Source organism: Sus scrofa, chromosome 14, assembly GCF_000003025.6.
Source record: "Sus scrofa isolate TJ Tabasco breed Duroc chromosome 14, Sscrofa11.1, whole genome shotgun sequence".
NCBI lineage: Eukaryota > Metazoa > Chordata > Mammalia > Artiodactyla > Suidae > Sus > Sus scrofa.
Window position 1 is genome coordinate 49,838,672 of NC_010456.5, and position 103,624 is coordinate 49,942,295.

The following is a 103,624-nucleotide window of genomic DNA, read 5'->3' on the forward strand; positions in this document are numbered from 1 at the left end:
CCACTGTTCTAGAAGTAAATCCTCACTGCCCAGGGAGCTGACTGGGGGCTGAGAGTACCCCCGGAGCCAGACTGCTGGACCACCCCAGAGACGGAGGGGTTGGGGTAGATGTCAGCGGATGGAGCTGACAGACTGGGCTAAGCAGCCTGGGGCCTGGGCTGTTCAGAAGGTGCCATAATCCAAGGGTAGGTGTGATCTGTCCTCTGCTACAAGCCTGGGCTGGGCTCCTGAAGCTTCCTGCCCCTGCGTAACAGGAGTTCACACTGATGCCACAGTGTGCCACACAGGCTAGGTGACTGGCAGTGGGCCCAAGGAAGGAGCCTGTGGCCACCCCAGGCTCCAGCACATGTACAGGAACAAGGTGGGCCTTATTACTGCCTATGGCTCAGAGGCAGGCCTGTTCCTCACTCCCAGCATCAGAAGGAAAGCGCTCCAGGGGCTGGGCTCAGGCGGTTACCCTCTTCCCCAGAGTCCTTCACCTTCCAAAAACGGTTCACTTCAATTCTGTGGAATTTAAAAAACCACCTCTATCTAGGATGTTCTTGTCTATCTCAGGGGCTGAGGCAGAACAAGGGGTCTCAGGTGCAGGGCCAGGGGTCCAGAGGTTAGGCCCCCAGGAACGGGGTTCATGGGGCTGGAAGAGCCTCTCTCTGCAGGCAGCTGCAATGAACTGGGCTTCTCCCACAGGGTGGGCAGTGCAGGAAGGGCAGAGCTGGCTCTTCACTTTAGCCAAGACACAGGTGCCGGCTCTGATCAAGGGACGCCAACTCCAGGCACGTTAAGTCCCCAGTGCTCAGGGCTGGGCCTCAACTTGGAGTTGCTGCGCAGGTCCATGGAGGATCTCCTGCTGTGGGGCAGTGAGGCATTCAGCCTAAAGGTGACTGGCCTGGGCAAGCAGCACCTCCTGGCTGGAGGACTGCCCAGTACCTTGTCACCACCCCACAAGGGAGCAAGGCCCTGCACTTGGAGAAAGGATCCTAAGCCAGGAAACTGTCCTATTGCACCTTGATACTGATTTTGTTCTTGATCAAATCCTCAGCGTCCTAGTGGGGTTAACTAGCCACCTGCAGGCTTTCCGGACTTGCTGCGCACTAGAAAACATGAATGGCACCCAAACTATAGGAGTATGCCCTCAGGGAACTGCTATTCCTAAGGGCCTGGGTGCCTGAAGGGAGCCCTACCCAGGCCTGGAACTGGGGTGGACAGGGCAGCATAACCAGAATCCACCTCCTGGAGCCTCTGTCCCACACTTGAAAACCATCCTAAAGTTCCAAAACAATGGGATTTCCTAAGTCAAGACACTGAAGCACCAGCTTGGCAGAGAATGACTCCTGAGGTGGAGCGGGCGCCCTCACCCGGATTTGGATTACTCCCCCTTTGCCCGCCAACCCTAGCCCACGTGGTGCCTCGGCAGGAGAGAGGGTGGGGGACAGACTATGGATTCCCGATTCGAATTTGATTCCTGGGTTGTGGCCTCTGGAAGGATGCCAACCTCAGTGGGGCCTTCTGCTGGCAAAGGGTAGGGGAAGGCGCCCCACAGCTCATTCTGGGGGCGCCCCTCCCGGCCTCGGACCCCTGTCACTGACCCGGCCCTTCACCAATTCCTCCGCTAGTCAAGGAAGCCGGAGGCAGCCATCTCCACACCGTTTATTTCTCTCTTCCGGGAGCTGGGGTCGCTAGGGGCGAGGCAGGCAGAAAACAGAGCCGGCGGCGCCAGGCCGAGAGCAAAGGAGTCTTGGGGTGCGGCCCTCAGGCGAAGGTGGAGCCGTTCCAGCCCACATTGGCCGCGTTCATGTCGTAGTAGTTGATGTAGATCCTGCGGAGAAGGAAGCGAGGCTGAGCGGGCAACTGGGCGGCCGCCGTGGCCGCGTGCTCCCCGGCCCTCGGCGCCCACGCACCTGTCCGGGCTGATGCGCAAGCGTTCGGCCAGCAGGCCGCACAGCAGCTTGCTGTAGGAACGGTTCTGCGCGCCGCCGATCTTGCCGATGCTATGCAGACTGCAAAGGGCGCACGGCTCGCTGGACCCTCCGAAGGCCATGAGCTGGTCCGGGACGACGTGCACCGCGATGTACTGCGGGGGAGGGGACGCGGTCAGTCGGCCCGGGTGACCTCGCCGGCCCAGACGCCCCCCGCCCCCGCGTCCCTTCCCCGCCCGGAGCCCCATTCCGGAATCGCCGCCCCCCCTCCCCCAACCCCAGCCTCAGCCCGGAACCGCCTCGCCCGGCCCTCGTGGCAGACCTGCGCCGGCTTGCCCATGGCCTGCACCAACTGCTGAGTCAGCTCGGAGAGGAACCCGTCCGGCACAGAGGCGCGGGGAACGTTGGTGTTTACCACGAACATCGGCATGATGGCCAGGAACAGTGGGGACCCGGAGCACAGGAACCTAACTGCGCGGTCAAGAAGCAGGGGAACCTGAGATACGTGACCGCCGCCCGGCGCCCCGCCCACTGCGACTGCGGTTCCGCCCCGTGACGTCACCGCCGGCGGAGATCCCGCCCCCGAGGCCGCGAGGCCTTCGCGACTGGTGACGTCACCGCCGGCAGAGGCCCCGCCCTCACGGCGGGACTTTGAGACCCTACTCCGCCTACCCCTGGCTGGGTGCCCCCTCCAAAGCCGTTCACCACCTCGTGGCCAGAAGTGTGCCTTTCCCTCGTTCATCAGCCCTTTTATTTAGTCACAGATATCTACTCATCTGTGTGCCAGGAGCGGGGATACTGCGGTTAGGGGGGCAGGTGGCTTCTGGCCCTCCAGGAGCTCACAGCTGGACAAGTAGATGAAGTCCAGCTCATTCTCACTGAGCCCTTGTGTGTCCTGAGTCTCTGGGGCCACTGTCCTGAGTGGACGGGTGGGCGTGCTGGTGTTCATGTGTAGGGGTGAGGCGCAGTCACTGATGCAGGTGGGAGGGGGCTACCACAAATGAGTCACCATCCAGATGCCTTCCCTATACCCCTGCTCCTCAAGGTGGGTGGGGATGCTGGGTGGTGCCCCGGGTAGGGGCAGCGAGTAGGAGGGGATGTCTGACAGAGCTCAAAGCCCACCCCAAAACTTGAGTCCCCTGGGCAATTCCTCTGATGTGTCCTCTGGGGACGCCCTCTTACAGCCTGAGTGAATTTTCTGTTTCTTCCACTAGTGGTCAGCTCAACGGGTAGCTAGTAGGTGCCAAGCATATGAAAGACATGGACTAAATACTGGGTGAATGAAGTTAGCCATGACGGGGCAGGAAGAGGTCAGGGCCAGGGATGAGCCTGCAGGCCCTGCCATTACTGGACAGAAGGGCCACCTGACCCCTGCTCTGAGGAGACCCCTGGTCAGGGGGCTGGGCTGGGGACTGGCACTCAAGGGGCATGCAGGTTTGGCCAGTCTCAGAGCTCTCCAGGAAAGCCCTGTCCTTGGTCTCTGACAGTTGTGGTCTGGTTAAGGTGGCAGAGCATGTTGCTGGCCTTGACAATGGCCATATGATGGATCAAGGCCACCAGGCTTGTGGGACCAGCTGGCCTCCAGAGGGAAGGTCTCATGGCCCAGCTGTGCCAATAACTCTGTAAAATGTGGGGCTTTCCAGGTAGGCCCAGATCACTTTCCTCCCCACTCCCACACCCAGCCGTCTTTCTGTGCTCAGGGTTCTGTTACCACTGATGCACTGATGTCTCCAGCCCAGGATGCTCCTCTGAGCTCCAGCAGCCAACTCAGCATGGCCTGCTCCCGGTGTCCACATCCAAGTGCATGACTTTTCTCCCACCTCTGATCTCCTCCCAGTGAACTGTGCCTCCCTCCACTATGCCTTTATCCTCGCCTCTCCCCCCACCCCTGATCCCACCTTAGTCTAAGTTAGCTGGCATCACTCTTGGCCTGGCCTCTCCTGGAGGAGGAGTCTGTTCCCCCTGCCTACCCAGGTAGATCTGGCCATGTGACTTGCTTTGTCCAGTGACCAGAAGTGACGCAAATGATTCCAGGCAGAAGATCCAAAAGCTAGTGCCCAGTTCCATGTTCTCTGATGTGGCAGCGGGTGACACAGAGCCTCTCCAACAAACACCTGCAATGCCCTGTGGGTGAGCCGCTATGGTTTTCAGGTTGTTACTGTGACAGAGGGGAGCCTTCCCCATCAGGACAGCCTTTGTGTACCCTCCCTTCCCAGGAGTAGTCACTGCTGTCTTTCAGGGAGGGCCTCTGAGGAGGGACTAGATTCCCAGTCCCACTTGTCACTAGCTTGGACACTTGGCTAACCTCTCTGAGCCTCAGTTTTCCTGCCTGTAACTTGGGGATGACAGTAGTGTCCATTTTACAGGGGGATGTTGTGAGGACCCAAGTGGTTTAATTACTGGTGATGGTCCCCAGTACCATCACAGTGCCCTGGGTGACCTGGTCCCCTCCTGCACTTTCCCTGATCTGCTTCAGCACCCAAAGCTCCTGGCTGGGTCAGGCCCAGTCAGGAGCCCAGCACCTGTTCTCTTCTTCCAGGCTATCACCATATTTCTGTGTGTGAGTTACTGCTTCCTTTCTAGGCTCCCTGAGCTGGGGGACTATTTCTTTTGGGCCTGGCTGCGTGCCTACCTTCTGCCCTGTTGCTCGGTAGCAGGCAGAGGGCCTCCAAGGCTGTCCATGCCCTAGTCCCCCAAACCTGTGAATGCATTACGTTACATGGCAAAAGGCACTTTGCAGATGTAATTAGGGTTACAGACCCTAAAATAGGGAGGTTATCATGGATTATCTGGGTGGTTCCGATGTAATCACAGGAGCCCTTAAAAGCAGAGAATTTTCTCCAGCTCGAGTCAAAGACAAGGCAGAAGCGGAGTCAGACTTAAAGCAGAGGGACTCAGTGTGCTGTTACTGGCTTTGAAGATGAGGGGGCCTCAGTCCTGAAGCCGCAGGGAACTGAATTCTGCTAACAGCCTGAATGAACTCGGAAGTGGGTTCCTCTCTAGTTGACCTTGAGACACCTTGACTTGGGCCGTGAGTCCTAAAGCAGAAGACCAGTCACTTTGTGTTCGACTTGCAACCCACAGAAACCGTGAGATAATAAATGTGCGTTGTCTTAAGCTGCTAAATTTGTGGTAATTTGTTCTAGAAGCGATAGAACAGTAACACACCTGACGTCACTGGGGCTCCAATTACCAGCTGAACCACAGCCCACACTCACCTGGAGGCCTTGGCCAACAGTTGCCAACCTTCCCTGAAATCCCCTCCCCTTCCCTCCTCACTGACAGAGCCCCAGTTCTGTTGCTCAGAATATTCCCTGTCCCAGAACCACAGCAACCAGACGTGGTGCAGTGATGCACGGCATGCACAGGGAAGCAGCTGCCTTGCTCATGGAGATGCTACTCTACGCCCTCTCTCCTGATCCTGCCTGGAACTTCGACATGACCTCCAGATGTGCAGCAGCTGCTGGGCCACCTTGAGCGGGAACACAAAAGCAAAAGTCAGGAGTAGCAACAGGGAACCTGGGGTGCTTCTGGCTCTGCCTGGTCCTGTCAGCTGCCTTCTCATTGCAGAGGAGAATCAGGCCCTCTGCTCCAAGCCCCAGATGCCACTCCTGGCTGGTGCAGGGGACTTCTTAAGAGCCATGTCCCGTAGGTGAGTGCTGCCAGGCAGAGAGGGAGGGAAGGGATGAGAAGAGGCAAGCCTCTGAATAGGACCTGAGTCACCTGCTGGGAAGGGGGTGCAGGGAAGGGAGGCTGCCAGGCCTCTGCTGCAGGGCTACTGCTGTCCTCTTGTTGCCTCTCCCTGACATGAGCTTGGCCATCAGTCCTCAGTCCCTATCCATGGATATTGGTCCCCGTCCCACGGCCTCTCCCCCAGGGCACACACATAGAGTCGCTCACAGCAAGAACCCAGCAGGCCCTGAGCCCCCATCCATCCACCCCCCACCAGTCGCTGGGCCTTTGTTCAATGGATGTAGTAAAATTTGTGCTGAAGACAAGCAAACCCAACCTTTCCCCCTCAGTGGGCATCACATGACCTGGCAGGGGTCCTCTTTCCCCCGATGACCTCCCCCACTCAGCCGAAAAGGTCCAGATTTTAAGACAGTTGTCTGCCAGGAGACCACCAGGCTGCAAAAGCTGGGCCTAGGCTGGGTGGTCCATTTGGAGCTGTAGCCACCAGCCTACGCCACAGCTGCAGACACACCAAATCCGAGCCGCATCTGTGACCTACAGCACAGCTCACCGCAACACCAGATCCTTAACCCACTGAGCGAGCGAGGCCAGGGATTGAACCTGCATCCTCATGGATACTAGTCAGGTTCATTTCTGCTGAGCTACAACAGGAACTCCTAAAAATCTTTTTTAAAAAATAGTGGACAAAACATTTGGGCAGATTCTTTACAAAAGATATGTGAATGGTCATGTTAACACATGAAAAGATGCTCAACATTATTAGCTGTCAGGGAAAAACCACGATTAAACCATGAAATGCCACTGCACATTCAGGAGAATGGCTAAATTAAAAAGACCGACAAATAATAAAAACAAAAAGGCTGAAAATGCCAAGTGCTGGTGAGGCTGAGGAGCATACAGAACCCTTATCCGGTGCTAGTGGGAATGTAAAACAGTGTAGTCACTTTGGAAAACAATTTCTTCTACAGTTGAAGACATTCCTTATTACACTTAGCAATTCATTGACCCAAAAGAAGTGAAGGCATATGTCTACACAGCTTGTGCAGGAATGTTCACAGCTGTTTTATTCATGATAGCCAATGGTTAGAAATAGCCAAAAAGGCCACCAACAGAGAAATGGGTTCATAAATTATGGTCTACCCATACAGTGGAACACTACTCAGCCATACAAAGAATAGATGCTAATACATACAACAATATGCATGAATCTCAAAAGCTTTATCTGGAGGGAAGCCAGACACAAATGCATACATGTGGTGTGGAAAAGACAGCAAATTCTTCAAAGGCCAATCTGACCTATGGTGACAGAAGGCAGGTCTGTGGCTGCCTGGGGTCTGGGACGGGGTGGGGTTTTGACTGCAAAGGGGCATGAAGGAACTTCGGGGTAATGCGAATGTTCTACCTTGATGGTGGTGGTGGTTCATGGGTATGTACACCTGTCAAAACTCATCAAATGTATGCTTAATATGGATACATTTTATTGTTTGTAAATCATGGCTCAATAAAGTTGACTTTTTAAAAATCAATTTCTTGAAAATTCCTTCCTAACCATGCCCCTCTCAAACACTCCCCAGCATACACACCCTTCACAAGTTGTATTTTCTTCCATTGCGTATCCCAAGTTTGTAATTACTATTATTATTATTATATATATATATATTTTTTTTTGCTTTTTAAGCCCGCACCTGAGGCATATGGAAGTTCCCGGGCTAGGGGTCAAATCGGAGCTACTGCCACCAGCCTAGGCCACAGCCACAGCAATGCGGGAGGTGAACCACATCTGAGACCTACGCCACAGCTCATGACAATGCTGGATCCTTAACCCACTGAGCAAGGCCACGATCAAACCCACATCCTCATGGATACTAGTTGGGTTCATAACCTATGGAGCCACATTGGGAACTCCCTGTAATTGTTTCTAGTGGTTTCCTGTTAACTGCCTCTAGACAGGGAGCACCAAGAGGTCTCAAATTCCATCTCTCCGAGTCACCACTGACGGCCGAGCACCATGTCTGCACATAGTAGGTGCTCAACAGGCACTCATTAAATGAGGGAATGAGGGAGCTTAGTAATGGAGAGGGCCAGAGGGGAGAGCAGCTGGCTGGGCCCCAGCCACACCTGCCGACCTAGAGCTCTGTGGCCTGGATGACTCCCGGGCCCCTCCACTCTGGGTCCTGGCTCCACCTGGGGAAGTTGAGTCTGTGCAATTCCTCAGCGATCTCCAGGAAGGTCTTGCCTTTGGTCTCAGGGAGGAACAAGCCAGTGTAGACGGCCCTGCAGACACAGACACAGATGAAAGGCACATAGAGGAAGTGGGACAAGCCCTCCTGTGGGTTAAGAGAGAACAGAGACCTGGTGTGGCCCACTTAGCCCTCGGACAGAAGGCCCCATGACAGGGCCTGATGAGGGGCTTGAGCCTCTTTGCTCAGATGTGCCCCATCCCCTTCGGTTTCACACTCCCTGGATGGAGCCTCCCCTGGCTGCCGATGGGGACAAAACCTCAGGAAGGCCTACCATGATGAAGGGGAACCCCAGCCCCACCACGAACAGCATGGTCCACATGAGCACCCCGCAGACCATGTAGGCAGCAGGCCGGGTCGTCTGGTCAAACAGCTCTGTGGCCAGGATCCCAGTCACTCCAGCTGGAAGGAGAGGTTCTGATGGGGCTGCCAGGCATGCCTGCCTCCCCCACCACCTTGCCCCAGACAGGAAAGTGGGGGCCCCCAGTAGCTCCTCCAGCAACTCCCTCCCAGAAGCCTGTACAGGTGAGCGGGGCAGAGGCCACTCACCCATCCCTCACCCAGACAACCTTGCTCCTTCAGCAAGGCCCAAAGCCTGCAGCCCTTTGGGCCCACTCACCAGGGCCGATGCCAAAACTGAGGATGAAGGCAAAGATGCAGGACATGGCCAGGTACGGCATCCAGGGGAATGAGCTCTGTGCCAGAGGAGTGGGGTGAGGGGGCTGAGGGGAGCTCAGGCTGCCAGCACCCAGCCCTCATCTCCACCCAGCTACCTGCAGGCACAGGGCTGCGGTGAAGATGCTCGCCCAGCAGGTCATCAGGCCATAGCCCCCCATCAGCAGCATCCGCCGGCCCACCTTCTCGATCACCACACACTGCAAAGGAAAGGGGCCCTCTCTGAGGAACTAAGTACCCCTCAGGTCGGGGCCAGGCAGTAGGAAGGGACCTCATGGGGAGGCTGGAGTGCGTGTGAGGGGGGAGCAGGAGCAGTTTATCACTTCAGGGTATTAAGACATTAATTTCCCAGAGGTCTACGGTCACTCAACTTCAGTTTCCCCATCTCAAAATGGTGACGTGAGTGCCCAGCAAACAGTAGGTGCTCAATACGTGTTCACTAACTCGCTGAATTTTGACAGAGTGACCTGAAGTGGAAGTGGCTTAGCGCGGAGACTAGCACCCCGAGGATTCACTGCAGGACTGGGGATCAGCCTGGAGCCAGACTCACGCTGACCAGCACCGCCAGCAGCTCGCAGCCCCCGGTCCCGATGGCCGCATACTGGACCTTGTCTGGGGGGATTCGCGCCTGGAGGAACACGGCGGACGCGTAGGCGTACACCTGCGGGACAGCCGAGGGGCCACTGCGGGCGGGCTCCCTCCCAGTCCATCCTGTACCATTTTGTCCCACCTAATCCCACCTTAAGCCACCCTCTGCCACCCCCCCACCTCGCCCCGGCTCACCGCGTCATTTCCGCACAGCTCCATGGCCCCACCCAGCACCACCAGGCTGGCCACCTGCCTCCGCAGCGCTCGGTTCCCGAACAGCTCCCAAGGACGCTGTGCGCGGCGGCCCAGGCAGGCGATGCGCTCCTGCTCCAGCTCCGCCAGCTCCCCGCCAGGTCCGCTGGACCCCGCAGCCGATGCAGCGCTGGGGGAGGGGGCAGGCGGAGGACTGTGATCTTTCCTCCCGCAGGCACCCACAGTGAGCTCCCCACTCCTTTCAAGGGCTCCCTTGGTTAGATGGGCATGCTTTTCCTTGTCCTGTCATTTCACTGAGCCACAGACCAGAAAGGACTATAGCAACTTAAGGGGGGTGGTGTGGGAGAAAGGGGTCTGAGGTTCAAAACAAAGGACACAGCTGACGCAGATGCCACTGTCGTCGGGGTTCTCCACCCCTCCCTGTATCCAAGCCCTTTACTATGGGAGCTGACAGTTGCTCCCACAAAGGGCAGATGGTTGCCCTGGGCTGCGCCCTGTCCTCTGGATCTGTGGGAGCGCACCTGGAACCCTCCAGCCCAAGCCTTAAGAGACCTTGCCTGTTTCTACTTGCTCTTCTGTCATCATCGTAAAAACTAGCGGTGGGGTTGGCCCACTGGTCCCAGGAAGAAGCGGAGATAGCCTGATTGGAACGTCCTAGATCAGCCAACGCCCAGCTGACCCACATAAGCAACTGGGATGAGCAGAGTCTCTAGCCAAACCCAACCCACATCAGCCAACCTCAGAGAACTCTGAGGCTTGAGCCAGCTAATTGCTTCTTTGGTCTGCCGCTACAGAAGCAATTTCTGCTTTTGTTAGGCAGCAACAAAGACACTAAAAAAACAAAACAAAACAAGGAGTTCCCATTGTGACTCAGTGGAAATGATTCTGACTAGTATCCATAAGAACGCAGGTTCGATTCCTGGCCTTGCTCAATGGGGTAAAGGATCCAGTGTCGCCCGTGAGCTGTGGTGCAGGTTGCAGACATGGCTCAGATCCTGCGTTGCTGTGGCTCTGGCATAGGCCGGCAGCTACAGCTCCGATTCAGCCCCTAGCCTGGGAACCTTCACATGTCTAGGGAGTGGCCCTCAGCAGACAAAAGACAAAAACAAACAAACAAACAAAAAAAAAAAAAACCACGTTTCTCATCTTTAGCTTCTCCAGCCAGGAAAAGTCCTGAGTTACAGCCTGAAGGCCAAGACAAAATCCAGAGCACTGCCAAGGAACCACCACCTCAGGGTGAAGATCAAGTCAGGGGTGGGGCTTAATGCAGTGCCTGCCTCATGGACCCACCTGGCTGGAAAAAAAGGTGCATCACAGAGGCGTATTATGGGTATTGGTCCACATCAGCTCAACATGCCCCAAATTCCCGTAATTAGGTCACAAGAGAAAAGCATGTCTTAAAAAGAACTGTGGGTGTGGCTTTTTGGCACATAAATGCATTGAAAATTCACATCATTTTGGAGAAAGCTGCACTGACAAAAGCTCTAGCAGCCTGGATGAAAAGAGACCAAGACAGTTTGAAAGATACAGACTTCTGTGTCGCAGTTTCCTATGGGTGCATTTTCCAGTGCCCTCTCAACTGTCGAGGAAGGTGATGGAAAAGGAAAGACATCTCGGGAGAGCAGGACCAAGAACATGGGGGAACCATGGTCCCCTCCTGGAGGCGGAGCCAGGGCTTGATGGAGGAACGCTCCCCACCCTAAGGCCGGGGGACATAGCAGCATTTTCCTAGGGCACTCAGCATTGGTATGGATGGGACTGCTTTTGCCTCCTTGCCGCCTCTTTTTTGAAAAGAGAGTTAGTTCTGCTTACACTGTCCCGTTTCCATCAGTTCAGCCTAGTGCAGCTGGGGCAGAAGACTTGTGTTCTTATCCCCTAGGTTTGGATCAAGAAGAGGCATATATAGGGACTTCCCTGGTGGCTCAGTGGGTTAAGGATTCATTGTAGTCACTGCCATGGCTTGGGTTGCTGCTGTGGTGCGGGTTTGATCCCAGGATGGGAAACTTCCACATGCTGTGGGTGCAGCCAAAAGAAAAATTTAAGTAAAAAAGAAAAAGAAAAGGCACATATGGACCTGACATGATCTTAAGATTCTGGACTTCAAGGCTGAGCCATGATTGGGTGACTATGGGTTGGGTGGGAAGGTCCAGATGAAATTGAGCATATTCTGGACCCAGGAGAGACATAAATAATAACTGTGGTCACCATGGCAAGCTGGGAATACATCTTGGGCCCTGGTCCTCACCCCTCCCTAAATCTATATGCCCTGCCACATGAGTGGAGATACTAGGGATTTTTCCATCTCTGGACTTTGGGCTCAAGGACAATAACTCTCTTTGGCTAATGGGACCAAAGGTTTGGAAAGTGCTTGCACAGCTGGATTTGCCTTCTTACGCCTCTGCCACCACCATAATAATAGCATTCCTGGGCTCATCCATCAGGACCAAGAGTGAGAGGATAGGTATGTGCAGCAGAGCTGAACTTCCCCAGTCCCCAACACTGTGATCCAATCCAGCTGAGCTCAGCAGGGTCATGCAGCCAGCCCAGCAAGTAAATGAGTAGAAGATACAGCTAATGCTTTAAGCAGAGATTTGGGGATTGTTTCTTGGGCATCAGTGTTGTGGCCACTGCTAACAGATAAGACCATCAGCCCAGCTGGTACTGGGTCCTTGAGGTGCTACCTGGTGTTGCACCATCTTGCAGGCCTGGGGTCAGGGGGCTCCTTCTCTGCACCACACTGGGGGTCCCAGATGGCAAAGGCTGGATCTGTTCCATCCCACTGCACTGGTGTTTAGGACAGCCCCTTGATAAAGCGTTTCAAAGGGATGGATGGATCATGAAATTGAGGCACAAAGAGAGGATGAGCTTTTCCTGAATCAATGCAACCGAAGAAGTGAGGAGGCACATGCTCTGGCCAGATGTGCCCTAAGGTCAGGGGTGGTCTGGGGACACCGATGTGGGGGACTCACCTGCCAGGCAGGCCTCAGAATCTCCACGGTCAATGAGAAGGTAGCGCGGGCTCTCAGGGAGCAGAGGCAGGGAGGCCAGCTGGAGCAGCCCCGGCACCAGGCAGCTGGCCAGCAGCAGGGGCCAGGCCTGTGGGCCACCCAGGAGCTCCCTGGGGAAATGGAGGAGAGGCTGGGCCAAGACGCTCCCTTGCCAGAGTCCTGTCCCCTGTCCCCTTCCCACCCTCCTGAGGGCAGAGGGTCTGCATTGTCCTGTGCTTCTTCCTAACTAGCTCTGGGTCTGGACACCCAGGTGGGCACTCACGTTAGGGCAGGTTGTGACCCCACCTTAATCCACAGCTCTTCCCAGGGCACCAGCTCTGCCCTCTCCTCTGTTTTCTGGGATAAACAGGACATCCTCCCTCTGAAAACCTGAACCCACACCCTCCCCTCTGTCCAGACTGGTCTTGGCTCCCTGACCTAGAGAGGCTGACAACCGCCCGCTGTGTGCTGGTCAGATGCAGGGGGAAAGGGTTTCATGGCCTCGATACAGGGAAGCAACACCTTAGTCTACTTGGGTGGGGGGGTAGCAGGGGAGAAATTTAGGCGAAGCAGGGCTTTCCCTGGCATCCCTCTATGCACTCAGTGCCCAGAAGTGGGGGGTGCTTACCTGAGTCCCACCACCTGACCCATCACGATGCCCAGGGCAGTGAAGATGGCTGAGGTCATGGCCACGGCCCCACGGAGCTCCTTGGGGGCGCTCTCCCCCAGGTACATAGGCTGGACATTCATGCTCACCCCTGGACACATGCACATCACAGCATCAGCCACAGGCTGGACTCCCCACAACGCCTGGGCCTGCCCCCCTCACCTCCAGGCTCCAAGTCCTGCTCCCCGAGCCCAAACACCCTGAGGGTTCCTCCCCACCTGTTGTAGGGCCAGACAGACTCCGGTCCACACCCAGGACTTCTGAGAGAGAAGCCCCATCACTGGGAGGCATGTGAGGGGCTTGGAGGTAAGTGATGCCCACTAGCTGCCCCGGCTCTCACCTCACATCAACTACCGCTTCAGGTTCTCCCCACCCGGGCTCCCCCAGGGATGCATCTGGTGCCCAGGCAGCCGGGCACCCCCACTGCCCACCCTGGATGGTGACAGCTGGCAAAAACTAGCAGGGTGCAGAATTGGGGCATCAACCATCTGGGAATGGCAGCGACCGCTATTCCATCCTCTCCACACCTGGGGCAGGAAACAGCCCTCGTGGGGCCTGCTGCTCTCTAGGCACCTGGCGGGGGAGCAGGGAGGAAGGTGGATACCCCTGCTCTTCCTGTACACACTTAGGGAGGGATTTCTTCTGTGCTAGGGACTTGGGCATAAAGACAAAGTAAGACCTATCCCTTTCCCCTGGGCTGTTCCTAGCGAGTCACTTCTAGTAAATAGACTGTGGCATACTGATGGTGTATGACTTCTGGGATTAAGACATAAAAAGCACTAGGGGAGTTCCCGTCGTGGCGCAGTGGTTAACGAATCCGACTAGGAACCATGAGGTTGCGGGTTCGGTCCCTGCCCCTGCTCAGTGGGTTAACGATCCGGCGTTGCCGTGAGCTGTGGTGTAGGTTGCAGACGCGGCTCGGATCCTGCGTTGCTGTGGCTCTGGCGTAGGCCAGTGGCTACAGCTCCGATTCGACCCCTAGCCTGGGAACCTCCATATGCCGCAGGAGCGGCCCAAAGAAATAGCAAAAAAAAGACAAAAAAAAAAAAAAAAAGCACTAGGCCTTCCTCCTTGTGCCCACATGAGTGGGCTCTGTCTCTTTCCCATGACTTCCTCTAGGGGGAGCCAGCCGCCACCCAGTGAGAACACTCAAGCAGCCCTATGGGGAGACCCACAGGCTGAGGAGCCTGGGCCTTCTGCAAACAGCATCAAAGGGCACCATCTTGGAAGCAGGGCCTGCAGCCCCAGTCAAACCTCAGGTGACTGCAGCCCTGCCTGACAGTCTGAGAACAGCCTCACGTGAGACTGCAAGCCAGGACCACCCAGCTAAGATACTTCCGGTTCCTGTTCCTTAGAAACCACGAGTTAATACATGGTGCATGTATCAAGCCACTAAATTTTGGAGTTCTTCGTATCACAGGAATAGATAACTAATAAAGACATCTGCCCCTGGCTGTATAAACAGTAGGAGTCAAAGGGGGTTGTTGGTGGGCACCCCTAAAAACCCAGGTGGATATGCCCAAAACTGTTCCCTCCCATGAAGAGCCCTGGAACCCAAGGAGTCCCTAACAGCTGTCCTGCATCTGTGGGGAAGATCAGATATAACTTGTCTGAGGTGCCTTTTCACTTTGACTGCCAAGAAGCTCAAGCTTAGAATGTTGCTCAAACACAAGACCTCTGCTAGTGTAGGTGGGGGGATGTTTGTCCTCTCATATCCCTGTACAACATTTCCATTTTTCCAGATCCACCTTAAGTGTCTAGTGATATAGAGCCTTTTAGCATTTGGCCAAAAAAAAAAAAAAAAATGGTGGGCATGAGTGGAAGACAAATCAATGAATAAAGAATAAGTGAGTGAGGAGTTCCCTGGTGGCTCAGTAAGTTAAGGATTCAGCGTTGTCACTGCTGTGGCATGGGTTTGATCCCTGGCCCAGGAGCTTCCACAGCCCATGCGTGGGGCCAAGAAAAAAAAGAAGTAAATGGATAAAGGGAACAAAGGGGATGCATGGAAGAATACAGGGGAAGAAAGGAACAGAGCGGCAGGAGGAGCCCCCCGCCCCCATGACCCCCCTCCTCATACCTGCGCTGACCCCCACAAGCAACCTTCCCAGCATGATCATCTCAAAGGAGCCTGCTCTGCGGCTGAAGCCAAACAGGGTCGCTGCGGCCACCACAAAGATGTTATTCACCAGCAGGGACTTCTTCCTTGGGCAAGTGAACACAGACAAGCTCAGGGTCAGTGCCTGGGACCCCCCCGGAGACCCTTCTCTGCAGCTCCAGCCAGCCCTGATCAGACCTGCAGGCCTGGGGGACAGTCAAGGAGGTAAAGCTCCGTGATCGGAAGTGATGTTGGCCCCTATAGCTAGAGTCACTCGTGGGGTACCCCAAGGGCATCCTCCTCTCTCTCAACATAACCCCAAATTCCTCTCCTTTCTGTGTACATCCAGCTTGAAATGCCAGAGTGTGCATTTTTTGGCTTTGTCCCTCCAGGTCCTTTGTAACACAAAGCGTCTAATATCTGATTGTTTGGCCTCAGTAAAACCCCAGAAAGGTGAGCAGGGCCTCTGAGAGTGAGGGAAGGGATCCCAGAAGCCAAGTTGAGTCCCCTCCCATGGCCCCCACACATCACAGTCACTGCTCAGTCAACCTTCAGGATGGCGGGTCATCCCTGCGCTCAATGGGACAGACTGACAACCAGGAAGGCACCCCAGGGAGGTCAGCAGCCCCACTGAGACGACACAGCGCCGCTCTGGGCTCCTGACCCTGAGTTCAGAACTGCCAACACACAGGTTACCCATGGGAGCTCGCAGTGGATCATGCGGCTCAGGTAGGGACAGGAAGATGGGCTGGAGGAGGCCACTGCCCCAGCCGACAGCCCATGGGTGAAAGTTGAGCCAAAGACCAAAATCCCCTGGTCCACAGGAAACAGAATGATGGATGGTTATGACAAGCTTGATCCAGCAGCAACTCCAGCTGTAAGATACACATGATTCCTCATAGGTCCTTCCATGTAGCAATTTATCAGACAAACGCATTTTGCTGCATTTCAGTGACAGCCAACAGTAGAAGCACTGAGCTTCTGCCCAGTGTCGCAGCTTTACCGACCCCCTTAAGGACACGGAAGCTCTCGAGCTGGAAGAAAGCCAAGAAAAGAGGAAGCAGCACGTACACCCAACAGGGTAGAGGCCACCGCACCAGCAGAGATCCTGAGGCCTGAGGGCACCTGTGCTCCCCTGGCTCTAAGACAGATGACCAACCTGAGCCAGCCTCTTTCCACTTTGCGGGCAGCCTGCCCCACATTGCGTGTTTTGCTCTGACACCTACACCAGGGCTTGCAAACCTGGAAGATTTGAGAGGAGGATTCCCTCGTGGGTCTGCTGCTTTGTCCGCAACCCTCTAGACCGAGGAGACTGCAGTGCTCAAAGGGCCAGTGGTGCCGCCTACAAGGAGAATCCTGATGTGATGAAGACTGAGGGCTTTCGAGTAAAGCCATTACTATCCCCTTAATCAGAAATAACTCCTGGCTTGTCACCAGGCCCTGGTGGATAATAAACACCAGACTGGGATGTTGGGCAATTGTCTTAGGCAACAGAGCCCTGGTTTTCCACTACTTGAAGTAGAAGACATCTGATAAAAGAAATGTTCACATGTTGAGATCTAGGGAAGTCATTCTGACTTATATATGAGTTAACTTGAATTTTATGCTAACTAAAATAACCTGTTTGTGGCCTATCAAACATACACTGTACATCTGCTTTAATTATTGAAGAAAGGGGCACCCTGACCAGAAGCAAAGATGTCCATGTTAAAAATAAAGCTTGGGAGTTCCCTAGTGGCTCAATGGGTTAAGGATCCAGCATTGTCACTGCAATGGCTTGGGATGCAGCTGTGGTGTAGGTTTGATCGCTGACCAGGGGAATTCTGCATGCCACAGGCACAACCAAAAAAATTTTTTTTTTGCTTTTTAGGGCTGTAACTGCAGCATATAGAAGTTCCCAGGCCAGGGGTCGAATTGGAGCTGCAGCTGCCGGCCTACACCACAGCCACAGCATTGCGAGATGCGAGCCATGTCTGTGACTTACACCACAACTCCCTGCAATGCCAGATCCTTAACCCACTGAACAAGGCCAGGATTCGAACCTGTATCCTTCATGGATCCTAGTTGCGTTCATTAACGGCTGAGCCACGAAGGGAACTCCCCACCAAAACTTTTTTAAATAAAAAAATGCCTCTCTTCCAGGGATGCCAGTTTTGTTCCTCCTCTGATGATAAGACTCCCTTCCCTGGTACCAAGGCCAAACTGCCTTGCTGTGTACGTGCTGGTCTGTTCTTTTTCTCTTTCGGAAACCTTGAAGACATGTAACCCTGACTTGTGTGATGTCATTTTTTTCTGACAAGATATAAAACTGCAATGAAAATCCAGCTTTTCTGAAGCAGTTTCTCAGGGTCATCTGGGACACAGGCTTCTGGGCTAGACCTCAGTTTGGCTTGAATAAAACTGTTTTCTGTTCTTTTTTTTTTTTTTTTTTGGCATGGCATACAGAAACTCCCCAGTCAGGATTTGAACACTAACCACAGTAGGGACCTGAGCCACGGAACCACCAACACCAGACCTTTAACCACTAGGCCACCAGGGAAATCCCTCTTTTTTATTCTTTTGTTGATTATTTTCCTCAACACATCCAAACAGACACTCCTATTTAACACACAATATGCTATTTGTGCAATTTTGCATCCAACAAGGGGATCGTGCCCACGGAACTCAGGACTGAGTTAGGAACCCCATTGCCCAGAAGCAGATGGCCTTAGAGAGGTCGGCTGACCGGCGGAGGGACCCACACCATCAGGACTCCCGCGCCTACCCAAGCATGAAGATCTTAGGTAAACAGCCTCCGCCCTTGGAACTGCTGAACCAAGACAAGAATGGAGAACCGAAGGACGGACGTCCCCAAGGCAGGCAACAGTGTGACCGGCACCAAAACCAAGGAGCAAGCCCTCTGTCTATGCTTCCAGGCTCTGGGTAGTATGACTTAAACTGCATTCATCCACCAGTTGCTTTTCCCTTGATTGCTTTCTTCCCTGCTCCTCCTTCTCTCCTCTGCCCGAGAGGTGTCTCGAGGGCAGTTCAGTTTACCATGAAGTGTGGAGGCTGCCGACCATCAAGAGGTCAACTACAGCGGTGGCAGGATGGTCCATGCATGGAAACCCCCTGCCCTCAGGAGAAACACAGCTCTACTGCATTGGCCCCGGTGGCTGTGCAGAGACGGTGCCCTGGTTGTCTGGTGGCAGGGAACGGAGGGCCCCCGCAGAGCTGAATATATGGGATAAAGGTGTCCATGTGTGCTGGGGGCCAGCCCCCCCCCAGGGGGGGCAGAGGGAGCCGCTTGTTTTTCTGCTCGGCCTTGACTCGCTCCCGCTGTCTCACAGGTGCAGGCGCTCCACCCAAGATGGGCCAAGAACAACCCGCCTTCCTGGATTCTCAGCTTGAAGGCAGATGCTGGAGTTGGAGCATGGTTGGAGCTGAAGCCACCCTCCTGGGAGGAAAGCCCAGGCTCTGCGGCCTTGGACCCTGCCATCCCCAGGCCTGCCTTCCAAGAGCACATCCTTTCACCCTGTGGGCAGCTCCAGTCTCCATTCAGCCAGCCTGTCTCTCTTGTTTGCCACCCAAGAACCGTGTCAGTTGGACGCAAAGGGGGAAATCCAGGAGCAAACACTTGCTCACAGTAACAGCACATGCTGGCAGCCGTGGGTCCCCTCCCAACGTGAGACCCTTCCTTCCATCACATCCCCTGGGAAGCCTGGGTCTCAGGGCGACACTGCAGGCAGAATGGGAGGCCAGTGACATGCTGCCCAGGACCTGGGCCTGCCGGGCCTCCTGCCCAGAGCCCTCAGCCTGTAGACAGGAGTGCCCCTCATTGAAGGGCATTCGGGATGCATGGGAAGCACTCACCTTCCCAGCTTGATGGCCAGGGGCCCAGCAAGCAACGCTCCAAGGAGGCCCCCCAGGGGATACAGAGATATGATGAGGGACCACACCAGCAGCACCAGGTGATCGGGCAGTGGCCGGCCAGTTCGCATCTGCCACGTCTCATTGGTGAATTCCTGAATGTGCTGTGGACGAAGAGGCCAGTCAGTGCCCGGGGCAGGGTCCCCCTCCCAGACCAGTGCTCTCCCCAAATCCTGCGCCCCTCAGGGCGCTAAGCCAGCTCTTTCAATTTTTTTTCTTTTTCCTTTGTTTTTATTTATTATTTACTTATGTATTGTCTTTTTTTGTCCTCAGTGCACAGAGCAAGGCCAGGGATGGAACCCGCAACCTCATGGCTCCTAGTTGGATTCATTTCCGCTGCGCCACCATGGGAACTCCTATTTATTTATTTATTTACTTTTTTTTGAGCCAGCTCTTTCAGACACAGCGTCTCCTGGAGCTCAGAGATGGCCAGTCTCTATGCGCCCCTGAGTCCACTATCAGCCCTGTCCCCTCTGCTTCTGGCCTGGGCTTCACCTGCATGGGCCACATGAGCAGGCTCCCTTGCTGACCAGCTTTCTGATGGACTTGGCCATTGATGAGCACCAGCGGGGCCTCAGAGGAGGCAGGAGAGGGGTCTGTTCCCAAGGCTCTCTCCCCGGGGAGGTACCTCAGGCTGGCCACAATGCTTGACCAAAGGTTGCTGCTCCTCTCAAGGTTCCGCTTATCCCTCTGGGGGTCGGGGCAGCACTAAAGCTGCATTACTGCACCCCCCTGGCCTGTGTGTCCTTGTGGCCTTTGCAAACCGTCCTTTGTGGTATCAAGACCAAGTGACTTTTCTGGAGCATGTCATGTATTTCCTTGGGATGGTGACAAGCCCCCTGAAGTGCTCTGTTAGATACACATTCTGTATTTGTTGTGAAGACTGGGAATTAGGCCCAGAGAAGTGAAATGACTTGCCCATGGCCTCAGCCACAGGTCAGGACTGTAGCCAGGTCGTCCAGACACCCCAGAGCCCCATCCCCCCCGGAGCCGCTGCTCCAGGTCTGTGGACAGGCCTGTGTGGTTAGGAATGACTATGCTGGGGGGAGACCCAGATAGACTCCCCATGGTCAGAGAATTCATCACGTCATCAAGGTCAGTGTCTGGCTGGTCTTAGGCCCTCCAACGGGACGTGAGGGTCAGTGTGTGGAAGTGTGGGGCCAGCTCTCTCCAGCCCGGGCCAGTTCAGGGTAATGGCTGTTAGCTTGGTGTCTGCCAGGGCCCTCTGGAGGAAGGACCTGTTCCCAGGGAGCTGGGACCAGGGCCAACCTCCCCTGACCTTGGATGGAAATTCTCAAGGCTGACCATTCAAGGGGGAAGGAGTCTCTGAGGCCAAGAAGGTCCCATTTGCAGGAGCAAGTGGTAGCTCATGGGAAGCAAGGCCTACGAGTGTCCTGCTGCAGGTAGATCCCCTCCAGCCTTTGAGTTTGCACTGAAGTGGACACTCAATGCCTGTTGAAAATACAGACATACAAATGCAGCCAGCTCAGACCCCAAGAGCGCCACCAAGTGGATGCTGGCCTGAAGATCCAAAGCAGGCAGCTATTGGCCCTTGCCCAGCACCCACTGGGATGGTGATAGTGGGCACAGAGGGTACATACCAAGGTTGGGGCATTGATGATAGAGAGGTTGTAGCCAAATTGAAAAGTCCCACCAATGCCAGCTGCACAGATGGTCAGGAGCAGGATCCTACCCTGAACCTGTGGAGAGAGGAGAGGACAGAGGGACTGATTACAGCCTCCACAGCCCTCCCGGGGCTGGACTCCATCAATCACAGCATTGTAATATGTCTGAATTGGGCAATAATGTCTCCACTTTGCAGATGAAGAAACTGAGGCAGAGAGGAGAGGTGTTATCTAGGTCCCATGGCTGAGGCACCCCAGCCTTCTGCTCTGAGTCTGGGATCCAGCTGCCCCTCAGTCCATCCCCAGCCCCACAGGATTTGCCTGAGATGGACAGCCATTCCCAGCCCTCCTTGCTGAGCTGCTCCTGGGCATGCCTGCTGTGGCTTCGGCGACAACATCCTGAGCTGGGGCCTCAGGGCAGTGAAGCTATGCCTCTGGCAGGACAGGAGACCCTAAGCCCCCATGCCTTGCCCCTGTGAAGCTCCTAACAGAGTGGCTGGGCTTCCCTCAGTTCCCTCCCAGTCTGGACCAGGAGGGCATACGCAGCAGCAGAGAACAGCCTGGGTCCCAGTGCCGGTTCTGCCCTTCTTCCCCCATCTTCTCACTGGCCCTGCAGATAATGGCTACCTCTAGGTGGGGGGACAGCCAAGGTACGTGTGTACCACACACACGTGAAAAGGGCAGCTTTTCATCCTTGTGTAGCACCCTTAGACATGGAGGGAGAACTCCCCAAGGCACCCAGCCATGAGGACTCAGCGCCCTGATGCCCTGTCAAGTGTTTTTGTTTTTTATTTTTTTCTTTCACACCACAGTCTGAGCAAGTTCCTGGGGCAGGAATTGAACTCCTGCCACAGCAGTGACCTTCACCACAGCAGGGACAATGCTGGATCCTTAACCCATTGAGCCACCAGGAAACTTCAGGGTTTGGCTAGGGGTCTAATTGGAGCTGTAGCCCCCGACCTACGCCACAGCCACAGCCATGCCAGATCTGAGCCATGTCTGCAACCTACACCACAGCTCATGGCAACGCTGGATCCTTAACCCACTGAGCAAGGCCAGGGATTGAACCCGCGACCTCATGGCTCCTAGTCAGATTCGTTTCCATCACGCCATGATGGGAATTCCTTCCCTCTTATAATTTTTAATTATAAAATAACATGATCATTAAATTTTTGAAAAGTTAGTATACACTGAAAGTTCTCTGCTCTCCCAAAGAGCAGCTGACAGCAATGAACTGCTTCCCTTGGGTATTTTCCTAGACATTCACAAAGTGGTTACTATACAAAAATCAAATTGTTGATCTTTTCTCAGCAAATCTATATGACCATTTTTGTTCTGGCAAATTGTCCTGCAAATATAAAGTCCTGTGTCCTATTTGTTATTCTTTATATACTTAAATACAAGTTTCATGGCAGAAGGATGTTTGGCTAAGGGCTTTCTAAAGAATTTCCAAAACCTGAGGACTACTTGTTTATTCATTGATCAAATACCAAGTGCCTGACCCAGCCAGGGTGGGGAAGATAGATTGCTGGGAAAAGACCTGCTTTTCATAGAAGGGTGAGGAACTGGGCTGCAGTGGGGGGCAGAGGAAGAGGCTCCAAGGACAGGATCTTGACAAAGGTATTGCCACCATCTGGAAGCAGGTCCATGACAGGCACCCTGGCTGCCCATAGTTTCTACAAGGTCTAGGTAACTTCCTCCCAAGTCGGAAGCCACAAGGGAAGCCAGCTGAGAACCCAGAAGTCCTGTCTCACTGGAGTCACATGGAAGCTCCTTGCATAGGGCACGGAGGTGAAAGTTCCACTAGGATAGCAGATCTTACCAAGCAGCAAGTCATGCAGTGCCTCATGAGAACTGAGCAGGTTTCCAGGACAGCAAAAATTAATTCCGGAGTTCCTGTTGTGGCGTGGCAGAAACAAATCCGACTGGTATCCATGAGGATGCAGAGTCCATCCCTGGCCTCACTCAGTGGGTTAAGGATCTGGCATTGCCCTGAGCTGTGGTGTAGGTCACAGACTCGGCTCGGATCCCCTGTTGCTGTGGCTGTGGTGTAGGCCGGTAGCTGTAGCTCCGATTTGACCCCTAGCCTGGGCACTTCCATATGCCGAGGGTGTGACCCTATACAGCAAAAAAAAAAAATTACTTAATTCCATGAGATCCTGCATGGAAACTGCCTAGTCCCATGACTGGTCATGAAAAACATTCAGACACTAGCTATGGCGGTGATTATTAATTCAATGAATAAAGATTTCTTGCCTCCCTACCATGGGCAATAAGTCTACTGTTCTAGCTGCTGGGGATACAGCAGTGAACAAAAGCGATGAAATCCCGTAACCTCATGGAACTTCCTTTTCAGCCGGTGTAAAACAAGCAGTAACAAAAAGAATAAGGTATGTCAGCTGGTGCGACGGACACAGAGCAAGGAAAGGTGAGGGAGTGCTTGGAGAGTGTGGTCAGGGAACACACGCCATGCAGGTTATCTGAGGGAAATCAAAGCAGGTTGGCGCGGGGCGGGGGAACCCAGGGGTGGGGCGGTGGGTGGGCGGTGTGGGCGTGCTCTTCCCGCTGCCCAGCTCCCTTGGGGATGCAGGACCTGAGGACGGAGTTTACAGGGAGCCTGGAGGAGATGAAGGTTTGGGAGAGAAGTGAAGGTGGAAAACAGACCCAGGACCGGATGCAGCGGCCAGGACTGCAGTGACCAGGGGCTGCTGCTTCTGGGGGCGTCTCCGGCCTGCACGAGGACCCAAGGGCACAGACATAGCCAAGGATGTTAGCCCGGGACGTGGTCCTTTCAGGGGCCCGGCACAATGCGACCCCACGCAACCTTGCACTGGCTCCAGCCCATCCCTGCGGGTGAACGTCTGCTCCTGCTCGTCTGGGCCCAGCACCTAGCCCCACTGTGCAAACAAGCACCAGATACTTCTGTACACTGGACGCCTTCGTTGAGCCTTCCAGAGTGCACGCCGGTCCGCAATCCCCCATCAGAGGAGTCTGTGCCGGCGGGTCTCGGAATTCTGACCTTCGCGAAAAGCCAAGTCCACGGCGGGGCGCATGCGCGCTGGGCATTTGAGCGGCGCAAACCTCTCTGGCGGCAGAGGCGTTCGCGCAAGCGCAGTGGGTACTGAAGGAAATCCGGGGAGCGGAAGGCTGCGCGGAGTGTACCTTGTCCAGTGCCTGCGGCCGAGACACCAGCGCAGGCGCACCGGGTATTGAGGGGGTGCCTCACTCCCCAGGGGAGGCCGGTCGCCTGGGTCCGAGGATGTAACAACTGTGCCTGTTCATCCTCCGTCCCTCCCTTTCCGTTGCTCTGAGGCTGAAAAGCCACTGAATCCTTAGTCGGCGGAGCCTGGGGCCCACATCTGCAGACCGAAAGGGAACTCAGGTCTGAGGTCACCCCGGCCAACCCCCACTGCCTTCGCCCCCATAGGTCTCGGCCGGCCGCTCTGATCGGCGCGCTCCAGACTCGCCAGAAATCCTGGCCCTGGCCCCTCGTCCCCTCCCCCTCCCGCCCCTGGAGTGACTCTACCTGTCCCGGCCGCACCCTCCGCCCACCCCCGGACCTCCACCGCAGCCCTTTCAGGCCCCTCTGCCCGACCTCCTCTAACCCCCATCTGGCGCCCCTGCCGGAGCCGCCAAGGCCCGGGACGCCTCTGTCCCTGGGAGGTCCCGTCCTTGGGAAGTCCCCATCCCCAGGCAACTCTGAGGGCCGCGCTCTGGATTCTGCACAGATATCCCCGCTCCCCTCCAGTCCAGTCCAGTCCACCCTTTACCCTGAGGAGGGGCAGGACTAAGGATGACAAAAGGCAGACCCACCAGTCTCTGGAGGCCTCTCATCTGTCCGTTCTGGCAGAGCCTGTGACTTGGAACGCCGACCAGAGAACCAGTCTCGCGTTGCAGCCCGGGGATCCACAGCGTGAGAGGCTGGCCGGCCTGTGCGCCAAGATGCGTCCGTCCCAGTGGACCCTGCGAGGTGTGGAACCACGGGGTTCACTGGGCCGGATTAATCTTTTATTTCTCAGGTCTTGTGTGAATCCAGGAGTTGGATTAAGGCCAAAACGAAATCAGACTTGCCAAAGATGCTATATGTCGTCATAGAAACATACACCTGAAAGTAGGAAGTCATCCGGGCAGACTGTGACAGCACATACACCAGAAAGGATACCGCACTATCTTTATTGCTCATGCTTGGTTTTTGTTTTATTTCCGCTGCTCTGAACTTTTAAAAGTTTAAAAATTTTCTTTTAAAGCATGCATTTTTTAAGGAAAAGTACAGTAAACAAAATATTAGCAGTTGCGAATTGCATGCCTTTTTGCATCTACTGACATGATCACTGCTGTGATTAACAACCAGTTGCTCCCCACCCACCCGCCTTGGTTCTTTCTGAAATGCTGCCCAGACACCTCGCTGAAGTCAGCCCCTCAGTGCGTGGGCTCCCAGCCGTTAATTATTATCCTTAAACAAGGAAGCTTGAAGTTTCTCCTCAGCAAACAGTAACCCGGAGTTTAACCTTGAGTATGTGAAAGTCAAGGTCGTGAATGTTTGTGGCTGCCCAGTGTTGAAGGCTAATCTCAACAATCCACACGTGGGTGGCTTCAGCCCCTAAGATTCCACAAGGTGGAGCCTGTGCCCGAGCACCCCTACCGTCCTGCTGGAAGTCGGGGCTGGGCTGTCAGGTCTCCAAGTCCCGCGCAGAGCCGGCGGGATGGAGCCGCCAAACCACGCGGAGTCGGGGAGCATGGAGAGAATCCCCTAACTCCTCCTCCGTGGGGCTTCCCGCGTGGATTCCCACCCAGTCTCGGTTTGCCGGGGGAGAAGGTGGAGGTGGAGAAAGGGGAGGAGAGGTGGTCTGCCCACGGCCACCAGTGCTCAGGACCTGCGGGCCGATGGCCAGTGTGGGCGGTGACACCCTTCCCTCGATGTGGGAGTCACGCCCCACCGTCCCTCCTGCACGCTGGGACATCTCACTGCGGACGAGGAAACTGAGGCCGGGGGAAGGGGGATCTCCGGCGCGGATGCCGGCTGGAAGGCTCCATCCAGTCCACGCGACCCACCGAGCCGAGGGCTGCTCGCACTCCCGCACAGGCGGCGGAGCTGCCTCGTCGACCCGAAACCGCGGCCAGAAGATGTCTCCACGGTTGCCTGAGCCCGGGGTCGCAGCCAGGGTTTGGCTTCCAGACCCCCAGGGGATCCTTCAGCCAGCCCTGGCCGCCCCCGCCGCCTCCCTAGAAACGTGCTTTGGCCGCAAGAGGGCGACAAAGCCCAGACTGCGCGAGTAGACGCGGCGGGTCTCTGGACGTTCCCGGGGCTCCGCGGTGACCGGGTAACAAAGAGCCTGAGCCAGGGCCACTCCAGGTACGGAGCATCCAGGGGAGAGCTGCCTCCTCGGCCGCTGGGAGCTCCCTGTTCCCCGAGCCCCAAGTGATTTCGCTTCCTCTGTCCTGCGTACCCAGCCAGGTGGGCCAGGGCCTTGCGCAAGAGCGCTGACACCCAGCCCACCCTCCCTCTGCCTCCCTAGGTTCCTCCCCTCTCTGCTCCATGAGGGATGGGACAGGGGTCTGGTCAGGCGCCTAACCCGTGGAGCCAGAGCTCAGGCTGGACGCCTTGACCCCTGGTCTCTCCTGCAGGGCTCGGTCCATCAGCAGGCTGTCCATCACGGGTGAGATCATCTGGTACCTGCACGTGACCACCCCACAGACTCTAAGCCGCTTTGACCCGACTTCCTCCTTTCCGACATCGGTTTCCCTGGTTTCCCCGTCTGTCAGCTGTGGGTTCCAGGAAGAGCTGGGGAGTGGGGCGGCTGCTTCTTCAAGACCGCTCAGAGGCCCCTCCTCCTTGCCACCTTCCCTGTTCCTCCCACTTGGACTGGCATCTCTGCTTCACACCAGGCACCTCCAGGGTGCACTGGGTGGAGTTCAGGAGGCCAGCTGACCTTCAGCACTAGGCTGCCAGAGTGGGCAGTGAGCCACACCAAGCAAGCTGGCTGTCACAGGCCTGGCTGCAGCTGATACCAATGGGACCCCAGCAGTTCAACAGGGACTTCCTCCCTCCCAGCCTCCATTTGCTCATCTGTACAGGCTCTGTGCCCTCAGGTCCCAGGTATGTCTGTTGACCCTCCCTGCGCTGGGCATCCCAAGGGCAGGTACCCAGGATCTCCAGAGAGACCCTGCCCTTGGGTAGGTGGATGTGGGGAGCTGCAGCCTGGCTGGGTGTGGAGGGCAAGGCTTTGCTCTCCTCCTCCGAGCTGGCATCCACTCCAGTTCTGGGTCACATTTCCAATTTAACAATTCAAAAGAAAGAAAGAAAGAAAAAAGGAAAGGAAAAACCCCAAGCAAGAACCAGCTGAGCTACCCTTTGATATTTGAGGACTGAAGAGTGGGGCTGATTGCGGATAGGAGATTTTTGAAGCCATCTTAATTAGTAGGAAAGAATGTCCTCCTGGTTAGCTGTTCTAAAAATACAGCTGTGCCCACATCTGGAGGGGATGGGTGGGAGGCGAGGGTGGGGGTGGGGGATAGTGGTTAGACTGGGGTCTGAAGTGCTGAGGCCTGCATTCCTTGGTGGGGGAGGCCCCCTCCCAGGAGGGCCCGTGGAGAGGGTGGGGGCAGATGCCAAATCAGGCAGACCCCTGTGGCTGGGCCACCGGGCGCAGCTTTGGGATGGAGCTGAACAGACAACCCATCCTTTCCTAGGCCCACTCTCACTCCTTCCCTGGCCCTCCCCACAACCCAGGCTCAGTTTCCCCAGCTGTGCTGAGGGGATAGGCAGTGGCCTGGTTAATGCACCCCGCTTTTTTTTTTTTTTTTTTTTTTGTCTTTTTGCCTTTTCTAGGGCTGCTCCCGCGGCATGTGGAGGTTCCCAGGCTAGGGGTCGAATCGGAGGCATGTGGAGGTTCCCAGGCTAGGGGTCGAATCGGAGCTGTAGCCACCGGTCTACGCCAGAGCCACAGCAATGCGGGATGTGAGCCGCATCTGTGATCTACACCACAGCTCATGGCAACGCTGGATCCTTAACCCACTGAGCAAGGCCAGGGATGGAACCCGCAACCTCATGGTTCCTAGTCAGATTCATTAATCACTGCACCACGACAGGAACTCCCACCCTGCTTCTTTTTTACCAATCCCTGCCCAACGTGGGCACCTCGGGCCATCTAGTCTCAAGCCTCTGACCAAGGAGGGGATTTTTTCTGGATTTGAAATGTGTGTTATTTATTAGCTTTTACTTGTCGCTTATTTGTTTGCTTCCTCATTCTAAGCAAATATTCACTTTTGTACCTAATCCTGGATTTGTAATTTTGCATTTGCTTCTTAAAGAGGCCCCAACACCTCATACAGGCTGAGGGAAGTTGAGCAAAATGCAGAGGAAGGGCTTGTGGGGGTGTCTTTGTGGGGAGGACAGGCCACAGGGTTCTTGTCCCAGTGTGCGCAGGGCCTGGGCTGCTTGGCAGGGGTGTGGGTGGTGCCAGCCAGGTGGGAGGTGGGTGAGCCCCGGGCCTCTCCAAGCCTCTCCATCTGTCTGCTCTGAGTGCTGAGTCACTGGTCCTGGGAGCGGGCTCCCGGAGTGGTGGCCCCTGTCCTTCCAGGTCCCTGCCAGGTGACAGACCACAACTGCCTGATGATCTGGCTAGCAGGCAACAAATAGGAAGACCCAGTGGCCTCAGGCTGCACAGGGCACCCAGGGGTCACAGGGACTGGCTCCTTTGAGCATCCCCAGTGCCCAGACAGAGACCCATGTGGGGCTGCAGTCCTTTCACTGCATAGCCAAGCTCCTGTCACCTGAACACGAAGCCCCGGCCCTGCCATTTGGCTGACTCAGCCAAGCACATGATCTTCTTCCAAAACACAGCCCCACAGCCACACTGATCCTGAAAATAACTGGGGTGGAGGAGGGGGCCATCTGCCAGCTGCTCTGGGGCTCTGGGAGGCAGCTCTGACGCCCCGAGGTGGCCACAGTAGGAAGTGGGACTGAGAGGTGATTGCTGACGGTCATGACAGCTGGGCATTGAGGGTCAGGCTGGCCTGGCAGTGGGGGCTGGGGAAAGACCACCTTATCCAGCTACTGAGGGTAAGGTGGGGAGCCCCACGCTCCAGTGGCTCAGCAGGGGAGCATCCAGGGGGCAGAGTCGAGACATCAAAGGAGCACAGATGCGGCAGAGAGCTTTTGTGTCCAAACCACAGCTGAAGAAGGGCCAAGGCAAGGGACTTGGAAGACTTCCCTGGGGGGTCCTGTCCCCCAGCCCCCTAACTAGGCCTGTCCCAAACCATCAGGGGGCTTCCTTCTCAAACCTGGCCCTCCCCAATAGCTCAGCCTCCTTAGGCTCTCACTGAGGTCAGTGCCTTCTGTTTCCTTGACCCATCCACTCCCTCTCCGTCAGGTGCCTGCTACTGCAGGCCGTGGCCATCCTCCCCTCTGATTGCTGCCTTTTCTCTTGGCCCCTTCTTCCTCCAAAGAGCCGCCTTCTGAGGCTCACTCCCCATCATGCTGACAACTCCTGCGGTTGCCCACTGCCCTTGGGACGGAGACCACAACCTGTAGGCCCCGCTCAGCCTCCTCTCATTACATGCAGCTCCTCTTCCTGCCTCTGCCCCCACCCTCAGCCCTGTGACGCCTCAGGACCTTTGCACCAGCTGTTTTCCTGTCGGGCCCAGGTAATGCCTACCTATCCTCTATGCTGCCTACCTCCTCCCTCCCCATCCTGCCCAGATTGCTGAAAAGCCCTGGAAAGTGGATTCTGTTACAAGACTCAGAGAGCCAGGCCCAGGTCGCTCCTGCTGCAGGGCAGGTCCGCACGGCCCACCTGGACAGTTTGTTGTTCTTGTGCTCTGGCCATGAGCAGCTGCTGCCAAGTGAGTTCCGGATTCAGTGCTAAAAATACCCTATGACCTAGACAGGAAGGGCCACCGGGGACACAGCTGCTGGGGATGGGGTGGCTGAAGCTGCAGTGAGGCCCACCCACCGCAGTTGTGGGGTCCATGAGCCAGGAGATGGGGGGGGCACCAGGTCCACCTCCAGCAGTCGTCTTGTTTCTCATCTTATTTCTGCTTCTTCCCCTTTGTTTCCACAGGCACATGCTGCCTTCAAAATAAAATACATTTTAAACTGAGGGCATGGGGCCCTAACAGAGTCCTAACAGAAGGTAGGTGGGTTCTGGTCCCTTCAGGAAGGGCTTCCTGGGGTAGGGGGCATTTCCACCACCCTCCCTCCCTCTCCATTTTTTGTTTTTTGTTTTGTTTTGTGTTGTTGTTGTTTTTTTGGCCGAGGTCTGCAGCAGCTTAATGTGGGAATCTCAGTTCCCAGACCAGGGATTGAACCCAGGCTGAAGAGGCAAGACTGTCCAGTCCTCACCACTAGGCCTGTCAGGTTTCGGGGTTGTCACTGGGGGCTCCTGAGAGTCTCTCGTGGTGTGGGAGGCAGTGAAGAAGAAAGCCAGCTCAGTGGGTGGGTGCTGTTTTGCCTATGGGCCCTGGGAGAGCCTGCATAGAGGGAGGAGTCAGGGTCCCCTGGGTGTTCCTAGACCCAGGATCCCTGGGCTCCTTGTTCTGCAGCAGGCAGGGTCCCGAGGCCAGTGAGGTGGCCTGGGAAGCAGACTCATCGTCACCTTGCCAAGGGACCACAGGTCCCCCTCCTGCCAAGGTCCTCAGCCCAGGAGAGGCAAAGCGGCCTGAACGGCAGGTCTGCAGCTGTGCTGCTCAGGACAGATGGCTAAGTAGCTGTGACAGTCCAGCACACTACCTGCCCAGGTCACCTAGGCCCCTGGGACATGCAAAGCCCAGGGCTTCACTTCATAAGTACTTGGAGGTGGCTGGGGTTGGAACAGTGAAACTGGTGCCTCCAGGACCTGGTAATGAAGGCCCAGTCCTGCTGGGTCTCAGTCCCTAACTGATGACACCCCTTGGCCCTGAGAAGGGACATGTGCATGGGACCCAGCCACTGCTCCCTGCACATTTCACCCCCACCCTGGGCTCCCAGCCTCCAAGGAATGTACTTCTGCACCTGCAAACCGGCTCCTGTCTTAGCAGCCCCATCAGCCCCATGGAAGGGGAGAGAAAGGCACCCCTCTCACAATGACAGCCCCTCCCCACTAGCCCCAGCCCAACCCTAAGTGGAGGGCCAGCCAGTGCCTGTGCTGAGGGCCTGGAGGCAGGAATGCCTCCCCCTCCCCAAGAACAAGACACCCGACCCCCTTGCTGGCTCCTTCAAGCCTGGTAGGTGCAGTCGCCCATGCCTGTGTCCAAGGCCTGGCCCCTGCCCCACAGCTGCACCTCCACCAGGATGGGATCTGCTCCGCTGGGCTCAGCTCCAATGGGATCATCAACCCTGTGGCTAACCCACATCCTGCCACTTCTGGCCCCCCAGGCTCCACCCTGCCTATGCCTCCAGTATTCCCTGCATCCTCCCCCTGCTCACTGATTCCTCTGGCAGGCTGCCCTCCCAGCAGCCACAAGGATCTTCTTTTCTTCTTCTCCTCTTTTTTTTTTTTTTTCCCTTTCTTTTTGCGGGCCCTGCAGTATATGGAGTTCCAAGGCTAGGGATCAGATCTGAGCCACAGTTGCAACCTATGCAGCAGCTGTGGCAACGCTGGATACTTAACCCACTCACTGTGCCCAGCCTGGGATCGAACCTGAGTCTCATCACTCCCAAGATGTGCACCACAGCAGGAACTCCCAAAGAACTGCTTCTTTTTTTGTTTTTAGGGCCGCACTTGCGGCATATGGAAGTTCCCAGGCTAGGGGTCCAATCAGAGCTACAGCTGCCGGCCTACACCACAGCCACAGCAACGCAGGATCGAGCTGCATCTAAGATCTACACCACAGCTCACAGCAACGCCAGACCCTTAACCCACTGAGGCCAGAGATCAAACCTGCAATTTCATGGTTCCTAGTCGGATTCATTTCCGCTGCCTCAGAACAGGAACTCCCCAAGGATCTTCTTATAGTGACAAGCATCACCTCTTCACAGAGTTTTCCAGATCACTTCATGTAGCATGGGGCCCACTATCCAACGCTCCAGCCTCCACTTGGCTGTTATTTCCATCAGCACCCTGCCCAGCAAACACTGGCTCTTATTTAGCATAAGCTCTTGGGTGCCTGTCTTCTTGGCTACACCAGGAGGGAGAGCATCTTCTGTTGGCCACTTTTTCCAGCATCCAGAACAATGCCTGGCAGCTGGTGTTCAATAAATGATTGACTTTATTCATTAAAATGAATAAATGGAGTGTCTCTTTTCCACCAAAATAACAAGGCCCTCTCTTTCTCGCCAACTTGCGCCAGCCTGCCTTGGCACCCTTGTCCTACTGCAGTTGCAAGTCCCCAACCCGGACCCTCTGCCAGAGGCCCTCGTGTGGCTTCTCATGGAGCGGGCAGGTTCAGCCGGGCCTGGACGTGCAGGAGTTTTGGACAAGCTGCCATGCACCTCCTTTGCTGCTCTGGTTCTCTGAGGGAAGAAAGACCGCCCACATCGCGGGCCAGCCCAGGTGGGCCTACCGCGCAGGGCGGCCAAATTCCGGGTTTCGCATCACTCCGCCTCGCGCGGCCCCGCCCCTTCAGTCTCAAGAAGCCTAGATTCCTGGTTACCGACTAAGGAGTAATCTTACCCCCGCCCCCATGGAGGCCCCCGTGGGTCCTCACTATTGGTCCTCCCTTAGTTTGCCGCGAAGCGACAAGTTCCTCATTGGCCACTCATTCTCCCGCTCCGCTGCGGGAGGCACCACAACAACCGCCACGTGCTCAACCGTGGGGCCTGCTTATTGGTCCGGAGATTCGACCCACCCGCCCGCCCCCTCCGCCCCGCCCCCAGAATACAGTTTACTCCTCCTATTAGTTACCTGTCCCAGGACCCCTCCCTCTAGCCCGGGAGCGCGGTGCCGCCGACGCGGATTGGCTAAAGACTAGCAGGCGGGGCTTGGAGGTGGGTTAAAGAGCTTGCTAGCAGTACCGCCACGCGTGCCTGAGAAGGTTCAATGGCGTGGCAGGGACTGGCGGCCGAATTCCTTCAGGTGCCGGCGGTGACGCGGACCTACACCACGGCGTGCGTCCTCACCACGGCCGCGGTGGTGAGTGGGTCCTGCGAGTGGGGTGTCGCCATGGTTACACCTGGGGGTGGCTTTGGTTGCGGTTGGACCCGCCCCCCGCCCACAGGGCAGACCCTGACGCGCCCTTGGTTCCGCAGCAGCTGGAGTTCCTCAGCCCCTTCCAGCTCTACTTCAACCCGCACCTCGTGTTCCGGAAGTTCCAGGTTAAGCCGCCCCGCCCCCTTACACCTGCCCTTCCAGCCCCACCCGCCCCGCGCCTGACCCTCTGCCGCCCCACAGGTCTGGAGGCTCGTCACCAACTTCCTCTTTTTCGGGCCCCTGGGATTCAGCTTCTTCTTCAACATGCTCTTCGTGTATCCTGCACCGCGCGGGATCGGGCAGGGGGCGGAGAGTGGGGAGGGGGGGTCCACCCGGCGGGACTTTCCCAGGAGCGGGAAACTGAGACCCAGCCGGTGGCACTTCCTATACGGACGCCGCAGGTTCCGCTACTGCCGAATGCTCGAGGAGGGCTCCTTCCGCGGCCGCACAGCAGACTTTGTCTTCATGTTTCTCTTCGGGGGCGTTCTTATGATCGTATCCTTCCGGGTGCCTAGAACCTCTGATCCTGGTCTCTGTGGCCCTGGGGCCTGGCTTGAGTGCTGGCTGGAGGACTGTCGCTCCCTCTAGCTTAGCATGTATTCAACGTGCATGGTGTGTTCAGCTCCAGGTGCCAAGGCGGGTGTAAACGAAATATCACAGCGTGGGGTGCCTGTGGCCCAGAGGTGAATGCTAGTAGCCAGGAGGAACTCGGGCAGGGGTGGGCAGCAGTGGGATGTGGGGGTGAGGTGCTGAGGCAGGGCAGATGAGGTGGCCCCTGGAGGCCAGAGCGTGGCTTTAGATTGGGAAGGGAAGCCAGCGGGAAGTTTCCCAGGGTTTAGGAAGTCAGGCAAGTCCTGGGCAAGGTATGAGGCCTTGACTCTGGCCCAGCTGCTGGGGCTCCTGGGCAGCCTCTTCTTCCTGGGGCAGGCCCTCACAGCCATGCTGGTGTACGTGTGGAGCCGTCGAAGCCCCCGGGTGAGGGTCAACTTCTTTGGCCTCCTCACCTTCCAGGCACCATTCCTGCCCTGGGCGCTCATGGGCTTCTCACTGCTGCTGGGCAACTCGATCCTTGTGGACCTGCTGGGTGAGTGCTGTCCATCCAACCCTCCCAAGGGAGCTCTCTGGGACCTGGGGGTCTGTTTGGCCAGAGCCTTCCCTGCACCTGCACTGGACCTCTCATCTGCCCCCGCCCCCTCTTCCTGTCTTCAGAGCTCCTCTGTTCTTCCAGCCCCCCAAACAAGCCAATGGGTTTCACTTCTTCAGGCCTGACCTGCTGAGGCTGGTGTGGGTTCTGACCAGGGTGGGGATGGGTAGGCTGGGGTTCCTTCGTGGCTCCCTTCCTCCGATGTTCTCAGGCACCCCCTGCCCCAAGCCCCACCCTGGCCAGCAGTCTGGGCAGGACATGGGGCATGGGTGCTCTGGGCCTCCAAGGCTCTGGACTGTGGAGGGTGGCCTCAGCAGTTGGTGGCCCTTCCACAGGGATCGCCGTGGGCCACATCTACTACTTCCTGGAGGATGTCTTCCCCAACCAGCCTGGAGGCAAGAGGCTGCTGCTGACCCCCAGCTTCCTGTGAGTGCTGGGGTGACAGCCCTCCTCCTGCTTCCCTCCTACGGCTCAGAGCCCAGGTGCTGCTGACTGCAGCTCAATGTGGGCCCTTCCCCACAGGAAGCTGCTCCTGGATGCCCCAGAGGAGGACCCCAATTACCTGCCTCTCCCGGAGGAACAGCCAGGACCCTTGCAGCAATGACCCCTCCCAGGGCCAGGGCCACTCGAATAAACAGAAAGATCTGCAGCCTCTTCACCCACAGCAGTGGCTCTCCTCGGCTGCCCACACCCTTCTTTCAATGCTGGGCAGGTGCTGCTGGCCTCCAACCAGGGCCACTAAGCCTGGTCCAAGTGCAAGTGGTAGGATGGAGGCCCAGAGAGGGTCAAAAACCTGCCCAGGGTTGCCCAGCAGAGATTTGGTCTCTCAAATCTCAGTGGCAGGGCCAGGACTGAGCTGCCTAACTGGTGCCAAGCCATCTGTGGTGGCGACTGCTGCCCATGGGGTCCTCAGGGTGTCACCCTGGGCCCCTCCTGTCCTTCACTATCAACCCACAGCAGGTCTTTGCCTCCGTTTCCAGCTAAGCAGCTAAAGGACCCATGGGGCAAGGTGAGGAAGAGGGCCAGGCCCTTTCTGTGACCCAGAGCCTTAAGTGTCACCTTAGCAAGTCCAGCAGCTGAGGCAGAGACCTCTGGGGAGGACCCTAGGAGCTTCCCTTTTCTCTCTGTAAAGTGGGTATCAGATGACCAGCTGTGTGGTGGTTTATTCCTGGATCACAGCAGCAGCACAAGGGCTCCAGTCACAGGTTGTCATGTTCACAGATGACAAAAGTAATGGCTGTGGAGTTGAATCATAACTTTGCAGTAAAACCTTCAGAACAGCAACAGGTGGGCTAGGCGGCAGGGGGGGGTGGCAGGTAAAGGCCCCTTCCTGGGCCTCTGCCAGGCAGGCAGCCGGCCTGGCCAGTGGGTTGAGGCTGGCAGGGTCCCTCCCATCCCACCAGCTATGAGGCTTGGGTTGTCTCCTGATGGACAAGCTCTTCAGTGGCAGGACCCTCTTGTCTCCAAGGCTAGCTGGGCCTGGAATCTCCCTCTTTGTTCAGAGCCTTCCAGTGAAGCCAGCTATCCCCTTGCTGGGAGTCCAGCAAGTTCCATGGATGAAGGGAAGTGGCTGGAGGTCAGACTGCTAGGACGTGCTCACAAGACCCCTCAAGTCTGAAGGCCAAAGCCCAGCTCACCCCACATCCTACAGCCAAGAGTCCTCAGAACCCCTGCCCAGCATGGGGTATGGGCCAGCGCTGGGTGCCATGGGCCCTGCCCTGCTCGCCACCAGCAACTGAAGGCATGTCAGCCTGGAGCAGGCTCTAGCTCACTGTCTTCAGACTGCAGCCACTCCCAGTTCACTGTGCAGTAGCTGGCCCGGAGAGGAGGCCAACAGGTGCCACATATCCCACGTAGAGTGGAGATCTTTCCTTGTTACAGAAGAGGTGGCAGAGCCAGGCGGGATGCTCTTCTCTCCTCTCACAGCCGGCTGAGAGGGTGCAGCTGGCCTGGCCACACGCCAGCCAGAGTGGAGACGGGCCCCAGTCCGCCTGTCACTTGAGTGCTGCTGGGAGGTGTGGTGTGAGAGCACACCTGCTGGAGCCAGGCACCAGGTTGGCAGCATGCCCTCAATGCCTGTATGGGATGGGGTGGCCCAGGCGATAGTGGGGGTGGGCCGTGGTTGGCAGGCTGGTGGCCCTGCCCTCTGAGCCTTTCACCATCTTCTCACACCTGGGGACAGCTGCTCCCCAGCCAGGCAGCGGTTTGGCAATCCAGAAACCACCCAGCCACAGACTTGCCAAGTAGGGTGGGTGGGACGCTGGGGTCAAGGGGACCTGACAACTGCTCTGACCTGGGGGCCTTGCAGGGCCTGAATGGAGCCATGGCCTTGCGAGTGCCGAGCAGGAACATGAAGTGGAGGATGGTGAGGGCCTGTCCACCAGCTTGGTCATGCGTCCCCGCCAGCCTGTTCTGTGCTCACCCCAGCCCCATTCTTATTTTTACACCACTTTGATGAAACAGAACAGGACTTGTTGCCTTTTATTTAAAAAGTGTTGCTTGCCCTGCCTGGGGTTCCTATACAAAAACAAAACACAACCCAAAACAAGGCCTCTTCCTGACCAGAGACGGGCAGCGGGGACTGGGGCTCAGCAAACGGAATGTGTACCCGGGGGTGGGTGGGGGGCGACTGAGAGGCCCCTACCCCATGCTCCTCAGGCAGCCGGGCTGCCTCTCCTCATGCCCTCCTCCCAGAAGACAGGAGAGGTGGGCGGTCCAATCTTCACATGCTCCGTGGGAGCCATGCACCACCGGGTGGTTACCAGGCCGGAGCAGTATTGGCCAGACGCCTCATCCGCCTGCGGAGGGGAGAGAGAGTGACCTGGGGCAGATGCTGTCCCCACGACCCCATGGGGAGCCGGGGTGGGGGGTGGAGACAGGACATGGCAGGTGGGAGCCCAGCCCCTGCCCTTGCCTGGGCCTGTCTGATGCTTGGGGCCTGAAGCTGCCCCCTGCCCTGTCCACCTCTCCAGGGGTCCTGGAACCCAGTCTGGGATGAGGTCAGGCCCCATCTGAGGGCTCACTCATTCCCTGAAGGGCTAGATCGGGACTCATCACCCAGGGGCCTGCCAGGTCTCAGGAAAGGCAATGGTCCTGCGCTGCCTGGGAAGAGGGCTGGGGGGGCACCTTGTGTTCCTGTCCTGGTCGCGGATCTTCTTTTCCATCTCGGCATCTGTCAGGGTCTCCAGCAGCGGGCACCACTGGTCAGCATCGCCTGTGTTCCGGATGGCAATCTCCACCGTGGGCAGGGGGTTCTCACTGTGGAAGGTGGGAAGGAGGCAGATCATGGAGCAGCGGCCAGAGAGGCCCCAGAAACCACCATCCACCCCCGCCCACCAGCACATGGACCAGAACCTCAGGGCAGAGCCACTGGGGCCACTTGGCCCTTCCCTTCCCTCCGCAGCACCAATACCGCTGGCCCACCACCCAGTGGATTTCTCCTTGAAGTGGCTCTCGGCAGGCACTCTGCTGCCACCATAGTATCTCCAGGCCAAAGACTAGGGCAGGGTCCACAGAACAGTGTGGCAGGGCCAGCCATTACCACTGGACCTGTGGGGAGCAGGAGGGGGGCCTACCCGCTCAGTGTCCAGGAGAAAGAGGAAAGCAGAGTCTGCAGGGGGGTTGGATGCTGCTCACTGAGGCCAGCTCCTCAGCCTGCTTCACAGGGGCCCAAACCCATGACCTCTGACCACTGCATCCTAGGTCCCTTAGCAACTGTCCCCCGACTCCACCCAAAGGCCACTGCACACCCTCTGGTGAGTGGATTTAGCTGGGGGTGGGGCACTACAAAGGCCTGGAGGGCACCTGGCTGAGCTGCCGCCCTGATCGGAACCCCAGGGTGGTGAAAAGTGAAGAGGTCCAGAGATCACGGGCCAAGAGAGCCAACCCCCCGGCTCACCCCCTCCTGCAGCGCTGCCCAAGCCTGGACCTCTCCCACCCTGGCCTGTGCCCCGTAGCTTGGCCCCTTGAAGGCCCATCAGGAGTTGGCCCACCCAGAGCCCTGCAGAGTCAACTCGGTGGCGGGGGAGAGGGGGCAGTGAATGATGGCCCTTGGCCTTGGTTTTGACACCTCATCTGGAAAATGGGGACGATGTCCTTGCTGTGAGGGATTTCACAAGATTGTGATTACTAAACATCCCATGTATACCCACTGTGTATGTTGGGGCCAGGGGCCCACTCACAGCCTTCCTGTGTCCACGGTTGGAGGAGAGTCTGCCTGGGGTCCTGGGGACCTCGAGTGCTTGGGACACAGCTCGGAGCTGTCCTGCCCCCGCAGAGCAGGGCTCACCTCTTGCTGCCACAGTGTGGCCTGTTGGGTCCATGCCCACAATGCCCAGGGCTCAAACCTGTGCTGTAACTCAGAGGCCAGGGGCCAGGCCGCCCTACTCTGCAGCTCCTGACAGCTGTTCCCCAGCCAGGCAGCAGTTTGGCGATCAAGAAACCACCCAGCCACAGACTCAAACATCATTCCTCACCTCCGGGGCTCCCAGCTGCCTTCCGAGGAAGAGCAGACATGAAAGTTGCCAAGGCCACGCCGAGGGGAACAAAATATGTTTTCTTCTTAATTTAAACAAGGGCCTGGAGGCCCCTGTGTTTACTTCCCCAGTGTATTCCACCCCAGTGGGTCTGTTCTAAAGTAAGAACTGTTCAGACCAGGCATGAGAGGACGGGCCTGAGCCAGCAGGCCCCATGGGTATGGGGGGACACATGGGCAGAGAGCCGCCCAGCCTACAAGGGGGTTCTGCTCCCCGGGCCTCGAGGCACCTGGGACCCCGATATTCCTACCAGCCAAGGTGTCCAAGCAGGGAGGCTGTGGCTGGGAGAGAACGGGGAGGTCATCTTCAATGTGATCTTACTTTTATGACCTCATGAGGTGCGATGGACCAGCTGAAGAGCCTGTTCACCGTGCCTACTTCATAGGTGAGAACGAGACTGCAGGGGCCTCTTGCCCAAGCTCTGCGGCCAGTTAGGAGGTGACAAGACTCGACACCACCCTCCTGTTTATGGCAAACTGACTTTGGATAAGGAGCTAAGCCCACTCAATGGGGGAAGGGCCGTCTTTCCAGCAAAGGGTGCTAGGGTGAGACCCTGGACCAGGCAACACAAGCAATGGAAGAATACATGATTAAACTGAGTATCATCAAAACCAAAAACTTGTGCTTCAAAGGATAGAGTCATGAAAGTGATAAACAACCCATGAAATGGGAGAAGATATTTGCAAATCAAGTATGTGATATGGAACTTGCATTGAGGATATATAATGAATTCCCACAACTCAATAATAAACAAACTTAGAGCCCAACTAAAAACCAAAGGACTGGAATAGCCTTATTTTCCAAAGAAGATACATAGATGGTTAACGGCCCATTATGAGATGCTCGACATCATTAGCCGTCAGGGAAATGCAGATCCACACCACACTGACACGCCATGTCACTCCCACGAGGGTGGCCAGGATCTAAAAGTCAGAAAGGTGAGCGAGGATGTGGAGAAACAGGAACCCTCACTCAGGGGCTGGGCATGTAAAACAGTGCTGCTGCTTTGAGAACAACAGTTGGGCAGTTCCTCCAAATGCTAAAGAGCGTGACCACACGACCCAGGAATTCCACCCCTAGGTACCTGCCCAGGAGAACTGAAAATAGCTGTTCAAACAAAAACCTGTGCATGAATGTTCACAGCAGCACTATCATTTACAGCCTAAAAGTTGAAACCACCCAAGTGCCCATCATCTGATAACCAGGTAAATAAAACATGGCCTGACTATATGATGGACTATTACTCAGCCATGAAAAGGAATGAAGTTCTGATACAGGCTCCACATGGACAAACCTTGAAAACATTTATGCTAAGAAGCCAGCCCCCAAATCATACATTATATGACTCTATTTATATTGAGTGTCCTGAGCAAGCAGACCTACTGACAGGAAGCAGACTGGAGGTTGCCCAGGGCTGCACAACCCTGTGAACATCCAGAAAACCCCAGAGTCGCCCATTCTAGATGGGTCATTTGAAGGGTTGATGGATTCTGCTTCAATAAAGCGCATACAAAAACCAGCCAGCCAGCCTGTGGTTGGGCCAGGAGTGACCTCTTTTGGAGGCTCCTGGTTAACCATCTCACAAGGACCCTGGTGCCTCTTAAGCCTGAGGCTGTGACAGCAACAATGCCACATCCCTCACTGGCACAGCTACCAGGTTCTCTGCCCCTCTGCCTTATCCCTGGCTGGTTCCCAGCCTGACCACCTAATGTCCCTTCCCCAGGCCCCCTCTGGCCTTCAGTAGCTACACATTCATTCCTCCTCTACCGGAGGAAGTGCCAGCAACTCTGCCAGAAGTGACCCTCCTCACAGGTCTCAGTGACCGTCTAACGTCCTCATACCCTCTGCCCTGCCCCTGACCACTCACTGTCTGTCCCCACTCCGCTGGCCCTAGGAAATCTACACGTTCTTCTGGTTCAGCTCTGTCTTCTAGCAGCCTGGGGCCCCCAACCCACGTGCCACAAGCCCGTGTCCCACCCCCAGACTCACCCAAAGCTGCACTGCCTGCCTCTGCCCACATCGGGCCCACCCAGCCCGCTACCTGTTCTCTGTGCTGGTGCCCATGCTCACATGTCCTGTGACTGGCCTGCTCCACTGGTGCAGTGGACACTGGGCTGGGCTCAGTCTGTAGGAGACAGCCCGCATTGGCTTGCAAGAATCCAGGGTGCTTCCAACAGGGGTGACAGAGGCCCAGGGTTTCAAGTCTTGAGTCACATGACTCAGCAGCAGCCAAGCCTGAGCCTAGCAAAGACCAGGCTAGGGGCCTCCCAAGGGACACTACTGTCCCCTCTCCTTCCCTAGCCAGAGGCCGGCCAGCAGGGAGGGGCCACCACTGGTCTCCTGGGGAGCTCCCGGGTGTGGGTAGTGTAGCAGAAGAATGCAGTGGGGGTTGGGAGGCCATCTGCAGGGCTACTGGAGGTCACACATGTGCCCTCAGCAGGGCTGCCCGGGGCCTCGTGCCCTGCAGGTGTCTGGTCACTCCTCTCCTGCTCAGTTACAGGAAGCCCTGAGAAAGCTGTCTCCAGGAATTTTGGGGAGGACCAGCAGAGACGCAAACAGACTCACACGCTCCGCTACCGTCATGTCTCTGCAAGTTCTTTGTCCCGGCTCCTTCACCACCTAAGGGGCTGCCCTGAGTAACTAACCACCTCCAAATGTGGACGGTGACGCCTTAATGAGCAGAATAAATCCTAACATCCTGTTCTGATGCACTGATACTCAGGGCCGCCCCCACCAGCACTCCATCCCCACATGGAAAAGGAGCTCACGTGACAAAGTCCTAAAGGGCAGGCGAGCACCACCCCCGGGAGGAGGAGGGCCACATCTGTGTTTCGAGGAGCTCCTACCTCCAGCCCCCAACCCCGCCAGCACCCAGGACAGGAGGCGGATGCTCTGTTTACACTTCTCTCTCTCTGACACACACACACACACACACCCCATCTCGGGCGGCCTGAAGGCCACTCCCTCTTCCATGCGTGTAGCCAGCGACTGCTCACTGCCTACTCTGGCACTGAGCATGGGCAGTCAACAGGAAGGGGCTGCCAGGGGATGCCCTGACCGGGGAGGGCTAAGTGGGGTAGCCCATGTTTGAGACTGGGTGCAAGCCCATGAGGCAAGGACCCTAGCAGAGGAATTGCTGGCAGCAGCAGGGGCGGAGGGCAGAGGGGCAAGCCGCCGTCTCCTGAGATCCCCAGCGGGGGATGGGAGGAGCCCTTGGCCAGATGCACCTGGAGGTTCCAGAAAGACATCACCTCATACAGGAGAAGCTCGTCCCCAGGACAGGTTTTGCAGGGGAACAAGGGAGTGGCCAGGGGTCCTACCTGAAGGCATAGGTCTTCTGGTGCCAGCTCAGCTGTCCCCGAATGCTGTATGCAATGGTGGTGACGAACTCCCCGCCCAGCCCCAGCTCAGAGCACAGCTTCAGTGCAAACTTCTCTGGCGAGTTCTCCTTCTCTGACATGTCCCACTCGAACTGGTCCACCAGCGAGATGTTTCCCACATGGATGTTCAGCTGGGGCCAGAACCAGGAATGTGAGTTAGAGCAGGCGGAACTGCACCTGCCCTGGGGGCCATGAGGAGGCAGGACAGTCATTCTGGAGGGGCCAGGCTAGGCTGGCCCTTGTCCCTCTGGCTGCAGCTCTCCATCTGTAAAATGGAGCGGACCCCACAAGCCTCCTGGGTGGTCCTGAGAGGCTCTGGTTCAGGGCCTGTAGTCACCCTCTAGGGAAGACCTGAGGTGCCCTGGGCAGCCAGGCCCGGGCCTTGGTCCCACCGTGGCACGTGCATTTGTAAGTGGCCACTGTGAGCTAAGGCACTGCTCTGTTGAGAAGTGACACTGCTCAGGTGCCATGGTTCCAAAGATGTCCATCCTCTGCCACCACAGACACATTGACTCCTCTGGAGCCTGGAAACCCTGGGTGTGCCCGCCAGCTCCCTCTCCTATAGGGTCACAGGACCCACGAGGCTTCTGCCTTACCAGCTATGTCCCACCTCAGTGCTGGCAGGCCCTCACGCCACTCACCAGGCAGGCCCCCCAAGCTGGGGATTGTCTCCTAGCAGCCCACCAGCTGCCACCATCCCATGGGTGGGATTATCGGTGGGCTGAAGGGCCTGAAGGGACCCCATGGCTGACAAGTGTCCAGTCACCAAGAAAGCCTGTGATCAGGGGAGCAGGTGATGTTCCCAGATGGATTTTCAACTGCCTGACAGCTTTCTGTATGGCTGCCCACAAGTCCCATCAGGATAACAAAGAAGTGATGAGAAAAATGTCAAGAAAGCCAGCTGGTTATTCGTGAGGATCCTCTTGGGGGCTGAGTCCAGCTATGTGGAACCATGTGGCTGGGTAAAGCTAAGCCTATAAGGCCATGACTCCACTGTGGCTACAGGACAAGGATGCAACCGAGAGTGAGGTCACGGCCATCCTCCGAAAGCCACAGGCTGCACACGCAACACAGGAGATGGTCCCAGGGTTGTACCCCACACCCCCATTTCTCTCCCAGTGCATCCCCCTTCTGAGAAACTGCCTCTTTCTGCTAGTTAACCATAACATGAAACTGAAATGGGTTAATTAAAATAAATTTGTATTTCTCTTAAAAGAAATTAACTAGCAAGGAAGCTGAATCAGTAATTAAAAACTTTCCCACACAGAAAAGCCCTGGACCTAATGGTTTTATTGGTGAATTTTACCAAACATTTAAAGAAGAACTAACACCAATCCTTATCAAATTCTTCCAAAAAACTGAACAGAAAGGAACACTTCGTAATTCATTGCCTTGATTTCAAAGCCAGACAAAAATACAAGAAAAAATACAGACCAATATTTGCTATAAACATTGATATAAAAAATCCTCAATAAAATACCAGCAAAACTGAATTCCACAGCATATAGAAGAATTATGTAACATTATAAATGAAATAATGTTATAAATAAATTCTAAAAAGTGGGATTTAGGAGTTCCCATCATGGCTCAGTAGGTTAAGAACCCAATATAATGTGTCCATAAAAATGCAGGTTTGATTCCTAGCCTCATTCAGTGGGTTAAGGATCCCAAGTCACTGTGGCTGTGGCTGTGGCCAGCAGCTGCAGCTCTGATTCAACCTCTAGCCCAGGAACTTCCATATGCCGCAGATGCAGCCCTAAAAAGAAAACAAAAGCAAAAACAAAAAGTGAGATTTATTCTGACAATGCAAGGATGGCTCAATAAGAAAACTGATCAGTGTAATAATATACCACATGAACAGAATGAAAGACAAAAATCACATGATCATCTCAACTGATGCAGAAAAAAGTATTTGACAAAATTCAACATGCTTTCATGATAAAAGTACTCACCAACTAAGAACAGATAGAGACTATATCAACATAATAAAGTCAATACATGAAAAAGCGCATAGCAAAAAAGAAAAGAAAAAAGTCATAGTAAATATCATACTTAATGGTGAAAGGCTAAGGACTTTTAAGATCAGGAACTAGCCAAGGAAACCTACTCTTGCCACTTCTATTCAACACAGCATTGGAATTTCTAGCCAGAGCAATTAGGCAAGAAAAAGAAATAAAAGATATCTACTTGGAAAGGAAGAAGTCCTCTGTTCTCAGATGTTATGATCTTATATGCAAAACACCCTAAAGATGCTATTAAATAAACTGTTAGGACTAATAAGCAAACTCAGCAAAGTAGGAGGATACAAAGTTAACACGCAAAAGTCAGCTGCATTTCTCTGCACTAACAATAAACAATCTGAAAAGGAAATTAAGAAAAAATTCCAATTACAATAGCATCAAGAAGAATAAAATACTAAGAAATTAACTTAACCAACAAGATGAAAGACTTGTATAATGAAAACTGTAAAACACGCTGAAAGACATTAAAGATATAATTCATATGGAATCTAATGACAAAGGATGTCCAGCCAAAACAATGATGAAAAAAAGAACAAAGTTGGAAGACTCACACTTCCTAATTTCAAAACTTATTGCTAAACTGTAATAATCAGGAGATCCCCTTGTGGCTCAGCGGTAAAGAACCTGATTAGTAACCATGAGGACATGGGTTTGATCTCTGGCCTCACTCAGTGGGTTAAAGATCTGGCACTGCTGTGAGCTGTGGTGTAGGTCGCAGAAGTGGCTCAGATCCTACGTTGCTGTGGCTGTGGCACAGGCCAGTGGCTACAGCTCTGATTCGACCCCTAGCTTGGGAACTTCCATATGTTGCAGGTGTGGCCAGAAAAAAAAAAAAAAAAGACAAAAAAATTAAAATAAACTGCAGTAATCAAAACTGTGGTACTAACATAAAAATAGACACACAAACCAATGGAACAGACAACCCAGAAATAACCCCCAAATATGTGGTCAAACAATTTTCAACAAAGGTGCCAAGATTATTCAAAGGAGAAGAGACAGTGTTTTCAACAAATGGTTTTGGATAAGCAAGATATATATATGCAAAAGAATGAATTTGGACCCTTACCTGATAGCATACACAAAATTAACTCAAACTGTATAGAATATATAAATGTAAGAGCTAAAACTATAAAACTCTTAGGAAAAAACATAGAGGAAAAGCTTTATGACATTTAATTTGGCAATAAATTCTCAGATATGACACCAAAGGCAGAGGCAATAAATGAGAAAATAGACAAATTGGACTTCAACAAAATCGAAAACTTCTCTGCATCAAAGGACACTATCAACACAATAAAAAGGCAAGCACAGCATGCAAGAAAATATTTGCAAATCACATATCTGATAAGTGACTGGTATCTAGAACATATAAGAAAGTGGTAAAACAAAACACACCTGATTCAAAAAGGTCAAAGGACCTTAAGCAGACAGAAGATAAACAAATGGCTGATTAGCACATGAGAAGATAGTCAAAGTCACTAATCAACAGGGCAATGCAAATCAAAACCACAAAGATATATGCTTCACACCAAGCAGGCTCTGCCGAGGACAGGCCTGGGTCCAAATCCCAGCTCTAAGACTTCTCAGTGGAGAAGCTGGGACAGGTGACCTGCCTGACCTCTCTAGGTGCCCACCTCCTCACCTGTAATACAGAATCTTCCCCCAGGATGGCAGCAGATTACTGAGACAGTATGGAGTGTGCTGACTCAGCCTGCCCACAGGAAGAGGGTACTCATCCTACTGTGGGCTTCCCTGCTCTACCTATCATCTAGCCTCATCTCCTTTGTACCACTGGGCTCTGCACCATGCCTGGCAATGTCACACAGCACCCCCTGAATGTGATATCTTATTCAGAAGTCAGCCCATGCCCTTCCCGGGATAAGAGTGTTGCCTGAAAGACAGCTTTTCAGAAGTCCCATCCCACAGCGTGGACCCCAGACAAGCTCTGTCAAGGCCTCCAAGTACCTTCAATGCCTCATGAACTCCGCACTTGTCCCGCCCCACATTCTGCAGGATAAGGAAGCCCCAGTGCAGGGCAGGAAGCTGCCTACCTTGATAATGACCCGCTGGTCTGACTGGTCCTCCAGGATGCTGTCTGTGGGGTAGGACTCAATTTGCTGTCTGATGGCAGAGGCGATGGCTGGTACAAATGTCAGCGGGTTCAAATCCAGGTCATCACAGAGAATTTCTGAAAACATCTCAGGGGTCATCAGCTTCTCTGCAATGAGGAGGTAGGGACTGCCATTGGATTGCAGGGCCTCATCTCATCGCTCTGGGCCCTGATCTCCCTTACCCCTTCCTCCTCTGCCAAACCTCCCGGATGAAGATGAGGATGAAGAGAAGGAAAAGGTTAAGGGGAGGAAAGAGACGAGCACCCCCTCTGGCCCTCATTCCACACACATCCCCACACACACCTCTGGGAGGTGTCAAGACCCTAAGCGCTCCCCCATACCAGGCCCCCCTTGCTCCCAGGCTTAAGACCACACAGCTCCATTAGTTCTACCAGTGAGATGTCTGGGGAGAGGGTACACAAGGGCACTTCAGAGCTGAAATACCATGTCCTCCCTCTTCTGACTCAGGCAACCAGGAAGGTCCACAGGGAGAAGATAGCCTCAGAGGAAACCAACGCTACCAACACCTTGATCTCAGACTTCCAGCCTCCAGAACCCAGGGGAAATCAAACCTGGTGTTATACCCCCAGCCTCTGGTACTTTGTCATAGCAGCCTGAGCTAACACAGGTTCCTTCTGAAAAAGCCACTGTGAGGCCAGCATCCCATGCACAAGTAGGTGTGTGTCCACTCACCATTTCCTCCCCAGTAGAGAAATCTCTCAGAGATAATGTCAGGCTGCCTGTGGATTTTTACAGATCTTCGGGCAGTTTCTGACTCTGTGGGCAGCTCATGCACTCAACCAGGTGACAGCAAGGAGATGTGTACAGCTCCTGAGAATGTAACTGCACCAAGGGCAAGCTTCACGGGGATGGCTACAATTGGCCAGACCTCAGCAAGGTCCTGTGTGGTCAAGTGTTCTCGCCCCACCTAGCCTCTTCTCACAGCCTCAAACCTCGAGGACCACATGCCACACAGGGATGAGCCACAGAGGACAAGAAGCCAAGAATGAGTACCCTCAAGAGTTCACAGCATGATTCCATCAAGAACCAGGTCTGGGAGTTCCTGTCGTGGCTCAGCAGAATCCATGAGGATATGTGACTGGTATCCATAAGGATGCAGATTTGATCCCTGGCCTTGATCATGTGCTATGGTGTTGGTGGCAATGAGGCTCAGATCCTGCGTTGCTGTGGCTGTGGCAAGGCAGCTACAGTTCCGATTGGACCCCTAGCCTGGGAACTCCATATGCTGCAGGTGCAGCCCTAAAAAACAAAACAAAACAAAAAAAAAACAGGTCTGCTGGATAAATGACCCGTTTCCTCGAAAGACCAGAAGAGCCAGAGACCAGCCCACCTAATGGCACCGTTTTGACAGACCTGAATGTTCAGCCAGCCTCCCGTCAATAACGCATACAGCCAGCAAGCATTACTTATTTTGGAGATGCGGGAGGAAGCTGAGCGAGCGCTCAGGCCAAGCATCCCAAGAATGTCTTGTGCAAGGCCATCTTCAAAGGTAACTTCTTAGTTTGTGACAGCTGTAGTTCATATGCTGTCTTGAGAACTGTAGCCACACACTAAACCTGAAGACTGGGAAGATTCATTTCTCCCACTTTCTCCTCTTTCAAAATTGCTTTAGTGACCCTAATTCCTTTGCCTTTCCATACGCATTTTAGAATAATTTTGTCTAAATCTACAAAAAGTCTTGCTGGGATTTTCACAGAAACTGCATTAAACTTGCTATCTACTTAGGGAGAATTGACACCAATCTTTTAATCCATGAACATGGTTGTCTGTCCATTCACTTAGATCTTTTAATAACTTTCATTGGTGCTTTGAGGTTTTTGGCATACAAATCCTATGTTTGTAAGATTTACACCAGGAAAAAAAAAAAAAAAGATTTACACCAGGTATTCCTCTGCTTTTTTATTTTGCGGGGCGGGGGGAGGGGGGGTTGACTGTACCCGAGGCATGCCAGAGAGCCAATGCCACAGCAGTGACTTAAGTCATAGCAGTGGCAACACTGGACCCTTAGCCTGCTGAGCCATCAGGGAACTCCTCCCTTGTTTTTAATTGAGTGACTGGTACTTGTAATGTACTTTTACACTGAACATTTGAGTGTCCATGTGTTCACTGATAGTATACAGAAATACAATTTATTTTCGCATGTTTATCTTGTGTCTTGTGACTTTATTAGTTCTAGCAGGTTTTCTTGTAGCACTCAGCTGGAATGCTGACCCACTGAGAAAGGCAGGGGAAAGAACTCACATCCTCAAGGATACTAGTCAGATTCATTTCTGCTGCGCCATGAAAGGAACACCTCTTGGGATTTTCTATGTACACAATCATACCATCTACAAATAGGACAGTTTTCTTTCGTTCTTTCTTTTTTTTTTTTGCTCTTCAGGGCCCCATGTGGACATATGAAAGGTCCCAGGCTAGGGGTCAAATAGGAGCTGCAGGAGTTCCCGTCGTGGCTCAGAGGAAACAAATCTGACTAGTAACCATGAGGATGCAGGTTTGATCCCTGGCCTCCCTCAGTGGATTAAGGATCTGGTGTTGCCGTGAGCTGTGGTATGGGTTGCAGACGCGGCTTGGATGTGGTGTTGCTGTGGCTGTGGTGTAGGCCAGCGGCTATAGTTCCAGTTCCACCCCTATCCTGGGAACTTCACATGCTGCAGGTACGGCCCTAAAGAGACCAAAAAAAAAAAAAAAAAAAAAAAATCGGAGCTGGCCTACACCACAGCCACAGCAATGCAGATCAGAGCCACATCTGGGACTTACACCATTGCTCATGGAAACCTCACAGCTCATGGCAACACCGGATCCTTAACCCACATCCTCAAAGATACTAGTCAGGTTAGTAACCCACTGAACCACAATGGGAACTTCCTATTTCTTCCTTTCTGATTCATGTCTCTAATATCATTTTCTTACCTTATTACACTGGCTAGTACCTCCAGCATTATGTTCTGTTTTGTTTTTTATTTTGCTTTTTGCTGTGCCCACGGCATGCGGAAGTTCCTGGACCAAGGATCAAACCCAAGCCACAGCCCTGACAACTCCAAGTTCTTTTTTTTTTTTTTTTTTTTTTTTTTTGTCTTTTTGCCATTTCTTGAGCCGCTCCCACAGCATATGGAGGTTCCCAGGCTAGGGGTCGAATCGGAGCCATAGCAATGTGGGATCCAAGCCGCGTCTGTGACCTACACCACGGCTCATGGCAACGCCGGATCCTTAACCCACTGAGCAAGGCCAGGGATCAAATCCACAACCTCATGGTTCCTAGTCAGATTCATTAACCACTGAGCCACCATGGGAACTCCCCCAAGTTCTTAATTATTAGGCTACCAGGGAACTCCCCCATTACTATGTTGAATAACCATGGTGACAGGAGACATCCTTGCCTTGTCCTGATCTCAGCAAGAAAGAGTTCAGCCTTCTATCACTAAATAGGCTATTAGATAAAGGATTTTGTGTATATGCTCTTTATCAAGTTGAAGAAATTTCCCTCTATTCCCAATAGTCTGAGTTTTTATCAGGAATGAGTGATTGGAGTTCCCGTTGTGGCTCAGTGGTTAACAAATCTGACTAGGAACTGTGAGGTTGTGGGTTCAATCCCTGGCCTTGCTCAGTGGGTTAAGGATCTGGCATTGCCATGAGCTGTGGTGTAGGTTGCAGATGTGGCTTGGATCCTGCGTTGCTGTGGCTCTAGCGTAGGCCAGCAGCTACAGCTCCAATTGGACCCCTAGCCTGGGAACCTCCATATGCTGTGGGAGCAGCCCAAGAAATGGCAAAAAGACAAAAAAAAAAAAAAAAGAATGGGTGATAATTCAGTTCTCCTTTTATCCTTTGTATATATTAGGACTTGGGTATAATTTTATCTTTTTTTTTTTTAATTCTGCTGTTAAAAACAGAAAATAACAATAACAATTCTGGAAATCACCACCATAAAGGAAATTCTAAAGTAAAAAAAAAAGAAAAAAAGAGTGATGAATTTTGTTAAATGCTTTTTCTGCATGAATTGATATGATTGTGTGATTTTTCTTTAGTCTGTTAATGTGATGGGTCACACTGATTTTCAAATACTGAACAAGCCTTGCATCCCTGGAATAAACCCCTCTTGGGCCATGGTGTGCAATTCTTTTTTTTTTTTTTTTTTGCTTTTTAGGGCCACACCTGCAGCATATGGAAGTTCCTAGGCTAGGGGGTGAAAAGGAGCTATGGCTGCCGGTCTACACCACAACCACAGTAATGCAGGATCCGAGCTGTGTCTGCCATCTATACCACAGCTCACAGCAATGCTGGATCCTCCTTGAGTGAGGCCAGGGATCAAACCCATATCCTCATGGATACTAGTCAGATTCATTTCCACTGCACCACAATGGGAACTCCCCTGTAATTCTTTAATGTTGCTAAATTCTGTTTGCTAATATTTTGTTAAGAACATACACATCTATAGTTATTAGGGATATTGGTCTGTAGTCTACTTGTTATTTATTTTGCCTTTTGTCCTTTTAGGGCTGCACCTGGGGCATATGGAGTTCCCAGGCTAGGGGTCTAATTGGAGCTGTAGCTGCCAGGCTACGTCACAACCACAGCAATGCGGGATCTGAGCCGTGTCTGTGACTTACACCACAGCTCATGGCAATGCTGATCTAACTAGCTTTATAAAATGAATTGGGAGGTGTTCACTCTTCTATTTTCTGGAAGAGAATGTATAAAATTGGTGCTAATCTTTCTTTAAATGTTTGATATAATTCTCCAAAGAAACCATCTGGGCCTGGAGATTTCTTTTCTGGGAAGTTTTTAAATTATGATTCCTTTATAGTTACAGAGAAGAGTTTCCTGATGGCTCAGCAGGTTAAGCATTGCCACTGCTCTGGCTCTGAATACAGCTGTGGCATGGGTTCAATCCCTGGCCTGGAAATTTTCACATGCCACAGGTAAGGCAAAAAAAAAAAAAAAAGTTACAGAGAAATTAAAACTATCTGATATTAGGTGAGTTTGTTGTAGCTTATGTTTTGCAAAGAATTGGTTCATCTTGCTATCCAGCTGTTCTACAGCTTGTTAAGAGATGTTGAAGTTTCCAGTATAACTGTAGATTTGTCAGTTTCTCATTTCAAGTTCTATCAGTGTTTTGCTTCACGTATTTTCTGGTTCTGTTGTTTAATGTATATGCATTTAGGACTTCTATGTCTTCTTGGAGGACTGACCTTTTCATCATTATTTAATGTTTCTAACACTGGTAATTTTCTTGGCTCTTTAGTGTGCTTTATCTGCTAGTACTGCAAACTCCTGCTTCTCGTTGATTAATGTTTACATAACATATTTTTTACTAACTTTTTTTTTTTTTTTTTGGTCTTTTTGCCATTTCTAGGGCAACTGAAAATACTCTTTCTAGCAGAGTTCCCTGGTGACCTAGGGGTTAAGGATTTGGTATTACAACTGCTATGGCTCAGGTCCCATCCCTGGCCCAGGAACTTCAGCATACTACAGGCATGGCCAAAATGTGTGTGTGTTTGTGTGTGTATTGCTCTACCAATCTGTTTTTTTGTCTTTTGTTTTTGGGTTTTGTTTTTGTTTTTGCTTTTTAGGGCCACACCTGTGGCACATGGAAGTTTCCACAGAAGGGGCTGAATCGGAGCTGCAGCTGCCGGCCTACACCACGGCCATAGCAATGCAGAATTTGAGCCACATCTGTGACCTACACCATAGCTCACAGCAACGCTGGATCCCTGACCCACTGAGTGAGGCCAGATATCGAACCTACATCCTCATGGGTGCTAATCAGATTCGTTTCCGCTGTACCAAAATGGAAACTCCCCAATCTCTGGGGGGGGGGGGTGTTTAAATTTTTTTTTTTTTTTTTTTGTCTTTTGTCCTTTCAGGGCTGCACCTGAGGCATATGGAGTTCCCAGGCTAGGGGTCTAATCGGAGCTGTTGCTGCTGGCCTATGCCCAGAGTCACAGCAATGCCAGATCCAAGCCGCATATGCAACTTACACCACAGCTCATGGCAACGCCGGATCCTTAATCCACTGAGCTAGGCCAGGGATCGGACCTGCAACCTCATGGTTCCTAGTCGGATTCGTTTCCCTTGCGCCACAACAGGAACGCCCCCAACCTCTGTTTTTGAACTTACAATTATTGACACAACAGGGCCTAGGTAGGCCATTTTATTTTTGATTTCTGTTTTTTTTCTTGCCTTCCTGTGAGTTACTTGAATATTTTTTAGGGTTCCACTTCATCTACAGTATTTCTGAGTGTTATCTCCTTTTTTTTTTCTCTTTTTTTAATCCTTTTTACAGCTGCACTTGCTGCATATGGAAGTTACTGGGCTAGGGGTTGAATTGGAAGTGCACCTGGGGCCTACGCCACAGCCACAGCAACACTAGATCCAAGCCACATCTGTGACCTACGCTGTAGCGTGCAGCAATGCCAGATCCTTAACCCACTGAGCAAGGCAAGGGATCGAACCCACATCCTCACAGACACTACGTAGGGTTCTTAATCTGCTGAGTCACAGCAGGAACTACTCTCTCTGAGTGTATCTCTTTGTTTGGCATCTTTAAGTGATCCTCTATATTATATACATATACACATACCTTACTAGTCTACTGGTTTCTTCATTTTACCAACTCAAGTGAGGGACTGAAATCTTAACTTCTCATGATGTCCCTTCACCCTCCCCCTTTGGAACACAATTGTCTTAAATGTTTCCTCTACATACACTTAAAACCATATTAAACAGTGCTATCAAAAAAAAAAAAAAAAAAAAAAAAAAAAAAAAAGGAGTTCCCGTCGTGGCGCAGTGGTTAACGAATCCGACTAGGAACCATGAGGTTTCGGGTTCAGTCCCTGCCCTTGCTCAGTGGGTTAACGATCTGGCATTGCCGTGAGCTGTGGTGTAGGTTGCAGACGAGGCTCGGATCCTGCGTTGCTGTGGCTCTGGCGTAGGCCGGTGGCTACAGCTCCGATTCAACCCCTAGCCTGGGAACCTCCATATGCCGCGGGAGCGGCCCAAGAAATAGCAAAAAGACTAAATAAATAAATAAATAGTGCTATTATATTTGCTTCAACTGTCAAACATAATTTAGAAAACTCAAAAGAAGGAAGTCTATTGCATTTACCCCTATTTTTGCTTCTTCCTTCCTGAAGTTCCAAAGTTTCTCCTTCTACTATTTCCCTTCTTTCAGCCATTCTTTTAGGTTAGGTCCGCAGGTGATAGTTTTCCTTCATCTAAGTTCATCCCTGAAATACTTTGATGGGGTATAGGATCTGGATTGGCAGTTATTTACTTTTAGTGCTTCAGTGGTCGTGATGAGCAGTCTGCTGTTGTTCTACGTCTTTCCTTGTGGATAAGGTGTCTTTTTTCACTGGCTGCTCTCAAGGCCCTGTGTTTATTTTTTACTTTATTATAATCGTAATTTTAAAAATGTCTTTATTAAAGTATAGTCAATTTACAATGTTGTACCATTCTCTGCTGTAGAGCAAAGTGACTCAGTCATACACACAGACACTTTTAAAAAATATTTCTCATCATGGTTATTATTATTTGACCTTGCCTATGGCATATGGAAGTTCCTGGGCCAGGGATGGAACCTGAGCCACAGCAGTGACAACACTGGAGCCTTACCCTGCTGAGCCACCAGGGAACTCCTAAAATTTTGTGCATAGATTTTAGAACTTGAATTATGATGTGTTTTGGATGGATTTCTTTGGGTTTATCTGGTTGCGGTTTACTCAGCTTCTTGAATCTGTCATTTGCGATTTTTTAGGCCTCCCAAGTGAGCATGATGGATACAAATCTTTACAAACTGCTCCCTATAGCCACGCCCTGGGGTACAGACCCTCAGGGCCTCATGGACCCTGGCCTGGAGCAGGAGCAACTCTGTATTTTTTTCCTCGGGGCAGTTCACAGGCCTGCTGTGGGGGCCCCTCACTGCCCGGGTGCAAAGATGGTGTCTTTGTGGGCACATTTCCTCACCAGGCAGCTCATCCTTTCCAAAGATGCCAACCCCCTGAAGATGTTGCCACATTCCACAGGCACCCCAATCAGCTCCCTCTCAGGTCCTTCTCAGAGAGCTCATCACTGAGAGACACCTTCTACAGGTGAGGCTCAGACTGAAGAGGACGACACAGTGGTTCATTCAGGCTGCCCCACCAGTGCCCTGTACACTGCTAAGCCCTCTGCGTGAGGGTGCTCATGCCCACCAGTAGGTTATTTGAAACTTAAATTAGTACATTAGATAACACTGGTGAGTTTCTCATGATTCTACACTTTTATTCATTTAAAAATTATATTCACTATGTTTTTGTTTGAATATAAATAATATCTTTGTTATAAAAGTCTGTGAAATTCAAGAAAAGAAAAGCAGAAAAGAATAAACCCATGTGTAACCCCCCCCATCCCAGAAGCATCAAGGACTCTAAATGCCTGGGTGGGTGTCTGATCTCGGCTTTCCTTTCTACATCTGCAGAGCCTGGACATGAGAAGTCAGGAGAGTGGGCATCTGACCAGGACTCAAAGGACGAGAAAGGGAACTGGGGCGGGGAGAGAGTAGCCCTACTGACCAAGGAAGTGACAGAGGCTGTGGCATGCACACAAAGTGCTATGAAAGAAGGGAGGACATGTGGGGAGCCGGCCGGCTGAACCCATTTGAGGGGCATCAAGACCCTCGTCACACTCTGTGCACTGGTAGCCTGCATGCCAGGCTCCCCCATGCTCACTGGGGGAGGAAGGACCCAAGGTCACGTGCCCCGCCCATAGGAAACCATGGCAGAAGCAGGATTTGAACCCAGAGTCCACACCTTCCAAATCCATGCCATGATGCTGGGGTTTTTTTTGGATTTTTTTGTTGCTGTTGTTGTTTTTTAAGGGCCACACCCATGGCATATGGAGGTTCAACCTCCAGGCTAGGGGTCAAATCAGAGCTATAGCTGCCAGCCTCTGCTATGGCCACAGCAACACAAGATCCAGAGCCGTGTCTGCAACTTACACCATAGCTCACAGAAATGCTGGATCCTTGACCCACTGAGCAAGGGCAGGGATCGAACCTACATCCTCATGGATGATAATCAGATTTGTTTTCGCTGAGCAACGACGGGAACTACACCATGATGCTTTGAATGCTGTGTTCAGAGTCCAGGGTCCCCTTGATGGGTGGCAGGTGGGAAAGGGACTGTGAGCAAAATGGCCGTGTTGGCCACCACGTACCATTCATGTTCCAAGTGAAGGCATCCCGTAGCTTCTGCCCGTCGATCTCCATGTCCAGCCGGATGGGGACCAGCACCTCGGGCTGGGATGCATTCTCATGGATCACAGCTGGGTCATGGTCGTCAAAGCTAGAAAGGGAGGCAACAGCATGCTCAGCCAGGGTGGCTGGGGTCCCGCACCCTGACCAGGGGGGAAAGCCTGCTTCTTAAAGGGACTTGTCCACTATCAGCAGAGATGGGGCCAGCAGGGGTCCTGGGGCCACAGGGGCAGAGCTCTGACTTGGGCACTGGGACAAAAGATGTGGACACTCTCCACAAGAAGGGAGATTTAAGTACCAAGGCAGGCAGGACTTCCCCAGAAAGCTGTGGAAAAGAAACATGTTTCCAGAGAAGGAAGCACCTGAACAAAGGCCAAGGGGCGGGAGAGCTGAGGGAGTAGCCAGAGCAGCCATGGAGGATGCAGACCAGGCAGGGGAGTGGTACAGGGGTACTGGGAAGCGGCAGGGGTCCAAGCCTTCTGCTTCCATCCCAAGGGAGCTCAGGAGACTGTGAGCCAGGCGGTTGCCTGCTCACACATGGAGACAGGAGGGAAGAGCCAGGCGGGGGATGCACCCAAGGGCATATTCGGAAGACAGAAGGTTCCAGACATGGGTATGAACAAATAAACAAGATAAGGGGAAACACCCCCATGCCAGACACAATGGCCTTGGGAGACATGGTCAGGGGAAGGGGCAGAAAGGACTTTTTTTTTTTTTTTTTTTTTTGGTCTTTTTAGGGCGGCATTAATGGCATATGGTAGTTCCCAGGCTAAGGGTCTAATTGGAGCAGTACTGCCAGCCTACACCACAGCCACAGCAATGCCAGATCTGAGTCACATCTGCGACCTACACCACAGCTCACGGCAACACCGGATCCTTAACCCACTGAGAGAGGCCAAGGTTAAAACCCACGTCCTCATGGATACTCATCGGGTTTATTACTGCTGAGTCACGACAGGAACTCCAGAGTGGCCATTCTAATGGGAGGGCACTCGGAGAAGACATTCAAACACAGATGGGAAGGAAGGAAAAGGTGGGAGGGAGGAAGGTGGGAAGGAGAAGGGAGGTAGGGGTGAGCCTGCAGGTGCTGGCAAGAAGCGAGGCAACCACAAAGGCAGGAGCTCCGGGGTGGCCTTGGAGCGCTGAGAAGGCCTGAGGCGGGGAAGGCAGTGGGTGGCAGAAGATGGGGCCAGAGAGGGGCGGCCACCACCTGGACTCTGGCCTGCTGACATCAGTGTGATGGGCATCTGGAGGACCCACCCTGGCTGATGGGGAGCTGGCCAGGGATGGTCAGATTCTGGATACTCAGAAGGCTGGGCATGCAGAATCTACTGAGACTGGCTCTGTGGTGTGAGAAGGAGGAAGGGTTGCAGGGTTTGGGCCCGAGGACAGCGAGGGTGGGACTGCCGTGTCCCGGGATGCAGGCGGTGCATGTGGGGGTGCCCAGGGCCGGTTAGGGGAGAGCTCAGGGGATGGGAGCTTGCAAAAAGGCCTCCTGAAGACATCTAGGTCCTAAGTCTTAGAACCTGATTGTTTCCTTGTAGAGCAAATAAAAGGGCGGGGCTTACATTAGTGATTAAGAATCTTGAGAGAAGATTATCCAAAGGGGCCCTAAATTACATCACAAGTGTTCTTACAATAAACGGGGAAATCTCTCTCAGAGACACACACACACACACACACACACACACACACGGCAGGGGGGAGGGGGGGAAGGCCACATGACTATGTGGCCACTGAAGAGACTGGAGTGAGGCAGCCACCAGAACAAGGAAAGTGCCTGCCAGAAGTTAGACCAGCTCCCAGAGGGAGAAGGGCCAAGTGAAGGTCCTGGGATCCAAAACCCTGAGAATAAACTTAGGGGTTTTTTGGGAGGGGGGTACTGTTGGTTTGCTTGTTTGTTTTTGGCCCAGTGTGCAGCAGCTTGATGTGGGATCTCAGTTCCTAGACCAAGGACTGAATCCAGGCCATAGCAATGAAAGTGCCGAGTCCTAACCACTAGACCACCAGGAAGCTCCCAGACTTGTGTTGTTTTAAGCCACCAGTTTGTGGCATTTTGTGCCAGGAGCCACAGGCAGCTCACACAGTGAGTCACATGGACAGCATTTGAACCTGGCAGAGGAAAAGTCCGGGGACTGGGCCCAGAAACACTGCCCGAGGAGCTGGGGGTGAGGTCGAGCCAGGCTGGGCCACATGGGGCCCAGCCGTGCTGGAGGCTGAGGGAGCTGGCTTCTGGGGGAGCAGCACGGCATTTTGGGGACACAAGGCCAAATGCGGAAGAGAACAGCAGCGGCGGCCAGAGGTGGAGGAACACTCACCAGAGTGGGAATGTCCTCTTCTTGTCCCGGCCCATGCGGTTCCTGTTGATGGTCGTGGAGCAGGGCACGGCATCCAGGTGGTGGGAGCTGTTGGGCAGGGTGGGCACCCACTGGCTGTTCCTCTTGGCTTTCTGTTCCCTGGGAGACAGTGGACACCCCCTGGCTCAGTCTACAGGCCCCAACTGGCCCCAGGCACCAGATCATAGTCATGGGCGCCCACCACTGCCCTGCCCAGGACCCCCTTGCACCCTAGGCCTCTGCAGGCCTTTATTCTCAAGGCTTCTCACACTGGCTCAGAGGCAACAGCATTAAGGGAAGGTGCACAGCAGTCCCCAGCCCGGCGTGAGCCACAGCCCATGTGCTCCATGCTTGGCATGGCTCCTTGGAAGCACTGTCCCTCCTGTGAGGAAGGGGCACCAGGGGGCTGCCCAAAAGAGTGGCCCTGGACAGAGCCTCAAACACTGAGTTTTTCTGGAGGGGGGGAAATTCAGGCAGAGCACAGGTGGCGATAGGGCAGAGGTAACAAGTCATGGGCTTGGCAGGGGCAGGGGCTGGAGACACGGAGAGGGTCCTGATTACAGAGGCTAGCGGCTGGCAGTCCCTGAGGATCTCAGGCAAAGTTACTCATCAGGCTGAGATGCATTACTTTAGACGCACGGTCCAGTCTGAGACAGACTAGGCAATGTTGCTGCCTCCGGACCTTTAGGACAGCAGAGGGGAGATGTGTTGATAAATTCACTCTAGAAAATGAGGCTCAAAGTAATTTCAGAAATTTGCATCCCACACAGGGCTCCAAATTACTAGTTGCTTTTCCCTACTAGGAAAACACCCAAAGCTGGGAGGTCCCATTGTGGCTCAACAGAAACAAATCTGACAAGTATCCATGAAGACACAGGTTCGATCCCTATCCTTGATCAGTGGGTTAAAGATCCAGCATTGCCATGAGCTGTGGTACATGTAGGTTGCAGATGTGGCTCAAATCTTGAGTTGCTGTGTCTGTGGTATAGGCCAGTGGCTGCAGCTCCGATTTAACCCCTAGCCTGGGAACTTCCATATGTCAAGGGTTCAGCCTTAAAAAAAAAGAGAGAGAGAAAGAAAGAAAAAGAAAATGCACAAAGCTGCTCTAGACAGAGGGCATGGGCTCCTACCATCTGTCCCTTCATCACCCTTGGCCACCATCCCTCGTGACACTGTGACACTGTGAGCAACATGGGGGCAGCGACTCACATTTATGCCCCCAAACCCTCACCACGACGCCTTTAATAACTACCATCCAGGGAAGATGACAATCACCTGGCTTCCTGCCGATTAGATTCACCCTCTCTGGAGTGGTGAGGGTACAGCTACAGAACTGAGGTTCCCCCAAAGCCGTGGCATCTCTGCAGCAGCCTCTCCCACTCCTGGGACGCAGCCGCTCTGCCAGCCCTCCTGCCCGCAGTCTCAAGCAGACAGTGTAAGTTATGTCACAGACATGGTGCATGGCACTACATGTCTAGACACAGAATCCGAGAATTTGGGATCATGTAATTCAACCTTCCATCCACCGCAAGGGGGTATGTCTAAGCACTCAGAGGGGGGCGTCCAGCCTCTGCCCGACCTGCCCAGCAGCCAGGAGGGAGATGCCAGCCCCTGGGAAGGCTCCTGCTGACAGTGGAGCCCATCAAAGTGGCTTTTCTGGAGCCCACCCCCACCCCATAACCCTACAGTGTTCTAGTCTCTCAGCTTTTCCTCACAGGACGGAATCATCCGAGAGTATTTACCACCCCATAAAAGGTTCCCAGCAGACTTGAAAGTCCTGTCCATATGCACATAATTTCCTCCTGAGACTCCTCTAGCAGATACTGGCTAGTACTATTTTTTTGCCAGATCCCTTGGGAAGAAAGGAATCTACAGAGCATGCATCCTCTTAGAGCATAGGCCAGGCTGGATGCATGCCATCTTTTCCAGGGGGCAAGGGGAGTTATAAAACAATCCAATGGTAAGGTTGAGAGAAAATCTACAAAATGATTCTCCATAACCACATCACTTGAAACACTGCCCAACCCCGCCTCAGTGCTCCTGGGGTCTTGTGCATATAAATGCCTTCATGTGACCCAGGGTTCAGGGTATCGCAGAACCTACTTACCTATAACCCATCTTTACATCTGAGTCTACTCAGCTGTCTGCCTCTTCACTCACTTGGCCCTCCCCTAGAGCAGGACGCTCAAGTAGCTTCCTATTTCCCATCATGATCCATGTGCCACCAAGAGCATCTCTGTACTTAGAAAGGTTTGTAGTGATATTGTTGTTCTTTTAAATACTTTCTCTGGAACAAATTCCCAGGGGTGAAATTAATGAGCCAGAGAACAAAAGTCTGTGGTCACAATGCCTGACCCCGAGGCACTGCAGAGCTGTGAGTATACAGCTTTCCGACATCTTCCCAGTTCTTTATGTTGCTCCTTCTTTAACTTTGCTTTTTTTTTTTTTTTTTTTTTTGATGGGGACATGTAGCAGCTTGATGTGGGATCTCAGTTCCCAGACCAAGGATTAAACTTAGGCTGAGGCGGTAAAAGCGCAGTCTTCACTACTAGCTCACCAGGGAACTCCCTTTACTTGCCATTTTCAAAATTACACACAAGGGGGAGTTCCCATCATGGTGCAGCGGAAACAAATCTGACTAGGAACCATGAGTTTGTGGGTTGCTCAGTGGGTCTTGCTCAGTGGGTTAAGGATCTGGCGTTGCTGTGGCTGTGGTCTAGGCCAGCAGCTGCAGCTCTGACTTGACCCCTAGCCTGTGAACCTCCATATGCCACGGGTACAGCCCTAAAAAGACAAAAAAAAAATACACAGGGGGAGTTTCCATTGTGGCTCAGCGGCAACAAATCCGACCAGTATCCATACAATGCAGGTTTGATCCCTGGCCTCACTCAGTGTGTTGGGGATCTGGTGCGTTGCTGTGAGCTGTGGTATAGGTCGCAGACGTGGCTCAGATCTGGCGTTACTGTGGCTGTGGTATAGTCTGGCGGCTGCAGCTCTGATTCGACCCCTAGCCCGGGAACTTCCATCTGCTGAGGGTGCGGCCCTAAAAAGCAAAAGTAAAATAAAATAAAATTACACACTACAACAAACATCGTTCCCTGTGTTTGTTTATCCCTGTCTATGTACTTCAGTGTGGTCCCTTTTATCAATTTATCAATTGGTTTTGGGTTTTTTGTTTTGTTTTGTTTTTTGGGGGTTTTTTTTTTTGTCTTTTGCCATTTTCTTGGGCCGCTCCTGCGGCATATGGAGGTTCCCAGGCTAGGGGTCGAATCGGAGCTATAGCCGCTGGCCTACGCCAGAGCCACAGCAACGCTGGATCAGAGCCGCGTCTGCGACCTACACCACAGCTCACGGCAACGCTGGATCGTTAACCCACTGAGCAAGGGCAGGGATCGAACCCGCAACCTCATGGTTCCTAGTCGGGTTCGTTAACCACTGCGCCACGACGGGAACTCTAATTTATCAATTGGGACATCCAAGTTTTTCTTATAAATCTGGATGAAAAACCTCTTTCTACAATGTAGTAACTTCCCAATTACTTGCCTATTTAATAATCGTTACTGTAAATACTCTTTCAAGGATCTAAGCTTTGGGGTTTTTTTTGGTTTTTTTTTTTTTTTTTTTGGTTTTTCTTTTGGCCATGCCCCCTGCATGCAGCAGTTCCTGGGCCAGGAATTGAACATGTGCTACAGCAGTGACAATGCTGGGTCCTCAACCTGCTGAGCCACCAAGGAATTCCTCAAGGGATCTAAGTTTATAGATTCAAAACCTATTATTTATTTTGTGAGTTTACCTGGGTCACTAATTTCTCTGACAGGTGGGTCCCAAATTCTCAATGACTCTTCAGACCCTAAGACTTGGTTTACAGTTCTTAGAAACTCCAAAGACAGAGAAAACTTGGAAACCCTAAGACGATATGTAAGCACAGTGGGTAAAGCACTAAAAAATATGGTGGTTGCAGCCTATGAGAAAAATTCCCACGGGTGTTTTGAGAGTGGGCTCCGGCTGGGGGTGTGATACCTGAGGTAGGTTGGGGGCTCGGTGCTGATAGACACGGCCTTGTACTTCTCATCGTTGCCGTCCAGGATCTCTTCCACCTCGGAGGCTTTTAACAGAGTCACGCTGGTGGCCAGGGTTGTGTATCCATGATCTGCAACCAGAGACGCAGCTGTGGTCACCCTGCTGGCAGGCAGCGGGCAGTAACAGCCAGGAGATGCAGCACACCGAGGTCCTCACGTGCAGGAGGTGGGACAAGCAGGCGTCAACCTCACTACTGCCGATGCTGGCCTCTTCCAAAAGGGCAGTCTGGACCCTAGCATGCTTTCGCGAGTCAGCACTCCCTTAGGATGGACGTGGACTAAGGTGTCCCGGAAGCACTGGCCCCAGGCACAGAGAAGTGCACAGGCAGCGGCAGCTACAGTGCGGCTCCGCCAGCGGGGCCCCTCGGGGCCATGGAAGGCTCCAGAGCGACACCACCAGTGGGAAGAGGTCTGACACCACTGCAGTCCAGGACACAAGCAAGGTGGAGATGGAATGAGAGATGAAAAACACAGTTCTTTTAAAGCAAGAGCCCAGAGAGTGAAAGAACTGCCTCACACCAAACAGGAATTCCCTGGTCCAGTCAATGCCAGCCATCTGGGAAGCAGCCAGTTCTAGGCCACTGGACCCCCAGCTCTCCTATGGAGCCTGGCTGAGAGAGTGGCCTGGAGGAATAAATCGGTTACAGGGAAGGTGTCTCAAAAACACGAGGCAGAAGGGTGGCCAAGATTTCCTTGGAAAGAGGCTGGCAGAGGGGAGCACAGCTGGGGGCTCACTGCAGGGGTGATTGGAACTCCATTGGGGCAGGAGAGGACAAAGGGAGACTTTTTAAAGCGCAAGTGAAATGTTATAGCAGCGGGGGTGGGGGGGGGGGAAGCAGCTCCGGCTCCTGCATTAAAAGAACGCTATTTTGCTGTGGAAAAGACCACAGCAGCGCCTACAAACAAGACACAGCCCGACGGGACAGACTGCAAAGCACACTCACTCACGGGGAAAGCACACAGGCATGCGGGGACTCCAAGGGGCGGGGGTACGCGCACAGCAGCTTTGCCCCCCACCAGAGGCCTGGGGAGCACCCTTCGCCGCCGGCTAGAAGCCCCAGCGCCCCAGGCTCTCAGGCAACATGCACACGCGCGCGCTAGGGGAACGGCTGGCAGAACAAGGTACTACGCTACTACGGACGGACGTGCATTGGGAAGCGAAGCGGTGAAAGCCCGGAGGGCGGCGGGGGCTGGGGCGGCCCCTGCCGCTCCCGCTCAGGCCGCATGGAGAGTGACGATGGCTGGCGACGCACCGCGGAGAGGCGGCGGCAGAGCATCACAGCATTCCTAAAACGTTTTGAGACCAACGTGTCTTCACCTCCCGGCCCCGCCCCCTGCACCCCACGCCCTCTGCTCCCAGCCTCGGCAGAGACCACCTGACCCGGGCCCACCCCAGGATCCCGCCCCAAGACACGCTGGAGTGAAAACGTTTTATCTTCATGATAGAAGCGAGTGGTTTTGAAACAGGTTTACAAACCCTCGTGAAGACGCACCCTTAGTGTTAGGTTTTGTTTTTTTACCATGTGACGATGCAACTATTTTCTTCCTCTCTTCCACAGTGGCTAGTCGCCTCCAGAGCGAGGGGTATCTCTTGTACAGAGAACCTCGGAACATACGGAGGTAGTTTCCCACCTATGAGTAAAGCAAGAAGGCTCATTATAAGGGTCGCACAGGGGCCAAAAGGGACGATCCGGGTGCAGAGGCTCTGTTGGACCACTGACAAACAGACTGCAAATTGGCCCCCAGGCGCCAGGCTTCCAGCTGTAGTAAAAACATATCCTGCTGACACCAAGGGCTCAACTCAACATAAGTTCTGATCTGGCCCACATCTGCCCCTCTGGCAGGGGAATAACATCTGCATCCCCACCACCCAACCAAGTTCAGAAAGGACCCGAAGCTCACAGAGAAGCAGGGATGATGCTGATTTTGGACTAAGGATCTCTGGCACTTTACAGAAATGTAAGGCCCTCTGACTTTCTTTTATCTTAAGAACATGACTTTGATATTTTTACGATGTAATAAAGACCAAAAAGGGCCTTTAATTTTAGACAGATGCAGGATAATTTTCCCCATGGCCCTTGTAGCTTTGTTTAGTAACAAAACTCAAACCAGAAAGGCCAAAGAATTTTCCAAAGAGTTTAAAAAGCACTTATCAGCAATCACTAGATTGCTATATAAATCATTACCACCCCAAACAATGGCTTCAGTTTGCCTGTCCCAAATACTCAACATATGACTTACTTGATGAAAAGAGATCTAGCCCTGAAGTTTTTATAAAGAAAACCTCATTGTTTTGTTTTGTTTTTTTTGTCTTTTTGCTATTTCTTTGGGCCACTCCTGCGGCATATGGAGGTTCCCAGGCTAGGGGTCTAATCGGAGCTGTAGCTGCCAGCCTACGCCAGAGCCACAGCAAAGCAGGATCCAAGCCGAGTCTGCGACCTACAGCACAGCTCACGGCAACGCTGTATCGTTAACCCACTGAGCAAGGGCAGGGACCGAACCCGCAACCTCATGGATCCTAGTCGGATTCGTTAACCACTGCGCCATGACGGGAACTCCAGAAAACCTCATTGTTTCACTGACTTTTCAAAAAAACATCACATGGTCATTTCTGAGTCACGTGGCAGGGGAATGGGCGCTGGCTCCACCTGTGACTGAAAATCACTTCCCTTTCCCAAGTCTTCTTACTCATGGGTCAAATATTTATTTACTGTGAAGTTCACCCCACAAGGACCACTTCCACTATTTTCTCATTTACCTACCCCAATATAGTATGTTTACTATTTAAAAGTTTCTGCATTCTCCAGGAATAAAAGATCTACATGATGGACAACCAGAGCTGCCAAACAGTGTGGGAGAATGTGGCCATGGGGTCACGCGTGCTCCACACTGCAGGCACAGACCCACTCGAGTCATTGGCTTGAGTGTCGTTACCATCCAAGGGTAAACATAGAGTTTCCATTAGGTTTTTGAAAAGACACTGACTCTAATGATCCCTTTAGAACTGAGATCAGGGTTCTGCCTTGTTGGGTTTTCCCAGAACCAGCCTTTGCCATCTGGACCACGGTTTCCCAAATGCAAAGTGAAGGTGTGGATAAGGGGACTTCCTAGGGTCCTCTCAGTTGTGACTCCAGTTTGGTGATTACAGCTGCCTCCAGATGACAGGAGAGGGACGACACACTCACTGCAATTGCAGATGCCCTCCCAAGGCTGCACACCCAACTGGGGAGGGGGCACAGTGGGTGCTGCTAAGGCTGGCCGGTCTCGCTGAATATGGTGCCTGTTTGTCAAGGGCAAGGGGTCTGGAGGCTGTCCACTCAATGCTGTCAGAGGAGCTACTGGATATCTGGAGACAGCACTCTGATCTTGAACCTTTCCCAGAACTCCCACGGTCTGATGATTGCTAAGCCAGGCCCCTGAAAGCACAGCCTCTCCTTTCTCCCATCTGGTCTCTATAAAATGTGTCTCTGGGCAAATGTTCTCACTCAACAGGGCTGAAAGAGAAGACTGCAGTTAGCTTTCAGATCTTAGAGATCATCTAATCTAAGCATCTCCTTAGAGCCACGAGAAAAGTGACATGGAGGCAGAGCTAGAACCAGGCCTCCTGACGTTCTGCCCACCTAGCCATATGCTGCTTCTCAATTTGCTCCACCTAATAATAAATGCAAGCTGGATTTTTTTTTTTTTTTTTTTTTTTTTTCCCCCACCCATGGCATGCAGAAATTCCCAGGTCAGGGATTGAACCTGAGCCACAGCTGTAACCAGAGCCATGGCAGTGACAATGCTGGATCCTTGACCTGCTGGGCCACCAGGAAACTTCTGCAACCTGGATTTTCAAAAGTGTATCTCCAACTCAGAGCCAAGGCCAAAGTGACTGCTCTTCCTGTCCATTAGATCACATAAAGGTTTCTTTAAACAATCTGCTCATTATCACAGACTGAAACTCCTCTCCTGCCTTTGTATCCCACATTTGAGCAGGTACCTACCACTCCATGAGGACCATTCTGAGCTATGGCAGGGACTGGTTCCTCCCCAGCACAGCTAGCTTTCAAGGGTAGCATTTCTGTGATGACAGGGAAAATGTATTACATCCTGTCCCTTGTGTTTTATAAAAACTGGTAAAAAATGGAAACACTAGAGTTCTGTTGCTACTGACAACAATGGTCTCATAACTCAATAAAACTCAGAGGAGCCAAGGATTACAGGGTGTCCTGAAAGCCCCAGTGTGACCATTATAAGACTTAATTCATTCACACCATGTTCAACTGTGAAGGAAAAAACCCAAACATTGTGAAGAAAAAAAAAAGGGGGGGAGTTCCCCTTGTGGCTCAGCGATGACAAACCCAGCTAGTATCCATGAGGTTTCGGGCTCGATCCCTGGCCCCACTCGGTGGGTAAAGGATCCACCACTGCGGTGAGCTGTGGTGTAGGTCGAAGACGAGACTTGGATCTAGTGTTGCTGTGGCTGTGGCATAGGCCTGTGGCTGCAGTTCTAATTCAATCCCTAGCCTAGGAACTTCTACATGCGCAGGTACAGCCTGGGGGAAAAGAAAAGGATGAAATGTTTAATATGGAAAACCGTCAGCATTTGTTATCTGCTTTAACACCTCCGGACTTCCACTTACCTCCTTACATGTGGGGGACACTACTGCTTGGTAGTTGCACATCTGAATTGTATATGCATAATTTAAAAATACATGCGTGTAAGTGTGTGTATACACACACTAACTGGGGACTGCCAAAAAGGATTAGTTTGAGGCAATCTGGAAAAACTTAATATACTTTGTATGAACTACCAATAAAGGACCAGTTGTAGGGTTTTCCTAAAGTTAGTCATCCAGCTGACTCTACGAACTGCTGCCACTTTAGCTAAGGATTAAAGATCGTTAGGCTCTTTAAAAAAAAAGTCAGTCCACGACATTCAAAGTGTCACCTGCTTCCGAAACTGCTGATAGATCTAACTCACAAACTGGAGCCTTATCCATCCAAAAGCAAGCATCTTCCTCCCAACCTGTTTCCTCACCATTAATTAAAGGTCAAAACACCTCCCTGCCCACCTCGAAGTCAATGAACGCAGTGCGGGTGAGTCCTCACTAAGCTGGGTGCTTCGAACCTGCGATTTCAGGGTCCCAGTTGCAGCAACGGGAAAGGATGCATGTGGGGGGGGTCCAACATCTTCCCCCCAAGGTGTGGCAGGGGACGACTAAAAACCCCGCTTCTGTGCTTCCCGATGGAGTTTTGGAACTCATCATGGAACCAGGGGCCACCAGGACGCCCCAGCCCCGGCATCCGGGCGCGTCCTGGACCCTGCGACACGGGTGGGTAAAACCACAGTAGAGCGCGGGGCGGGACCTGATCGATCACCCCCTCGCCCGACCACGCCCCGCCCACCGCGCCCGCCCGCCCGCCGCGATGAATGGAGACGCGCATTCCCGCCGCGCAGGCCCGCCCCGAGGCTCCCGCAGGGGCAGGGCCGGCTGGGGCCCGGAGGACGAGGATGCGCCGTGGGCTACCTCAGAGCCGATCATGTAGAATTCGCCGTCGTCCTCCAACTGGAACTTGACGGGCTTCTGCCCGAAAGTCTTGCTCAGCGCCATCATCATCATTGCGGCGGCGGAGACAGGCAGCCAAAGCCCGGCGTGGCTGCGAGTGTTGGGAGGGGTCAGGCAGGGCCGGAGCGCGCCAAGCCCAGGGAAGCCGGAGTTAGAGGCGAAGGGCGGGCGGGACCGAGTGCTCGCGCCGCCGCCGGGCTTCTCCGCCACCGCCGCAGACTAGGCCGCCCTCACTGCGCAGGCGCGGGCGTTGACGCTAACGCGCGCGCCGCCGCCGCCGCCGCCTAAACAAAAGGTCGGGGCGCGCCCCCGCGGGTCCCTTAAAGAAGCCTCAACCTGTGTCCCTTCCTCCCAGGCAAGCGGGGCGGGTTGGGGGCAGAATCAAGGAACACTTTTTTTGTGTTTTGTTTTGGTTTTTTTTGTCTTTTTAGGGCCGTACCCGCGGCATATGGAGGTTCCCAGGCTAGGAGTCTAATTAGAGCTGCAGCTGCCGGTCTACACCAGAGCCACAGCAACGCGGGATCTGAGCCGCGTCTGCGACTTACACCTCAGCTCACGCAATACCGGATCCTTAACCCACTGAGCGAGTCCAGGGATTGAACTGGCAACCTCATGGTTCCTAGTCAGATTCCTTGCCCCTGGGCCACGAAAGGAACTCCCCAAGGGACACTTCTCATGGACAGAAATACAACGGCGGCCCTGACTCAGGCTGCGGCTTTCCCAGTCTCACCGCTGGGACTGGAACTCAGCCCAGGGGAGGAGAAGCAAATTGAGGCCTGAAAGCCGGGAAGGGGCCCGGAGTACCTGTGACTCCGTTTCCCCACCTGGAGAACGCAGTGCAGCTGAGCAGATGAGAGGGTTCCCAGAACAGATAACCCAGTTCTGGGCCCACAGCTGTTACTGCAACTTCAGAGATGGAGGTGGTGAGGACGAAGGCTCCTGGGCTTGGCAGGATTCCAAAGCCCAGGCGGTTGGCTTGCCTGGTGCTTGGGATGAGTGTTGGAGGGGAGGGGACCATCTACAGACCATCTCCGTTCCTTCCTTAACTCTGGGCTTTGTGCCTTCCACCAGCCCAGTGCATTAAAATTATACAGCCCTGCCCTGGGGTGCTTAGAACCAGAGTGGGGCCTGCATCAAAGCATCCATGTATCTGGTGGAACAGTGCAGTGGGTCAAAAACGGCCTCCTGCTGACAATTTCCTGTGGTTCCATCTAACAAACTGCAGCTGTGATGGCTGCAGCTCTGAAGAAGATTCCCAGAGGCTGGGATGAAGGCAAGGAGACCTTGGAGAGTTAGGACTGGTCAGTCCTCTTAGCCAGTTTTGTCCTATGTTCTGACAGTAGCAGGACAGGGGCTGGGGCATAGTAGGATCAGAAAAAGTGACCACCGCTTAGTGGAGAAGCAGGGAAGCAGGAAACATTACAAAGCCACTCAAGGGGAGTTCCCGTCATGGTGCAGCAGAAACAAATCTGACTAGGAACCATGAGGTTGCGGGTTCAATCCCTGGCTTTGCACAATGGGTTAAGGATCCGGCATTGCCTTGAGCTGTGGTATAGGTCACAGACGTGGCTCGGATCTGGCATTGCTGTGGCTGTGGTGTAGGCTGACAGCTGTAGTTCCGATTAGACCCCTAGCCTGGGGAACCTCCATGTGCCACAGGTGTGGCCCTAAAAAGACAAAAGACAAAAAAAAAAAAAAAAAAAAAAGTCACTCAAGGCATCTAGTAAGATGAGGTAGAGCCCGGCACCCAGCCCCAAGGACCAGGGGCTTCAGAGTGGGGTGGGCTGCAACCCTGGCTCTTAGGATAGAGCAGGTCCCCAGCCAGGCCTCCCACCTCCCTGTGCCAGCTCTCCCCCCATCCTGGCCTTGTAATCACACAGAGACCCTAGGCAGGCAGGTAGAAAATGACCATGTTTAATGACAGTCCTCAGTTAAAAAAAAAAAAAAAAGGAAAGAAAGAAAGAAAGGCTTTATACACACTGTACACATTTACATGGCTTTGGAGGACCTGGGGTTGGGGAGGGCTGAAGAGGATCTGACCCGTGACACGACTGAGGTATGTTGGGGCCTCCAGGGCCCGGGGTCTTGAGCAGAAAGCACCCCCCTCACCAGCTGACTGGACGTTTTGGCCTGGATCTTGGGAACAGGTCTCCAGAATTACCAGCTGGAAGACGGCCAGCTGCAAGCACCCACCCAGAGCTGACTTCTCGGGAAAGGGCAGAAGGCACAGGGCCCCGAGACCACCAGCACCCTGTGGAACCCCCGCAGCAGGGATGGTGAGGACTCCAGCTCCCCCGCCCAGCCAAGGTCCTACCTGAGAGATGAGGGTGGAGACCAAGGGCAGCTGGGTTTTACCGTGACCTGCACGGGAATGGTGGAGCCATGGGCACCCTCAGCCACCCTCACTCTTAACACTAAAGCCTCCTGGTCCAAGTCTGAGACGGTTGATGGCAGCTGGCCATGACCTGCATGGCCCCCCTGCAGTCTTGGTGGCAGCAGCCCTCCTCCCCACCCCCCAGGGCTCTGTGCCAAGCCTGGTGCCCACAGCAACAAAGATGACCGCGGTCTCCAGCTGGCCAGACAAGGGTCAGGAGCCCTGAGGACATCCAAGCCGTGGCTAGCGGAAAGTGTTGGCAGGCTCGGAACAGCCAAAGAAGTCCAGGCCCACGAGGCGGGGGAAGCCCTCCAGGGCCTTCACCTTCACAGGGTCAAACTTCCAGTAGAGGCGGCCACGCAGGAAGTAGGCATAGCCTGCGGAGAGTGGAGGGCAGGGCCAGGTGAGTGGACACAGGGATGGGCACCGCGGGAGGTCCCATGCCTTGGCCGCTGCTGAGTTCCTTGAAACCCCAGGGTATCCTTTCCAAAACCTCCCTTCCCTTGGGTGAGCCCTTCTGCCTGCCCGGAGGTCTTGTCTGAGCTACCACTCAACCTGACAGAGGCTGGAGCCCCCGAGGCCCAACTCCTGCCTCTTGGGAAAGTCCATCCTAAGCCTTGAGTCAAGGTGGGTGACACTGGCTACTTGTAACCTCAGAGCCCGAGGTCACTGCATGACAGCTCTCCCAGCAGGTCCTGACGTGGGGACACAAAGAAAAGGGAGGACATGGGAGAGAGCGGTGGCCTGCAAGTCCCTGGAGCTCGTGGCTCTTGGCTAGGAGCAGGGACTTCCCGCCCAGTTAGGGACCTCCTTGCCTAAACCTCTGTTTGCTCTTCTGGAAACTGGGCTCACAACAGGTGCAGCATCTGGGAACTGCATGAGACAGGGACGGAGCTCAGCACTCTACCTGGAGGCTCATCGGCCCTCAGCAAGCAGTGGTTATTTTACCAGCTATGACCTAGGGACCTGGGCAAGTCCCTGCACCTCTCTGGCCCTCAGTCTCCTCTTCTACAACACAGGGGTCTAATGCTGCCCTGGCACAAGGAGGAGGTGGAGCAGAAGGGCGCTGATACCAAGCCACCACCGGTGCCCCGCCCCCCACGCACCATCGGCGTCCTGGAAGGCAGCGTCGATCTCAGAGGGCACCCCTCGCCAGTCAGTGGCCCGGCGAGGCACGGGGCTATCCACACGGTGGGTGCTGGGATGGAAGCGCCAGTAGTCTCCGCCTCGGAAGAAGTAGACCTTGTTCTTCTCAGGGCCCCAGACCAGGGCGGCGTGGACAGGGGAGCCGGGCAGGCCCAGCTCAGAGAGGGGTGCGGGACCCAGGGCTGGCTTCTCACCATCATACACCCAGTACTGAGCTCCTGCCGGAGAGGGGAGGCTGCAGTGGAGCTGCCCATCTGTCACATCCAGCCACCACTGCCATGTTTCCTTGTCCATAAAACATGAAGGCCAGTAATGCCGGCTTGGCGCGCGCGTGAACACACACACACACACACACACACACACACACCCCATATCTGCAAGAGGACATCGGGTGATGCAGGTGCTAAGAGTTACACATGGGGAAGGTTATTTTAAACAGCAGAGAGGCCACCTGGGCCCGGCTCCTTCCGTGCACTTGGCTGCACTGGATAAGCCCTGCTGCCCACCCCAGGGTGCCATCCTGCCGCAGCAGGCCCTGGCTGGGCATTTGTTTGTGAAGCCTTGCCACCTGCAATGCTGCAGGCTCTCAGCTCTCCAGACCTAGGTCACATCCAAGCTCTGCCTTCAGTAGGTCACTTCACCACCTCTGAGTCTCAGAGCCTCGTCTCTAGACCAGGGTTAGCAATCAGACATGCTCCATGGAGTGCAATACCTTCTATTCTACTCATACCTCCAGAGCTGCCTCCTCTAGGAAGCCTCCCAGCTGTGCCTCCCAAAGGAGAGAGCCATGCTCTCTCTTGCCCCAAGATTTTGGGACACCCTCCATCTGCCCATCCTGTCCCTCTCTGTCCCTAGCCTTGGTCACGACGTTCCTGGCTCCCTGAAGTCTCCTGAGTGTGACCTCCATCCCCCACTCACCTTGGAAGAACCAGATGTGGCCCTGGGCATCCTCAAAAGCTGCATCCACGGGGCTGGGCAGTCCCTGCCAGTGGCGAGAGGCCAGTGCAGGGTAGCCAGGCTGCAGGTGGCCCCTGCGCAGCCGCCATACAAAGCCTGCCTTGAAGAAGAAGAGTTCACCACGGATGGTGGCAACTGCATCAAAGGAGACCTGGCAGGCATCTGGTAGGGTGTCCGGCTGGGGTAGGAGAGGATGGTGAGAAAGAGCCACAGAGGCCAGCAGGGGGGGGCTGAGGGCTGGGAGCAAGGCCTCACCTCCAGTGGTGCAATCTCATTGGTGTCCACCCCAGCCCTGTGGCCCAGGTCTGGGGATCCCGAGGTGGGGGCTAGCTGAGGCTGCCCATAGAGGTGCTGGATACCCCTGCGGTCATCTGGGCTGAGGCTCAGCGGGTAGCGGAAGGTGTAGAAAGGGGACATGAGGGCCTTAGCAGCTGTTGTGTGCTGCAGCCCGAGCACGTGGCCAAATTCGTGGGCTGCCACCTGCAGGAGGTCTGTGCCTGGAAAAGGGAGAGAGAATCCCCAAGTTTCTGCAGCAAGCACCAGGCCCAGCTCAGGACCCTAGCAAGCCCCCGATCTCTATGATTCCCAGCAGCCTCCTCTGGAAAGTGGGTCCCCAGCTCATACCCTGGTTGTCCCCCACTGTCCAGGTCTCATCATAGTCAAAGTGGACATCCCCTTCTCGGTGGGTCTTGGGGAAGAAGGCATGGGCCAGGATGCCCCCAGGTCCATCAAAGGGCAGGTTGTCCCCATGCCAGTACCTGCAGGGGGGTGGGGGCAGAGTCAGTGGCTGCTGACAGGTGGGGCTCATTTCTGGAGGGGCCCCAGGCCACTGGCTCACCTGGTGAAGTCAATCATGATGTCGGCATGGCCCTCGTGCACCTCGGTGAAGGTGAGTGGCGTCACATCGCTCCACACCTGTAGGGCCTCTGCCACCGTCTGCCGCACCTGTTCCCGCACCAGCTGCCACGGGAACCGGAGGATCCTGGGGGGAGGAAGTGGGGCCTGGGCCCGGCTCAGGGCAGGGTCAGCCCCAGATGCCCGCTGGGCCAGGAGTTGCCCCAGGATGCTCAGTAGGGGTGCACACATGCAGGACCAGAGGCCAGGTGTGCTCTGGGCCTCAGGCACACTGGTCCCTCTGCCGCATGGGCACATCTTTGTGTGGGTTGGTGTATCCTTAGGTGCACACAGGTGTCTTCATCCGGCTGAAGAACAGGACCAGGACTCCCAAGCCCCACCTTCTAGACCTGACTGTACTGCTCACCATGGGGAGAACGTGGCCCCTGGACCTGCCCCACTCCTGGTTCCCAGCTCCCATCTCAGGGCCTTTCTGGGGCCCCAGCAGTTTAGGTGCCAATGCAGTGGGACACACCAGTCTTCAGGCTTTCTCTCCCAGGTCGGGCGCCCCCTACAGGATGTGTAAGCCTCAGCATCTGCAACACTGGGCGGTGGCGGCGTGGGGTAAGGTGTGGGAGGGGGTGAGGCTCAGGTCACCTGAACTATTATTACCTGTCCTACCTCCACTGTTCCCTACCTGCGAGGATTCCTGGTTGCAGTGACAGATCTGAACCAAGACCTGGTTATCACCTAGCTCCACGACAGGCAGGGCTGTGTCTACTCCTGGCTACTGGCCCTACCTGTAAGTGAGGTCGGTCTTCTCCCAGCGCCCACCAGACAGCACGAACCGCTTTTGGCGGTTGCGCGCACTTGGCCCCCCAGGTGGGTCAGGCACGCCACAGCGGGGAGGTCTGGGGCCACCACCAGGCCGGGGCGCCTCCTGGTAGGCCAGGGCAGGGGCTGGTCCGCTGCGAGGAGCTTCAGGCCAGGGCTGCGGCCCCCTCCTCACTGGGTGGCGGTGGTGAACATCCTGTGCAGAGAGAGGATGGGGGGGGCTCTGCTCAGGCTTTGCGTGCTAGTGGCCCACAATCTGGGTGTGGACCGCATCCCGCCCTCGGTCCACCCCAGCCCTCTGTGCCCATGGCCAAGCCTAGGCTGTCACACAGCAAGGGCCTTTGGCACAGGCTGACTGGTATCTGAATGCCAATTCCAAGGCCTCCTACTGCCTCCCGCCCCCTCCCGGAGGCCCCAGGCTGCCGGTCACCCACTCCCCCCATTTGGGCTGTGATCTTCACACACACCCACGGATGGACCCCACAAAGCCCTCTCCTTAAGTGAGCTGGCTCCTGCCCAGGATGCCCACCACGGCCACTCCCCAGCGTGGAGGGCCTGCAGCCCAGCCTTGATTTGCTCACCAGACAGATGGGGTGATACTTCTTCCTGGTGTGGATCTGAGGGTGAGCCAAGCGCTGTGTGCAAAGCCTCAGCACGGGCCAGGCACCAGCTACGGGCACCTGGAACTGAGGGCTGAGGTCTGGGGTCAGTTTCACTCACGCCCTTCCAGGGCTGGGCACACAGTGGGGCTGGACAGGATCTGCTTCCCCCTCCATGCGCATATGGGGTGTGGACAGTTACCAGACGCCAAGGCCCATCGGCCAGAGCCCCTGGACTACAAACAATGCTTCTAACCCAGAGCTGTCATCCTCTGTGAGTCCCAGGGCGGGGGTGGGGTGGGGTGGGGTGGGGTCATAGTTCTCAGCAGAAGCCCAGAGAGGCTGGGAGGGCCTGTGGGGTCCCCCAGCAAGGGCATGGCAGGGCCAGGGGAGGACTCTGGCATCCCAGGCCGTAGGTGAAGGTAAAGCTAGGGGAGAGGCATGGAGCAGGCTGTTTGCTGAGAGCCTCAGCGCTTGTCTGGTCTGGGCCTGTCTGGTCGGGGCACCATGGCCTCCCCACAGCCATATTTGGGGCGGGAGCTGGGCCACCCAGGCCCCACCCTCGGCCTCAGCCTCTGGCGGCTCTCCCAGGCCCCAGGCGCCCCGAGCTCCAATTAGTCTCCCAACCCCCCAGCAGCTGATTCCAGAGTCACCAAGTACTCAACCCCCCAGGCCACTCAATCCCAAGGATACCCTGCGACAAAGGGATCTTCTGGACACTAGAGCTTCTGAACCCCTGTGGGGCTGTGGAGTAACTTGGGGTTTGGGGCTCTGGGCCAGTCTGCCCCCATTTCAGAGTTGTTTAGGAATGGCTCGTCACGTGGTAGAACCCAGCCGACACCAGGCATGCTGTTAGGAAGTGCTGGTTGCTATTGTACCTGTCTGTAGGCCAGGACCCGGCCAACAGCTCCACGGACACGCTCTTAGCCCCTGGTGGGACCACACCCCATCTCCGCCATCAGCATCCCCACTTCTCAGATGAGGACCCAGAACCCAGAGAAGTTAAGCAACTTGCCGGGGAGCAGCCCACCCCCTACCTGCTACTCTGCACTGTTCTTCAGGCTGGAGTCACCCTGCCCCTGGAGGAGGGACCCAGGCTGGCCTCACCTTGGTGACAGAAGAGGAAGAAGGGAAATTATAAAGCACCTGCTGCTTCCCAGGAGCTTTGCAGGGAGGTTCACCAACCCCCCGCCCCCACCTCCGGTGTGAGGTGGGGGTGATAACTCTGCCAGGTGTCACATTGAGGATGTGGACCCCAGGCCCATGTGGCTCAACCCTTCCCCTCGCCACGCTGCCCCCTGACCTCCAGGATAAACACATTCCTTCCCCTAAGCCTGGCAAGGGGTCCGAGGATCCTCCCTTGGGAGCCCCAGACAGCCCGGAGCTCAGCCTGCCAGATCTGTTCCTGTTCTTAAGCAGAAACCTGTCCTCTTCTCTGCCCTCCAGAGAGGCCTGGAGCAGCCAGTCACAGAGGGAGCATGGATGACGGGCACACACTGTGCCGTCTTCTCCTGCTCCCACGAGGCACCAAATCCATACCCAGGCCCCTGGTACTCTCAGTACAGCAGAAAGGGCCATGGTTTGAGATTCAGAAGGCCCAGTGCTATGCTGTGGAGACCCTGGATGGAGTGGCCCTGGGCAAGTCACTGTCCTTAGTCTCCTCTTTGCTATCTGTCAAATGGAACGGTGTCACATCATGACCTCCCTCTGTAATGCCCCTGCAGCATCTGGCGCAGAGAAGAGCCTCTTATCTGCTCTGGCTTCTCGGCCCCGTGGGCCCTCCCCTCCCACACCTAGGAATCAGCTCCACCAAATTCCCTTGAGCTCCTACAACCCTCCAGGTCCCCCAACATTTCCAGACTTGATTTTTTCTTTTTTCAGTGCTGTACCCGCAGCATATGGAGGTTCCCAGGCTAGGGGTCAAACCGGAGCTGCAGCTGTAGGCCTACATCACAGCCACAGCAATGACAGATTGGAGCCGCATCTGTGACCTATACCACAGCTCACGGCAACACTGGATCCTTTAACCAACTGAGCAAGGCTAAGGATGGAGCCAGCATCCTCACAGATACTAGTCAGGTTTGTTACCGCTGAGACACCATGGGAACTCCCAGACTTGAAATCTTAAAAAGGAGTCTCAGCTAGAAGGGAGCTCTCCGGCTATGTCCACTCGCAAGCCAGGGGCCTCTTGCTCCCTGACCATGTCACAGTCATTGGTCTTGAGGCATGAATCAGCAGGAGGCACTAGGATCAAGCCTCTGCCAGTGGAGCCCATCATTTAAGGGCTCTTGGCCTCAGTTTCCCCATTGCTGGGCTGGGACACACCCTCCCTGCCATGCTGACCTCCCGCCCTCTCTCTTCCCGAGTCCTTTCTGAGCTGGGGCCAGGAGCCCTAGCGGCAAGGCCCGGCACGCAGCAACCTGATTCCACAGATGGGTGCGCCAGTCCCCCGAGGGCTGTTGGGAGGCAGTGAGGTGGGTGGTGGGCAGAAACCACACCTTGCCTCTCTACAGCCCTGAGGGATTGGGGAGCAGACATCACCCCACTTCCCAGGGGAAGAAACAGACACAGAGAGGTCAAGGTCTTGGCCCAGGGTCACACAGCAAGTCAGGCAAGAGCTGGGTCTAGAGCTGGGGCTCAAGCCTCTCTACCCACAGCCCCTCACAGCCCCCCGCCCAGCTCTCTGGCCTGTCTCCAAAACCGACATTCCTGGGCAGTGCTCCTCCTCTGTGCATCCCCACCTCCTCCTCAGCTGGTGGCCTCCCCTGGCCTGCCCTGGGGTGGGTGCCCAGCTCGCTCACCCTGCCCTTGCCTGGCAGGCACCAAACCACAGCCCTCAAACATACTCGAGGAATTTTTCGGGGAACTCCATCTCTTGGCTGAGCTAGAGACTCGGAGTGAGCCGCTGGGTCAACTTCCCATCAGGAAAATGGGAGGCGTGCAGAGGGCAGGGGCGGGAAGAACCTGACTGGAAACTGCCAGGAAGGCCAGGCTGGCCATGCCCCTCTCTGGACCTGTCTGCTGTTGGTCCAGTGGGATAATTACAGCTACTCCCTTCACTGTGGGCAAGTGACCCTGAGGGAAGGACACCTGGGCTGTAAGGAAGGCAGGAGAGCATGCCCATGCCATTCTATGTCCCTCTGAGGCTCAGAGACATTAAGCAACCTGCCCAAGTCCGACAGCTAGTAGGCAGGCAGGTCCAGCTCCCCCACCCTGCCCCTGCCCCTGCTGGCTCCACAAGGGAAGGCAGCATCCGACCCACTGGGCTGCGGAGCTTTCATCAAGCCTAAAGGCTGTGAACTGGGATGGATAAATATTTACAGAGCTTTTCTGGGCCTGCCGACAGCAGCCTGGGGATAAACACATCGGAGGTGACCCCAAATGCTCCCTGCATATCTGCAGCGTGACAGACAACAGCCCAGCTCAGACCCGGCCCCAACTGACCCCACACATGCGGCAAAGTGGCAGCTACAGGTGACAGAATGTCTCCAGCGTGCTTGGCTGAGTCCTCTCCCAGCTTCACCTCACTTACTTCTCTGCCCAGCGGTGGGCACTGTCACCTCCCACCCACCTGGAGAGGAATGGGAGGATGAGGTTCTGAGGTGGCAGAAGGCTCAACGAGGGTCACATGATTCAAACCCCGGTCTCTCCAATTCCCCAATCTGGGGGCTCAACAGCTACCCAGGGTGATCCCTGACTCTGCCCCAAGGTCCAGGGGCCTGGGAAGGGCTGGGGATGAGGGCCCTGGACTGAGATGCCCCCCACTCCTTCTATTCCTTCCTCCTCCCATAGCCAGGGCAGAACTGGCTGCCCAAGTCCGACGCTGGACACTGAGGCTCAGCCTGGTCAGACTCCCCACCTCACCAGACCTGTCCTGAGACTGCCAGCACCCCTCTAGGCTCCCATCTCTGCCTGAGCTGGCTGGAGGTTGGGGTCTGAGTGGACTTGCAGTTGCTCAGGCTGTGTCCCCAAGCCCACCTGGCCACTCCTGGGACTGGTGCCCCAAAAGCCCCAGGTGGAGGGGAGTATGCAGCCTCTGGGGCACACATAGGCTATTACACACACACACACACACACACACACACACACACGCATGCCCGGTTATACACACAAACCCACGCCCGGTTCAGTTTGTCCCTCCTCCCCTCCTGTCCTCATCACACCTTCAACTCCCTTCCCAGACTCACCTCACCCTTGCTCTCACAGGGTCTCTACCTGCTCTTGATCCCTTCTTTCTCACCTCCACCTCACAGTCACACACACTAGTTTTCTTCCCACACTGCCTCCAGGCTCATGGCCTTCGAATCTCACCACGGACAGGTTTCCCTGGGGGTGGCTCCTCCTCCAGGCTCAGACCCTATTTTCCGGTGCCCGCTGTCCCTCCCCAGGGCTTCCTTAACCCTCCCAGCCAGGAGGTATGCTCACTGAGGCCACACACCCGCAGGCTGACACCAGCCCGAGTCCTGCTGGCTTTGTCCCTGCAATGAATAGGTGGCCCTGTAGCCACTCCCTCTATACCTACCCCAACACACACCCCAGTATCGCGGCCGGACATCAAGGAGCAGGTCCCGGGGCTGGGAGGGGGCGTGCGTCTAGCGCGGAGTCCCGCCTCACCGGCCTGAGGGATCCCGGCGCAGGCTCCACTTGCACACCTCCAGGGACAGGAAGCTCATTATCTATCACGCCCCCAGGGACCCAGACAGCGTTTCGGGGATCGGGCCGCGCCTGGCCACCCCGCGCGTCCCCGTGGGTCCAGCCCGCGTGCCCGGCGCCCCTCAACTGGGGGCCGCCACTCACCGGCGGCCGCGGGGCCCGGGCCAGCAGCGGCGGCGGCGGGAACAGCAGCAGCAACAGCAGCAGCGGGAGCAGGAGGGCGCGCGGGGCCGCGCTTCGGAGCCCGGTGGCCCGAGCCATCCGCCCCGGGGCTGCTGGGCCTGCTGGGCCGCGCCGGCCACCACCCCTTATAGCCTCCGCCCCGCCCCCGGCCGTCCGCCCCGCCCCCGCGCCTTTTGTTCTACTCTCTCCCCGAGCCCGCGGCCAGGGTGGGGGAGGTGGGCAGGGAGGGCTGGCCAGGCGGGGCCCTACCCAAAGATCCCGTCCTTCCCGGGGCGAGCCGGGCCTATGGTCCCAGAGGCCTGGTGTTGGGTGACTCTGGGCAGCTGGCGCTTCTCCGGCCCTCAGTTTCCCAAGGCGGTAGGGAGTCTGAGAGGAGTCGGGTTCACTTTTCCCCCTCCTTACCAGGCTATCTTTGGAAGGTTCGTCCCTAGCTGGTCTGATTGCCTGACCTCTGACCTCCAGTGAGCCAGAGACAGGTGGCCATACCCATGGGCAAGTTTCCCGACTCCTTGGAGCCTCAGCCAGTCCACCTGGAAGATGACACTATAGCCCCTGTGAGGAAAGTGATAGTAAAATGTGTCCCAGGGGAAACTGAGGCAGGAGGAAGAGGCTAGCCAGCCTCCCCAGCTGAGGACAGAATCACGGACAATTTATAGATGGGGAAACAGAGGCCCCAAGAGGGAGGGACCAGAGGGACTGAGTGGGGTACTGGGCGCCCAGGCTGTCTCTTGGTCAGCCTCCTGAGATAGGATAAGTAGATGAGAATCAGAGGAGGGATGGTGACCGCAGGCAAGACAGGATCCTCCAGGCTCATATACTCCCTGTGATGACCAGGGGCCTCACCATCTGGTCAGGCAACCTGCAATCACAGACCATGCTGGGGAGCCATACACAGACAGTAGTTCCCAGCGGTAGCTCCCAGCAGACAGGGTCCTGAGCTGCTGCAGGATGAGGCTGTGGGCACCCAGCCTGGGCCTAGGAAGGGAGGCAGGGTGGGAGGAGAGGACCGCTAGCCCGACTCAACCCTACCACTGGGTCCCAGTCCGGCGCGGAGCCTTCTACAGCCTCTCCAGGGAGGCTCCACAGAGACCCCTAGCGGGCGGGGAGGGGAACGACAGCAGTGATATTTACTCCCTGGACAGCAAGGCATTTTTTTCTGGAAAGTGACTCACTTTTAAAAATTGGAAGTTCCCATTGTGGTGCAATGAAAACGAATCTGACTAATATCCATGAGGATGAGGGTTTGATCCCTGCCTTGCTCAGTGGGTTGGGGATCTGGCGTTGCCATGAGCTGTGGTGTAGTTTGCATATGTGGCTTAGATGCCAAGTTGCTGTGGCTGTGGTGTAGGCCTCAGCGGCAGTTCCTATTTGACCCCTAGCCTGGAAACTTCCATATGCCAGAGGTGTGGCTCTAAAAAGCAAAAAATAAAAAAATAATAAATTGGTAGTTCTTTTGTAGCACAATGGATTAAGGATCTAACATTGTCACTGCAGTGGCTTGAGTTGCTGCTGTGATGCAGGTTTGACCCCTGGCCTGGGAATTTCCACATGCCTCAGGTGCGGCCAAAATACATAAATAAATATGAAGAATTGAAACCGGGAGTTCCCGTCATGGCGCAGTGGTTAACGAATCCGACTAGGAACCATGAGGTTGCGGGTTCGGTCCCTGCCCTTGCTCAGCGGGTTAACGATCCGGCGTTGCCGTGAGCTGTGGTGTAGGTTGCAGACGCAGCTTGGATCCCGCGTTGCTGTGGCTCTGGCGTAGGCCGGTGGCTACAGCTCCGATTCAACCCCTAGCCTGGGAACCTCCATATGCCGCGGGAGCAGCCCAAGAAATAGCAACAACAACAACAGCAGCAAAAGACAAAAGACAAAAGACAAAAAAAAAAAAGAATTGAAACCGGAGTTCCCATCATGGCTCAGCAGTAAAGAACCCTACTACTATCCATGAGAATGCAGGTTTAATCCCTGGCCTTGATCAGTGGGTTAAGGAAACAGCATTGCTGTGAGCTGTGTGTGGGGCAGTTCACAGATGCAGCTCGGATCCTACATTGCTGTGGCTGTGGTGTAGGCTAGCAGCTACAGCTCCATCCAACCCCTAGCCTGGGAACTTCCACATGCAGCCCTAAAAAGACAATAAATAAATAAATAAATAAAATAATTGAAACGCTTTCTTCAGCCTCTTGTTAGCAATATTGGTCAAGAAATGGATTGGGATTTCCCATCATGGCTCAGTGGAAACGAATCCGACTACCATGGGTTTGATCCCTGGCCTGGCTCATGGGTTCAGGATCCGTCATTGCCATGAGCTGTGGTGTAGGTTGCAGATGCAGCTCTTATCTAGTATTGCTGTGGCTTTGGCGTAGGCGGGTAGCAACATCTCCAATTAGACCCCTAGCCTGGGAACCTCCATGTGCCACAGGTGTAGCCCTAAAAAGACAAAAAAATAAAATAAAAAGAAATCATGGATTTAATGAGCTAATTATACATTTTTTTCTGATACCTATGAAAACACAAAGTAAAATATTCATTTGTGTAACTACCTTAAGTGGCTCCAAGTGCCTCTATGGGTGCATGGCTATGCTTTGGGGGACCTCAGTCCACCCGTTATGGGGGTTCCAGTAACAACCACCCACCTGGCAGGCCACAGGGGTGAGCCATGGTTACAGCAAGATGGGCTGGTCACAGAGGGCTTCGTGTAAGAGGAAGACCTTGATAAGCCTAGTTTGGCAAATAGGAATAGGTGGATGGGGACTGTATGAGCCAAAGAGGTGGAGGTCCACCAGGCCTAGCATGTCTGTGATGAGAGAGTAGCCACCCTTAACATGCTCCCTGCATCTCCAGGTAGATGGTCTCTCCCCCTTCAGGGGAGAAAACTGAGGCCCAGGCCCAGGGGGGGGCCAAGGGAGGACCCTGGCCCACAGGCTGGCTGAGAGCACTCTGTGGTACAGACAGAGGGACATAGTACAGACATAACCAACCCTGCCAGGCACTGCCGGGCCCCTCTCCCCTCCTTCCCTCCCACCATCTCCTCACAGAGGGGCCTCATCTCCCCACCTGGGTGCACCCCCTCCCATGCTTTTGCTCTGGGCAATTTCATCCACCCACAAACCTGGTGCCAGGAGGCCTCTCAGGTGTAGGGGACCCAGGATGGGTAAAAAGTCAGGACCCCTCCCCACCAACAATAACAATATGACCACTGAGAAATCACTCAGAAAAGATCATGAAGGAGTTCCCGTTGTGGCTCAGCAGAAGCAAAGCTGACTAGTATCCATGAGGATGCGGTTTACATCCCTGGCCTCACTCAGCGAGTTAAGGGTCTGACATTGCTGTGAGCTGTGGTGTAGGTCACAGATGTGGCTCGGATCCCACGTTGCTATTGCTGTGACATAGGCTGGCAGCTGCAGTTCCAACTGGACTCCTAGCCTGGCAACTTCCATATGGCACATATGCAGCCCGAAAAAGCAGGTAAAAAAAAAAAAAGAAGAAGAACTTGAAAACCTCGAGTTCCTCAAGGGCTGGGCAGCATCCTAAGATCCTGCATCAGCCCTGCACTGGGCCTAGAACCAAGGTGATTCTTGGTTCTAGAATTCAAGGCCACGGGATTCAAACCCATTCAAACACCTCTAGGCGCTCAGGTCAAGGCCTTTGGGAGGGACACACTGCGTGAACGCTGTCAGAGTCTGGCGCTGCATCCTTGGGGCAAGGGATCGGGAGGGGTGGAAGGCCAAACCGCGGGCTTGAGCGCACCTAAGTGGGAGCAGGCTGCGGGTTGGGCTTTTGCTGGGAAGGAGTCGAGACGCCCCCTGGTGGGCATTCGGGGTCGGGGGATGGCGCAAGACCTCCTCTGGCGGGCGGTTGGGTGAGTGCTTTTTCCCTGCCACAGTCCGTCCACCCGGGACTCAGAGGCCACGCCGCAGCCAGCGAGCCGGTCTGATAGGAGGGAGAGGAGCAGGGCCTGGCCTCCTGGTGCCTACTCCCCGAGCTCGGGACAGCCCCCAGCTCCCTCCGCTCCCTGCGTTCCACTGGGGTCTCTGGAGGACCAGGCTGGTTGCCCCGGCGTACGTCCTCGGCACCCTGCGACAGCGGCCCACGTCTCCAGGGCGCACACGGCTCGGGCCAGGAGCCAGGGCGCAGGTCACCGACACCAGGGGAAGCAGGAAGGTAGAGACCGACGGACCCGCGCAAGTACAGCAAGACCCGGGGTCCAGCTCCTCCTTCCGGGGGCGTGGCCCCGCCGCGGCCCCGCCCCGGCTGCGCCGGCTGTGACAGGCGCCTCCGCGCTGGTCCTCGAGCCAGAACTGCCGCCGCCGTCACCTTCGCGGTCGCTCGACTGATCCCATCAAAGCGACCATGCCCCGGGGGAGCCGCAGCGTGGCCGCCCGGCCAGCCAGGTGTGACTGGGACAGGGCCCCAGGGGGAGGGGGCTGAGGAAACGCGGCACCCAAGGGCATGACAGCGTGACCTTGGCGGCTGCTGCGCCATCTTGGCGTGGGAAGGGCGATGGTGCAGCAGTCGCGGGTGGTCGCCCACCCTCTGGCTGGGGTAGAGGGTGCCTCCCCCGAGCTGCAGGCACCTGGGGCCCTCGGCCAGGAGTCCGGCAAGGATTAACCCTGTTAACCTCCTACTTTGCAGCCGCGCCGCCGCGCCCTCTGCCCACCTGCCCGCGCACCCGCCGCCCTCGGCAGCAGCCCCTGCCACCGCTCCGTCGGGCCAGCCCGGCCTGATGGCGCAGATGGCGTCCACGGCTGCCGGAGTAGCCGTGGGCTCGGCTGTGGGACACGTCGTGGGCAGCGCCCTGACCGGAGCCTTCAGTGGGGGGAGCTCAGAGCCCGCCCAGCCTGCTGCCCAGCAGGTGAGCAACTAGGCTCAAGGGAAACTGAGACCGCCTTCTCTCAGGGCCACATAGCAGGAGCTTCAGGCATGTCCAGCCAGGACTGTCCTTTGAGGAGTGTCGGAGGTGTCCAGAGCTTCCTCCGCCAAGGACTTTGTCCTATTCATCGCCCTACTGTTGGCCTCTGGTCACTCACAAGCAGGCTCTCCCATCACCTCCCCTGGGGCCAGGGTCCCTAAATTTCCATGGACAGACACCGAACAGCCTTCTAAAGATGGGGAAATGAAGGCCCTTAGGGCTCAGAGACTGGCCCAAGGTCACCTAACCACTGTAGAAGAGAGAGATGTTGAAGTTCCTGAGTCCCTGCTCTCCCACCCCCAGGTGTGCCCCAGAGCCCCTGCACCCAAGGGCGAAGGGTAGCCAGTGACTTTGGGCCTGTTCCCTGTTGGCCTATCCCCCACCAGGCACCCTACCAATCCTGATCCACATTCAGGCTTAGTGGCGGGGTCAGGGGTCATGAGGATCAGTGTGGCTGAGCTAGGAAGGTGCTAGAAATTGTGGGGGTGGGGCTTGCACTCCAGCAGAGCACTGAACTTTTCTAGAACCTTCTTCCGCCTCCCCACCCCCTTCCACCTGCCCAGTGTGCCTGTTATGAGGCAGCAGGGAATGCTATCTGTACCAGCACCAGCAGGTTCACCTGTTTCAAGGACAGAGCCACTATGGCTAAACAGGGCAGACTGGCCCAGGTCACTCACCCTCCAGGGACCTTTGGGCAGCGGGACTGGGAGTGTGGGTAGAGGCAGCCAGCACCACCAGGCGTGGAGTCCTCTTCTGTGTGCGAGCCCCTAGCTGACCTTGCTGCCTCCTCCCCTGTACCCCAGGCCCCAGCCCACGCTGCCCCCCAGCCCATGCAGATGGGGCCCTGCGCCTATGAGATCAGGCAGTTCCTGGACTGCTCCACTACCCAGAGTGACCTGTCCTTGTGTGAGGGCTTCAGCGAGGCCCTGAAGCAGTGCAAGTACAACCATGGTGAGCGCAGTGGCTCCAGGGGGTGGGAGGGGTGTCCTTCCCCCTGCACCTGCGGGCTGACCTCCAGCCTGTGCCATCTCCCTTGCTCCCTCTGCAGGTCTGAGCTCCCTTCCCTGAAGAGCCTGGTGTGGATTCAGGAGCCAGCCCCCCACCACCTCCACCCTTTCACTGACAGCCCGACTACAATGTCAGATTGTACCCACAGAGCTGGGGTAGGGAGTGAGGAGGGGGTCTCTCACCCCACAGGTGACCCGAGACGAAAATGTGCAATTAAAAGAGTTTATTTTAGACCCAAGCATGCTGTGTCCCCCTCATTGGATCGTCTTCGGGGTGTGGGTGGCAGATAGATGTCACACTGTGGGGTGAGATGCTTCACCCTAAACTAGTGCCCTCAGTGGGGAGGGTGTCCTTGTAATCCTGGGTAATCCGACAGCCTCGGGCAGTCCAAGCTGAGCCATGAGGCATCAGCAGGTGACCTTAAGGTGCCTGACTCCTGGGTAGATCCCTGGAGAGGCCTTTTGTCTCCTTTTGGGGACCCTGCCCCCTCCACCCTTCCTGTCTCTGCCTCTGAATCCCTTTCTCCGCACCCACATCTTAGAGGCCCTGGGCCCTGTCTGTGACCTTGCTGATGCCAGTTCCCAGTAATTCCAGATTCTGCAACAGGAACGAATGCTGCCAGGCCTTGGCCTGTTCATACATGGCAGAAGTCATGGCCAGCCCCCTTGGATTGAGTCCAGCTCATCCACTTGGCCGTGGTGTGCCAGCAGCTGCCAGAACAGAGGAGCAGGCCCTTCAAAAGCCATCATGGGAGTTCCCCCATGGGCGCACCTTCTCTGCATCCTGACATTGCAGAAATAGGTGGCATCTCTGCAGCGCCAGGACACAGGTTCAATCCCCAGCCCAGCATAGTGGGTTAGTGCCTCCGGCAGGGTGGTGGGGAGCTGTCTCCAAGTACAATGTGTGCCATCATGTGGGCATACGTGCCTCTCTGAGGGAGGTTGGCATTGGTGTCCATCTCTCAGCAGACACATCTGTGTCCTGGAAAGAGGTCCCACTTCTGGGTATGAGCAGCCTCCCAGGGGTTCGTGTCTCCTTACCTGGCTCCCAGCCCCAGCTAGTGGGTCCTGGACTGCAGAGAGCCCACCCTTCGGGGTCTTGATGGAGGTCCTTGCTCCTGGTGGCTGCGCCGAGTGCCCGCACGCCTCCTCCAGCCATCACCCACAGGGGGCAGGCCTGACAGCCAGCGCAGCTCCTCTGGAAAGCCCGGGAAGCCCTGCCTGTGGGGGCTGGCGGAAAGGCATGCCCTCTCCCCCACCCCAGGGCTCTTCTGTGATACTCACCTGCCAGCTCTGGACACCAGTCATCCAGGTTCTCCAGGAGGGACTCATAACGGGTAGGGGCCCCTGCCTCTTCCTCTGCAGAGGAAGGAAGGCTGATTCCTAGCTGTCCTGATGGTCCCTGCTCCCACCTCTGACTCTGGATCTGTTTATTTATTTATTTATTTTTCTTTTTAGGGCTGCACTCACAGCATATGAAATTTCCCAAGTTAGGGGTCCAATCAGAGCTGCAACTGCCAGACTATGCCACAGCAACAGCAGATCGGAGCCATGTCTGTGACCTACACCACAGCTTGTGGCCAGATCCTTAACCCACTGATTGAGGCCAGGGATTGAACCCACATCCTCTTCAATACTAGTCTGGCTCTTAACCTGCTGAGCCACAGTGGGAACTCCCAACTCTGTACCTGTTTGCTGGTGTAGACTGGGGTCAGGACAGGACACTAAATGGGAAGTTCAGGGCTGGGTCCTGGCCAAGGTGGGGCTCATTAGGGCTTGGTTGGTCTGTGTCTGCTGTCCCCCCTCTTATATTCCAACATAGGTGCAGGGGGAGTCTTGGGCTTCACTTACTGATGATCTGCACCAGGACATAGGTCCCACGCTCCTGCAGCAGGACGCTGGCCAGGGAGTACGCTGGGGAAGGGCCCTCCTCCAGTCCCTCACCCAGGTTCACCAGGTGCCCATCCTCAGCCAGGAGAGCAATGGTCGCTGGGAGGGCAGAGAGGGAGTCAGGGCAGGGCTGGTATCTCTGCCTGGGGACCCTCTGCTGGTCCTCCCAGCACCCCTCCCTGCCTCCTCACCATCTGGGGGAACCTGGCCCTTCTGCCTCAGATGGGCTGTGAGGGTCACCACGCTGCACCAGGGATTCACCAGCTCCCAGCAGCCGGCTGTGGGGGAGGGGCAGAAGTGAGGGAACAGAACCCTCTATTTCCCCCCAAACAGGGACCCTTCACCTCCCTCCACTACAGAGAAGGAATGGGGCTATGGGATAAGGAATGTACCTCCCTCCATCTCCCCAGATGTCAGTGACAGGGGTGCACAATTCCTTCCTCTGCATTGGACCCTCCACTCCCACCTTAGCCCCACCTCTGGGACCTGACAGCCCCCCACCCCCACCGCACACCAACCCTGCCAACTAAAACTAGAGCTTCAGGTCTGTCATGCCCCCTGAAGCTTGAGGACCACTGACTAGCTTAAGAGATGGAGCAGTTAGCAAATATGCTCCATTGTTAGTGGGGGGCAGTGGCCTGGCGGGAGCAGTCCTAGAGGAGCCCGTGTGAATTTCCCAGGATGCAGTGGGGCCTCCCCTCAAGGGACTCGATCCAGCCACTCGCATCCCCCTCCCACATGCACCCCCTTCACAATGCCTGACTACACTCCCCCAAGGCAAAGGGAATGTACCCCCATTCTTCTGCCAGGACAGGGGACCCCACTCACCTCCAAACATCACGGTGACAAACATGGCTGCAAGGAGGGGAGGGGAGACAGATGTGGGGGCTTTGATCTCTCAATCCCCAACTTCCCCACTAAGGAACAAGTTAGGGCCAAAGCCCTGGGGGAGATGTCTGGTGGGGGATTAGCGATGGGTGGGTCCAGGTTGAGTTCCCTGCTCAGCTGCCCTTGAGGCTGGGCTCCACCAGCCCAGGGGGTCCCTACAGCTCATCCAGAATCCTTGGCCTCCCCTTCCTCCTGCTGTCTGCATCAGAGCAGCCAGCAAAATCTAAGGCCCTCACAGCTTCCAAGCTGGTCTCCATGGCAGTGGGAGCTGCCAAGACATCCAGGCAGGAAATGCCTTCCCCCAGTATCCTGGTTACAGGATCTGGGGAGGGTATGGACCCTCCCTGACTCAGAGCTATTGTGGGGGCTGGAGCCTCTGGCCCTGGGATGTCCATAGACCACACCCGCTTAGCTTTTCAGACAGAGCTCCTATACTGAAAGTAAGGAAGGTTCCTGGGGGTGGGGTACTGGCTGTGGCTTTGGCAGAAATGGGGTCCTCACGGACTTTGCAGGCTCCCTTCCAACTCAAGGCCCCTTTCCCTGGGCTCACTCCCAGCCTCCTCCTCTTCTGTTCTTGTTCCTTTCCTTTTTCAGTCAAGTTTATGGAGGTATGATTTGCATACAATAAAATTCACCCTTTTGGGCAGTTGCATATAGCTCAGTGAGTTAAGGATCCAGTTACTGCAGTGGCTTGGGTTGCTGCTGTGGCACGGATTTGACCCCTGGCCCGGGAATGTACAAATTTTCCCTTTTTAGTGTTTTTACTTAATTTGTTTTTTATTTATTTTCTTTTTAGGTCCACACTGCAGCATATGGAAGTTACCAGGCCAGGGGTTGAATTGGAGCTGCAGCTGCTGGTCTATGGTACAGCCACAGCAACACTGGATTGGAGCCGCATCTGTGACCTATGCTGCAGCTCAAGGCAATGCTGGACCCTTAACCCAATGAGCGAGGCCAGGGATCAAACCTGCATCCTCATGAATACTAGTCAAATTCTTAATCCACTGAGCCACAACGGGAACTCCCTTTTAGTGTTTTCAGAGTTGTGACAAATCTCATGGAGCCATCACCACAGCCAGGATACAGAACATTTCTCCCCAGAATTCACCACTAGCCCCCTGGCAAGCGCCACAGTGTTCCCTGCCACCCCCCTGCTTCTTCCAGACTGTCACAAAGAGGGACGCACGCTGACAGTGGAGCCTTTTGGGTCCAGCTACCTTCGCTCAGCTCCATGTGTGAGATTCACCCGGGGTTGGTGGTGGTGTCAATGATTCCTTCCTCATTGCTCAGGAGGGTCCCACTGCCTGGAGGTGTCATGGTCTGTGGACCCAGTCACTGGTTATTCAGGATTGTTCCCTGTTTGGGGTGATTATGAATCAAGCCAGACCAGACCCTCGCCTGCAGGTCTCTGGGTGAAGAGACATTTCCATTTCTCTCTGGTAAACCCCGAGAGAGGGATTGTAGGTCGTAAGACGAGAGTTTGTTTAACTTTGTAAGAAACTGCCGGTGTTCTCCAGCATGCTGCACCAGCTTCTATTGGCCTGGTGTGGTTGTGGCTGTGCCTCCAGGATTCCTGTGCAGCTGGCCTCAGCTGCTTGCACAGGCAAAGAGGGAGGCGAGAAGCTCTGCTCACAGGCTAGTGCCAGGATGAAATGCAGTACCCTCTGCCTTTTTTTTTTTTTTTTTTTTTTTTGCTTTTTAGGGCCACACCCGTGGTGTATGGAAGTTCCCAGGTCAGGGGTCAAATTGGAGCTACAGTTGCCCCCGCACAGCAATGCCAGATCTGAGCTGCATCTGCAACCTACACCATAGCTCACGGCAAAGCCAGATCCTTAACCCACTGAGCAGAACCCTGGATCGAACCCCCATCCTCATGGATACCAGTCAGGTTTGTTACCACTGAGCCACAATGTGAATGCTAGGAAATGTTCTAAATCTCGGTCTAGGTAGAAGCTGCAGGGATATGTATACATTACATATAATCATCAAGCCATACGTTTTAAGATGTGTGCCCTTTACTGTGTAAGCTACATCTCAATGAAAAGCAGCCACCTGCTATAACTGCACATGTGGATTTCCAGGCTTCTGTTCTCAGAAGACCCTGTGGGGCCAGGGCTCTGACATTTGGGAAGATAGGGTCTGGCCGCTGGTCCCCAGCACCGCCCCTCCTAGCCTGTCAGTGGGCTGATTTGCATGCCCTGTTGAGGTCCAGTGGCCTCCCCTGTGTGCCCTGAAGCACCTGGAGCCTCCCAACTCAAGGACTCCTACCTGCCTCCCAGCCTCCAGCTATGGCCTGCTGGCACCTGGCCCTCCTTCTGATTGGGGTCCTCCTGGAAGGTAAGCCCCTCCTGGTCCTAACTCACCTGGGGGGTGGGGGGAGTGGGAGATGGCACATTGGCTTTAGAAGCCCTCTGCTAGGAAGCAAATCCATGTGGGCAGTGAGTAGGGTTCTGGAAGGGGCAGGGGGAACGGGGGGAGGGAACTGACTACAGATGGCTCTGTCCTAGAACTGTGGTGGGTCACTTTGGGTGGGCCTCAGTTTCCCCACTGGTGAATGATCAGATGGCTAGGGTCCCCAGACTCTGGGGTCTCAGAGACCAGTCACCTTTTGAGTTTTTCAGAAGGAAATCTAGTGTGAGCTGTTCCCTACCCCACACGGACAAGAGGCTTCTTGGGGGTGGTCAGTCTGTAGCCGGGGTTTGGAAGAGCCAGTGTGATCAAAGCTATAGGGGACTGCAGAACAAGGGATGAGGCTGGGCAGCAGAAGGACCCAGAGGCCACCAGTCCCACCCTCTGAGATCTGAATCCTAAACTGAACATGGATCCTTGGGAACATGGCACTAATGGGGGCCTAGGGGTTGCCAATTCTGTGCCCCACCCAGTGTTGATCCCATGGCACCGGGCCGTGAGTTTTGGAATCAGATTCTCCTGGAGTCTGACCAGGGCTTTGTGGGGCAGGGGCAGGAGGGAAGGGCCCAGGCCGGGTCTGAGTGTGTCTGTCTTTCTTAGTCTCCCAGCCGGCCCTGGCCCAGCGGAACTCACTGCTGGTCTTCCCAGGCCAAGTGGCCCAACTCTTGTGCATGCTCAGCCCCCGTCATGCCACCGTTGGGGACTACGGCGTGTCTTGGTATCAGCAGCGGGCAGGGAGTGCCCCCCGCTTGCTCCTCTACTACCGCTCAGAGGAGGACCACCACCGGCCCCCTGACATCCCTGATCGCTTCTCAGCAGCCGCGGATGCCGCCCATAACTCCTGCATCCTGACCATCAGCCCTGTGCAGCCTGAGGATGACGCCGATTATTACTGCTTCGTAGGCATCAAATCATAGGGGGGGATGTGGGATGAGTGCCTCCCATCTGCCTTCTGCTTCTTTCCTGACCCTGGGACCCTATCTTTCCCTGAGCCTTGATTTTCCTCTTCTGTAAAATGGGATAACAATATTCAACATGTCAAAAATAACTATTCAAAAAAAAACAAAAACAAAAACAAAAAACTATTCATGAGATCCTTGCTGAAAAAGTGACTGTGGTTGGTCTGGGAGTATGGGGTAGGGATTCTGGGGGTTGTTGCAGAAGAGGAAGCATCTAAGACCCCTGGGGTGGTGCCCAGCATCCCCACAGGCCCCAGGGGGCTCAGGCTGGTGGCTCTTGCCTTTCTGTGACTGGAAGAGCTGGAGTGAGAGAAAAAGGAACCAGCCCTTGCAGGTCCTGGCTCTGCATGGCTGCTTGTGGTCCAACGCTCACAGGGTGACTGGACTGGGTCCTGTCGATTTAAAAAACATGCACAACCTAAAAGTTGAGAGTTCAGTTTTATTTGGGGCTAAATGAGGACTATAGTCAGACAGGCAGCATTTCAGATAGCTCTGAGAAACTGCTCCAAAGAGGCGAGGGGGAAGGTCAGTATATGTGTGATTTTGGTGAAGGGGGAGGTACATGCAATCAAGCACGCGTTTTACAGAAGGTCGCTGCTGGTCTCCTGAAGGTTATTATTGCTAGTCACGAGGAGCAGATGTCACCACGAAGAATTTTAGTGCTTTTCTAGATACGAGGAGATGCAAAAACTGGGCTCATAAAGTCTGAAAATATCTAACTATCTGAAGGTTTGTTCTACTAGTTTTCTCAGAGCACGTAGTGCCTCCCTCCTGATCACCCTGGGCTTCTCTCAGAGGGGTGTTGAGGGTCCGCAGCTGCAGTGGCTCATGATTCAGTCTGTAGAAGTAAACGGCAAATGCCAGTTTCCAGTCTACAGTCCCCATTGAGCCCAGGCTCCCAGCTTAGGCGAGGTAGCCCCTACCTATGCCTGGGTGGGGCTGGGAGGCGGTGTGAGTCGAGGGTGGGGGGCACTCAGAGGCACCTGAGGGCCAGGATGGAACGTGCTGAAGGCCGGTGGGCAGATGGCAGGGGCCCTCCACTGGGACCGTGTGTTCTAGCGGTTTCCTGTGATAGGGCCCTGGCCCCTAGGGAGGCTCTCCCTCAGCGGGCAGTCTGCACCTGAGCACTGGTGGGCGGGGAGGGTGAAAGGGGCAAGTCTTGCCATCAGAAGCAGAACTGAGCTCTGGGAGTGGGTGGGGGCGGAAGAACACACCCCTCTTCCCTCCCCATTCTCCTAAGAGGCGCCGCCTGAACGGAGATCATCCCTCAGATGCACTGAGTTAAGGTCTCGGGGGTCCAGAGAGGGTCCCGCCTAGGCTCCCAGCCATCTCCTGGACTCTCACCGGGTCCTTCTCATCTGTCTCTGTGGGTACGGGGTGGGCTGGCAGGAACAGGACTCCCCACGAAAGGAGGATGAACCCCAGCAGGACCCCGGCCCTGTGCGAGGTGACGGGCTCCGCAGCCCTGGGACGCCTGCCCTTCTTCCGGGGACACCAGGCGCCCCAAGGCCTCTGGCCGGCCCCACCGCCAGGGCAGGTGCCTGGGAGCCGGCTGCCCCTCCCGGCCTATTTCCTCCCCTGCGTTCCCGCCAAGGGCTGCCCAGCCTGGAGGTGCCGGGAAGCCGCCCGGAGCCCCCGCGCTGCGGCGAACCGTCCCGGCGCGCTACGCGGTGGGACCAGCGAGACGCGGGCCTCCGCGATGCCTAGAGCGGTCCCGGAAGTGCCGCGGGCAGGGGCGGGGCTCGGGCGCTCGGGCCGCCGCGGGTTTAGAGTCAGCAGCCGCAGCCGAGCGAGGCCACGGCCGCGGGCAGGAGCTGCTCGGGTGCGGCCCCGCCCCGCCCGCCCGCGGCCCCGCCCCCGCCAGGTGAGCGGCCCCGCCCCGGCCAGGTGAGCGTACCCGCCCGGGCCCAGGTGAGTGGCTCTGCGGCAGCCAGTGTAACCACCTGTCCCTCCGATGGCGCGAGTGTGGGCGGCTCCCGCAGGTGGAAGCAGGTGCGGGTCCGCGGCCGCTCGCGGGCCCCCAGCCAGGAGGCCCTGAGGGGCCCAAGGGTCGGCTGGGTGCCCAGGCCCTGGGGGGGTCCTCGGAGCATGGGGGCTAAGGCAGGAGCAGCAGGAGAAGGCCCAAGAGAGGTGGAAAGCGTGGGGTTCCAGACCTTTGGATTTTCGGTCCAAAAATATTTAAAACATCATTGGGCACAGATCAAGTATCGCCAACTTTTCCAACACTTCGTAGACTTGAGCGTGTAGCTGGTCCATAGAGGAATGGACAGCCCCCAGGGAGGGAGACCAGAAACACCAGGGTTTAACAGGTGGTGGAGGGAGACTGGCAATCCCCGGGTACCAAGAAAAGGAGGGATCAGAAGGCATGAAAATTAGGAGGGAAGCAACTTTCAGAAAGCAAGAGACTAAAGTGGGGCATGGGAAGGGGGGCGTGGGCTGTGCAGCAAGCTCAAAACCTTCAGTCCAGGTAGGTAGGATGGGTTAGTGAAAGGTGGGCCCATATTGTCACATCTTCCAGTTTTTCATGAGGAAACCTACTGAGCTTTAAACATTGGCAGAGAAGGCAAACAAGAAAAGCCTAACTGAGAGCCAAACGCAACGTGTCTGTGGCAGAATCCCCAGGCTGCCAATTTGCAGTCTCTAAAATGAAGGGTTTTGAGAAGGAGGTCTTGGGGAGGCCTGCCAAAGGGGTGGGAAAGTGAGGCCCCAGAAAACAGGGATTGGCTGTAAGGAGGTCATTGGATGCTGGGGCTGAAGTTGGAAACTTGAAATTTGTCTCCATGCCAGATACAGTCGTGTGATTTTCCTTGGCAGTGTTCAGCATCTTAGGAGGCGCTGGCAGAGGAGATGGGTCATTAGTGGCTGGTTGCAGCAGGGCAGGGAGATGAGGAGCGTGATGCTGGTCAAGAGTCGGTTTACGTGATGTCCATACCTGCTACAGAGGAGGTCTAAGCTAGATGGGGAAGGGGTGGACTGGGGTGAAGACTGTGGGACATTAGGTTGGCCAAAGTCTGGTAAGAGGATGGGAAGGGTGGGAGGTGGCGGTTGTGAGGAGGAGGGAAAGAGAAGTGAGAGTGATCACAGAATTCTGGAGGATACTTCAGTCCTGTGCTTTTTTCACACCTGGTCTTTCTACTGGCTGAAAACTCTTAAAAATTTCCAAGTAGGAATAAGTTCCATCATGACTGTTCTGATTAATTTGGTATGTCTTTGGAAGTCAGCCACTCTCTGATAGTAGTACCTTTCTGTGGAGTCATAAGGAGTAAGTGAGATATGCTTGTAAAAGGTTTAGCAGTGTCTTGGACACAGTAGGTGCTCAATAAACTCAAGTCGTCATGACTATGGTACCCGAGGTGCTTTCCTTGAGCTCATACAGCAATTTCTTTCTTTCTTTTTTTTTTTTTTTTTTGGCCACGCCTATGGCATGACAATGTTCCAGAGCCAGGGATCAAACCCCCACCACAGCAGTCACCCAAGCCACAGCAGTGACACACCAGATCCTTAACTAGGCCACCAGGAAACTCGCACAGCAGTTTCTGAATGGAGTCTTGAGGGGCTCCCTTGGGGCTGCCATAGTGGGACGGGGTGCAGTGTGGCATTTTCTAGCCTCCCTCCTTGCCCCTACAAAAACATCCCCTTCAACTGGAGCAGCTCTGCTTTGTCTGTTTTATTTATTTATATCGCCCATGTAATCGACATATTTGAATAAAGAGTTCTTTGGCAAAACAAAAGTGTGGCAAGCAATTCTAACACAAACAAATGGCTTTTCCTCCATTTTATCACTTTTTTACTCAACAAAGGTGTGTAGAGATTGTGTGGTTGCACTGGGAGCTGGGGGTCCAATGCAGAGGAGCCCCGTGCTTGCCCTTGGGGAGCTGGCAGGCAGGGGCGGGGAGAGGCCGGTCATGATGTGTGCCCACCAGGTAGAGGGTGTGAGGGACCTGTGCCTCAGACTCCAAGTCACTGAGGCTAGGGCCCGAGATTGTCAGAGTGTGGATGCTGAAAAGAGAGGACATTTGGGCTGAGTCTGGAAGCAGGAGCATATGCCATCTGAGTGGGTAGGGGGGAATCATTTAGGAGAAGAGCACAGCAGCACATGGAGTTGTTGAACTGCAAGGTTGGGGGTGTGTGGAGGGAAAGCAGGGGGCAGCGGGAAGGGCGGGGCTGCACGATCCTGAGAAGGGGGATGATGAGGTCAGGGCTGAGTTTGGGGCATTGATCCTGGTGTCCACGCAGGAGAGCCGGCCAAAGGGAGGAGGGGGAACAGAGGCAGGCTGCCACAGTTGGGAGGCCTGGGCTGCACAGAGGCCCCTTCAGTGAAGCCCCGGGAAGTGGATGGACTAGAGTGTGCAGGCAAGAGAGTGAGGAGGTCCAGGCACACCCCAGGGCTGTGGCTGTGGCACCCCCAGGCTGGAGGGGTATCGCTGACCATCTGCAGGAGGGAGACATGTGCTCTCTCCCAATGAGACCATCCCCAACACCTTCCAGCTGGAGTCCTGCCCCTTTTCCAGAATGGTTCTACTTCCTGTCTTTGCCCACCTTTCTGAACACCCCGAGCCTTTAGTCTGGACACCACAGTGTGGCATTGTCTGGCTGGCTGGCTGTCTTCCTTGCAGTTGTTTCTGGTAAGTCAGACTTGTCTCTAACTCACGAAGAGTGAGATTGTGTCTTCTCTTTGCTGGGTTTTGACAGCACAGTCCCTGGTGCAGGAAGGAGGCGCACATGAGATGCCTGACTTGCTGACTTGACAGTGTCTCTTGTTTTCTTTTCAGACCGTGAGAGCAGTAAGTGTGTCCCAAAGAAATACGGTCCCTGGGGTGAGCCAGGACTCACCATGGAGCTCCCCCCAGCAGCCAAGCTAGGGGAGGCCTTTGTGTTTGAGGATGGGTTGGAGATGCAGCCAAACCTCTTCTCAGATGAGGACCTGGGGGACTCTTTTCTTCAGGAAAGGGGCTTAGAGCAGATGGCTGTGATCTACAAGGAGATCCCTCTTGGGGAGCAAGACGAGGAGCCCAACGATTATGAGGGGAACTTCAGTCTGTGCTCCAGCCCTGTTCAGCATCAGAGCCTACCCCCAGGAGACAGACCCCCGGACGAGGAGCTGTTTGGCCAAACTTTCCTCCAGAAACCAGAGCTGAGTATGTGCCAGATCATCCATGGTGCAGAAGAATCCGGTAAGCCTAATGGCCAAACGGTGGGCAGCGGGGACCCGGGCCCCGAGGGACCTCATGGGACGGTGCAGCCCGCCAAACCCTACGCCTGCCGGGAGTGCGGGAAGGCCTTCAGCCAGAGCTCGCACCTGCTCAGGCACCTGGTGATCCATACCGGGGAGAAGCCCTACGAGTGCTGCGAGTGCGGCAAGGCCTTCAGCCAGAGCTCGCACCTGCTCAGGCACCAGGTCATCCATACCGGGGAGAAGCCCTACGAGTGCCGGGAGTGTGGCAAGGCCTTCCGCCAGAGCTCAGCGCTCACACAGCATCAGAAGACCCACACTGGGAAGAGACCCTACGAGTGCAGGGAGTGCGGGAAGGATTTCAGCCGGAGCTCCAGCCTCAGGAAGCATGAGAGGATTCACACCGGGGAGAAGCCCTATCAGTGTAAGGAGTGCGGCAAGTCCTTCAACCAGAGCTCAGGCCTGAGTCAGCACCGGAAGATCCACACCCTGAAGAAGCCGCACGAGTGCGAGCTATGTGGCAAGGCCTTCTGCCACAGGTCCCACCTCATCCGCCACCAGCGCATCCACAGTGGCAAGAAGCCCTACACATGCGAGGAGTGCGGCAAGGCCTTCAGCCAGAGTTCCAACCTACTGGAGCACCGCAAGACGCACACGGGCGAGAAGCCCTACAAGTGCCACAAGTGTGGCAAGGCCTTCAGCCAGAGCTCGTCTCTCATTGAGCACCAGCGCACCCACACCGGGGAGAAGCCCTACGAGTGCGGCCAGTGCGGCAAGGCCTTCTGCCACAGCTCGGCGCTCATCCAGCACCAGCGCATCCACACAGGCAGGAAGCCCTACGCCTGCAACGAGTGCGGCAAGGCCTTCCGGCACCGGTCGGCACTCATCGAGCACTATAAGACCCATACACGGGAGAAGCCCTACGAGTGCAACCGCTGTGGCAAGGCCTTCAGGGGTAGCTCCCACCTCATCCGGCACCAGAAGACCCACACGGCAGAGAAGCGTTAGCAAGAGGCACAGGCTCCTGCTCCACCTCCAGAGACACTCACCTGAGCTCCTGCACCCCACCCCGGCCACCCGCCCCCGACGGCCTGCCTGGCAGGTGAAGCGCGGGGTGGGGGGACCGGGATGGGAAGGCATCGGGCTGGGATGCCGGGGTTGGCTCCTGCTCACCTGGGACCCAGTGGGGTTCTGTAGGGTTTGCCCTCTAGTCACTTTTTCCAGAGTCCAGAAGAAGAATCAACCTCAGAGGGAGAAAGTGGAGTTAAACCCATGAAAATGGCAGATGAGCTCTTCGACATCAGGCACTTTTAGAAGCAGCAGCCATGCTCACCGTCCAACTCAGCGATAGGAGAAGGAGCCCAGAACAGAGGCATCCACAGCCCTCCTGGGGCAGTGGTGGGGGAGGGGGAGCACAGGTGACAGCAGAGGGAGGGTCTGGAAGGACTGGTTTGGGGGTGAGGGTGAGGCCCTATGTGCTCTCTCAGTTCTCCATGTGGGTTGGAGAGAGGGCAGCCCTGGCTGAGAGGGCTCTTCCAGAAGGTGGAAGCCGAGGACAGTTGACCCTGGCCCTAACTCAGCCAGGGCACCAGGCTGTCTGCCGTCCAGGAATAACCTCCCTGCCAGACCGAAGGCCCGACCACAGCGTGCCTTGGACATCAGTGAGTGGCTCTGGTCTGGCACTCTGCAGCGCCAGTGGATGTTTCAGTCAGAAGGTCTGGGTCCAGGATCCAGTTCTGGCTCCTCCTGCCTTTGTGACCCCGAAGAAGCCTGAGGCTCCATGGGATGGGGATGATGGGATCTGGCCATGTTCCTCTAAGAGTCGGTGCCAGGCTTCCATTCAGAATGGGACCATGCATGAGAGTGCTTTGGCAAACGGTGATCAAGGATGGAGAACAAGAGTGACCCGCTTCACCCGTAGGGGAGATGCATCCCTGTCTGGGACTTCTCCCTAAGCCAGGCTTTTCTTCAAGCCCAGCTCACGCCCTGGGCTGCAGCATCCCATGAACCATCCTGTCCCAGACACTACAGGAGCCTCCTTGCAGCAGCTGTGTGTCTGCGTCCTGCACGTCTCTCCATCCTCCCCACCGGGGGTTGTTTAATGAGACCAGCTTGGCTGGACATCCCCAGAGGTGGCGCTCCCCAGGTGATTGGAAGGCTGCATTGTGTAGCAGGCTGTGGGCCCCGCCCTGGCTTCCATCAGGCCCCAGCATCTCCCAAATGGCAGGCCTGCTCGCCCTGACAGAGGACAGTTTGAGGGTGGCCATCCTGTCTCAGTCCCCTGACCCCTGCCCCAGGAATGGGCTCAGGAAGTAACATGTCTGGCCAGTTGGTATGTGTTTTTCCTGGGCCTTGGTGTGTCCATGAGGGTCTTTAGTACTGCTCCCCCGGGCTCATCAGAGCTAGTGCAGAGGGGAGGTAGTCTGAGCTACTTGGAAGTTTTTCGGAAGCCTGTAGCTGAAATCCGACAAGCCCATCATGGTAAGCTAGTTCTTTCAACTAGTCAGAAGGTCAGCTTGGCAGCTGTGTATGGTTTAGAGGTATTAAAACGGCAAAGCCAAAGTTGTACTTCGTAAGTAGGGCTTGGTAGGCCAAAGATTTTAAAAGGACAGGTCTGTGGGGCTGGGGGGCACTGTTACCTTTGTCCAGCTCCTCTCTGCCGTGTGAGTGTGTGGAGCGTTTAGCCAGCACTGGGGTTCCCCAGAGCCTCTGCATGAGCAGGTGGGCTGGCCTGACGGGGTGGCACCCGGGCACTGTCTGCAGGTAGCCTGCACAGAGGGTCTCCAGTCATTCACTAGGAGTGAAGAGAGAATGCTGACCACCTGTTGGGGCAGGCGGGTCAGCACCCCCCAGAAATCTACCTCCTCACCTGCCTCATTCCCCCCATTTGACCTCAGGCTTGGCCAGGCCTGGCCTTCTTACCTTTGATGTCCACTCCCACTCTGCACTCCCAGCCACATTGTTCGAAAGCATCACTTTGCACATGTCACCACTCTCCTTAAAGCCAACCTTCAGGGTCTCTTCTGCACATAAACCCCTGTTTCAGCCGATTGGTTTGTTACACCCCCCCCACACCCCTGCCACTTCCTCCCAGATACTCTCTCCACCCCTCCCAATTCTCTCAGCTCATTTTAGCCATCCTCACATTTTTTGAACATGCACTTTCTCCTCCTCCCCCATCTCCTTTTCCCTTTGACAATTTTTGAAACATGGGGCTTGAGACCCCCCTTCCTGAAGGGTTTGACATTCTCACAAAACCGTGGTAAGACAAGGCAGTTCTTTGTTTTTTGGAAGCTCGAGCAGAACCCAGTTCCTTCTGTTCAAATTCTTTCACAGTTTTCTTGTCTTTTTAAATCATTTCATTTATTTAGGATCTCAAACAGTGTAATGTTATAAGAGGTCATACTGATATGTGGAAATTCCCGGGCCAGGAATCGAACCTGTGCCACAGCAGTGAGCCAAGCCGCTGCAGTGACATCACCGGATACATAACCCGCTGTGCCACAAGAGAACTCCTAATCGTCCTTTAATTCAGTTGTTTGTTTTTATTGTCTTACATTTTTTTCTTTCTTTTAGTAGATGTTGTTGAATGTTGTAGAGCTCCAATTCTTGATTCTGTTTACTAATTGAATTGTTCTGTGAAAGTACATGTATTCTGCTCTTTTCTTTTTTTTTGACTTAGTACTTTACATTTCTAAGATTATTTAGATATAGTTAATCATTTTTAATATTTCTAGTAAATGTCAGTACTTTGGCCTATGATTTTTTCCTTATACTTAGAGCTTTCTCTGCATTCCATAATGTTGACATGTGGTATTTTTTGCTAGTAGGACTTTCCCTTTGGCCCAAGTATTATTATTATTATTATTATCATTATATTATTATTTTTTAATATTTCCCAGTGATGACTGGTCATTGCTATTGCTTCTTACTGTACGTATTGTGTTAACATTTCTAAGTGTTTCTAGAACTCCTCTGGGCCTGAATATATTACCCATTTTTATAAATCATTTATGTACGTTAAAGAAATGTGTCTTCACTCCATCAGTTCTATTTGCTAAATTAATTTTTAAATTATTTTATTCAAATCCATTCTTTCTTTAACTTCGGTTTACTTCAGATTTCTTAACCTGGGGCCTAGGGACTGCCTAGCAGTTTTAGAGGTTTTAGGGGTTTTAGAGGTCATGGACCCCTGGGGACTGAACAAAGCTGTGTGGATATGTGCCTGAATGAATGATTCTGGGACGGGGGGGAGGGGTCAGTAGCACTCACCACATTTTGGAAGAGCTCTGTAACCCCAAAATAGTTAAGAACTTTCATTTACCTGGTCAAATTATAGGCTGATTTTGTGTGATTTTTCTTTATGTATTTCTAGTTTGCTTTAGTTTCTGTTTCTATTTTATGTATGTTGTTGCTTTGTTAGTTGTGACGTTATCTTAAGAAATAGGCAGGGTATAAATTATCAAGAAATTACCATGTTTGGGGCATATATATTTAACAGTGATATATCGAGAAACTGTGCCTTTTAGTGCCCTTTTTGAATGCTTCTAGCTTCAACTTCTCCTTTCCAAATATCAAAAGCCCCTTGCTTTTTTTGAGTTTGCATTTGCATGAGAGTTTATTTAGCTTGGCATTTTATTTTTTAAATTTGTGTATATATTTTGCTATATAACTTATAAACAGCAAATTGTTGGATTTTGTTTTCTGAATTCTTTCTATATTTTTTCTCTTTACATAAGTTCTCCTATTATTAGTGTAATTGTTCAGAGTGAGGCATAATTAATATTCCTCTTAATATTTTAACATGCAGTAACTCATTTAACCCACAGATCATGCTTACCCCCCACCCCCATCTCCATGAGTTATTATCCATGTGTGGAGTGTCACTTCAGGTGGACTAGAGGTCTGCCATTGGGCACCTGTTCCCCTGGGTCTTTGTCAGTGCCTGGCTGTCCCGAGCCCAATCTTGAAGTCACTGCCTCTGGCTTCAGTGTCCTTGGCTATAACTGGGAGGAATCATATCTCCCCCCTGCCCCCCAGCCCTGTGTGGCTCAGGGAACTAATGAAAGCAAACCTGCGTGGCAAACTGAGGGTATAGGTGATTCTTACACTAGTCACGTTTAGAAATATTCCTTTATTGGAGTTCCTGTCCTGGCACGGCGGAAACAAATCCAACTAGGAACCATGAGGTTGTGGGTTTGATTCTGGGCCTCACTCAGTGGGTTGAGGATCTGGCATTGCCATGAGCTGTGGTGTAGGTTGCAGACATGGCTTGGGTCTGGCGTTGCTGTAGCTGTGGTGTAGGCCGGCAGCTACAGCTCCGATTAGACCCCTAGCCTGGGAACCTCCATATGCCGCGAGTGTGGCCCTAAAAAAAAAAAAAAAAAAGACAAGAAATATTCCTTTATTTATTTATTTATTTGTTTTTGCTTTTTAGGGCTGCACCAGTAGTATATGGAGGTTCCCAGGCTAGGGGTCTAATCTGAGCTACAGCTGGCCTATGCCAGAGCCACAGCAATGCCAGATCTGAACCTTGTCTGCGACCTACACCAGAAGGATGACCTACCTCATGGCAACGCGGTATCCTCAACGCACTGAGTGAGGCCAGGGTGGAACCTGCAACCTCATGGTTCCCAGTCGGATTCATTTCCACTGTGCCACGATGGGAACTCCTAGAAATACTCCTTTAATTTTCTGTTCTTACTCCCAAAGTTTGTCCAACATAACTGAGAACATTACCTGGTGCTTTACTTTTAAGAAAATATATGAGATGCAGCAAAGAGACATCATAGGTCATTCTCACCCTCACTGAGGGAAACCACACGGTCATTTGAAAGAGAGATGGGGTTCCTGATCTTGTACCCCTCTCATCATCACCTGTCTGTCCCAGGCCAGTCCACTCAAACTTCCCCTTCTGGGGTGGGGGCAGGGCACTGTCACCAAGATGGTCACTCTGGCCACCCCCGTGGCAGGTGGGAAGTAGAGGCCCGTGATTTACCACAGGTGCAGGGATTGAGTGTCAGGTCTGCCGGCAGCCGTGGGCAGGGAGGAAAATTCAGATGTTATACTGGAGCCCAAACCACTGCCACTGGGACTTCTCAGAGGCAGCAAATGGAACTGGCCCCCACAGACCCAGGTGGGGACCAGCTGGCCTCTGCAGGGTCGCTCAGCTCTTGGGGCTGAGCAGAAGTTCGCTCACATCACCACCCACGTCTGGATGAACTTGCCATTGACTTAAGCGTCGCCTACTGGAGGTAGGGAAGGGAGCCCTTTTCTTGTGGGAGAGCACCCTCTTCAGTATCTCATAGCCAGGAATCCAAGCCAGGGCCTGGCTGCTGAGGGTGGAGTGGGGCTGTCCCACGAAGACACCCCCTCCTCTGCCACAGGCCAACACGTGCCTCATTGCCAGGACACTGGCAGGGGCTGCTTGCTAGAGACCCTCTCACGTTTGCTGCCTGTGTGTGTCCACCACTGTCATACACCTTCCACGGCCCCTGCTCCCCCTCTGTGGCTGTCAGCCATCTTTCTGTCTCCTCTTGTTTTCTTCAGTCTCGCTTGCTGATGTCAACCAGGAACCGAGTGCCACCTCCTCCTCCCATCCCACGGCATAGCCCTCCCTGGCCTCCCCCCTCAGGCCTTTCGCTCCTCCGCAGCCGGGGCCATCCTTCTGCCCCACAATCTGGTGGAGTCCCCTCTCTTCCTCAAACACCCACTTGGGTTCCCATGGAAAGCTCATCAAGGCCCTTCCAGATCTGATGCCCCCTCCCCACCAGGGCCTCCATGCTGAGGCCACACTGCAGGCCTTCGTCCCTCAGGGCGTCCCCTCCCATGTGTAGAACGAGCACGGGCCAAGGACAGGGGGAGCGCTCCTCCAGGCTCAGATCTCCCAAGGGCCAGGTGTACATGCTGTGCCCAGCCCCCAGCTCTGTTCTGGGTGTTAGGTGCACTTGAGCCAGAGAAGGAGGCTGGGTTTAGGGTCAGGGCCAGCACTTTAGGTAGCAGAGAATGAGGAGAGAGAGGGTCCAATTAGAGCGATTGTCTGCTTTTCTTTAAAATTGAAGTAGAGTTGGATTTCCCATTGTGGCGCAGTGGTTAACGAATCCAACTAGGAACCATGAGGTTGCGGGTTCGATCCCTGGCCTTGCTCAGTGGGTTAAGGATCCGGCATTGCCGTGAGCTGTGGTATGGGTTGCAGACGCGGCTCGGATCCCGTGTTGCTGTGGCTCTGGCATAGGCCGGTGGCTACAGCTCCGATTCGACCCCTAGCCTGGGAACCTCCATATGCCACGGGTGTGGCCCTAGGAAAGACAAAAAGACAAAAAAAATAAATAAAATAAAATTGAAGTAGAGTTGATGTACAATGTTGTGTTAGTTTCAAGTATGCAGCAAAATGATTTGGTGTATACACACACACACATATCATTTTTCAGATTCTTTTTCTTTATAGGTTACTACAAGATATTGACTATAGTTCTGTGTGCTATAAAGTAAGTCCTTGATGTTTATCTGCTTTATATATAGCAGTGTGTATCTGTTAATCCCAAACTCTTAATTTATTCCTTGCCCCTTTTCCCATTTGGTAACTATAAGTTTATTTTCTGTGCCTGAGAGTCTGTTTCTGTTTGGTAAATAAGTTCATTTGCATTATTTGTTAATATTCCACATACGAGTGATAGCATAACATTT

General features: G+C 54.6%; 9 protein-coding genes and 1 long non-coding RNA gene across 22 annotated transcripts; 5 read left to right on the top strand and 5 right to left on the bottom strand.

Moving 5' to 3' along the window:
• On the bottom strand, positions 1,632 to 2,392 carry MIF (macrophage migration inhibitory factor (glycosylation-inhibiting factor)). The gene is given in 3 exon segments (NM_001077213.2): positions 1,632 to 1,816; positions 1,899 to 2,071; positions 2,239 to 2,392. Coding segments are annotated over 3 exon segments (348 nt in total). The 5' UTR covers positions 2,347 to 2,392; the 3' UTR covers positions 1,632 to 1,749.
• Positions 6,810 to 26,241, bottom strand: SLC2A11 (solute carrier family 2 member 11). Its single transcript, XM_001929403.5, is given in 13 exon segments — positions 6,810 to 7,936; positions 8,124 to 8,251; positions 8,469 to 8,544; positions 8,623 to 8,724; positions 9,075 to 9,185; positions 9,308 to 9,462; positions 9,465 to 9,494; positions 12,295 to 12,443; positions 12,941 to 13,070; positions 15,057 to 15,181; positions 18,927 to 19,087; positions 20,585 to 20,683; positions 24,422 to 26,241. Coding segments are annotated over 13 exon segments (1,488 nt in total). The 5' UTR covers positions 24,443 to 26,241; the 3' UTR covers positions 6,810 to 7,735.
• LOC106505982 lies at positions 25,822 to 30,277 on the top strand. The gene is made up of 4 exons (XR_002338927.1): positions 25,822 to 25,961; positions 26,234 to 26,705; positions 29,057 to 29,254; positions 29,671 to 30,277. It is a non-coding gene; the product is annotated as an uncharacterized LOC106505982 (long non-coding RNA).
• DERL3 (derlin 3) lies at positions 32,406 to 36,351 on the top strand. Of its 3 annotated transcripts, none has more exons than XM_005670904.3 (7): positions 32,406 to 32,658; positions 32,775 to 32,840; positions 32,917 to 32,990; positions 33,117 to 33,210; positions 33,604 to 33,799; positions 34,195 to 34,285; positions 34,382 to 36,351. In XM_005670904.3, the coding sequence occupies exons 1-7, from the start codon at positions 32,566 to 32,568 to the stop codon at positions 34,461 to 34,463; spliced, it is 696 nt and encodes a 231-aa protein (XP_005670961.1). In that variant the 5' UTR covers positions 32,406 to 32,565; the 3' UTR covers positions 34,464 to 36,351. The 3 variants fall into 3 exon arrangements, with proteins under 3 accessions (XP_005670961.1, XP_005670963.1, XP_005670962.1); XM_005670905.3 differs by having other exon boundaries at positions 32,426 to 32,658; positions 32,778 to 32,840; positions 34,382 to 35,112; XM_005670906.3 differs by lacking the exon at positions 32,775 to 32,840 and having other exon boundaries at positions 32,425 to 32,658; positions 34,382 to 35,112.
• On the bottom strand, positions 36,310 to 67,372 carry SMARCB1 (SWI/SNF related, matrix associated, actin dependent regulator of chromatin, subfamily b, member 1). 5 transcript variants are annotated; one of them, XR_002338928.1, is made up of 9 exons: positions 67,082 to 67,366; positions 63,062 to 63,200; positions 61,510 to 61,639; positions 57,472 to 57,609; positions 55,117 to 55,244; positions 45,847 to 46,013; positions 41,715 to 41,905; positions 36,986 to 39,317; positions 36,310 to 36,657 (listed from the first exon to the last, which is right to left on the bottom strand). XR_002338928.1 is itself a non-coding variant. In XM_001929437.4 (9 exons), the coding sequence occupies exons 1-9, from the start codon at positions 67,172 to 67,174 to the stop codon at positions 36,618 to 36,620; spliced, it is 1,158 nt and encodes a 385-aa protein (XP_001929472.1). In that variant the 5' UTR covers positions 67,175 to 67,372; the 3' UTR covers positions 36,310 to 36,617. The 5 variants fall into 5 exon arrangements, 3 of the variants coding, with proteins under 3 accessions (XP_001929472.1, XP_001929473.1, XP_005670964.1); XR_002338929.1 differs by having other exon boundaries at positions 63,089 to 63,200; positions 67,082 to 67,365; XM_001929437.4 differs by having other exon boundaries at positions 36,986 to 37,117; positions 67,082 to 67,372.
• Positions 69,013 to 78,823, bottom strand: MMP11 (matrix metallopeptidase 11). 6 transcript variants are annotated; one of them, XM_001929445.5, is made up of 8 exons: positions 78,662 to 78,823; positions 73,232 to 73,461; positions 72,436 to 72,579; positions 72,222 to 72,355; positions 71,853 to 72,094; positions 71,559 to 71,775; positions 70,601 to 70,858; positions 69,013 to 69,871 (listed from the first exon to the last, which is right to left on the bottom strand). In XM_001929445.5, the coding sequence occupies exons 1-8, from the start codon at positions 78,776 to 78,778 to the stop codon at positions 69,738 to 69,740; spliced, it is 1,476 nt and encodes a 491-aa protein (XP_001929480.1). In that variant the 5' UTR covers positions 78,779 to 78,823; the 3' UTR covers positions 69,013 to 69,737. The 6 variants fall into 6 exon arrangements, with proteins under 6 accessions (XP_001929480.1, XP_005670966.1, XP_020928172.1 ...); XM_005670909.3 differs by having other exon boundaries at positions 78,387 to 78,807; XM_021072513.1 differs by adding an exon at positions 73,847 to 74,971 and having other exon boundaries at positions 72,436 to 73,461; positions 78,662 to 78,806.
• CHCHD10 (coiled-coil-helix-coiled-coil-helix domain containing 10) lies at positions 82,929 to 84,858 on the top strand. The gene is made up of 4 exons (XM_001929468.4): positions 82,929 to 83,094; positions 83,336 to 83,555; positions 84,416 to 84,563; positions 84,661 to 84,858. Exons 1-4 carry the CDS (start codon positions 83,054 to 83,056, stop codon positions 84,678 to 84,680), a joined length of 429 nt encoding a protein of 142 aa, XP_001929503.1. The 5' UTR covers positions 82,929 to 83,053; the 3' UTR covers positions 84,681 to 84,858.
• Positions 85,525 to 87,362, bottom strand: C14H22orf15 (chromosome 14 C22orf15 homolog). Its single transcript, XM_021073686.1, has 5 exons — positions 87,338 to 87,362; positions 86,701 to 86,787; positions 86,471 to 86,608; positions 85,904 to 85,978; positions 85,525 to 85,817 (listed from the first exon to the last, which is right to left on the bottom strand). Exons 1-5 carry the CDS (start codon positions 87,360 to 87,362, stop codon positions 85,678 to 85,680), a joined length of 465 nt encoding a protein of 154 aa, XP_020929345.1. The 3' UTR covers positions 85,525 to 85,677.
• VPREB3 (V-set pre-B cell surrogate light chain 3) lies at positions 86,203 to 90,891 on the top strand. Its single transcript, XM_001929470.5, has 2 exons — positions 86,203 to 89,734; positions 90,407 to 90,891. Exons 1-2 carry the CDS (start codon positions 89,686 to 89,688, stop codon positions 90,721 to 90,723), a joined length of 366 nt encoding a protein of 121 aa, XP_001929505.1. The 5' UTR covers positions 86,203 to 89,685; the 3' UTR covers positions 90,724 to 90,891.
• ZNF70 (zinc finger protein 70) lies at positions 91,065 to 100,633 on the top strand. Of its 2 annotated transcripts, none has more exons than XM_001926805.5 (2): positions 91,065 to 92,676; positions 95,538 to 100,633. In XM_001926805.5, exon 2 carries the CDS (start codon positions 95,600 to 95,602, stop codon positions 96,944 to 96,946), a length of 1,347 nt encoding a protein of 448 aa, XP_001926840.2. In that variant the 5' UTR covers positions 91,065 to 92,676; positions 95,538 to 95,599; the 3' UTR covers positions 96,947 to 100,633. The 2 variants fall into 2 exon arrangements, with proteins under 2 accessions (XP_001926840.2, XP_013838620.1); XM_013983166.2 differs by having other exon boundaries at positions 91,065 to 92,652.

What these genes read in the sequence shown, in the direction of transcription:
- DERL3 (XM_005670904.3), top strand. Translation starts at nt 32,566, where the DNA reads ATGGCGTGGCAGGGACTGGCGGCCGAATTCCTTCAGGTGCCGGCGGTG. An exon ending in TCCTCACCACGGCCGCGGTG is followed by an intron (nt 32,659 to 32,774) that starts GTGAGTGGGTCC and finishes TTGGTTCCGCAG; the next exon opens with CAGCTGGAGTTCCTCAGCCC. An exon ending in GATCCTTGTGGACCTGCTGG is followed by an intron (nt 33,800 to 34,194) that starts GTGAGTGCTGTC and finishes GCCCTTCCACAG; the next exon opens with GGATCGCCGTGGGCCACATC.
- SMARCB1 (XM_001929437.4), bottom strand. Translation starts at nt 67,174, where the DNA reads ATGATGATGATGGCGCTGAGCAAGACTTTCGGGCAGAAGCCCGTCAAG. An exon ending in TCTACATGATCGGCTCTGAG is followed by an intron (nt 63,201 to 67,081) that starts GTAGCCCACGGC and finishes CTTTACTCATAG; the next exon opens with GTGGGAAACTACCTCCGTAT. An exon ending in ACCAGCGGGTCATTATCAAG is followed by an intron (nt 41,906 to 45,846) that starts GTAGGCAGCTTC and finishes TTCTGGCCCCAG; the next exon opens with CTGAACATCCATGTGGGAAA.
- MMP11 (XM_001929445.5), bottom strand. Translation starts at nt 78,778, where the DNA reads ATGGCTCGGGCCACCGGGCTCCGAAGCGCGGCCCCGCGCGCCCTCCTG. An exon ending in ATCATGATTGACTTCACCAG is followed by an intron (nt 72,356 to 72,435) that starts GTGAGCCAGTGG and finishes ACCCCCCTGCAG; the next exon opens with GTACTGGCATGGGGACAACC. An exon ending in TGCCTTCCAGGACGCCGATG is followed by an intron (nt 69,872 to 70,600) that starts GTGCGTGGGGGG and finishes CACTCTCCGCAG; the next exon opens with GCTATGCCTACTTCCTGCGT.
- CHCHD10 (XM_001929468.4), top strand. Translation starts at nt 83,054, where the DNA reads ATGCCCCGGGGGAGCCGCAGCGTGGCCGCCCGGCCAGCCAG. An exon ending in GTGGCCGCCCGGCCAGCCAG is followed by an intron (nt 83,095 to 83,335) that starts GTGTGACTGGGA and finishes CCTACTTTGCAG; the next exon opens with CCGCGCCGCCGCGCCCTCTG. An exon ending in GCAGTGCAAGTACAACCATG is followed by an intron (nt 84,564 to 84,660) that starts GTGAGCGCAGTG and finishes CTCCCTCTGCAG; the next exon opens with GTCTGAGCTCCCTTCCCTGA.
- C14H22orf15 (XM_021073686.1), bottom strand. Translation starts at nt 87,362, where the DNA reads ATGTTTGTCACCGTGATGTTTGGAG. An exon ending in TGTCACCGTGATGTTTGGAG is followed by an intron (nt 86,788 to 87,337) that starts GTGAGTGGGGTC and finishes CCTCCCCCACAG; the next exon opens with CCGGCTGCTGGGAGCTGGTG. An exon ending in CTGGTGTCCAGAGCTGGCAG is followed by an intron (nt 85,818 to 85,903) that starts GTGAGTATCACA and finishes CGGGCTTTCCAG; the next exon opens with AGGAGCTGCGCTGGCTGTCA.
- VPREB3 (XM_001929470.5), top strand. Translation starts at nt 89,686, where the DNA reads ATGGCCTGCTGGCACCTGGCCCTCCTTCTGATTGGGGTCCTCCTGGAA. An exon ending in GATTGGGGTCCTCCTGGAAG is followed by an intron (nt 89,735 to 90,406) that starts GTAAGCCCCTCC and finishes TGTCTTTCTTAG; the next exon opens with TCTCCCAGCCGGCCCTGGCC.
- ZNF70 (XM_001926805.5), top strand. Translation starts at nt 95,600, where the DNA reads ATGGAGCTCCCCCCAGCAGCCAAGCTAGGGGAGGCCTTTGTGTTTGAG.